The sequence below is a fragment of the Anolis carolinensis genome, unplaced genomic scaffold (assembly GCF_035594765.1).
Source record: "Anolis carolinensis isolate JA03-04 unplaced genomic scaffold, rAnoCar3.1.pri scaffold_10, whole genome shotgun sequence".
Lineage (NCBI taxonomy): Eukaryota > Metazoa > Chordata > Lepidosauria > Squamata > Dactyloidae > Anolis > Anolis carolinensis.
Genome location: NW_026943821.1, coordinates 16,438,166 through 16,582,344, shown reverse-complemented (window position 1 = coordinate 16,582,344; position 144,179 = coordinate 16,438,166). Strand labels below are relative to the sequence as shown.

At 41.2% G+C, this 144,179-nt stretch overlaps 2 protein-coding genes across 4 annotated transcripts; both read right to left on the bottom strand.

The window, feature by feature from the left end:
• Window positions 1–53,036: 53,036 nt before the first annotated feature.
• On the bottom strand, window positions 53,037–85,243 carry LOC103279890 (IgGFc-binding protein). 3 transcript variants are annotated; one of them, XM_008117069.2, is made up of 14 exons: window positions 85,168–85,243; window positions 82,029–82,094; window positions 77,093–78,361; window positions 75,655–75,983; window positions 73,989–74,598; window positions 72,114–72,712; window positions 70,808–71,372; window positions 68,024–68,619; window positions 66,534–67,104; window positions 64,278–64,477; window positions 62,271–62,651; window positions 60,745–61,031; window positions 54,806–55,179; window positions 53,037–53,811 (listed from the first exon to the last, which is right to left on the bottom strand). In XM_008117069.2, the coding sequence occupies exons 2-13, from the start codon at window positions 82,069–82,071 to the stop codon at window positions 54,993–54,995; spliced, it is 5,637 nt and encodes a 1,878-aa protein (XP_008115276.2). In that variant the 5' UTR covers window positions 82,072–82,094; window positions 85,168–85,243; the 3' UTR covers window positions 53,037–53,811; window positions 54,806–54,992. The 3 variants fall into 3 exon arrangements, with proteins under 3 accessions (XP_008115276.2, XP_016851517.2, XP_016851518.2); XM_016996028.2 differs by lacking the exon at window positions 85,168–85,243 and having other exon boundaries at window positions 82,029–82,350; XM_016996029.2 differs by lacking the exon at window positions 85,168–85,243 and having other exon boundaries at window positions 54,806–54,845; window positions 82,029–82,350.
• Window positions 85,244–89,314: 4,071 nt separating this feature from the next.
• On the bottom strand, window positions 89,315–131,660 carry LOC100555024 (Fc gamma binding protein). The gene is made up of 19 exons (XM_062962522.1): window positions 130,766–131,660; window positions 127,236–127,873; window positions 125,352–125,469; window positions 123,981–124,622; window positions 121,007–121,571; window positions 119,253–119,860; window positions 117,233–117,812; window positions 114,122–114,321; window positions 112,383–112,524; window positions 108,019–108,347; window positions 106,291–106,864; window positions 103,293–103,891; window positions 102,088–102,652; window positions 99,467–100,044; window positions 97,544–98,114; window positions 95,787–95,986; window positions 93,780–94,160; window positions 89,950–90,236; window positions 89,315–89,473 (listed from the first exon to the last, which is right to left on the bottom strand). The coding sequence occupies exons 1-19, from the start codon at window positions 131,081–131,083 to the stop codon at window positions 89,464–89,466; spliced, it is 7,905 nt and encodes a 2,634-aa protein (XP_062818592.1). The 5' UTR covers window positions 131,084–131,660; the 3' UTR covers window positions 89,315–89,463.
• Window positions 131,661–144,179: the final 12,519 nt, after the last annotated feature.

The window sequence follows — 144,179 nt, the reverse complement described above, 5'->3', positions numbered from 1 at the left end:
CCCTGCAGGTTTCTTTCGTGCTACTACAATCCATTTGTTCAGTCTATAAAGAATCACAGAGCTGGAAAAGTTCCCAAAATTATCTAGCTTAACTCCCAACGAGCACAGAAATCCATGAATAATCCTGGATTGAAGGGTGGCTTTTTGCAGTAGTCTGTTCTGTTGGGGATTGTAGATGATAGATGAAAGCTCTTACGTTTGCCTGTGAGCCCAGAGACACCCTGCAGAATGATTCACCACTCAGCATTGCAGAACAAAATAACACAGGAACTTTTTTTAAATCCAAGAACAATGGTATTTACAAGAGTCCCTCTGATTGCTTACAGAAATCAGCAGTTATAGGCAATCCTTTCTTAGTCCATGAAGAAGTCCATGATTCAGCGAAGAACAGCAGCAAACAAGGCATCAGAAATAGTCAGGCCTCTCTGAGTACAGAGCCATCTTCTTTTCAGCCAGTACTCAGTAGACTCTCTCTCTCTCTCTCTCTCTCTTGTCAGGGTATTGTGAATTGTGTGAAATGTTAAAATCAAACTAGGCTTGTTAGGAATGTTTTCTGTATGAGTTTCGGCAAGGCATTTCAGCAGCGGAGGAGTTATAAGGAGCCTGCTTTGATTGATGTAACACAGGACCAATGGGCCAATGGGGTCAAGTCTGATTGACCGGGACTTCCTTCATGATCTGTGGAATGCAGGGGAGTTTTCCGTGTTTTCGGCGTGAGCGTTCTCAGGAGATGGACGGGGAATGTTTTTGCTCCGTGGCCGAGGAGACACTGTGTCTAGGACTTATAGCTAATGAGTGCTACTGTATATAGCAATGTAAATAAAGATTAGGTACCGTTGGATTCAACTGAATATTCGACTGCTGCCGTTTTGTTGACCAGTGCTGATTCTCCGTATGAGAAGGCAGCCTGGAGAAGGAGGGATCGGTGAGACCAGGATGATGATTTTTGAACCCACCCTGCATGGCAAGCAGAGTCTCACCAAACGCCCCCCAACATCTCTCTCACACACGCACCTGTTCAAACTGGTTCTCCAGCAGCAGGATAGTAACAGTCACAAACCGATTCTCCAGGTTCTTGCAAACTCAGCCAATCGGCTTCACGCATTTGATTTTCCAGTTAACACACATATAGTATCTTTGCAAACCCTGACACGTTCTACTGTTGTGATGACCCATGGGCCTTGTAGTCCTGCTCAGGACATTGTAATTCCTGATGAAGATGAAAACTTGGGTTTTTTACCTTCCCAGTCTGAACTGGATTCCTCTCAGCCAGATCTTTCCCAGGCAGATCTGGGAACCTTGCACCTGCAAGAAAGTTGTCTCCCAGAAGTATGTCAAACAAGCCCAGAGCCTACTTCTCCCGTATTCTTGCGCCGGGAGTTTTGTAAACAACAGAGAAGTTTGGATTCAGCTTCGCGCAGGAGTGCGAGGATTGCAGCTAAGAATGTGGCCAATTAAGACTGCTTCTCGTGAGAATCTTTGGGGAGTCTCACATCTGGTCTCAGAGTTAGCTTTCGGTTCTGATTCCCAGAGAACTGCTTCGGCGGGAAAGCTAGACTCTATTTAGGTGTTTTACCCGCGTAGTAACTTCGCGGAGTCAATTCGTCAGCCTTCGGAGCGAGTTGTGTCTGGACAGCGCGCTCCGATTCAAGCCTCGCTCCTGCTCAAGCCTTGCCTTGCTATCCAGCCTTCGCCTTGCTTCCCAGCCTTGTTTATCTACGGACTTTGCCTTGTTTCCCAGGATCAATCCTTGCCTTGTTCCACGGATTTATCAAGTTATTCCACGGACCTTGTTCTTGTTCTTAGTTACCTTGTTCCACGTTCAAGCCTTGTTTCAAGTATCAAGTTATTTCCTAGCCTCGCTCAAGTTTCATGGACTAAAGGACCTTGTCATCTCCCCTCACTTTGCCTGGCAAAGTGAGTGTTTCGGTTATTGGATTACAACTTTGGACCTTAATATTTCTTATTGGACATTGCTTTTTTGGACTAATTCTGACCTTTCCTGAAAGGTCTAATTCTGAACTATTTTCTACACTTGTTTTTATTAACTTTATATATTCCTTCAATAAAGATATTAGATAGATTCTGGCCTCTGTGTATGGTTATTGGTGCTCTGCAGCCTGGGTCGTGACAGTTTGACTCCGCCACCCTAAGCACCAATTAACCTCGGCCAGAATGTCTACCGGAGTCGTACCTGGGCCGAGCGGCCAGCCGATTACCTACACCATCGACAAGGAAGAGGTGGACCGAATCCGTGATAAGCTCAATGCACAGGATGGAGAAATAAGGGGTTTGAAGGAACGCGGAGTTCGTCTTCCGGCCATGGCGTTGCCAACCAAGTTTACTGGAGAAGCTTCTAAGGTTCATGTCTTCCGTCGCCAATGTCAAGCTTATCTGGAGGCCCGTGCTGCCGAGTTTCCCCAAGAAGACATCAAAGTGGCATGGGTTTACAGTCTTCTAGACGGGCCAGCGGCCAGCTGGGCGACGGCACTGTTCGACCAAGCCTCTCCACACCTAAGATCAGCGCAACACTTCTTGGACCACCTCAAGGAGACTTGGGGAATCGAGGACAATTTGGAGGCAGCCGGTCACAAACTCCGTCGCCTTTTCCAAGGAGACAGACCTATGTCTCAGTATATAGCCGAGTTCCGAGTGCTGGCCCACAACACCGGCTGGAACGATGTAGCCCTCAGGGGACAATTCCGGGAGGGTCTCAACATTGAAATGCTGGAAGAAATCTCCAAGGTGGATCCTCCCCAGACCCTCGAGGCACTCATTGATCAATGTTTACGGGCTGAAGTCATGATTGCCAACAGGAAACAGTGGGTTCGAGGCCAGGGCAGTAGAGCCGGGGCAAAACCCCCCGCTCCCGCCAGCGTTCAGCCACGTCCGGTGTGGAGACCCCCACCGCCAACCCCATACCCCAGAGGAGGCGAGGAGGTGCCGATGCAGTTGGGCAATGTGCGTCCCAGACTAGATGCCGCCGAGAAGGCCCGTCGTCAACGCTTAAACCTCTGCTGGTACTGCGGGAACGGGGGCCACTTCGCCAGAGAGTGCCCAGCCAAAGGGAAGCCTGCCGCCCGTCTTGCGGCGGCGTCCTCCACGGAGACGAAGGCGTCTGAGCCGACTGGCACACAGCCGGCGGGGGAAGCCAACGACCGGGTGTAGAGAGGCTCGCCAACCCGGTCAAAAAATCCATCCAAGAGCCGCCAACCGGGGTCCTGTTCCTTCTCGTGGTCACATTATGGTCAGCAAAAAGGGGACCCGTCATGATCCACGCCATGATAGACTCTGGAGCTACCAACAATTTCATCGATAGAGAGTATGCCGACTCTCTGGGATTACAATATCATGATTTCAAGAATGCCCGTGTGGTGCAAGCCATAGACGGCCGTCCCCTCAAGACGGGCCCCGTAAGTCAGTGGTCGGAACCCACCAGGATGTGGATAAGGGAACATATGGAAGAGATTTCCTTCTTTGTTACCGAGGTCCCCCATTTCCCTGTGATTTTGGGAATTCCATGGCTGACTCTCCACGACCCTAACATCTCCTGGTCCAACAGAGAACTGCAGTTTGCTTCACCGTATTGCCAAAACCATTGCCTCGTAGCCAAGGTATGCCATGCCACAGACACCGAGCCCATCATCACCTTGCCAAAGAAGTACTCCGAGTATTGGGATGTATTCAATGAGAAAGAAGCCGAAAAATTACCCCCACATAGACCTTATGACTGTGCCATTGACTTGGTGGAGGGGGCCCCGATCCCGCGAGGGCATCTCTACTCCCTGACTGAACCAGAGCAAGAAGCTCTCAGGGAATTCCTAGAGACAAACCTTCGCAAGGGATTCATCAGACCCTCTCAATCCCCAGCCGCCTCCCCAGTGATGTTTGTGAAGAAGAAGTCAGGGGAACTACGCTTGGTGGTGGACTACAGAGCATTGAACAATATCACCAAGCGGAACAGCTATCCCCTGCCCTTAATCTCGGATCTACTGGATCGGCTTCGAGGAGCCAAGGTTTACACCAAGCTGGATCTTCGGGGGGCTTACAACTTAGTTCGCATCAGGGAAGGGGACGAGTGGAAGACCGCCTTCCAGACCAAATTCGGATTATTTGAGTCCCGAGTTATGAATTTCGGTTTATGCGGAGCCCCCGCAACGTTCCAGCATTTTGTCAATGACATTTTTCAGGACTATCTAGACAGGTTCTTGATAATCTACCTGGACGATTTTTTGGTGTTTTCCAGATCACAATCAGAACATGAGAACCACGTCAAAATGGTGTTACAACGATTGCGGGATCATGGACTTTATGCCAAGCTGGAAAAATGCGCTTTTGATCTACAAGAGGTAGATTTCCTTGGTTACCGCATCTCGCCTCTAGGGCTTTCCATGGATCCAGCCAAAGTTTCAGCAGTATTGGAATGGCGGGCGCCAACTAACAAGAAAGAGGTGCAGCGTTTCTTGGGGTTCGCGAACTACTACCGCAAGTTCATTCCAGATTTTGCCCGCTGGTCCGACCCCATCACTAGCTGCATCCGTGGAAAGCAGCCTTTCCGCTGGACTGATCAAGCAGAGAAAGGGTTCCAGCAACTAAAGAAACTATTCACCTCCCAGCCAATTCTACAGCACCCAAATCCTGGAACCCCTTTTGTGGTGCAAGCGGACGCCTCTGATGTGGCAATTGGGGCTGTACTCTTACAACCGGTGGGAGATCACCTCCACCCCTGTGCCTTTTATTCTTGTCAACTAACCACACCAGAGAGGAATTACACCATTTGGGAAAAAGAACTACTGGCCATAAAGGCAGCCTTTGAAACTTGGAGGCATTGGCTAGAAGGGGCCAAATTTCCCATTGAAGTCCACACTGATCATCGTAATCTAGAACATCTAAGAACTGCCCGCAAACTAAATCAGAGGCAGCAACGTTGGGCTTTATTCTTTGAACGTTTCAACTTCCAGATCCATTATGTGACCCCAGCCCAAACCAAGCAAGCAGACGCCCTGTCACGTAAACCGGAATACGCTGCAGGACGCAAGGAGACCTTTGAATCCCAACTGCTACAACCTGAGAACTTTGCCACGCTCACGGTGGGGAACACCAAATCCATTCCCATTGGTTCAACTTCCCCTACTCCAGGACCCATCTGTGCTCAAGAAATCAGGGCTAGTCAGCAAGCAGATGCCTGGGCGCAGGACCAACTTCGCCAAGGTCTGCATTTCCCCTTTTCGCTTAAAGATGGGCTGCTCTGCTATAGAAATCATGTTTATATCCCACCCGGACCGGGCAGGGAAAAAGCGCTTCGTCTGTGTCATGACTGCAAACCAGCAGGACACTTCGGACTATTTAAAACTATGCATTTGATCCTAAGGGATTTTTGGTGGCCCAAGATCCGCAAGGATGTGGAAAAATATGTCAACACCTGCCCAGTATGCCAGCGCTCCAAGATACGAAGGGAGAAGCCCTCAGGGCTTTTACACCCCCTTCCTACCCCATCTCGCCCATGGGAAATAATTTCCGCGGATTTCATCACTGACCTACCACCTTCCTGTGGATTCACCACGATCTTAGTGGTGGTGGACCTATTCACCAAGTTAGCCCATTTCATTCCCTGCGAAGGCCTCCCCACGGCCAAGGAAACTGCGGATCTATTTCTTCAACATGTTTTCAGACTACATGGATTGCCCAAGAGTTTAGTCACAGACCATGGATCTCAATTCACCTCTCGTTTTTGGAAGGCACTACAAAAACTATTGGGCATAGACTCTCGCTTATCTTCAGCTCATCATCCCCAAACAGATGGGCAAACGGAGCGCACCAATGCCACTTTGGAGCAGTATCTTCGCTGTTATGTAAACTATCAACAGGACAATTGGGCTTCTCTGTTACCACTGTCTGAGTTTGCCTACAACAATGGAGTTCAAGCTTCTACAAAAGAAACGCCGTTCTTTGCAAACTACGGCTTCCATCCACGTTTCTTCCCCCCTGTCATTGAAACTTCAGAGGTTCCCGCAGCAGAGGATTGGCTGCAGGAACTCACAGCGGTGCAACAACTTTTGCTCCAGCAACTGGATCAAGCCAAGGAGGACTATAAACGCCACGCTGACAAACATCGCCAGCCGGGCCCCGAAATCAAGGTAGGAGATCGGGTTTTCCTGTCCACTCGCTTTCTGCCCTCCCACCGCCCTTGCCGGAAGTTAGATGCCCGTTTCATTGGTCCCTATCCAGTGGTGGCGCAATTAAACCCCGTGACTTTCAAACTCCAACTTCCGCGTTCAATGCGCATTCACCCAGTGTTTCACCGTTCCCTGCTCCTTCCGGCGGATGGTGTGCGACCTGATACAGACCAACCGGCCCCCCCTCCTGTTTTGATGAATGGGGAGGAGGAGTTCGAGGTTGAGGACATTTTGGATTCTCGCTTTCACCGCCGCCGCCTACAATATCTCATTGACTGGGTGGGTTTTGGCCCTGAGGAACGCTCTTGGGAAGACGCCTCCACAGTCCATGCTCCTGATCTAACCCGTCGCTTTCATCAGACCTATCCCACCAAACCACGACCTCGCGCCTCGGGGAGAGGGCCCCAGTTTGGGAGGGGCCTTGAGGAGGGGGATAGTGTGATGACCCATGGGCCTTGTAGTCCTGCTCAGGACATTGTAATTCCTGATGAAGATGAAAACTTGGGTTTTTTACCTTCCCAGTCTGAACTGGATTCCTCTCAGCCAGATCTTTCCCAGGCAGATCTGGGAACCTTGCACCTGCAAGAAAGTTGTCTCCCAGAAGTATGTCAAACAAGCCCAGAGCCTACTTCTCCCGTATTCTTGCGCCGGGAGTTTTGTAAACAACAGAGAAGTTTGGATTCAGCTTCGCGCAGGAGTGCGAGGATTGCAGCTAAGAATGTGGCCAATTAAGACTGCTTCTCGTGAGAATCTTTGGGGAGTCTCACATCTGGTCTCAGAGTTAGCTTTCGGTTCTGATTCCCAGAGAACTGCTTCGGCGGGAAAGCTAGACTCTATTTAGGTGTTTTACCCGCGTAGTAACTTCGCGGAGTCAATTCGTCAGCCTTCGGAGCGAGTTGTGTCTGGACAGCGCGCTCCGATTCAAGCCTCGCTCCTGCTCAAGCCTTGCCTTGCTATCCAGCCTTCGCCTTGCTTCCCAGCCTTGTTTATCTACGGACTTTGCCTTGTTTCCCAGGATCAATCCTTGCCTTGTTCCACGGATTTATCAAGTTATTCCACGGACCTTGTTCTTGTTCTTAGTTACCTTGTTCCACGTTCAAGCCTTGTTTCAAGTATCAAGTTATTTCCTAGCCTCGCTCAAGTTTCATGGACTAAAGGACCTTGTCATCTCCCCTCACTTTGCCTGGCAAAGTGAGTGTTTCGGTTATTGGATTACAACTTTGGACCTTAATATTTCTTATTGGACATTGCTTTTTTGGACTAATTCTGACCTTTCCTGAAAGGTCTAATTCTGAACTATTTTCTACACTTGTTTTTATTAACTTTATATATTCCTTCAATAAAGATATTAGATAGATTCTGGCCTCTGTGTATGGTTATTGGTGCTCTGCAGCCTGGGTCGTGACAACTGTTGAGCAGCTTTTGCTGTCAAGAGGTTTACTTGAAATATAACTGCCAAGAGTGGAAAGCAAATCACAGAATCATGGAATTAGAAGATAACGGTCATTTAGTCCAAACCCCCTTTCATATGGCATCTAAAGATCTTAAAGACGCTCATCCAATGTCTTTTTAAAGACCTCCAAATGAGGAGAATCCATCACTATCTGAAACATGTATTTTCCACCATTGAACACATCTTACTGTTGTGTGGAAACTAAAAGTCAGAATCCAACTAGAAGATCACCCGGTACCACATCTGTCACAAAAGCACAAGAAGTCCCCATTTGGAGCCTTGTCTATCCTTTCCCCAAAACAACAATAACAGGTGTACATGCGGAGCACAGGAAATTCCAGATGAAACAGCTACCATGCAAAACAAATGGACTAATGACTTCAAATGGTAAAAAATTGTGAGACAGCTATGAGTTTTTTGCCCTTTTGCCACAGAGCCTGCGGGCTCCCATCACACTCAGTAAAAGGACTTCTGTGGTGGCTCCGTGGTGGAACTGATGCAAAAAATCTGCTGCTGCTGAAAAATTGCTAACTGGGCACAATGGGAGGCTCCATTAGGAAATATGAATCGAGCCGGCTTTAAGAGGTTTTCCCCATGTGATGAGGTGGGGGGGGGGGGGAAGCTGGGATAATAATAATAATAATAATAATAATAATAATAATAATAATAATAATAATAATAATAATATATGAAATCCAGCATATCTATCTTGTTTGCTGTGTCATAATAAAATAATAATAATAATAATAATAATAATAATAATAATAATAATAAATGAAATCCAGCATATCTATCTTGTTTGCTGTGTAATAATAATAATAATAATAATAATAATAATAATAATAATAATAATAATTTTATTTTTATACCCCGCCCCATCTCCCCGAAGGGACTCGGGGCGGCTTACATGGGGCCAAGCCCAGTCATCAACAATATAAAAACAAAGCAATAAAACTGATCAAACAACAATAAAAGCAAGTCATAAAAAAATCACATACATAATATAATGATAAAATCTTGGATTGGATCCAGAGGAACTGGGCCAAAAGTGCTAGTTGTCGATATTATCAGGGAGGGAGGGGTGGCTATCCAAGTTGTCATGATGCAGGGTTCGGGGAAACAGGTCCCCATGCCTCCGGGCAGGTGCTGCCAAAATCACCATGATCCGGTGATTGTCACGTGTGACAAGGTAGACAATAGCCAAACTTCAGATTGGCAACCAAGCATTTAGAAAATACAATAATCACCAATAATCACATTTAAAAGAGATCAGGAATCCTATCAACCAGGTTCAGCTCCCTATTGTCCCATTGAGACCAGTTCCACATAGGGAAGAATCAGCAGGTCAAATATATACAGAAACAGTAAAAGACAGAAGCTATTTTGGAAATTCAAGGAACGTTGGTGAGTAAGGTGTCTTTAGTTTTCTACCATTATACACTGGACAGGTGAAAGCAACTGAAATAAACTTTTCCGTCCTATATGAGTCTGCTTAAACTAGATTTCTGAAGTCCTAGGTAAGTTAAGTCAGTCCATGGTTAATGAGGAATTTGACCTTGCTTTTCCTCTGTGTTGTCTGCCTAAAAGAGGTCCATGTACAGAGAAGGTGGGGCTGGGAACAAACATATTTACACTGGGCATGCTGCTAGTTCTTCCCATGCACAGCTCGGTTTCCAACCCAAGAATGACAACTGCCATCCAAATATTTCATGATGTCAGAACCCATATTGCTTATTTTGAGTCAATATATCTATTGACATGTGTGATGGATTTCCTCCCAATGTAAATACCCACTTCAGAAGAGGGATTTTGTCTGATTCAATAGAGGCATAACATTCTAGGTAAAGGTAAAGGTTTTCCCCTGACGTTAAGTCCAGTTGTGACCGACTCTGGGGGTTCTTGCCATTTCTAAGCCGAAGAGCTGGCGTTGTCCGTAGAAACCTCCAAGGTCATGTGGCCAGCATGACTGCATGGAGCGCCGTTAGCTTCCCGCCTGAGCAGTACCTATTGATCTACTCACACTGGCATGTTTTCAAATTGCTAGGTTGGCAGGAGCTGGGGCTAACAGCGGGCGCTCATTCCGCTCCCGGGATTTGAACCTGGGACCTTTCGGTCTCCAAGTTCAGCAGCTCAGTGCTTTAACACACTGTACCACCACCAGGGGCCCGCATAACATTCTAGAAACAAATTATTGTAATCCTAAACTATCTATGACTGGAAAACCACATTATTTTATTTAATGATGGAAACATTCATATATTTTTTTCAGTGTTGGACATCAAATCTAATAAATGGATGATGTGCTATCATGAATTCCAGAAAGGGTTGGCATCAACTCTTAATCCCTTGCCCAACATGATTTGAATAAATACAAGACTAAGTAGCCATGACCATTAATGTTAAGATCTCATCATACATGAAACAAGGGAACAAATATTGACCTGGCAGTTTGGCAAATTTTTGAAGGAGAAATTTGTGGGAAAGGGTTGGGCTATGCAGTGTGGTATTTTTGGGTTGGCAAAGGAATAATCAGGATCCTTGGAGGATAAATGGTACAGGCAATGTGGAAGGACATAAAGCTGGATGGGGAGGGGATTGGACCTTGGTTTTGGGAGTTGTAGTTCACCTGCATCCAGAAAGCACTTAACCCAGCTGATGTCAAATCTGGACCAAACTAGCCAATTGTGCATACAGGCCTGGTTTGGGGGTGACTGATCTTGGATCTGAGAGTTGTAGTTCTTTATCCAGAGAGCCCTGAACCCCAACCGATCTGGACCAAACTTGGCACACACATCTAACATGGCCAACTGCGAGTACTGGCAGGGTTTGGGGGTGATTGCCCTGGGAAACTGGGAGTTGTAGTTCACCCTTATCCGGACAACACTAAACCCAGCCAACGATGGATCTGGACCAAACTTCAGTGATACTACCTAACGTCCTAAAACAAACAATGCCTTCTTCTATAAACCCAGGCACCACCAGGTCCCCAAGCTAGTATATAATGAAAAGCACAATACAGCAAGCTGAAGGGTGTGGCACAAAGCATACTCTTTTCTTGCTTACCTTGTGGATATAAATGACTTCAGGTAAATAAATAGGATTAACTGTAAGGCATCTTGTCAACTGATCTCTCATTAGATAAACTAAAGTCTTTCCAAACACTTCAATATTACGGGCAACTGAATATGCACTGACCCAGAGCCATGTTTAATAGGGTCCCTCCTCCAGGAAGCAGTGATTCAGCCCATTGCACTCAAATATCCTGATGTGCCACCTGAAGATGGGTGGTATTCCCTCCTATATAAACTTTGCAGCCTTGGCAGTGTGATTTTTGGGAACACCCCGGCAGGTGAGTGAACTTCTTACAGCTACCTACAAAAGGAACATGAGAATGTCAGGGAATGCAGGGTCGTTTTGATTTCTTTTGGTATTTATTCTGAATGGTGAAGAAGCTATTCAGGGTGCCGTCACTATTGTGGGGAGCCACTCCAGTGCTTTAAAAGTTCATATAGACGTATGACTTAAACGTAGAGCAGTTTCAGCATCCCACTCTCATTACAGCCACTATATGTCATGATTGTGGTTCTCAAAATTATGGATTGTAACTCTCATCATTCCTACACAGCAAAGCCAAGGTTGAAAGATCTTCATTCGGTAACACCTGGAGACACAAATAAGTTGCTCATCCCTAAATTAAATGCAGTCAGAGATTTAAAATGGCTTCTACCTTTACAAGCACTTGATTTGCTTGTAAGGATAGCTACCATGGTTATTATTGTTATTACTAAAATGATAACACTATGTTCTATGGCCTTGGGGCCTTTCCCCATGTTTTTAATTTATGTTCCCCTTTCCTTCTTGTTTTCCAGCCATGGGGGCAAAGATGCTGCTAGTGCCAATTGCTGTGGGACTAGCCATGCTAAGTGGTAAGTAGGATACTATCTATGGATACAACTTGTAGATGTACAGATACACAGGTATCTAGAACAAGTAGATCAATATCAGATGTGTGCCTAGAGAATAATGGGCAGAAGATACAACCTGCAAGAAAAAACTGAGCAGGGTACTTTTAAAGGTTGTGTAGAAGAGGGAATTTCAAAGGTGTTGCTTGTCACTCAGTTGCATACAAAGCAACGTCTCCAGAAATACAACCTTCTACAATAACTGTTAAAGCTACAGGAGACTGCTCTCATTTTTACTCTGACACCCGTATAATGTTAGCATAGTAAAGGTTTTCCCCTGACATTAAGTCCACTCATGACCGACTCTGGGAGTTGGTGCTCATCTCCATTTCTAAGCTGAAGAGCCGGCATTGTCCATAGACATCTCCAGGTCATGTGGCCAGCATGACTGCATGGAGTGCCATTACCTTCCCGCCGGAGCAGTACCTATTGATCTACTCACATTGGCATGTTTTCGAACTGTTAGGTTGGCAGGAGCTGGGGCTAACAGCGGGTGCTCATTCCGCTCCCGGGATTTGAACCTGGGACCTTTTGGTCCGCAAGTTCAGCAGCTTGATGCTTTAACACACTGTGCCACCATATTTATTGAGATTTGCCAGAAATTAGATGAAATGTGAAGCATACTGTATGTTGGATTTTTTGTAAACTGGACTTGGTTGCAGAGTGTTGGGCCAATGCCAGTGATGGTTTAGACACGGTGTTAAATAGGAATACAGTGGCAAGGACTGCTTTTCAAATAATGAGTTTCTTTGACAAATCCTGAAATCCTCACACTAAGATGCTATGATTAAGAAGAGTGGGCCAGCCAAAAAATGAGTTTACTTATTAAACATGAATTAATCCACGTTTTAGTCTATAGACTTAAATCTTATTATTCGTTTCAACTAGAGTAAAGCCATTGAATCAATGAAACTGGTTTCTCTGTTGACTCAACATTAAGTGACTAATTCCATATGTTTACTGTATTGTTTGTCCACATCTCAAGGATAGTTTGTCCACATCTCAAGATGTGTAAACATCTCATTTACACATATAGATAGACATACTCTTTCAAATCGCTCCTCACTATTTTGCTGTTTAATTTGGGATTATTGCAGTGGAGAAAATAGATATTTTTCACCTTTTAACCATTACCCATTTTATACATCAGTTAGCTTTTTAAAAACCTCCTCTATATTAGGGGCAGAAAGTTGATCCTTTGACTCATTGCTCTTGGTCTATCTATATATATAAAAGGGTAATGAAATTTCGGCCTAGGACAAAACAACAAAACTACACATCCCAGAAACACTAAACTTGGCAGCACAACCCCTCATCCATGCCTCTATGTTCATACAACAAAAACAAAAGAAAAATTAAGTCCTAATTAGAGGGAGAGGAATAATTGTTTTTATCCTATTGCTGCCAGTTAGAAGGCTAAGCTCCGCCCACTTGGTCTCCTAGCAACCCACTCAATCCAGGGGACAGGCAGAGTTAGGCCTCACTTAGGCCTCTTCCACACTGCCTATAAAATACAGATTATCTGATTTGAACTGGATTATATGGCAGTGTAGACTCAAGGCCCTTCCACACAGCTGTATAACCCATTTATAATGGACTTAATGTCAGGGGAAAACCTTTACCCTTTACCTTAACTACCACCAATTTCTCAATACTTTATTTCCCATACCACCATACTTCGCCACAGCAACGCGTGGCCGGGCACAGCTAGTCCCTCTATAAGAAGAAACTATATAGAAAATAATGTATACTTTTTTGCATATGCTAAACTGCACAAGGAAGCATTCAATATTTTTCATGCATGTAAAAAATCCAAATTATTGTAAAAATAGAGCAGAAGAAACTTGTGCTTGAAAAATAATTGTTGTAAACTATACAAAATCACCCATGTCTATTTAGAACCAGTGCTGTCTAATTAAGGATATGTATCAGAGTATCTTCTTAAAGGCAACACCTTTCATTTTCTCAAATAAAGCATCTTAAAGACCATGTTTCCCCGAAAATAAGACAGTGTCTTATATTAATTTTTGCTCCCAAAGATGGGCTAGGTCTTATTTTCACTGGATGTCTTATCTTTCCATGAAGAAGAATTCACATTTATTGAATTTATTTATTGAATTTATTTATTTATTGAATTACGTTTTATATTTTATATTGCTGCTGCAGTCCCCCCCCCCCCCCCCACCAATGAAGTCGATTGAATTGTACTTGGTGGTTGATTGATATTATTACTGCTGTATTAACTCTTGTTTTATTGTCTTACTGTGTTATATATATTTTTGTATATTGTTCAATGTATTTATGCTGTTGTTTTTGTAAATTGTGCTGGTTGGGCCTTGCCCCATGTGAGCCGCCCCGAGTCCCCGTGGGGAGATGGTGGTGAGGTATAAATAAAGTTTTATTATTTACTAGCTGTGCCCGGCCACGCGTTACTGTGGCTAGGACTTAATTTTTCTTTTCTTTTTGTTGTATGAACGTAGAGGTGTGGATGAGAGGTTGTGCTGTCAATTTTCAAGGTTGTGGGGCGTTTAGTTTCGTTGTTTTGTTTGGTGCCCTGATTCCATTACCCTTTTATATATATAGATTATTATTATTGTTGAACAAAAATGAACATTATATGTTGTACAGTAGTTGTCATCATAAACCAGCATAACCAGACAAACTGTGAATCCTATCAACAATTTCTTGTTATTACCATTATTTCCATATACAATACTCTATGGTATGTACATTTACCAATTCCGCATACTCTGGTGTTCTGTTTGGTGGGCATGCTTCCAAACAAAAACTTTGCTGGGTCTTACTTTCAGGGGAGGCCTTATATTTAGCAATTCAGCAAAACCTCTACTAGGTCTTATTTTCCGGGGATGTCTTATTTTCAGGGAAACAGGGTATGTGTATACACCAGGCTTGAGCAAACTTTGGTCCTCTGGGTGTTTTGGACTTCAACTCCCACAATTCCTAACAGCCTACCGGCTGTTAGGAATTGTGGGAGTTGAAGTCCAAAACACCCAGAGGACCAAAGTTTGCCCATGCCTGGTATAAACTACAGCCCATCTCTTGCTTCTTCCATTCTTTCCAGGCCTCCATGCTATTGCTTCTGTCGGTCAAGAGTTCATCACAGCCTTCATGCAAAATTACAAGCTGGACTATCCTCAGATTCAGTTCCAGCTCTTCATCTCCAGCTACTCATCACCCGCTGCTGTCACAGTCTCAGTCTACAAATCTCAGTTTGAGAGTCACTTCGTTGTTGGCCAGGCTCAAACAGTGGCAGTGAAGCTACCTGCAGAAGTAGAAATGGTTGGCACTGTCAAGTTCTGCTCTACTGTCTTGGTGAGAGCTGATCAAGACATCTCCGTATTGGCCTTGAACTCAAAGAAAAATTCAGCTGATGCCACCATTGTCTATCCTGTCCACAGTCTTGGGAATGAATACTATGTGCTTACACCTCCTGGAGAACTGCCCAACTCTTACAAGGAGTTCTCTGTGATTGCATGGCATGATGATACGACGGTGGAGATCTACCTCAAGGGTAGTGTGAGATTCCAGGAGCGCATCTACCCAGCAGGCAGCAAACTGAGTGTAGTCCTTCCACCTTATGAAGCTGTACAGTTCCAGAGCCAGGAAGATCTGTCTGGCACTCTCATCAGAGCGGACCATCCCGTAGCAGTGCTGAGTGGACATACCTGTGCCCACAAGAACACTAACTGCAACCATGTTGTGGAACAGCTGCAGCCAGTGTCTAACTGGGGACAGGAGTTCTTTATACTCCCTCTCACTTTCCAAATGAACTATGATCTTGCGTACATTGTTGCCTCCCAGTACACTGTAGTCACCTATGTCTCTGGCAGGATACATACAAATTACAATCTCGTTGCCGGGCAGGTGCTTCAGTTGAAAGTCACTCGTTCAAGCCCCATCTACATCACAGCCAACGTGGGCATCCAGGTCTTCTTTTTCTGCACTGGTGGTTCCTATTCTCAACTCACCTTTGATCCCTTCTTCTTGAGTATCCCTGATATGTCGAGTTATTGCACATCCTACTCTTTGGCCAGCCATGAGGGTTTCAATAATTTTGCACTCATCATCACCGAGACCACCACCACTGATGAGATCACCATCGATGGGCACTCGCTGGGGGTATCCTACTGGAGAGAGATCCCAGGAACAGAGTATTCTTGGAGCGAGTATAGCCTTGGGAATGAAGGAAGTATTCATTCCATAGCACATCCAAGCTCTCCTTTTGGCCTCCTAACTTTTGGTATTGCTGAGAGGAATGCCTACGGGGCAATGGGAGTCTGCCAGAGTGGTGAGTAATGGGATTGCTAAAGCAGGGGAGCAGGGACTGAATTCCCAATGATCTCAGACAGCCATTCAGATATTTATTTATTTATTTATTTATTTATTTATTTATTTATTCAGTATTTATATTCCGCCCTTCTCACCCCAAAGGGGACTCAGGGCGAATCACATTACACATAATAAGGCAAACATTCAATGCCTTAACATAGAACAAAGACAGAGACAAATGCAGGCTCCAAGCTGGCCTCGAACTCATGACCTCTTGGTCAGAGTGATTTGTTGCAGCTGGCTGCAGCTGGCTGCTCACCAGCCTGCGCCACAGCCCAGGCCAGTCTGGGTGATCTTAGGGCCAGTCAGTTTCTCAAACTAATTCACCACTTAAGGTTGCTGTGCAAATAAAATGGAATAACTACTTGTCTTGAAGCAAGACTAAAAACATAGTTACTAATTTTGGAGGAGTGGGAAATCTTCATCTGCAAGTCATGTTGATCATCCTGGTCTATTCCACTGCATATTTTGGAGCAAAATTGATCTCCACAACAAAATTGGGATTGGCCATTTGTCCAAATATTGTCTAGCACTTTGATAGCAAAGTGATGTTATTATTGTAATAATAAGATCCAGGTTGCAGATCAGAAAGGGATGAGGAAATTCCAATCCAAATCTCTGATTGATGTTTTGATTCTCTCTATGGCAGGGTGGCCAAACATAGGCTGGATTTACTTCTCAGGAGGCCTTGGGGAATCTTACTTCCTCACTTTAAAAAAATTATTTACCACAGAATTTCTCCAAATGTCCTCTGGGGATGAGGGCTCAGGGATCTCTGGACCATTTGAGGTCCAGTAAGTCTTTTTTTTTTTTTTTTTTGCAACAAGAAGTGACTATGGCTTGGGGTAGAAGAACATGATCAAAATTGTCTACTTGGTAGGCCCTGGGGCTGGTTTTTGCTCACCTCTAATGGTTATCCATTTTTCTCTCCTCCCCCATGTACATTTCCATTTCCATCCCATTCAATTTCTCTCCCCTCTTCTCGCTGCTTTACTTCTCTTTCCTTAACTTTGTGTTTTTGTGTGTGTGTGTCAGTGCCTGTCCCTCAACCTTCCTGCAGTTCTACCCAGTGCCGGAAGAAAGAGACCTGCCAGATGATGAATGGCCATCCCGTGTGTGTGGCCCAGTCCTCTGCCACATGCAGGGCACAGGGTGATCCCCATTACTGGACTTTCGACAAGTGGAAATACAACTTCATGGGCACTTGTTTATACACTCTGGTCAAGACATGTGGCTCAGACACAACTCTCCCAGCTTTTCACATTGCAGCCAAGAATGAAAACCGAGGCAGACAAAGTGTGTCCTATATTGGACTGGTGATGGTCCAAGTCTATGGCTATGAAATAAAGATGGCCAGAAAGGAGTATGGTTTAGTCAGGGTAAGAATTCCCTCTCCTAATCGAACAAGCTGGTCCCAAACATCTGTAGATCAAGTGGAACAAGTGACAGTTTGATCCTCATTAATGCCTCCATCTCCATGGGATACATGATCCTGAAAAATGGGGAGATGCTTCCAAGTGATCCATAGATATATAGAGGAAATTTTGAGACATTAATGCTGCCCAATATTTCACATATGAAAACGGAGAGGCATGGGAGCAAGCAACATCAGAGTATGGCAAAGTTATTAATGAGGAAGCTAGGACAAGCTAGGAGATGGTGCATTGGTTTGCTTTAGCCTGAGAGTACAGGGAAGTTGCTAAGTTAAATGAGTGAAACTACTTTTGTAATTCGAACTTAGTTTGTAGCATTTGAAATAAGTTCTGTCTCAAGGACTGCAGCCAGGAAAGGCTACAGTTTTTATAGATCAGTGATTCCCAAAGTGGGCACTACTGCCCCCTGGTGGGCGCTGCAGCAATCCAGGGGGGCGGTGATGGCACCTATTAGGACACGGGGGCGGGGCCAGGGGAGGGGCGGGGCCTCTTCCCAAGTGCCGGAGACAGGGCTGAGCACCTGAGGCGTCTGTTAGGACAAACGGGGTGGAGCTAGAGGAGTGGGAGTGGCTTCTTCCCAAGAGCCCGAGGCAGGACTGAGAATCTATACCTCTCTTGAGGCGCCTGTTAGGACACAACGGGTGGAGCTAGGGAAGGGGCGGGGCCCTTTTCCAAGAGCCCGAGACAGGGCTGAGCCTCTATACTTCTCCTGAGAGGCCTTTTAGGACTAAAGGGCGGGGCTAGGGGTGGGGGTGGGGCCTCTTCCCAAGAGCCCGAGACAGGGCTGAGCCTCTGTATACCTCCTCTGAGGCGCTTGTTAGAACACGGGGCTGGGGTATAGAGGTTCAGCCCTGTCAGGCACTTGGGAAGAGGCCCCGCCCCCTCCTCTAGCCCTGCCTCCTGTCTCCTGACAGGCGCCTCAGGACAGGGATAGAAGCTCAGCCCTGCCTCAGAGCTCGTAACTCCGCCCCTCCCAGCCCTGTATCTTGGACTAGGGGAGAGGCTCAGCCCTGCCCTATTGAGCAGGAGCCACACCCACCCCTCTAAGCCACACCCCCTTTCCAGGAGGTGATGAGTAATATTTTTTCTGGAAAGGGGCGGTAAGCCAAATAAGTTTGGGAACCACTGGTATAGATGCATAAGGACTGTCAAATGTCTGCTGATACATCTTCTTTTGGCTCCGTCTTGTGGCACACTGTAACATAGGTGGGATATATTTAAGACATCAGTTGTGCATTTCTAACAATCACATTTGTTTTACCAGGTAAATAACCAGTGGTCCCGGCTGCCCATCTCCTTACATGAGGGGAAACTGCAGTTGTATCAAAGTGGGACCTTTATTGTCCTTGAGACAGACTTCTCTCTGAGAGTCTCATATGACTGGAACAGCCAACTTGTGGTGAAGGTCTCTAGCAGCTTCTCTGAGAATGTTTGTGGCCTGTGTGGCAACTATAACGGGGACCCAGCTGATGATTTCCAGACCCCTGCTGGGTCCTTGGCCCCAAGTCCTGTGGAATTTGGAAAAAGTTGGAAGATGGAAGATGGAGACCAATTCTGCTGGAATGACTGCCATGGAAAATGCAAGGATATTACCGTGGAGGTGCTTGTCAAATACAAAACAGAACGTTTCTGCGGCTGGATCAGCAAAAAAGAGAGTGGTCCATTCCGTCAGTGCCACTCTGTCATTGATCCTGAGATCTTTGTTGAAAACTGTGCCTATGACTTATATATTTATGAAGGCCACAGAGAGGCTTTGTGTCAAGCGCTGAAGAGCTACGCAGATGCCTGCCAGAGAGAAGGAGTGGCCCTATCTGAGTGGAGGAAACTCACTGGCTGCTGTAAGTAGAAAAAATATGTATTTTTTTTAAAAAAAATATGAATGTTTTATGCCATTATAATGCAGTGAAATCATGCCATGACATGGGATGAAAAGCAAACAAAAATAAGGCAAACAACAATTTTGTTCAAGTGAGCAGCTTCGGTTCCATTCATGAAGTTTGCATAATTTGAGAAGCATAAGAACTGAACTTGAAAAAATGTGAGGTTTTCAAAGACTTTCTTAAAGCGGGGAGATACTGTGACTGTCTTTTAGAACCAAATTTGTGAAGAATTGCGTGCCGAAATGAAAAACTGTATGTTCTTTGCCATCTAATGAATTGCTAAGCCCACTTCAGCCTCAATTCTTTAGCATAAATGTTAACAATGACCTATTATCTTGCAATGCTTAAAAACACAAACAAAAGAAATATAGTAGTTTGAATGTGGAACTATGATTCTGGAGACCAGGGCATGAATTTCTGCTCAACCATAGAAACCTACAAGTCATATCCTTTCAGCCTCAGAAAGGTGTTAGACACACAAAACTATAGGATTCCGCTATTTTCATACCTCTTAGCTGGAACTAGGCCTGTTTGAGAAGGCATCTATATATATAAAAGAGTGATGGCATCACGGCGACTCACAAAACAACAAAACTACAGGCCCCCCAACTTCGAAATTTGACAACACAACCCATCATCCACGGCTCTAGGTTGATACAACAAAAAGAAAAGAAAAATAAAGTCCTAATTAGAGAGAGAGGAATAATTGCTTTTATCCAATTGCTGCCAGTTAGAAGGCTAAGCTCCTCCAACTTGGTCTCCTAGCAACCCAATAAAAAATAATAAAAAACACTAAAAAAATAATACAATAAAATACTATAATAACAGAAAATAACTAAAAATAATGCAAGAAAATAATAAAATATAATAAATAAAAAGATAACTTACAATAAAATTAATTAAAAAATACAAATAACGTCAAATAAAAATTACACAACAATTTTTAACCAATACCACCACCACTTTGCCACAGCAATGCGTGGCTGGGCACAGCTAGTATTTTTATATAGGAAAAAGAGTTAGAGAATGAAATGATGTGTTATGGATACAATACATAGTAGTGCAATTAATTAGGCTGTCAATTTGATGTACCTGGTAGGAAAGGCTCTCCTGTTATGTTGTCTTGGAAGCAATTCAATAAAAAAAAACCCAATGTCTTTTTATTGTATATTTCTGCAGCTCTATCCTGCCCTGAAAACAGTCAATACAAACTCTGTGGGTCTGGGTGCATTGCCACTTGCAATGACCAAGCTCTGCCCACCAACTGTTCTTCTCTAGGATGTGTGGAGACCTGCCAGTGTAATGAGGGCTTTGTGCTGGAATCTGGGCAATGTATTCCACAGGCTGCCTGTGGGTGCATTTTTGAGGGTCGGCTGTTGACTCCCAAAGAGGAGTTCTGGGGAGACAGCACCTGCACAAGACGCTGTGTCTGTGACCCTCAGAGCAAGCAAGTGAAGTGCCAAGCTGCCAGCTGCAAGAAAGGAGAACAGTGCAAGGTGGAAAAAGGCATCCAGAACTGCTATCCAACAAGCTTTAGCACTTGTTCCGCCATTGGTTATTCTCATTACCATACCTTTGATGGGCAGAGTTTCAACTTCCAGGGCACCTGTCTCTACATGTTTGCTGGACTCACCAAGAAGAGTAAAGATTTGGTGGATTTCAAGGTTTTGGTACGGAATGCAGGCCAGGGTGGTTCATCTGTATCTCTCAACAAGTTGGTCACGGTTCAAGTTTATGGCAAGGAGATATCGATCAGCTGGACTTCCCATGGGAGAGTCATGGTGGGTCTACTCTTATTTCTTCCATGAATTTTGAGCAATATGTTTTCCATTTTGCTGTTATGTCAATGCTATGGGAGTCCATCTTTGACTTCAAGTCATCTTTGACTTCACTGACTCTACCTGTAATGCCATCTTCCTATTTTTTTTTTCTAACTCTCTTCATTTGTGTCTCTGCCCCTAGATAAACGGCTTACTAACCCACTTGCCCTATTGGATGGGCCTGAACCAAATTCTTATCTACCGGAAGGGCTGGAATGCTGTCATCCAAACAAACTTTGGCCTCACTGTCACCTTTGACTGGAAAAGTCATCTCACAGTCACTGTGCCAAAAACCTATGAAGGGGCTCTTGGAGGCCTCTGTGGCAATTTTAATGGAGACAAAGAAGATGACCTGATGTCCACTGTTACTGGAGTGGCCTCAAATTCAGCATTGCTTGGACAACATTGGAAAGTGGCAGAGCCCTTGGGATGTGAAGAACTGAGTCCAAGAGAGTGCCCAGACTTGGAAAGCACTTCCCGCCATCAGCGAGTCCTCACGGCAGAATGTGGACTCCTTGTTGACAAGAGTGGCCCTTTTAGGGAGTGCCATGGCAAAATCGACCCAGAAGTGTTTTTCCTGGATTGTGTGTATGATTACTGTAAAACCAATGGTCAGAAGGCTGTTCTAAGATACATCATTGCTGCCTACGCCGAGGCCTGTCAAAGCATTGAGGTGACCATTTATAGCTGGAGAATCCACATATTCTGGAGTAAGTATAGTTCCAAGCTGTAGCACTTCCCATTGATCCAGCTGGGCACACAGCAGCAAATGTTTTGGAAGATGTTTTGAAAGATTAATCAGAAAACTATTGGTGAAAACATAATTACATGTTTTCTTTTGTCTGAAGTACAAGGAGCATTGTCCAAACCTTCCCTGCCCATCAGCTGCAAAGTCTCAGGGAGAATTCTCAGGCTGGTCAATGGCCATTCATGGAGTAGGGAGAGAGAGGAGAGCAAACAAGGTGAAATGCCTTGGTCTTCAATGTGGTTCTTTAAAACAGTGGTGGTCAACTGCAAAAGGTCTTGGTCTTTCACTCCATGCTCCTATTGAGCTGTAACATTCCTTCCCCTATGTAGCAGTTTTGCTACTTTAATAATAATAATAATAATAATAATAATAATAATAATAATAATAATAATAATAGTAACAACAACAACAACTCTATCACAGAAAAAACCTCACAGGAAAGGACCTCAAGATTGAACTTCAAAGACTCTGACAGAAACCAGTGCAGGTGGTCCCGGTGGTGATGGGCACACTGGGTGCCATGCCAAAAGATCTCAGCCGGCATTTGGAAACAATAGACATTGACAAAATTATGATCTGCCAACTGCAAAAGGCCACCCTGCTGGGATCTGCGCGCTTCATCCAAAAATACATCACACAGTCCTAGACACTTGGGAAGTGTTCAACTTGTGATTTTGTGAAACAAAATCCAGCACATCTATCTTGTTTGCTGTGTCATAATATAATAATAAATAAGTTTATTTATACCCCACCTCCACTTCCCCTGAAGGGGACTCGGGGCGGCTCACAGATAATACCAGATAAAAACAAAAACAATATACAATACATCAATGAGCAAAAACATACACAAATTATAAAACTTAAACATTAACCTCTAGAAATAAAAACACACTTAATAAAACATGGAATTAAAAACAGCGAGGTTATGATAATATACTAAGTAAAGTGCACATTATAAAAGTTGTAAACTCAAGATAACAGATAAAGTGCTGCAGTTTCATTAGAGATCCATTTGGGATGGGAGAGGCCCTGAGTTAATATCAAATTAGCCAGGAAAGGGATTAATACAGTAGAGTTTCACTTATCCAAGCCTCACTTATCCAAGCCTCTGGATTATCCAAGCCATTTTTGTAGTCAATGTTTTCAATATATCGTGATATTTTGGTGCTAAATTTGTAAATACAGTAATTACAAGATAACATTCCTGCGTATTGAACTACTTTTTCTGACAAATTTGTTGTATAACATGATGTTTTGGTGCTTAATTTGGAAAATCATAACCTAATTTTATGTTTAATAAGCTTTTCCTTAATCGGGGTTGTTGTATGTCTTTCGGGCCCTGTGATCCCGGCCATGAAAGCCTTCAACAACACATTTTCCTTAATCCCTCCTTATTATCCAAGATATTTGCTTATCCAAGCTTTGGCCAGCCCATTTAGCTTGGATACGTGAGACTCTACTGTCTTAAAAGACCTGTCTGAAATAATAAATAAATAAAAATAATAAAAATAATAATAATAATAATAATAATAATAATAACAACTTTATTTTTATACCCCGCCCCATCTTCCCAATGGGGACTCGGAGTGGCTTACATGGGGACCAAGCCCGAAACATACAACAATAAAATGATAAAACAATTGTTCCAACAGTAAAACATCAATATCAATAAAACCATCATAGTAATCAACATATAGCATAAAATATTAAAAGCAGAAAAGTAAAACAAGGATCTGGGCCAAAGTGCAAAATATATCAAAATGGGAGAGGTAGCTTCTCAGTAAAGTGCAAAATAGTAGTGGTAGAGAAACCTGTAGTTGGATGGGCCGATAGTTTATTAATTAATTAATTAATTAATTAAGAACACCACAAGCCAAAATTGGGTGAAATTGACAGAGGAAGTGAGCAATGTAACTTCTGATTTTGATTTTGACTTACTTTCAACTAATATTTTCCATGTTCTAACACTTTTTCAGGTGTGGTTGCATTTTGTAGTCGTTTTCGACCATCATGGGAATTCTGGGGAAGAAAATATATCAACCAAATAGTTTTTTAAATAGGGGAACTGAGTTTTGATCAACCCTGCTATAGACAGAGAGGGAATCAGAATAAGCAGTGTGTTGAGTGTGGCAAGACCCCACCCTTTCCCCTCAAGTAAAATTCTCCGAAGAAACGGTTTCTAATAAAACGTATTTCCAAAGTATTTTCCAAAGTTGTAGATGTGGGAGGATATGAACTACAGAAGTGAATGGTAATTGATTTGAAATGAATTGCTTTATTCTTCTTTCAGAACCAGTTTGTCCCCAGAACAGCCATTATGAACTCTGTGCCCGGAGCTGTCAGCCAACTTGCCAAAGCCTCTTCTCCCCTCTGCTTTGCTCATCCCACTGCGCAGAAGGCTGTGTCTGTGATGAGGGGTTTGTGCTCAGTGGGGAACGCTGTGTTCCCATATCTCAGTGTGGTTGTGTCTATCAGGACTTGTACTATTCAGTTGGACAAACCTTCTACCCAACCAGCAAGTGCAATGTGGAATGTGTTTGCCAAGCTGGAGGAGATGTTACCTGCAAGCAGATCTCTTGTGGCCCCAAGGAAGAGTGCCGCATAATAGATGGTGTTGTCAAATGCCACCCAGTTGCTTCAGCCACTTGCTCTGCCTCTGGTGATCCTCATTACATCTCCTTTGATGGACTCCACTTTAACTTCCAAGGCAACTGTACTTATGTCCTCGCCAAGACGGCCACCAAGGGTACAAAGAGCTTAGTTCCTTTTACAATAACAGAAGAAAATGAAGCCTGGGGAAGTGGAAGAGTCTCAGTCACTAAGATGGTGTCTCTGGAGATCTATGGCGTTACTCTTACCCTTCTGCAAAACAAAAAGGGACTGGTTATGGTAGGTTTTTTAATGGCCTCCATTCAATTTATTATGAAATTGTCCTCCCATCCTTCCTTATACAAAGCTTGCAATAACCTACGTTTAATTGTCGAACCCTGTGAGGCATGCTAAGAAGGAAAATGACTAGCAGAAGGCTGCCCTGCAATTTTCATAAAAGCTAAATTTCTCTGATTCTAGCTTAACAACCTGACCTACATTATTCTAGGTCTCATGATATTGCGGGTGAAGTTACGTCTTCGATAGAGGACTAATATATAGGGCTGTGCATGGATCAATTTTTCGAAACGGGCTCCGCTGTTTCAGCTCTTTGAGCCAGCCATAACGGCACAGGCTCCGCCACCATTTTTTTTTCTAGACACAACAGACCACGTGGCTGCAGAAAATAACTGCTTTTGGTTTCTTTTGACTACATGTTGCACACACATCGGGTTTTCCTGTGAACCCTACCTGTAGACCCAATCAGAACAAAAGAAAGCCAAGCTTGTATCTTTTAGCCAAGCTTGGCTTCCTTTTTTCTGTTGCGGCCAGGCTTCTGAGAAAGACAGATCAGTGATCTAAATTCTCAGTGTCGCTTGCCGCTCTGCATGGCTTGACTTTCTTTTTAACCCAAATAGCAATAAATAAGCAGTTTACTTTCTGCACACTTTAGGAAACTATCACTGATGGTGCCCTTCACAAGAGACAAGCTTCAGATGTGGGGTAGAGGTATCATTATTTCTAAATCTGCTATAAAATGAGGAGGTATTTTATATCTTTTAAAAAGAATGGCTAATGCTTTAACTCCGCTTCATTGAAAGGGTGTTGAGGACAAACGATCCCAGAAAGGGTGGTTTCTTAAGCCTGATGCCTTTAACCCAGGTCTTATTGAAGGGTTTAGCGAGAAAGGATCCCAGAAAGGGTGGTTTCTGAAGCCTGATGCCCTAAAATGACAGAAAGGGGAGCCTCATAAATTCCCCATTGCTGCCAATGGGCTGGATCTTCCTGGATCTTTCAGGTGCTGTATCAAAAATGGATTTGGGAACCATGGCTATGACTACTACAGCCAGGGATTAATTATTCTCAGGTTCAATTTTGTGACCATTAAATATCCATGCTTGTTCTGCCAATCTCTCCCCTCCCCTTTCTTCTTCCAGGTGAATGGAATATTCCAATCTCTTCCTATAGTCCTTTCAGGAGGAAAGCTCAGAGCCTATCAGCATGGCACTAAAGTTCTGATAGAAACTGGCTTTGGACTCACTATGAGCTATAACTTGGTTTACCACGTGACAGTCACAGTCCCAAGCACTTACCAGGGTCAAATGGAAGGCCTATGTGGGAACTACAATGGGCAGAAGGATGATGAGTTCCTGCTCCCTGGTGGCAAGAAAGCCTCTAATGCAGCTGCTTTTGGTGCTGCTTGGAAGGTTCCAGTCCCAGGGGCAACTGGAGCCTGCTCAGATGGATGCTCAGGAAGTGATTGCCCAACTTGCGAGGAGAGGAAGAAGGATGTTTTCAAGCAGCACAACTACTGTGGAATCCTCACAGCATCAGATGGCCCCTTCAGAGCCTGTCACAGCAAGGTGGACCCCAGTGTGTACTTCAATGATTGCATTTATGATCTTTGCTCGGGCAATGGAGACAGTCCAGTCTTGTGCCAAAGCATCCAGAGCTATGCATCCGCATGCCAAGAGGCCAAGGTGCCCATTCAACCCTGGAGGAGCCCAGAATTCTGCCGTGAGTACCATAATTCTGAATACTACCTTTATATACTTTGAATAAAGATAAGGTAAAGGTTTCCCCTGACGTTAAGTCCAGTCGTGTCCGACTCTGGAGGATGGTGCTCCATCTCCATTTCTAAGCCGAAGAGCCGCCGTTGTCCATAGACACCTCCAAGGTCATGTGGCTGGCATGACTGCATGGAGCGCCGTTACCTTCCCACCGGAGCAGTACCTATTGATCTACTCACATTTGCATGTTTTCAAACTGCTAGGTTGGCAGAAGCTGGAGCAACAGTGGGCGCTCATTCCACTCCCTGGATTTGAACCTGTGACCTTTTGGTCTGTAAATTCAGCAGCTCAGCGCTTTAACACACTGTGCCACCGGAGGCCCTCATATACTTTGAATATTCTGCTGCTTATAAGAAGTAGTCTTTCCTTGATGTTTCAGAGACTCAGGTCACTTCTACACTGCCATATAATTCAGATAGTCAGAGCAGATAATCCATATTGTCTGCTTTGAACTGGATTATATGAATATACTGCCATAATTTCCAATGGGCACTGTGCCTAAAAGCAGATTTGCCAAGACACCTAAGAATCACTTTCACTTGGGCAAAATTCGAACAAATGGAGTCCATGGAGAGATACGGCAGATTCAACCACATCCCATATAACAACAACTCTTTATTGATTAGTCAATTTTGACCATATCAAAACATGTGAAATATACAAAACGTATACACTTATCCATTCATACAGTAAAACCATGTAAAACCAAGTATAGATACAAAGCATCCCAGCCTACTAGCCTGGGATGAAGAAAGATTATGTATTTGTGGTGCCCCTGAAGTCGAAAATTTGAACCACATTTTGCATAATTGTAACCTATATAAAAAGAAAGGAAACAATACTTATGGCCTTTTATTTGTAATAAAACAGGCTGGGTTATTGAGGCCAAAACTTCATTTTTGTTGTCCAGTTATAACCCCACTCTGACAACAAAAGTGGCCCTGTATTTGTTTAAAGCTGCTAAAAGGATCATATTGGGGTGCAGTGTATGGGAGATGAGGATAGCTGATGCATAGATCTATAGTTAAGCTACATTGGCACCAAGCAGGCAAATACCTGTATATCTGTATTTTAAGTGAACTAGATGTATTTTGTATGTTATGTTTGTATTGTCTGTTCTTGATAAGGCCAACTGGCTAATCAATAAATTGTTGTTGTTGTTGTTGAGTATACTGCTATATAATCCAGTTTAAAGCAGATAAACTGGATTTTATACGACAATGTAGAAGCGGCCTCAGTGAAATGAATTAATAAGAATGAAGATGTGAAGTGAAAATGTGATCAGATTGGATTCTGAGAAATTTCGTGAAAGTGAAATAGGCAGATTTGCACAATGTTCATTGAAGGCATTTGGCTGAAAGACAGAAAAGGACACAGCAGATGTAGCACCCTAACATCTTTGCCTCTGTTGACCTGACCTTTTCAAATTTCTCTCTTGTAGCTCTAAGCTGCCCTCCGAAAAGCCACTATGAAATCTGTGCTGATCTGTGCTCTGCTGGTTGTGTGGGGCTTGGTGACTCCCAAGTGTGCCCTGAGACCTGTGTAGAGGGCTGCCAATGTGATGATGGCTTCTTCTTTGATGGACTTGGCTGCAGTACAGTGGAAAACTGTGGATGTTTTGGGAATGGAAGCTATTATAAGGTGCTGTCCCATAGATAACATTGCATACCTTGTTAAATATTAGAGTACCTGGAAGATAAGAGCTGCCTTACATTGTATCAAGCCATGTTTTATCTGATCAAATGTCACAACTATCCATGTTCTTGGGGACAGGTTCCTGCCCTGGTGCTTTTAAATGATAAAATAGGAAGTGAACCTTGGATTCCATCCATGTACATGGGCTACAAAACAGAACTTCTGGAAGATTTAGCTGGGGTAGTTTAGTTTTAACTGTCCCATAAAACACCATAAAATACCAGAAATTGGTAAGGAATTGCCAGTTATTTTCCAGAGGAACCCAACCAGTAAATGGTCTGAGCTGCTCTGAACTCAATAGTTAACTCTTCTGGCAGTTTACTATATGAAAGCAGAGATTAGATGCATACAATTTGTAGTATGAAAGGATTTCTGGTGATTAGAAGGGAAAATATCATCATCTTTCATTACCCTCTTTTCCTCCGCATGAGTTTAGGAGCAGACCCCACAGTAGTTGGAGATGTAAATGGATATTCCTCACAGCTGTGTGTTATTGTGAGCCATATTTATTGTAATGTATGTATTTATTTATTTTCAATTATTTATACCCCGCCCTTCTCACCCAAGGGGACTCAGGGTGGCTTACAAGTGGCAATTGATGCCGTTACACCGTTATACAATGAACTAAAACGTTAAAACAGTTAAAACGGTCATAAAATACAATATACAAAGTTTAAAACAATACAAAGTGCTTATGCCATTATATTTTGCTAATGCAAAATATATTTGGGTAAATTTAGCTTGAAAGTACAAAAGAGCAATTAGCTTGATAAAAATCCATCTTCTGCCAGAGATTAAAAGTATGATAAAGAGTTTGATGACGACAGGAATGAACAGAGCAATTTTGGACTGTCTTTGAGGGGTTAGCTATATGAAATGTTGTGATGAATAGCTGCACTACTATATGTGGCTGTATTTAATGGTTTGCTTTCCCTTGAAAAATGTCCTAATTATAGCCCAATGAAAAAGTCCTGATGAATGAATGCCAGAAAATCTGCAGTTGTGTTCCAGGTCGAGGACTCATATGCGAATCCCACAGCTGCTCTTCTGATGAAACCTGCAAAATCCAGAATGGCATAATGAAGTGTGTCAATAAAGGTAAAAATTGTGTTTTCAGAAAGACCTTTCAATGGTATAGCTAGGACAGGTTCTCTTATTTCAACTGTACAGAGAAACCCACATGTACCTTTCAGATGCAAGAGAAGAAAGCTGGCCTGATGAGGTTGCATTCTTTGAACCGTCTCTCTGTTGCAAAGGCTCTGTATCTCAGCATCCTGAAATGAACAGGGAACAAGTTCTATGAAATGGGAATAATTCTTCTTTGTTGCTTTAGGAGCCATAGACCGTGTGACAGAATGGGCTGAGTACTCTTGACTGCTCCAAAACACCCATAACTAAGATCGAGTCTCAGGGCACTTAGCATGACAATATGGGGTGTGAATATCAACATTTTAAGCAGCAATTTGCATTTTTAAACCATATATTTTAAATTTAAAAGTGTATTTAATCATCTCCAATTTGTCTCCCAACCCTAGCAAATTTATCATAATAGCTTTATGGGTGAAAACCATCTTCAACCTTATAGATACGAGCTGGAACTACACTGCCATATAATGCAATTCCAGATTGCATTATATGGCAGTGTAGATGGGGCCATGGTGGAGTAAGGCAAGATCCTGGGTGGGTCTTGAGCTTGCTGGAGGAGACTGGGAATTGTAGTCAAAAACATCAACTCTTGAGGGGAAAAAAACAGGGGAAAGGAGAAAAAATTGTCTTCTATTATTCTTTCCAATTAGCCTTCTGCGTTGCTTTTCAAACATCGGATAGGTTTATTGTTAATGTTGTTCCTCTATTTTGCATGAAATCTTGGAAACCAGTCCAGTCTGTTTTATGTTTATCATCTCTTAGTTTTGGTGACAAACAGTCCATTTGTATTAGATCTAACAGTTTTAGAATCCAATTGTCAGGAGTTGGAATTTTTTTGTGTTTCCAAACTTTAGCCAGAATTAATCTTGCAGCTGTGCACATAAGAAAAAAACATTTTATCTTGATTTGTATTTAGTTTTGCATTTGTTATGCCCAATAAATACATTTCTGGCACCAGAAGGAATTTGATATTTCGTTTTTTCTGTGTTACAGAAGAGTCTCATTTATCCAACACTCACTTATCCAACATTCTGGATTATCCAACGCATTTTTGTAGTCAATGTTTTCAATATATCGTGATATTTTAGTGCTAAATTTGTAAATACAGTAATTACTACATAGCATTACTGCGTATTGAACTACTTTTTTCTGTCAGATTTGTTGTTTAACATGATGTTTTGGTGCTTAATTTGTAAAATCATAATCTAATTTGATGTTTAATAGGCTTTTCCTTAATCTCTCCTTGTTATCCAACGTATTCACTTATCCAACGTTCTGCCGGCCTGTTTACGTTGGATAAGCGAGACTCTACTGTATTATTTTTTCCCTCAAGAGGACAATGGGAAGTCTACCCCTATAACCCCCTCTTTTTTTTCTTCCATTGCCATCTTTCTCTGTTTCTTTTCCTCCTTTCTCTTCTCTTTCTCCACAATGTTTTCCCCCACTTTCACTGTAAATATCACTTATAACATAATAAAAACTATTTTTAAAAAAACATCAACTCTTACAAGGCCTGATCATGGGTGCATCTGCACTATGAAATTAATACAGCTTGACACCACTTTAATTGGCATGGCCTAATGTGGAATCATGAGCGTTGTAGTTTTACAAATTCTTTAGCCTTTTCTGCCCAAGCGTCCTGGTGCCTCACCAAATTAGTATTCCCAAGTATTGAACTGTGGCAGTTAAAGTGCTGTGAAACTTCATTAATTCTGCAGTATAGATGCATCCCATGTTTTCTTTTAAAGCAAATGCCTTTCCTATAGGCTTTCTCTTTGTCTGCCCAACATACTGCAATTTCTTTTTTCAGATCCTTGCCAGGCATTGATGTGCCGGATCAAGGAAACATGCAAAGTGGAGAATGGCAGAGCAACCTGTGTCCCTGATTACAATGCCACTGCCTGGGCCTGGGGAGACCCACATTTCCACACCTTTGATGGCCTGGACTTTAGCTTCCAAGGCACCTGCACCTACACCCTTTGCAAGTATTGTGGCAATGACCCCACCCTGGTGCCATTTGTGGTGGATGAGAAGAACGATAACCGTGGCAGCCAGGCCATTTCCTACGTCAGAGTGGTCACCATCTCTCTCTTAGGGTACAACATCTCCATCCATAGGAAGGAAGTTGGTAAAATCCGGGTGAGTTCCTTACAGTGGTATTTGTATAGCACAGCATTAAGACAAGAAGTGAAGAGCCATTTCATAGAATCATAGAATAGTAGAGTTGGAAGAGACCTCATGGGCCATCCAGTCCAACCCCCTGCCAAGAAGCAGGAAATCGCATTCAAAGCACCACCGACAGATGGCCATCCAGCCTCTGTTTAAAAGCCTCCAAAGAAGGAGCCTCCACCAACTCATTTGGGGAATGAGTTGCTGGCGGGGTTTCCAGTCATCTCCCAATTTGAGATCCTTCAGGGAAGGCTTTCTCTCAGTTACGAAACCATCACAGGCATGGTGTTGTCGAAGGCTTTCATGGCCGGAATCACTGTGTTGTTATGCATTTTCTGGACTGTATGGCCATGCTCCAGAAGCATTTTCTCCTGATGTTTCACCCACATCCTATGGAAGGTTTTTCCAATATACCTCACAACCTCTGAAGACACCTGCCATAAGTAAAAGTAAAGGTTTCCCCTGATGTTAAGTCCAGTAGTGACCAACTCTGGTGGCTGGTGCTCATCTTCATTTCTAAGCCGAAGAGCCGGCGTTGTCCATAGACACCTCCAAGGTCATGTGGCCAGCATGACTGCATGGAGCGGCGTTACCTTCCCTCCAGAGCGGTACCTATTGATCTACTTACATTTGCATGTTTTTGAACTGCTAGGTTGGCAGGAGCTGGGGCTAACAGCGGGCGCTCATTCCGCTCCCGGGATTTGAACCTGGGACCTTTTGGTCCGCAAGTTCAGCAGCTCAGCGCTTTAACACACTGTGCCACCAGGGGCCCCTGCCATAGATATGGGCAAAATGTCAGGAGAGAATGCTTCTGAAACATGGCCATACAGCCTGGAAAATGCACAACAACCCATCACAGGCATTTTGGATAGGACATCTGAAAGTGCTTTCTCATGGCTGCTCCCAAGAACTCCCTCCCACAAGAGGCTCCTTCTTTACTCTCCTTCTTGCCAGTAAGCAGACCTTTTTATTCTGAAATCATGTTTCTATTATCTAGTTAGTGCAATAGGATTTTGGCTAATTTCTGGCTCCTGCCTTGGCAAGCTAATGACATCACACTAAATAAGATTGTATTGATAACGCTTGTTTATATGTATGCCACCCCTTTCTCAGCTGAATGGTGTTGTCACAAACTTGCCGGTAACTTTGGAGGATGGGAAGATACAACTGTTTCGGAGTGGTTTGACCGCTGTGTTGCAAACCGACTTTGGCCTAATTGTTTCTTACGACTGGTCCTGGATGGTGGAGATAACTTTGCCCAGCAGCTACTATGGAACCACTTGCGGCCTTTGTGGGAATTTCAACCAAAATCCAAATGATGACATGTTGATGCCTGCCAGGATCATGACTTCATCTGTGGTGGAGTGGGCTGCAGGCTGGAAGGTCCCAGATCGTGATCCTTTCTGCTGGCACGTCTGTGAGGGGAACTGCCCGACTTGTGAAGAAAGCAAGCGGCGGCTCTTTGAAAGCGAGGAATTCTGTGGGCTGATCAGCAAGTCAGAGGGAGGCCCCTTCCAAAAATGCCACCCGAAATTGAACCCCAACAGCTTCTTTGACAGCTGCATCTATGACGTCTGCCTCAATAGTGGTGCTAAAAGCATCCTGTGTCAGGCTTTGGAGGCTTATGCTGCCAATTGCCGTAAGGAAGGTGTGGTCATCCGAGATTGGAGAACCCAGAGTGGTTGTGGTAAGTCTAAGATAATGGAATGGGAGGGAAAATGGCATTTTGGGTTCTTAGTCCCAACTAAGTAATGTTTACTACTGTACTATGTAGCCATGGCACTTCATGTGCAATCAAAAAGTTATGATTTTTAGTGTTGGAGACTAGCCTGGAGGGGACATAAAGGAGACAATTCCAGGAGAGCAATAAAACAAGCCTTTTATTATCACAGCTGATGATAAGGCAAAACAGCCATAGGTACCCACATTTTGTGGGTCCATAACATGCAAATGCCGTCGCAACATATGCGTAGCAAACAAAGAACTTTATATCTCGGCTTATCTAGAATTGACCAATGGCTGAGGATCTTCCTCACCTTCCACACCTACTTGGCACAAGTGATACTAATGACCTAACTTGTTTACTCTGAGCTTTCTTATCTCTCTGGAACTTCCTGAAGAAAGGCACCAGTTCATAGGAAGGGAGGGGCACAGGCCCTGTGTTGCACATACTACTTTGGTTCATACAAAGTGCTTATACAGTAGAGTCTCACTAATCCAACATTCTGGATAATCCAACGCATTTTTGTAGTCAATGTTTTCAATATATCGTGATATTTTGGTGCTAAATTCATAAATACAGTAATTACTACATAGCATTACTGCGTATAGAACCACCTTTTCTGCCAAATTTGTTGTCTAACATGATGTTTTGGTGCTTCATTTGTAAAATCATAATCTCATTTGATGTTTAATAGGCTTTTCCTTAATGCCTCCTTATTATCCAACATATTTGCTTATCCAACATTCTGCCGGCCCGTTTATGTTGGATAAGTGAGATTCTACTGTATTGTCTATATAAAGGCTATATGATATATGCAGCGGCAAAGCTATGTTAGGCAAAAGTTTACTATTTTTTGGCTCTCATGAGAGAGACTGATTACTTCTTTTCCTATAAGGACTTTGCCATTCTGTCTCCTCCTAGCTTTACCTTGTCCTGAGAACAGCCATTATGAAGCCTGTGGAAATGCCTGCCCAGCCAGCTGTTCCGACCGATCTGCTCCTTCATCTTGCAATATACCCTGCGTGGAAACCTGCCAATGCAATGAAGGGTATGTGCTCAGCACTGACAAATGTGTCCCCGTGGAGAGCTGTGGCTGCACACATGATGGCCTTTATTATAAACCCAATGAGGAGTTCTGGGCTGATGAGAACTGCAGATCTTACTGCCACTGTGATCCCAAGCTGGGCATGGTGGTGTGTCAGCCAGACAATTGCAAGGCTAGCGAGAGATGCACCACGGTTGATGGCATTCGGGGCTGTCACCCCACCAGCTATGCCACCTGTACAGCCACTGGAGATCACCACTACACAACATTTGATGGGAAGAGATATGATTTTGATGGCACTTGCATCTACCAGCTGGTTGGCCTTTGCTCCAGTGACATAACCCTCATTCCATTCATGATAAAGATCCAGAACAACCAGGGTAGTAAGACAATGCCATTCTTTTCTGAGATTACCCTGGAAGTCTATGGCAGGACTATTACAATCAGCCAGAAGCACCCAAACATTTTACAGGTATGGGGAAGGGGATTCTACTTTTACAGAAGGCTAAGTGTGGAAGCTTTATTCTCATCTTGAAATCCCATCCCTATAAACTGGGGACAAAAAAAGCTATAAGTTGTAAAATTACTGAGACGATCCAATTAAATTATCTTCATTTCTTAGGTAAAATGTGACTATCTCTATCTATCTATCTATCTATCATCTATCTATCCATCCATCCATCCATCCATCCATCCATCATCTATCATATATCTATCATTTATCTATCATTTATCTATCATTTATCTATCTATCTATCTATCTATCTATCTATCTATCTATCTATCTATCTATCCATTTATCTAACTTTCTGTCCATCCAGAGTGGCTGCAAACTTAATTTTTGTATAATTAAAATAATAAATAGTCCTGCTTACTATTTTATGTGGGAATTGCTGTCATGTAAATCTATTGACGGCGCTCCATGCAGTCATGCTGGCCACATGACCTTGGAGGTGTCTATGGACAACGCCGGCTCTTCGGCTTAGAAATGGAGATGAGCACCTACCCCCAGAGTTGGACATGACTGGACTTAACGTCAGGGGAAACCTTTACCTACCTTAAATCTATTGAGGATTGTAGAATGTTTGTTGTTGGTGATGTCGGTCCTTATCTCTGTATTGTTTTGATGGCTGCCCTTCAACTGTCTCAATCAAAGTCACTCTGTCTCCTGTAGGTAGATGGAGTATTTGTAGATCTGCCTTTCTACCATGAAGATAAGATAAAGGCTTACATTAGTGGAGTTCATGTTCTTGTAAAGACCAAGTTTGATCTCACCTTGACCTTCAGTTGGAACAGACTTGTCCATGTCAAAGTTCCAAGAAGTTACCTCAATGCTGTTTGTGGCCTCTGTGGCAATGACAATGGAGAGCCTAGTGATGACTTGACCATGAAAGATGGGAGCCAGGCTACCAATGTCATCCAATTTGCAAACAGCTGGAAGATAGGAGAGATTCCTGGTTGTGTGAATGAATGCACAAACAACTGCCAAGTGTGTAGGGAAGAACAGAAACAATCCTACAAGGGAGACAAGTACTGTGGTATCCTCTTCAGAAAGGATGGACCATTCAAGCCATGCCATGATGCCATCGATCCAACTCCCTACTTTGATGACTGTGTCTCTGACACCTGCCGGTACAAGGGACATCATGATACACTCTGCAGTGCCATCAGTTCTTATGTGACAGCCTGCCAAGCTCAGGGCATCCGGATTGGACAGTGGCGATCGGCCTCCTTTTGTAGTAAGTATTGGACATAGTTTAACTTTTCCAAGAAAAACAAATCTATTCTCCTTGATGATAATTTTTCAGGTAGTCCAAAGCTTAAGATAATCTTAACATAAATACTTGTAATGATCTGCCTACTAGATTATGCTGTTGTCGCATTCTCAGAAGTCTGAGGGATACCCACCAAGAATTTTAAGGAATTTTAGTAAGATACAGATTGAAAAATAGAACCATATTTGTGAGTTGTGGAGAGGAGGGGAAACAGCTATAATAGGATGTTAAATACACCTTTGCCCATGACATGAAAAGTTTTGGAAAATGTAAATAATAGAGATGTGCGTGAATTTTTTTTCCTTTGTTTCCTTCATGCTATCATTTTGTTTCGACCGTTTGTCTACACAAACTAATGGCAACATTTTTGTAGGAAATGAGAGGCGACACGAAAATGAAAGCCACAGTCATTGTGCTTGCTTTTGTTTTCCTTTCATACTAACAGAGGGCTGCTAACCATCCCAAAGTTTTGCTAAAACATCTAGTTGCAGTGGTGGCGAAGTGTGTTAAAGTGCTGAGCTGCCGAAAGGTCCCAGGTTCAAATCTTGGGAGCGGAGTGAGCTCCCGCTGTTAGCTCCAGCTTCTGCCAACCTAGCAGTTCGAAAACATGCCAATGTGAGTAGATCAATAGGTACCGCTCCGGCAGGAAGGTAACGGCGCTCCATGCAGTCATGCCGGCCACATGACCTTGGAGGAGTCTACAGACAACGCCGGCTCTTTGGCTTAGAAATGGAGATGAGCACCAACCCCCAGAATCAGACATGCCTGGACTTAATGTCAGGGAAACCTTTACCTTACCTAGTTGCAGTACGTGTCAGGGTGGGTTTTAAAAACATCAGCTCCGCAGCACCCTGATTTATTGGTGATCCTTTGACTCTCACAAATTCATCCTCAGTCAAACTGCTTGCCCTCCCCCCCCAGAAGCAGTACCGACAAATGACACCAACAGTTGTTAATCAGCTGAATGCAGCTTTATTCCATATATATATATACAAAGGTATTTACAAGATACAAAGTCCATCGCTTGTTACAGACATGCTTTCTCCTTGCCGATCAGCAGAGCACACACATACTACTGATAAGAGCACATTCCACAGTAGAATGATGAACGTCCTCTCTTGCCGGAAGTCACAACCTATTGGCTGTTGCAGGCTATCACTCAAACTGGCCTGCCGTTAACACTCAAGATGCCAGAACACATGTCTGGTATACACAGTTGCAAACAGTAAAAACACTTGATTCATCATTTCATCCTTACACCCAAAATAAACCAACAGTACTCATGGTTTCCAATGTTTTCCCTCAGGCCTCCATTGCCCACAGAATTCACACTATGATCTTTGTGGAAATGGGTGCCCGGTCACCTGCCACAGCCTTTCAGCTCCTGATGGGTGTGAGATGTCCTGCAAGGAAGGCTGCTACTGCAATGCTGGGTTTGTCCTCAGCGGAGATCAGTGCGTCCCTATTGGGGACTGTGGCTGTGTATATCAAGAGCGATACTACAAGAAGGGAGACGAGTTCTTCCCCACTTCTACCTGCCAGGAAAAATGCCACTGCAGAGAGAATGGCATTGTGGAATGCCAGAAAGTCTCCTGCAGAGCACAAGAGGAATGCAAGGTGGAGAATGGCATCAGAGGATGCCACCCTACTGGCTGTGGAAAATGCAGTGTGGCTGGAGGAACCTACCTGACCTTCGATGGACAAGCCTTCAACTTCCCAGGTTCCTGTACCTACACCCTGGCCAAAGTTTGCAGCAGGGATCCAGATCTTGCAAAGTTTTCTGTGGTGGTGGAGAATGAGAGCTTGGGTGCAAGCAAAGTTGCACAAAAGATGGTGATCATCACAGTCCATGGATACGTCCTCACTCTTAAGAAGGGAACAACCTGGAAGGTTTCGGTAGGTCTCATTTTCTCTCTATTATCTTGTGAAAGTAACAGCTTTCCCTTTTTTCTGTCACATTCAGAGCTATTTCTGCTAATAGCCTCAGAGTTCACCCCATGATCTTATAGCACTTTAACCTCCTTCTTGTTTATAAGTCGCACTCAGTGCACTTTCACCCAGTTTATTTTATGATTTTATCGCAGCGTTTTAACTTGTGTTTTACAAATGATTGTGATTTTATTTTATGCCTTTTAATTTAATTTTAATTTTCATTTGTGTCTTTCTTGGTATTTGATATTATTATATGGTCATTTTATATCTGTAAGCCACCCCGAGTTCCCCTGGGGAGATGGAGGTGGGGTGTAAAAATATTATTATTATTATTATTATTATTATTATTATTATTATTATTATTATTATTATTGTATGACACAGCAAACAAGATAGATATGCTGGATTTCGTTTCACAAAATCACAAATTGAACACTTCCCAAGTGTCTAGGACTGTGTGATGTATTTTCGGATGATGTGCGCAGATCCCAGCAGGGTGGCCTTTTGCAGTTGGCAGATCGTAATTTTGTCAATGCCTATTGTTTCCAAATGCCGGCTGAGATCTTTTGGCACGGCACCCAATGTGCCGATCACCAGTGGGACCACCTGTACTGGTTTCTGCCAGAGTCTTTGAAGTTCAATCTTGAAGTCCTGATAGCGGCTGAGTTTTTCCTGTTGTTTTTCATCAGTGAGACTGTCACCTGGGATGGCAACATCAATGGCCCAAACCTTTTTCTTTTCCACAACTGTGATGTCTGGTGTGTTGTGTTCCAGAACTTTGTCAGTCTGGATTTGGATTATTATTATTATTTTATTGTATGACACAGCAAACAAGATAGATACGCTGGATTTCGTTTCACAAAATCACAAGTCGAACACTTCCCAAGTGTCTAGGACTGTGTGATGTATTATTATTATTATTATTATTATTATTATTATTATTATTATTATTATTATTATTATTATTGGCACAATGATGTGATAAGATGTTCAGTATGTCTGGATTTTCCCTCTCCCATGGATTGTGGAAGTTGCAATTTATCTGTATTAAAGTGCAATTTCATGATTGCAAAATTGTCTGTGTTAATTCTTTTGATACAAACACCACTTTCATTTTTCTCTTCTGCTGCCTAGGTGGATGGAGAGTTCTACACACTGCCTTTGGTAATAAATAGGAGAGAAATTTGGGTCAGTCAAGAAGGGCAGAATATTGTGGTCCACACAGATATTGGCCTCAGGGTTCTCTACGATTCCTCCCATTATCTTCTGATCTATATTCCCACCACATATCAAGGACACATATGTGGTCTCTGTGGCAACTTTAATGGTGACAGGACTGATGAATTCCAACTACCTAGTGAGATGAGCGCTCAGAATGTGACCGAATTTGGAGCATCTTGGAAAGTGTTGGTTGATGATGCCAGATGTGCTGATGGGTGCAGGCACAAGTGTCCCTTATGTGATGCCACAGAGACAAGGCCGTACCAGGCTGAGAGTGCCTGTGGCCTTATCCTGAACAAATCAGGCCCTTTCAGTGACTGCCATGCTTTTGTCAAGCCTACTGAATATTTCAACCGTTGTCTGTATGAAGTGTGTGCTGCTGGTGGGGCAAAAGAGGTCCTCTGCCAGAGTCTTCAAGCCTATGTGGCTACATGCCAAGCAGCAGGAAGAAATGTCAAGTCTTGGAGAACGTCCTTCTGCCGTGAGTTTAAAAAAGCATCTGCTTCTGGGGTACCATAGATATGTAGCTTTTTGTGATTTCTATCTCCCTGCAGCTCTTGGCTGTTTATACTTAATAATAATAATAATAACTTTATTTTTATACCCCGCCTCTATCTCCCCAAAGGGGACTCAGAGCGGCTTACATGGGGCCAAGCCCGAATAAAAACAGTAGCAGTATAAAACACAGCAATAGACAAAAACATGCACAATTAAAATATTTAAACATTAGTCAATAAAAAACAAGAACTAATAAAAACATGTATTAAAATGGAGAGATTGTAAAAGTAGACTGGGTAAGGTACACCATATAAATATTGTAAATACTTGGCCATGTTTGTTTTCATTCCTGGTTTTTCTTTCCCTGGGAGCTAGTTTTGTGCAGTGGTTGCAACAGCAAACTGCAGCTTGAATTCAAATTCCTACTAAGGTTAAGGTAAAGGTAAAGGTTTCCCCTGATGTTAAGGCCAGTCATGTCTGACTCTGGGGGGTTGGTGCTCATCTCCATTTCTAAGCCGAAGAGCTGGCGTTGTCCGTAGACACCTCCAAGGTCATGTGGCCATAGGCATGACTGCATGGAGCGCCATTACCTTCCCGCCGGAGCGGTACCTATTGATCTACTCACATTGGCATGTTTTCGAACTGCTAGTTTGGCAGGAGCTGGAGCGAACAGCGACCGCTCACACTGCTCCCGGGGTTTGAACCTGGGACCTTTCGGTCTCCAGCTCAGTGCTTTAATGCACTTCGCCACCGGGGCTCCTTAACTAAGTTTAATAATAATAAAATAATAATAATAAAACTTTATTTATAACCCGCTTCCATTTCACTGAGGGGACTCGGAGCAGTTCACATGGGGACCAAGCCCAGATAAAACAATACAATGACAACATATATAATTAAAACAATAACAGTAAAATAACATTTATAAGATACATCAGCGAGCATCAGGACTGCAGGTTTGCAGAATGGGCTTGGGCTGAGGATCAACAGGTGTTCCTTCAAGAGGTGAAAGATGTCTGTTTGTCAGAGGATGTGGTTCTCCTCAACTGTGTATCTTGCAATAAGGATGTTTTCTTTTGTGATTGGCCAATGGAAGGTAAATAGCATCCCCGCTCCCCCCACGTCAAATAGTAGGAGCACCATCACTAAGGAAACCTTGCTTTGAAAAGTAAAATCTGACAATTATCAAAAATATGCAGTCCCCATAATATATAATTGGACCCAGAGCTAGAACCCCAAATTACTGTGAAAATAAAATAAAGAGAAGATCTCCATGAAGAAAGAGCAGGTTTGTTCAATCAGCATATACTGCATATACTCGAGTATAAGCCTAGTTTTTCAGCCCTTTTTATAAGAAAGCCCCCCTCAGCTTATACTCAGGTGAGGGTCCTGGTTGGCTTATATTTGGGTCAGCTTATACTCAAGAATGTATGGTACATTTATTATTTTTCTCTATTATTATTGGTATTATTACATTTATTATTTTTCCTCTATTATTGTTGCTACTATTACATTTATTTTACTCTATTATTATTATTATTATTATTATTATTATTATTATTATTATTACATTTATTATTTCACTCTGATCTAATTATTACTATTGCATTTATTATTTTACTCTATTTATTATTACATGTATTATTTTCCTTATTTATTATTATTATTATTACATGTATTATTTTACTCTGTTATTATTAAAAGGATACATAAGCACATTTACATTGAAGAAGATGAGATTTGATCAGAGTTGGACAATCTTATCTTAAATTTGAGCTTTATGTAAATATTCAAAAACATTTAACCTACTGATGCCTCAATTAATATAATTTTATTGGTATCTGTTTTTATTTCTGAAATTTACCACCCTCGGCTTATACTGGAGTCAATGTTTTCCCAGTTTTTTTTGTGGTAAAATTAGGCGCCTCAGCTTATATTCGGGTTGGTTTATACTCGAGTATATACGGTATATAGTTTGACCCATAGCTAGAACCCCAAATTACTGTGAAAATAAAATAAAGAGAAGATCTCCATGACGAAAGAGCAGGTTTGTTCAGTCAGCATATAGTCATTGCACCCTGTTCATCAATATGCTTCCTCAGACCTTGGGAATGTCACACCAAGTAGCTTTCCCCCTATTTTATCTTCATAATGTACTTATGAAATAATTCTGTTTGTGTTTCCCTTAACTGCTCTCTTCTCAGACCCACTCGTTCTGCCTTCCCGAACCCTATCTTCCTCCTATTCCTTTTTTAGACTTTGCGTTTCGGATGTAATCAATTTTGTCAATGTCTGAAAGAAAAACCTCTTCCAACCCCTTGGCAACATCAGGAGAACTTCATCAATCACTGTCAAGTAGCATTACTTTAGTTCATTGTAGTGAAAATAATTCAGTTGCTATTACTCATGCCCTTGAACCATCTTTTGATATCTTTCCCAAAAGCAAGAGAATCAGAGAATCTGGTTAGAGATACTATTACTGAGGTTCTCAATTTTTTCCAGCTCTCACATGCCCAGCAAACAGCCACTATGAGTTATGTACCAGGTCCTGTGATCTTACCTGTGCTGGCCTCTCTGCACCCCTACAATGTACCACAAAATGCTTTGAAGGGTGCCAGTGCAATGCTGGCTATGTCTCTGATGGGGAAGCATGCGTGCCTATGGATCGGTGTGGCTGTATGCACAATGGCCACTACATCAAGGTAGGTGCCGTGACTGCTGCGGTTAATGATGCAGTTTCTCTTAACTGCTCTTTTTCTTTTATACGAGGGCTATCCAGAAAGTAGATTACGTTTTGGAATTAAAAATGAACAAAGTATAGGATAAAACATTTACCATATGCAGTTGAAAGCCACACCCAAATACCACTTTTCAACATAGTCCCCATTGAAGTCTAGGCAGTTATCATAGCGATAAAAGAGTTTGGAAAGTCCTTCCCCACCAAACTTTGCCGCTTAGCTTGCATCCTTAACCAGGCGGGTGTCCCTTCCCAGAGCTGCACATGTGCATGCGCTCAACTTTTCCCCATGCACGTGCTAGATCGCTCTTCTGTTTTGCAAATGCTTGCAAGGAAGGTTATGGTGACCGTTTTTTGGGACAGGAAAGGTGTGCTTCTTGCAAAACCTTAGAAGAGCGATCCAGGACGAGCGTGGGGGAAAGTTGAGCGCATGCACATGCATATGGTAAATGTTTTTCCTATACTTTGTTCATTTTAAATTCCAAAACGTAATCTACTTTCTGGATAGCCCTTGTATATTTCATTACATTTTTATTTTAAATATTTTACAACTTGCTTTTATCTTGTTTTTATATCACAGCATAAACATACTCACTCACTCTCTCACACACGCTCACAGGCACACACAATAGAGGTGTGCAATTTGGCTTTACCAGGAAGTTACTTGAATCAGGAGGGGTGTTGCCGTTTTCATTTGGCAAAGATCCAGCTCATTGGCTACAATGGGAAACTTTACAGGCTCAATTCTCAGTCATTTTAAGGCCCATCTGCATGAAACCTTACTCAGTGTTAGACCCCATCAGAGGTGGTCCAACGGCGAGGCCAAGTAGGCGGCCGCCATTGGCGCACACCAAGGGGGGGGCGCACTCGAGGTGCCCCCGTTAAAACTTGGTGCCGCTGTGGTCCTGCCATCACCCACTGCCACCTCTATTAGATTTTTCCATGGCAGAACCCACTGCGCATGTGCAGAAGAGTCCCATCGCCCCAAAAGGCCAATGGGAGCCTTCCGCGCATGCGCAGGGAGTCGCTCACTCGCTCGCGCAGTGATGTAAGACACGCTGCATGCTTTACGTCACTGCGCGAGCGGATTTGTGCGCATGCGCAGAAGAGTCTTATCGATCATTTTGGCCGACGGGACTCATGCGCATGCGCAGAGTTTTGCTCGCCTCAGTTGAGGCCTTCTGTGTTCGGTGGGGCGGGAGCCGATGGTTCCCACCGCTGCCGCCGGTAAGTGCGGGGCCTTTGGGGAGGGCGCAGCCACTATGTTCGCCTACACGGCAAAATTACCTAGGGCTGCTTCTGGACCCCATTTACAATTGCAGGCTTGCCAAGTTTCTAAACAATTCGCCAATCTACTGTTTTTTTAATAATTATTTTAAGTTTTAACCATAACATTTTTTAAAATAAGACAAACTGCAAGAGAGGATTCTGGGCATTGTAGTCACCAATTGTGTTCATTCTCAGCCAATCAGAGCATGGACATAACAAGGCTTTTTATTGGCTTGGAAACAGAAAGAGAAAAAAAAACTTCAACTCCCATCATGCTTTGAGAAGAACTCTGAGACTTTTCAATGCCTGCCCCAAGCAAGTGCTGCTGGGAAAGTGAGTCCCAGCAGACCTCTTTCTGGAGGAGGAGCCTAGGAAACTGCTGCTTCTGCCAAGGAGGGAGAAAAGACACTACATTTAATTCCATCTTCTGCAGGAGCCCCGTGCTTTTTAAAATATTTTTTAAAAAAGAAAAAAAACATGAAACTTGTCGCACCCCAGGTTAGCTTCACCTTGCTGAATACACCAGACTGTACACAGGTTGAAGTCTTTTGTAGTTTATTAGGAAATAGAAAATAAATAGTTCTTAAAAAGCAAAAGTAAAGATCCCAAAGATTGTTGCAAAACCAAGGCTATAAAGAATAATCCAAGAAAACATAAAGCATAAAACAAGGTTCCATGAATGCTTGACAAAGTCCCATAACTTGAATACACAAACCTGCAAAGTAATCTAGAAAAGCAAGAGCTAGCTTCTATATTCCAAAACGAGACGTTGCTTTTGACAAAGATTTCTCTCTCTGCTCACCCTTTAATACTCTCTGCACAGCATGAATGCATTTCTTTGGCCTGTGACCTCTTTCTCTTTCTTGTTTGCTATTCTAACACTCCTGCGCTGAAATTCCAAATGGCCAGCTCGATCCACAGATTCTGTTTCGTCAAAGCCAGAGAGCTCATTAGCAGCAGCCTCTGTCTGCATGTTATCTAACCGGGAGCTATCCTCCCTTTGCACCTGGCTAGCTTCGGTATCATCTTCAGTATCAACAACCCCATTCCCTGCCGTGGGAATGTCTCCCTACTCCTCATCTCCCACAGCAGGGACACTCTGAACCTGAATCCCATAATTCCCATCAGAGTCATCTTGAACCTGAATTCCGTCATCTTGAACATCAGGAACCTGAATCCCACAATCCCCATCAGAGTCACTCTGAGACTCCAGCTGAGTCACAACAAAACTAAATCTATTCTGGCAGGGCAAAACCCTCAATATACATTTTGAAAGCAAAGCTTCATTTTTAGAATAGAACTCTTAATGAATTATTTTTCCTGTGGGAATCCCACTTCCCTTCTGTAGGCTGAAGAAATTGTTATATCCAAGGACTGCTCTGAGAAGTGTACCTGCCATGCCTCAGGTCAGCTCACCTGTGAAGGATTCAGCTGTGGCAAAGGAAAGACATGTGCACACAAGAATGGCACCCGTGGCTGTGTGAAGCAGGAAGCCCAGTGTATCCTTGCCCCAGGAGGCCAGCTCACCACGTTCGACGGTGCCTCGGGGGAAATTCTGTACAGTGGCATGTACGAGATCGCTTCTCTCCGTGATGCTTCAGCCAGTGGCTGGTTTCGAGTGTTGGTGAACATGAGAGAGTTTGGAGATGGTGAAGTGATGGCAGGCACTGCAGTTTATGTCTTCTTCCAAGAGACCTTTATTGCCATTAACAGGAACAAGGAAGTTTGGGTATGTAGGAAGCTATCACTCTTACCTTGTTCCAGTTCCAGAACAAATTATATGTTTTTTTTCTTTCTATGGGGCCTCTGGTGGCACAGTGTGTTAAAGCGCTGAGCTGCTGAACTTGCGGACCAAAAGGTGCCAGGTCCAAATCCCGGGAGCGGAATGAGCACCCACTGTTAGCCCCAGCTCCTGCCAACCTAGCAGTTCGAAAACATGCAAATGTGAGTAGATCAATAGGTACCGCTCCGGCAGGAAGGTAAGGGTGCTCCATGCAGTCATGCCGGCCACATGACCTTGGAGGCGTCTATGGGCAACGCCGGCTCTTCAGCTTAGAAATGGAGATGAGCACCAACCCCCAGAGTTGCTCACGACTGGACTTAACGTCAGGGGAAACCTTTACCTTTACCTTATGGAGATTTAGTGTATATCATGAAATACAGTTTTCTACTACAATCATTTAACAAGCATATGTGCATAGTTTTTCCAGACACATGTACAACATGACCTCATATTCATAGGATCAGTATCCATGGTTTTATTTATCAATTTCTGACAAAATATGGTCATTTTCTAGATCCCTCAGTGTGACCCCATGGTAATTTGGGGCTGAAAGTCCTTCAGTTTCAGTAGCATTTGCTATTTTCTGTGATTCATGGGTCTCTGGGCTGAAATGTATTTTTTTTCACTGACAAATGAGAACCCAATTGATTTTTTCCATGCCAAGAAAGAAGACTTTCTCCCTTGGTGGTAGAGATTAACAAAGACTCGATTGAGTTATGCCACTAATAAGCTCCATAGGGCAGGGCTATGGCAATGATTTCATACTATGCAAATAATAGAAAGGTTAGCAAAATTCAGTAAAGGGAAGGGAGATGGGAAATGTTGGAAATGTGGGAAACACAAAGGAGACTTTATACACACGTGGTGGGGATGTAAGAAGATAAAAAAGTTCTGGCAGGGAATTCATAAAGAAATGGAGAAAATACTTCAAAAGAAATTTGATATAAAACCAGAGTATTCTCTATTAGGAATTACCGATTTTCAGATGGACCTAAATACGGAAAAACTCTCCATTTATATGGTAACGTTAGCTAGGATATACCTAGCAAAACTGTGGAATAACCAAGAAATTCCTTCACTGGAAAAATGGATTTTGAGATCATTAGACATTAGAAATATGGATTTATTAACACAAACAATATCACAGAATAATCTGCTAAAACAAAAGACAGATTGGAACAATCTGAGATTATATTTGACAAAAGAAAAATTGAAATTTTATGAAATATGTTTAAAAATAACCTTAGGCTCAAAGATGTAAGCGGGCATTTTCTGGTAAAATGTTCAGAAGAGAAGAAAACATGCCTCGCTATGCAGAAGATCTGGAAGGGCTACGCATTTATTTTGTTTGTGGGTTTATTTTATTTTATTTTATTTCTTACCATCTCACTGTCTCCTATATTCAATCTTTGCGTAATCTATTCTAATTGTTCTCCCACTTTTAATGTATATCTAAAATCATAAATAAAATAAATTAGGGGTTGGATGTATGACCTTCTCCCAAATTATGTTGGTGAGAGATGGTGGGAAGTTGCAGTCTGGCAACATCTAGAAAACCACATGTCTTCTGCCTGAATTTAAAGATCATTGGGTCGAGTCACTCTGATAATGACATGTTCTCTCTCTGCCTGTTGATTGCAGGTGAATGGTCGGCCAGTGCAGCTTCCAGCAATTGTCTCTGAAGTTATATCTGTGCATTTCTCTGACAACATTGTCACCCTCAGCCATGGGACATCCCTGCAGGTCCTCTTTGACCTCAAAGGAGAAGTGACAGTGAAGGTTAAAGAAACTCTAGCAGGGAAGCTGCTTGCGTCCTGTGGAAATTTCAATGGCAATTGTTCAGATGATCTGACCCTACCCAATGGGAAGGTTGTGGGGAACTTAGCTGAAGTTATTGATGCCTGGAAGGCACGAGATTTTATTGGCTGGTAAGTGGTTTGCAATTGCTCTGGTGTTTCACATATTTATTTATTTATTTACAGTATTTATATTCCGCCCTTCTCACCCCGGAGGGGACTCAGGGCGGATCACATTGTAAGGCAAACATTCAATGCCATATACACATAGAACAAAGATAGAGACAGACGCAGAGGCAATTTAACCTTCTCCCGAGGGGATGTTCGATTCTGGCCACAGGGGGAGCAGCTGCTTCATCGTCCACTGCGACAACACTTCCTCATTCCAATGGTGGCTGGATGATTTTTATGGAGCGGTAAATTAGTTAAAAAATTTTTTTTGTGTCAGGAGCACCCGGACTTGCTTCTGGAGTGAGAGAATTGGCTGTCTGCAAGGACGTTACCCAGGGGATGCCTGGATTTTTTTTGATGTTTTACCATCCTTGTGGGAGGCTTCTCTCATGTTCCCGCATGGAGCTGGAGCTGAGAGAGGGAGCTCATCCGCACTCTTCCCGGGTGGGATTCGAACCTGACAGCTTCAGGTCAGCAACCCAACCTTCAAGTCGCAAGGCTTTTATCCCCTAGGCCACGGGAGGCTCCTATTAGTCAAATTAACCTCCCCACTTTATAAGTGGTACCTTAATTTCCTACTTGATAGATGCAACTATCTTTTGGGTTGCTAGGTCAGTAATGAGCAGGGGCTATTTTTTAATTTTAATTGTCGGTGCTCTCCCTGCCAAGGGCTGGCCTCGAACTCATGACTTCTTGGTCAGAGTGATTTATTGCAGCTGGCTGCTCACCAGCCTGTGTCACAGCCCGGCCCCAGAACAAAGGAACCCTTTTTCATGACAAAATATGCATTTCTTAAGTGTATTCTGCTGAGAGCTGCATGCTGGTAGTGGGTAAAGCCTGTGGTGTGTAGGTAAAGCTCAAAGAAGGTGCACCTACCTCTTCTTTTCCTCTTTGTTCTCTCTTTCATGCCTATCATAGAATAATAGTTTTGGAAGAGACCACATGGGCCATGCAGGAAAAGCACAATAAAAGGATTCCTGACAGATGGCCATCCAGCCTCTGTTTAAACGTTTCCAAGGAGCTTCCACCACACTCTGAGGCAGAAAGTTCCAATGTTGAACAGCTCATACAGTCAGGAAGTTTTTCCTAATGTTCAAGTGGCATCTCTTTTCCTGTTATTTGAACCCATTACTCCTAGTCCTAGTTTCAAGGACAGCAGAAAACAAGTCTGTTAGGGGATGAGCAGTTTGCTCTTGCTAGAGCAGAAGTGGCCCTACATTAGGCAAAATGAGCTAGCTATGTCAGCACATATGAACATCATATATTTAATTATTTAAAAGGTGAATATTAATTTCATGCTGCTGTATAGAAATGGGAGAGAAGTGCTAGTCCAATTTAGGAAGAATTCTCAGCCAGAAAGCTCTAGTTCCTCAACAGATTCCAGGACCACTGTATGCTGCCATCCTGGCAGTTTATTTATTTACAGTATTTATATTCTGCCCTTCTCACCCCGAAGGGGACTCAGGGCGGATTACAATGAACACATATATGGCAAACATTCAATGCCAACAGACAAACAACATATATAGACAGACACAGAGACATTTAACATTTTTTTCCAGCTTCACGATTCCAGCCACAGGGGGAGCTGTTGCTTCACTGTCCAGTAGTGGCTGTACTTCCTCATTCCATTCCTCGTGTTTTGCTGGCAGTTTTATGATGTTGTAAATTAGTTAAATTAGCCTCCTGCATAAAGCGTACCTAAATTTCCCTACTTGACAGATGCAACTGTCTTTCAGGGCTGCATAGGTCAACAGCAAGCCGGGCTATTTAATGGTTGGGGGCTTAACCCGACCCGGGCTTCGAACTCATGACCTCTCGGTCAGTAGTGATTTATTGCAGCTGGTTACTAGCCAGCTGCGCCACAGCCCGGCCCAGTTAAAGTGGAATCATACTGTTACATCTGTGCAATGTGTCAGAACCCTAGCAGCTGGGCACCAATAACCTTACACAGAGGCCAGTCTCTATCTAATATCTTTATTAAAGAAATATATAAAATCAATAAAAAACAAGTGAAGAATATAGTTCAGAAGCAGACCTTTCAAATGAGGTCAAATATAGTCCAAAAATGTATTGTCCAAATAATGATATTAGAGTTCAAAGTTTTAATCCACTTGACCGAAACACACACTTTGCCAAGCAATAGTGTGGGGAAATAACAGAGTCTTAGAGTCCAATGAAGCTTGACAACAAGGCTAGAAATAAACTTGATTCTTGACTAGGTCCGTGACTGGAGACAAGGCAAAACATGAAGCATGAAGCAGAGTCCGTGGTAAAACCGCGAGGCAGGGCAAGGCTTGAAGCTTGATCCGGGAAGCAAGGAAGTGGGATTACGAAGTCCACACACGATCTCTCTCCTGAGCTGATCAATTGACTCCGCAAAGAATCCCTCGCGCCAAACACCTATATTGGGTCTCATTTTCCCGCCAACAGAACTCTTTCCCTAGAGAACGAGAAGCGAAACCCAACTCTGTCCAGATGTATGACTCCTTAGAATTTCCCAAGGGAAGCAGACCTAATCAGCCATTTGTTTGGCAGCGATTCTTAGACTTCTCCGATTAGCTTCTCTGACTCCCCTGTCTTTAGAATAAGATTCCTTCCTGGGAAACGGAGGGGAGTACTGCCCAAGGCCTGGTTTACTGAATTCTTGAGGGCAAACATCAACATCCGGCAGGTGAAGAGAGTTCTTGTTGAACCGGCGAAAACCCCATGTTTCCATCTTCATCTGCCACAATAGTACTAGGAACAGGACTACAAGGCCCATGAGGCATCACACAATGTGACAGGGAAAATGGCAACTGATTTCTGTGGAGCTACAAAGTCCCTTTAAAATAGCAGCGCATTGATTCCTTTTTATCTGCCATGGCCCCTTCTATGAAAATTTGAGATTTGTTGTTTAGGGAGGCTAGATAAAACCCTTCCCAGAGAGCACTCATAGTATAAATTACAGAACTTTGTAGCATACAACTATAGTAGTTATAGTAAAATTGAAGTGCTATATATCTGAGTTGTTTAAAGTCTGGGATGAACAACTTCAATTGGTTATATTTTTTAATACTAAATAATGGGGGGGGGGGGGATCCTATTAAAAGCTTTTCCTACAGACAGATAGCGTCAGTCTATCTCTTTTTATCCAAAGATCGGTGATGTTGGGGCTTAGGGTGCCAAACAGCTTGCTTGCAGCTCAGATGGAACATTTTGTCCACCTCTTCTTTAGCCAGAGAGGCTTGGGAATGAACCTGGGAAGTACCGATATGTGTTTTATGAGAGCTTTTTGGATAATAATTTTTTTGGATCATACAGCATAACTAATACCTATTTGTCTCTCTCCTAGTGATCAGTAATCCGAAGGAACCACTGAGATCAACAGGAAAAAGGTTGCTCAAAATAGAACATGGTAAATGTCAATAAAGTTGTATCTACAGATGCATCTCTAAAGAAATAAATCTGATGCTATTTTACTATCTTTCTCTGATTCTTACCCTGTGGTCTGGGCTGCTGCCAAGACAAGAGTTTACAGATATTTCCTTTTATAAAATTAGCCATGATGACCAATGGGTGGGGTGCACATTCTATGGTTTATCCGATCCTTAAGAAGGCCTCCTGTGGATACGATTGTTTTGGATTTCCTTCCAGCTGTGTTAGTTACATCACACCACACAGTAATGAATTGCAAGGTGGTTAGGTCATCTCTCATTTGAGACTGACCACTGAGAAATCTGACTTGGGAAAGAGGCTGTAAGGCTAAAGGAGCGAATGAGTCCAACGCCTCTGGTGCTAGTGTCAGTTGTGTTCCATATCAGTATATTGTCCAAGGTGAGTGGGTTATGGAATCCATTCTTGGGAAAGGGGAAATGGCATTGTGGAGAAACAGGGCATACTGGAGGTGTGCCAGGTGATTCATGTTCCTTTTGTGTCCATGTGGTTACACAACGAGTGGGCGGCCTGGCGTACGGATCCTGTCATCCCATGTGCAGTCATTCTTATGGGAACCAATAGAGGTGAATTGATTCCAGTGATGGTGGGTGTTTGAGTCTGTTGTTGATGTGATGACCAGGAAAAATCGGGATTGTTGCGTGTTTTCCAGGCTGTATGGCCATGTTCCAGAAGCATTCTCTCCTGATGTTTCACCCACATCTATGGCAGGCATCCTCAGAGGTTGTGAGGTACAGTGTTCCCTCACTACTTTGCGGCTCACATTTTGCAGATTCGCTGTTTTGCAGTTTTTCAATAAACTCTAAAAGACTATTATAAATTATACAAAATTACAGTTTACAGCCTAAGGAAGGGAGGAAGGAGAAGCTGAAGGGAGAGAAAAAGAGCCCAAGCGGCAACGGGAGGAGAAGGAGGCGATTTATCAACATACGATTGGTTGATAAAGACTTAAAATAACTACTAAAATAATGTATAAATATTAAAATAAATATAGTGTCCCTACTTCGTGGATTTTCACTTATTGTGGGTGATCCTGGAACCTAACCCCAGCGATAAGTGAGGGAACACTGTATATACCTTACAACCTCTGAGGATGCCTGCCATAGATGTGGGCAAAACATCAGGAGAGAATGCTTCTGGAACATGCCATACAGCCTGGAAAACACACAACTACCCTGTGATTCTGGCCTTGAAAGCCTTCAACAACACCAGGAAAAATACTGGAGAGAATTCCCGGGTGGAGGGGTACCGGTGAAAGGTTTCCAGAGTCTTGCTGGGTAGCTTCATATCTCCAAAGGTTTATAAGACATACAATATTATACATAATGCATACAAAAAGGGCTCAAAAAGGGCACCCAACTTCACCTATCATCAGTCCCAAGACTCACTGTGCTGTTGTGATAGCATATGCCAATACGGTTCAATGGCTGATGGAGAGCAGAAGGGATTAGAGATACATCCAGCTATCCGGAAGACCCCTGCTCCGGAGAGACTATGCCCTTGTGAGTCTGGCCATATTGAAACAATCAAGCACGTGCTCCTCCAGTGTATGTTTTAAAGAGATATTAGAATCAATTTCATCACTCCTTGGCTTTTAAAACATCCAGGCCGCACTGAAAGATACTACACCTCTCTGCTGCTCTCAGACTCCTGTTCTGCAATAACCTATAGTGTCGCCAGGTTCTGTGCAGCAGCAATTTCCATCAGACGGATGATGACTGACCTCACAGGGCCTGTAGCCAGAGCAATCATAACTGAAAGACTGCAAATGCTCCCTCTATCCCCCTCCAGAGCCTCTTAGTGGATCGATATTTACTATTAGCTGACCCTGCTAATAGTCTGCTTTTAATTTGTTTTTATTATAGCATGTTTTTAACTTGTTCTTTTATCTGACTTTTATGGGAACTGCGATTCCCCTTTTTGGGCACCTGTGCCCATTTCCATATATTCTGGTCATAGACCGTAATAAATTGCTGAACATCCAGCTAAGTTCCCATTGGCAGATGTGGATTCTTCCAATATCTGTCTGTTCCTCCAAAACTCTGATCATGGATCATCCAGTCCAACCCCCTGCCAAGAAGCGGGAAATCACATTCAAAGCACCCCTGACAGATGGCCATCCAGCCTCTGCTTAAAAGCCTCCAAAGAAGGAGCCTCCAAATGATGCAATTGGTCTTTATTTGCAATGGGAACATAGCCAGGCTTTTTTCTGATATTTTCCATTGTTTACCAGCAACAGGATTACGAATGGGGGATGGTGGTTATTGTGAGTTGCGAGGAAGGTCTTTGGTTGTTTTTGAGGAAGGAAGGGTTGCAACAACACAAAAACACACATGAAAACATAATATGAAATCACACTAGTAGATGCTGCTGCTGATAGGATGCTAGCCTCTGTATGTTTGGTGTCCTAAAAATACGAATGTGTACAAACTTCGCAGGGATTGTCTAAGCATTTATTTCTTCACAAATACACCTACTTAATGTACAAAACATGGTGAAAGTAGTAGCTTTGAGACATTCTGGTTTCCCCTGTGTGCTATAAGCCACAAATAGCAAAGGGATTCGATGCAAATTCGCATCAAAATTCAGTTTGACAACCTGAAGAGACAGTTGCATCAGACCAAAGGTGCATCTATTAAAACAAACTCCCACAGAGACTTTCCAGATGCTGGTAGGAAGTCCACAAGCAGGGCAAGAAGATGACAGCCATCCCTTCAATTGTTTATTTTCACTGTCTGAAAATTTGAATACATTGCTTCTACATACGGAAAATCCATTCTTGGCTGTCGTAATATATCTGTGATCTGATTCAGTGCAGTGAAGCATTGGATTCTGATGCTCTCAACTATAGAGTTACTAAGAGAGAGGAAAGTTGCAGCATTCTAAGGTGGTTGTGTGGTCCAGTGCATGATTCAAGGTTGGATTTTGAGATAAAGCTAGGAAGAAAAAAAATGAAATAAATGTGTGCCATAGTTAGAATTTTTCCTCAGCGTATTGCTTTTAGCCAGGAATGTTTTTCTCAATATTGGTTTGTGAAACTGGAGCTGCCATGCCCCTCATTTTCCATAGAAAGTATGGCTTATAGTTTACATAAAATGACTGATCTGAGGAATTTTTTTTTAGATTGCTTGACTAACCTAATATTGCATGTTCCTTGCTTCTGGTGTGAGAATTGGCCATCTACAAGGACATTGCTCAGGGGACGCCCAGATATTTTACCATCCTGTGGGAGGCTTTTCTCATGTCGCCACATGGGAAGCTGGAGCTGACAGACAGGAGCTCACCCCGCTCCCCGGATTCGGACTGCTGACCATTCCAGGAGTTGCCAAAAAAATAACTATCCCAGGGACTGTCCAAATGAATTTCTCAAATTGGTCCCAGCAGCAGATTTAGAATTGAGTTTCTATCAACTTTCTAAAAAGGAGCCCCTAGTGACACAATGGTTAAACTCTTGTGCCGGCAGGACTGCTGACCAGAGTAAAACTCAGAGTAGATTCCTCAATAGGGTTGCTATTAGCCACCATTGTCTACATTCCTGCCCCACTTCCATAATTCAAATACAGTAGAGTCTCACTTATCCAAGCCTCACTTATCCAAGCCATTTTTGTAGTCAATGTTTTCAATACATTGTGATATTTTGGTGCTAAATTCGTAAATACAGTAATTACAACATAACATTACTGCGTATTGAACTACTTTTTCTGTCAAATTTGTTGTATAACATGATGTTTTGGTGCTTAATTTGTAAAATCAAAACCTAATTTGATGTTTAATAGGCTTTTCCTTAATCCCTCCTTATTATCCAAGATATTCACTTATCCAAGCTTCTGCCGGCCCGTTTAGCTTGGATAAGTGAGACTCTACTGTACTCCCTAATGGAAAAGAGGAGATGGGACCTTAGAAACAGTAGTAATTTGGAAAGTTGCTTACCATGATATTGGGTAGCATCTTGTCTTCCAGGTATCAATAACTGTAGAAAGGAACAAAGGAGAAATAAAATGTAATACTGGCTCAAGGTGTGTGCTTCTTTCTGTCCCATTGAGGTATTAGTATATTTGAGACTTGTAGTGTTATCCAGTTGAGTATGAAGAAGAGGATCAAGATTTGTTGCAGCTGCTTAATATATGAAGGAAATGAGCACAAAATGATTCAGGCCAGCTATGAGTAGGAAAGGGAGGATAGCACAAAGGGCTGCACCACACAATGTTGCTGCCTTAGGCGAAGAAGAAAACAGTGCCCCCTCCCATTTCCTTCTGTTGGTGATTTCTTCAACATTGATGATAGGACAGTGCCTTCCACCGCACCTGAGGGCAACAAGAGAGGTTAGGAGGTACAGGGCAGGTGCATGGTACACAACCCTCTCCTCCAACGCTTTTCTGCTGCCATCAAGCTTTTGAGGATGACTACTTCATATTGCTTAAGGAAGGGCTGTCCCTAAAATTGAGAGCATAATAATAATAATAATAATAATAATAATAATAATAATAATAATAATAATAATAACAACAACAACAACAACTTTATTTTTATACCCCGCCCCATCTCCCCGAAGGGACTTGGGGCGGCTTACATGGGGCCTAGCCCGATAAGACAATCAATGTCAATAGCACGACTATAAAACAGTTTTACCAGTAAAACATCAATAGCAATAAAACAATTGTTAAAATCAGCAAAAAGCATACAAAAAACATACAATATTAAAACAGGAGACTAATTCATAAAATCCAGAACAGAATGTGCCGGTAGAAATGGACAATAAAGTGCAAAATAGCATTGGCAACATCTCAGAAAAGGGGGCTATTATAAAATGGGCACATGGTTGGATCTGAAGTAGACTGAGTTTGGAAGATCCGAAATCAGCTGCGTGGTTGACACTTTTGACTTGGGTGTGAAAAGAGCCGGGAAAGGTCTGAAGATAGTGATAATTATGTGTTTTAATGTCAAAAAGTCAAATTCATTCCCTAATCAATTATGAAAAAAACCCCCAAAGTATAGTACCTTGGAAAGACCTTAAATTATTACAGTAGAGTCTTGCTTATCCAACCTCCACATATCCAATATTCTGTATTATCCAACACAGTCGGCCTTTTAGTAATCAAGGTTTTTGTAGTCAATGTGTTCAATACATTGCGATATTTTGGTTGGAGATGAGCACCAACCCCCAGAGTTGGACACGACTTTAAGGTAAAGGTTTCCCCTGACATTAAGTCCAGTCATGTCTGACTCTGGGCATTGGTACTCATCTCCATTTCTAAGCCGAAGAGCCGGTGTTGTCCGTAGACACCTCCAAAGTCATGTGGCCGGCATGACTGCATGGAGCGTCGTTACCTTCCCACCGGAGAGGTACCTATTGATCTACTCACATTGGCATGTTTTCGAACTGCTAGGCTGGCAGAAGCTGGAGCTAACAGCGGGCACTCACTCCGCTCCTGAGATTTGAACCTAGGACCGTTCGGTCTGCAAGTTTGCAGCTCAGTGCTTTAACGCACTTTGCCACCGGGGCTCCAAAATTATTATTAATTATTATTAATTATTAAAAAAATTATTACAGTAGAGTCTTGCTTATCCAACTTCCACTTATCCAACATTCTGTATTATCCAACACAGTCGGCCTTTTAGTAGTCAAGGTTTTTGTAGTCAATGTATTCAATACATTGCAATATTTTGGTTGGAGATGAGCACCAACCCTCAGAGTTGGACACGACTGGACTTAACGTCAGGGGAAACCTTAACTTTTACCTTTACCTTTACCGTAATTACTATATTACGTTACCATGTATTGAATTGCTTTTTCTGTCAAATTGTTGTAAAGCATGATGTTTTGGTGCTTAATTTGTAAAATTATAATGTACTGTATATACTCGAGTATAAGCCTAGTTTTTCAGCCCTTTCTTTAAGACTGAAAAAGCCCCCCTTGGATTATACTCGGGTGAGGGTCCTGTTTGACTTATATTTGGGTCAGCTTATACTCGAGAATATATGGTACATTTATTATTTTTCTCTATTATTATTGGTATTATTACATTTATTATTTTTCTCTATTATTGTTGCTACTATTACATTTATTTTACTCTATTTTTTATTATTATTATTAATATATTTATTATTTCACTCTGATGTTATTATTATATTTATTATTTTACTCTATTACTACATGTATTATTTTCCTGTATTTATTATTATTATTATTATTATTATTATTATTATTATTATTATTATTACATGTATTGTTTTACTCTATTATTATTAAAAGGATACATAAGCAGCACATTTACATGGAAGAAGATGAGAATAATGATTTAACCACAGTTGGACAATCTTATCTTAAATTAGAGCTTTATGTAAATATTCAAAAACATTTCACCTACTGATGCTTCAATTAATATAATTTTATTGGTATCTGCTTTTATTTCTGAAGTTTACCACTCTCGGCTTATACTGGAGTCAATGTTTTCCCAGTTTTTTGTGTGATAAAATTAGGTGCCTCGGCTTATATTCGGTTCGGCTTATACTTATACATTATAATTTAATGTTTAATAGGCTTTTCCTGAATCCCTCCTTATTATCCAACATTTTCACTTATCCAACGTTCTGCCGGCCAGTTTATCTATATATATAAAAGAGTGATGGCATCACGGCGATGGACAAAACAACAAATCTACAGCCCCCCCAAACTCGAAAATTGGCAACGCAATCCATCATCCCCGCCTCCAGTAAGATACAACAAATTTACACATAAAACACTATCACAACACCAAAAAATGCCAAAACTAAGTACGCATGCGCAAAAACACCATGCTTCAACCCTTTATGGCGCTCGCGCGGCTCCAGTAAGATTTATAGGACAAACACAATCACAGGGCCACAAACGGCCAAAAACTGCAACAGGCGATGTGCGCCTGCGCGCACCCCCCCATCCCTTCCCGCGCGCGCACACACACACCTCGCCTCAGAGCTGAAGGAAGGAAGGCAGGGAGGCCGATTCCTTGCTGGGCGCGGGATGGAGGAGGCCGCGCTGGGAGGCGTGCGGGCCTCACGTCGCTCTCTGCCCTCTCCCCCTCAATGTCCTCCCCCCTCAGGGCCCATGGAGGGCCCCGGTTGCCGTTCAGGCCCCCTCCTCCCGCCCCTCTCCCCTCCCCCCAATGCGAGGAAGGCCCCGCGGAGCCCCCCCCCCCTGCCTCACCCTCTCTCCTCCTCCTCCCTTCTCGGTTCTTCTCGGAGGTCTTCAAGCTCTTCAAGGTGAGGGGGGAAGAGGAGGGCACGGCCCTCGAGCAGGCCTGGACCTCCCCTCGAGTGGTTTGGGGCGCCAACCCCCGCCCTTCCCGGCCTCAGGGCCCTTCCTTTTCCCCCTCACCCGGTTAAACGGCTGATGGGGAAAAGGAAAGAGCCTCAGGCCAGGAAGGGTGGAAGTTGGCGCCCAAAACAAGTCAAGGGAAGGCCCAAGTTGGCCCAGGCTGAGCCTCCCCCTTTTCTGTTGTTGTTATTGTTGTTGTTGTTCTCACCCACAAATGACAACCCCTCCAATGCCTCAGAAGCCCCCCTTTTTCCCCTCTCAAACCCTATCGCCCTCACCTTTCCCTTCCCTGTAATAATTATTAATATAATAACTGATCATCAGTTAAGAATGTAATAATCACCAATAATAATACTAATTTATTATTAGTATAATACTGATAATCATTCGAGAACATAATAATTCATAATAATAGTCAGTTCTTATTATTATAACACTGACAATCATTCAACAATGTATTAACAAATCGTAATAATAGAAAATTATTATTATTATTATAGTAATAATCATTCACAAATTAATAATTATTATTATAACATTGATAATCATTCAACAATATAATAACAACTAATAATAAGTAGTTATTATTTTTATCACAATGATAATCATTCAAGACTATAATAATTATTATTGTTATAACAGAAGGCGCCTCATATAATCCACTTCTAAACAAATAATATCACATTATAAATATACACTAGAATCTCACTTATCCAACATAAACAAGCCGGCAGAACGTTGCATAAATAAATATGTTGGATAATAAGAAGGGATTCAGGAAAACCAATTACACATCGAATTAGGTCATCATTATACAAATTAAACACCAAAACATCATGTTATACAACAAATTTGACACAAAAAGTAGTTCCATGCGCAGTAATGCTATGTAGTAATTACTGTATTTGCAAATTTACCACCAAAATATCACAATACATTAAAAACACTCACTCCAAAAACATTGACTATTAAAAGGCAGACTCCATTGCATAATCCAGAACATTGCATAAACGAATGTTGGGTGAGATTCTACTGTAATATGAAATAATTACTGTGGTACAATAATACACAACAATATCATCTCAGGACAGTAAATAAAGATCAACACTCTAAAAACACAGCTATTCCATCCAGGAAACAATCAGGGCCATCTAACACCTCCCACCAAAGGATTCCCCCCTTCACACAGGAAACCACCCACACTTTGAACCTACAAGGCCATTCCGTACTCATCACTCTCTCATCTCAGCACAGTAAATAAACAACAACAGTCTGAAAACACACAAATTCCATCCAGGAAACAATCAGGACCACCTAGCACCTCCCAACAAAGCATTCCCCCCCTCTAACACACGGAACCACCCAAGCTTTGAAACTACAAGGCCATTCCGTACTCTGGGGCCAATTTGCAATATATTAATATATATAATAATACAATACATATATAATACAATACATTGTATATACATATAATACTGCTAATAATATTATAATACACTACAATATAATACTAATAACAAAACAAAACAATATATATATATATATATATTACTACTAATATTGTGAAATAGTCGTATATGTTATAGCGTAATATCCTATCATATGTTTTTAATGTAATAAATGAATAAATAATACTGTATAATTTTTGTTGACGGTCACAACAAAAATAAAACCCAATGTAGATTGACCAACATCACTAAAAAAAAGCCACAGCAACGCGTGGCCGGGCACAGCTAGTGTTGGATAAGTGAGATTCTCCAGTACAATAAATCCAATCTGAGATTCTAAACCCAAGATCTTGTACAATCCCATGCCCCCAACACATCTCTAGCTGCTGTCAAACACCATGAAGCATTTTTAAAAAGCCTGGGGAGAGGTCATTCCTGATTGTATTTTTTCAAAAAAGGGGAAGCAAAGCTGTAATTTCTCCTCCCCATCTTCTCCTCCCCCAGATTCAGCCGGCAGACTTGAGTTTGACACATGTGCTGGACTGACTAGATCAGTGGCTTTTAACCCAGTAGTTCCCAGGGACCCCTTCATAGAATCATAGAATCATAGAATGGTAGAGTTGGAAGAGACCTCATGGGCCATCCAGTCCAACCCCCTGCCAAGAAGTTCGGCAGTGGAACTCTCTGCCCCAGACTGTGGTGGAGGCTCCTTCTTTGGAGGCTTTTAAGCAGAGGCTGGATGGCCATCTGTCTGGGGTGCTTTGAGTGCGATTTCCTGCTGCTTGGTGGGGGGTTGGGCTGGATGGCCCATGAGGTCTCTTCCAACTCTACTATTCTATGATTCTAAGAAGCAGGAAATCGCATTCAAAGCACCCCTGACAGATGGCCATCCAGCCTCTGCTTAAGAGCCTCCAAAGAAGCTGCTGGCAGAAGCATTCCTCTTTGTGGCGAGATGTAGGGAATCCGGTGACTCTCGCTTTTATTACTGAATAATAACTTTTATTTCTGGTTTGTCACCTCTCATCTGGAAATGATGGGAGATGACAATCCAGTAACATATAGGAACTTAAGATTAGGAACTCCAGTTTATTTAGAAATAGGAAACAGTTGCCTATGGAATTACTTACCATTCTGAGAAGTCCCTTGCTTTCCAGGCCTCAATAACCTCAGCAATTCCACCAGCAATCTGTCCACTGGGCAGCCTTAGATCATCTGAGATGTCACTGTTGAAGTTTCCACATGGGGCACACATCTTTCCTGCCAGACTGTTTGTGACTCTCACTGTCAGTTTGCTATAGAGGCTGAAAAGGACTTGCATCTTCGAGCTCTGATCAATAATAATGGCACCTTGAGACTCAGTAATAGACACCGCTTCAGATATATTCATTGGGAGCTGGACCAGGAGTCCATTGACCTGAAATGCAAAGAAGGTAGGCTTAAGCAGAGTGCCGCTGAGAGCTATTTGTTTCCTGTGTTGTTGAAGGCTTTCATGACCAGAATCACAGGGTTGTTGTATGTTTTCCGGGCTGTATGGCCATGTAACAGAAGTATTCTCTCCTGACATTTCACCCACATCTATGGCAGGCATCCTCAGAGGTTCTGAGGTATGACAACCTCTGAGGATGCCTGTCATAGATGTGGGCGAAACATCAGGAGAGAATACTTCTGGAACATGGCCATACAGCCTGGAAAACATAAGGTAAAGGTAAAGGTTTCCCCTGATGTTAAGTCCAGTTGTGACCGACTCTGGGGGTTGGTGCTCATTTCCATTTCTAAGCCAAAGAGCCGGTGTTGTCTGTAGACACCTCCAAGGTCATGTGGCCGGCATGACTGCACGGAGCGCCGTTACCTTCCCGCCGGAGCGGTATCTATCGATCTACTCACATTTGCATGTTTTCGAACTGCTAGGTTGGCAGGAGCTGGGGCTAACAGTGGGCGCTAATTCCACTCCTGGGATTTTAACCTGGGACCTTTTGGTCCGCAAGTTCAGCAGCTCAGCGCTTTAACACACTGTGCCACCAGAGGCCCCCATATACTTTGAATATTCTGCTGCTTATAAGAAGTAGTCTTTCCTTGATTTTTCAGAGACTCAGGCCACTTCTACATTGCCGTATAATTCAGACAGTCATAGCAGATAATCCATATTATCTGCTTTGAACTGGATTATATGAGTATAAGTAAAGGTAAAGGTTTCCCCTGACGTTAAGTCCAGTATGACCGACTCGGGGGTTGCTGCTCATCTCTTTTTCTAAGCCAAAGAGCCAGCGTTGTCCGTAGACACCTCCAAGGTCATGTGGCCGGCATAACTTCATGGAGCGCCATTACCTTCCCGCCGGAGCAGTACCTATTGATCTACTCACATTTGCATGTTTTCGAACTGCTAGGTTGGCAGGAGCTGGGGCTAACAGCGGGAGCTCATTCTGCTCCCGGGATTTGAACTTGGGACCTTTTGGTCCGCAAGTTCAGCAGCTCAGCAGTTTAACACACTGTGCAACCAGGGCCCCCCTGGAAAACATACAACAACCCTATTTGGTTCCTACTTCCATGATAAGGGAAAGATCTGAGTATCATATGACCGAGGTCCTACACTTGTAACTGTAACTGTTTTTAAGCAAACCACCTTTATTAGTTATACTGGCCAGCAGCCACTTACCCAAGTTTCCTTGTGGCTGGTCACTGTGATGAAGGCTTCCCGGAAGAAGACATAGACAGCTGTAACTGTTGACTCAGCATCACTATTGCAGTCATTGACATCAACCACAACCTTAAACCAAGATGGTGACATCTCATCACAGTAAGAGGCCAACTTGTAGATCCCACTAGAGAGGACTTTTCCTTTGGCGCCATCAAAAGATGTGAACCAGGCCCCTGGTGTGAGAGTGCAGTGGCCTGCCTGCTTTACACAGCCACGGATCTTAGACGTAAGTGCACAGGTCTCTCCTGCTGAGCAGCTGGCTTCTTCACAAGTGAGCTGGCCTGAGGGACGACATGTGCATTTCTCTGAGCAGTCACTAGAGACGATGACCTCTCCAGCCTAGAAAGGAATTCCAGACAAACAAAAAGACCCAGAACATTTAATTTTCAGAGGAAACGAGTGTGGTTTCTAATCAGAGAAACATTCTTCTCCTATAATAAAAAAGATTGATGAGAATTTACTAGATAGATTAGGCATGGAATAGGTTATGTGTGGCTGTTAAAAAAGTATGTACAGTAGAGTCTCACTTATCCAAGACTCGCTTATCCAAGGTTCTGGATTATCCAAGGCATTTTTGTAGTCAATGTTTTCAAAATATCATAATAATTTGGTGCTAAATTCGTAAATACAGTAATTACAACATAACATTGCTGCGTATTGAACTACTTTTTCTGTCAAATTTGTTGTATAACATGATGTTTTTGTGCTTAATTTGTAAAATCATAACCTAATTTGATGTTTAATAGGCTTTTCCTTAATCCCTCCTTATTATCCAAGATATTCGCTTATCCAAGGTTCTGCCGGCCCGTTTAGCTTGGATAAGTGAGACTCTACTGTATTTTAATAAGAGAAGTCATAGCTTCAATCTGAGCTGAAGGTCCCACACACACTCCTCACAGAGGATTCCTAGTTGGCTGGAATGAAATAGTAAGTCCTAACAAGACTTTAGCACATTAGCAGATGGAGGAAATGGTTGTACAGTAGAGTCTCACTTATCCAACACTCGCTTATCCAACGTTCTGGATTATCCAACACATTTTTGTAGTCAATGTTTTCAATATATCATGATATTTTGGTGCTAAATTCATAAATACAGCAATTACTACATAGCATTACTGCCTATTGAACTACTTTTTCGGCCAAATTTGTTGTCTAACATGATGTTTTGGTGCTTCATTTGTAAAATCATAACCTAATTTGATGTTTAATAGTCTTTTCCTTAATGCCTCCTTATTATCCAACATATTCGCTTATCCAATATTCTGCCGGCCCGTTTATGTTGGATAAGTGAGACTCTACTGTATAGTGGAAAAACATGAGCACTTTAAACAGTAGGGTTCAGAAAATGGTTGACATAGCAGGACCTCTTCACACGGTCAAACACATCTCAGCACATCTCAAACACAGCACTTTATGAAACCTGTCCCCGCTGGTTTGTTTTTAATTCTCTGATTTTATTGATTGGATTTTAATGCATTGTCTATTATTTTATTTTGTGTATCGTTGGAATGTTTCTAAGTTTTTGGTCTAATATGTTGTGTTGTTGTTTTCGGGCTTGTCCCTGTTGTGAGCCGCCCCGAGTCCCTTCAGGAAGATGGGGCGGGATATAAAAATAAAGTTTATTATTATTTATTATTATTATTATTATCTATAGAAAAGCAGCAAAAAATCTGCAAGACATGGGGTACATTTACACTGTAGAGTTAATATAGTTTGACACCATTTTATCTGCCATGGAAACATGGATGTTGTAGTTTGGTGAGAAACCAGAACTCTGGCAGAAAAGGTTCAAGGTCTTGAAAACATACAATTCCCATGATTTCATAGGACTGAGCCATGACAGCTAAAGTAATGTCATACTACCTTAATTCTGCAATTTAGATGCACCCCATGTTCCCCCAAGCTATGCCATAATTACTGTATGTCCATTGCCTACTGCAGTCTAGTTCTTCATCCAGTTCTCACCTTGATATAACGTCCCTCATAAGCACAGCCACAGTTGTCCATGGACACACATTCCTCTCCATCAAACACATAGCCAGTGTCACACTGGCAGCCTTCAAAGCATTTTCCACTACACTGAGATGGAGCAGACAAGGCAGCACATGTATAGTCACAGGATCTTGTGCACAACTCATAATGGCTGTTGCCTGGGCAGGAGAGGGCTGAAAAGAACAAGGAAAGATTGTAGAAAATGAGAATGGAATTAGATTGGATTCACTCAGGCATAAATATGGTTCTCTTTTGATGGTGCTAGGATCTTTTAGCATGCCCTTGGCCTGCCTAGGGCTCTGGATCTATTGGTCATAGGAGACTGCTGCATAAGACACACAGAACAACTAGACAGTTGTCTTATATTAATTTTTGCTCCCAAAGATGCGCTAGGTCTTATTTTCAGGGGATGTCTTATTTTTCCACAAAGACAAATTCACATTTATGGTTGAATTTTTTTAAAATGAACATTTATTATCTACTGTACAGCAGTTGTCATCACAAAACAGCATAACCAAACTGTGAATCCTTTCAAGAATTTCTATATTATATTTTATTGCTATACTGTTTTAAAATTAATGTTTTAAATTTCTGTTTGTATGTACATTTATGTTGTTGTTGTTTGGCTTGTCCCTGTGTAAGCTGCCCTGTACCCCTTCTGGGAGATGGAGGTGGGATACAAGAATAAAGTTATTATCGTATTATTATTATTATTATTATTCCTTGTTACTACCTTTATTTCCATGTACAATCTATGATATGTACATTTACCGATCCTGCATGCCACCAAACAAAAACTTTACTAGGTCTTACTTTCGAGGGAGGCCTTATATTTAGCAATTCAGCAAAACCTCTACTAGGTCTTATTTTCTGGGGATGTCTTATTTTCGGGGAAATAGGGTATAATTCATCACACAGTGAGATAGTGTGATGCAATAGACCAGTGGTTCTCAACCTGGGGTCTCCAGATGTTTTTGGTCTTCAACTCCCAGAAATCCTAACAACTGGGATTTCTAGGAGTTGTAGGCCAAAAACATCTGGAGACCCCAGGTTGAGAACCACTTCAGTAGACTGAAACAGTGGTAGGTCTCTGTTTTAGGTCTCAGACCCCATCATTAATCCCTCAAAATGTTGGCTTTTCCCATCAGAAGCTCTTGGGTTTCCATTCAGCCAGTTTGGACTATCTGTTGTCCCCATAGGCCAGTTTTAGGCCAGATGGAGAGTTTTTCTTCAAGCCTGAGTTACTGGAGGTGTGAAGATTGCCCTCTAAGTTCACGTTGTCCAATTGTCCATGTCCTGGAAATTGCCCACCAAAACTCAACTACAGTAGAGTCTCACTTATCCAACATAAACGGGCCGGCAGAACGTTGGATAAGCGAATATGTTGGATAATAAGGAGAGATTAAGGAGAAGCCTATTAAACATCAACTTAGGTTATGATTTTGCAAATTAAGCACCAAAACATCATGTGATACAACAAATCTGGCCAAAAAAGTAGTTAAATACGCAGTAATGCTATGTAGTAATTACTGTATTTACGAATTTAGCACCAAAATATCATCATATATTAAAAACATTGACTACAAAAATGCGTTGGATAATCCAGAACATTGGATAAGCGAGTGTTGGATAAGTGAGACTCTACTGTATGTTCATGTGGTCGAACCCAGTCGGCCATCTGCGTTCAACTTAGCTCGATATCATTCAGATCCAAAATCAAATCTCTGTCAGCCATCTATATATATAAAAGAGTGATGGCATCACGGCAGCGGACAAAACAACAAAAGTAAACACCCCACAACCTCAAAAATTGACAGCACAACCCCTCATCCATGCCTCTAGGTTGATACAACAAAAAGAAAAGAAAAATAAAGTCCTAATTAGAGGGAGAGGAATAATTGTTTTTATCCAATTGCTGCCAGTTAGAAGGCTAAGCTCCGCTCACTTGGTCTCCTAGCAACCCACTCAGCCCAGGGGTCCCTTTACCTTAACTACCACCAATTCCTTAATACTTTATTTCCCATACCATCATACTTCGCCACAGCAACGTGTGGCCGGGCACAGCTAGTGTAATATAATGGGTTATCTTGGGTCGGTTTTTTGATCTCACATTTTCCTCCACAGTGGTACTATATATGATTGGTCTATGACTCCTAAGTCTATCCGGATATATGACTGCTCTATGAGCTCCTAAGTCCCGATTGCTACAGATTTCATTTGCAAACTTACGACAGAAGGAGGTTGTTCTCCATTTTCCAATGTTGATTCCTGCTAGTTGGCATGCAGCTGCATATGCCTGAAGGCTACGACAAAGGGTTTCTCTTGCACCGCTGGCGTCGCACATGTCAAAAAGGCAATGTCTGAAGTAATCAGTAGGGCTCACCAACCCGTGGCAATCTCTGAATGGTCCTGACCTGGACAGGATCATTCCACATGTGTTTTCAGTCCTATATGGAGCCTTCTGTGCTTCACTGCAGGTGGGACAACTCTCCCCACAGCCATCAGAGCAAATAGCACCATCGACAGAAACTTTCCAGGAAGCTCCAAATTTCTCCATACTTTTAGTGAGGTCTCCATTGGGAAGCATGAAGTCATCACTCTTATTACCATTGAAGTTGCCACCTAGTCCGCACATGTGTCCCTGGTAGGTGGTGGGGATAGATACACGAACATATGAAGAAGTATCATAAAGGATAGTGAGGCCAAAGGATGTCTGAAGAATGATATTGTTTCCCTCTTGTGTGATCCAGAGTTTCCCATCCACTGTATTCATTGGCAAAGTGAAGAGTTCTCCATTTACCTATATAAATAACAAAGAATGTGATTTGGGGCAAGATTGCAAAGAGATCCAAACTAACACTACTAGGTCTTTGAATATCTGGAACAAGATTATATTAGTTATGTTCACAAACACATATAAACACAAATATGGGCCATGGCGCAGGCTGGTGAGCAGCCTGCTGCAATAAATCACTCTGACCATGAGGTCATGAGTTCGAGGCCAGCCCGTGGCGAGGTGAGCACCCGTCAATTAAAAAATAAAAAAATAGCCCCTGCTCCTTGCTGACCTAGCAACCCGAAAGATAGTTGCATCTATCAAGTAGGAATAAGGTACCACTTATAAAGTGGGGAGGCAAATTTAACTAATTTACGACGTTGGAATGAGGAAGTGCCGTCACAGTGGATGATGAAGCAGCTGTTCCCCCCTGTGGCCAGAATTGAACATCCCCTCAGGAGAAGGTTAAATTGCCTCTGCGTCTGTCTCTGTCTCAATTCTATGTGTATATGGGCATTGAATGTTTGTCCTATATGTATATAATGTGATCCTCCCTGAGTCCCCTTCAGGGTGAGAAGGGCGGAATATAAATACTGTAAATAAATAAAAATAAATTATGCTTGTTGCTATGTATTTTCAAGTTGCTTCTCACTTATGGAAACGCAAAGGTGAACTAATAATAATAATAATAATAATAATAATAATAATAATAATAATAATAATAATAATTTATTTATATACCGCCCTATCTCCCGGATGGGACTTACAGTCATAAAAGCAACACAAACATTACATAACAACATAATACACATTATTAAACAAAGTAAAGTAATACAATTATAACAATAAATCACATATATTTATCATACACATAAAAGTATATCTACTGGTGATCAATACCAATATCTATCTTTCATTCTTACTAAATGGAACAGAAACTTACCACAGCCTTCCATTTCATTTCCCTTTCGAAAACAATAGAATAGCCATGGACAGAAGTCATAACGGTTCTTGTTACAGGTGAGCGCCCATTAACCGGTTTCTCATTCTCCACCAACACAGAGAACTTCACTAATTTTGGATCTTCACCACAGACTTTGGCGAAGGTATAGGTGCAAGAGCCATGAAAATCAAAAGTTTGACCATCAAAGGAAATATAATGAGGGTCACCAGCTGCAATTGTGGTTCCATATCCGATGGGGTGGCAGCCTTGGATGCCGTTTTTAACCCTACACTCTTCATGAGCTCCACAGGAGAATTTCCGGCAGTCAACGGATCCATTGCCCATGCACTGACACTTCTCCTGGCAAGAGATGCTGGTGTAGAATTCTTCTCCTTTCTTGTAGTATCTGCCTTGGTGGACACAGCCACACTCTTCAAGAGGGACACAGTCATCCCCACTAAGGAAACATCCAGAATCACAGACACATCCTTCCACGCATGAAGCTTCACATGTTTCTGGAGCTGAGTGATCATCACAAGTGGCAGGGCAGCCATTTCCACAGAGCTCATAGTGGGAATTACGTGGGCAAGGGATGTCTGCAAGAGAAGAACAGGAGGGGAGAAAAATGAGCTGTGGAATTTAAAAACAGAGAATATATGCAGCTATGTGTAATTTTCCAAGCAACAGGAGCAGAGTATAAATGTTGCTGCCATTTTATGTAGGACTAGCTTTGCCCAGCCACGCATTGCTGTGGCTTATGGGAATCATTTGTTGGCCAGGTGGAATAGCAATGAATAGCCTTGCAGCCTCAAAGCCTGGCCGTTTTCTGGAGCCATTTAGAGCCAATCAAAGCCTGACTACTTCCTTTATATGGTAATAATTGTGGATTATCTGCATTGACATTCTGGGTAATATAGCTGTGTGGAAGGGCCTTGAGTCTACACTGCCATATAATCCAGTTCAAATAAGATAATCTGTATTTTATAGGTAGTGTGGATCAGGCCTAAGTGAGGCCTGTCCCCTGGGCTGATTAGGTTGCTAGGAGACCAAGTGGGCAGAGCTTAGCCTTCTAACTGGCAGCAATGGGATAAAAACAATTATTCCTCTCCCTGTAATTAGGACTTTATTTTTCTTTTCTTTTTGTTGTATCAACCTTGAGGCATGGATGAGGGGTTGTGCTGTTAATTTTCGAGGTTGTGGGGTGTTTAGTTTTGTTGTTTTGCTGGTCACCGGGATTCCATCACTCTTTTATATATATAGAAGATAGCAATGGGGAAAACATAACCCATTGGGCACATTACACCTCATGAAATGCTGTTTTAAATTCAGCAATGTATTGAGCTGTTTAATCTCTTTCTGCAGATCATTCCAACATTTAAGGGCAGTCAGGAAAATATCCTCTGGGTGATCATCACTAACTTAGTCCTGGCTGATTGGAGCAAATGTTGCTAAGAGGGCCTAAGTGTATGGGGTGAATTATGCAGGATGAAAAGATCCCATAGGTAACCTGGACTCAAACCATAATAAAGCTTTAAAGGTAATAGCCAACACTTTGTACTTTGTTTGGAAACTAATTGACAGCATTAATATAATCCACTGGGAAACATGGGAGCTATAATTGAGCCAACTTGATGAAGAGAAGGAACAACAATCAGATGATGTATTGATTAGTGTTAATGTGGAATTTGTGTATTGATAGTGTTTAAATGAAATTTGTGTCTTGCCTGTATTGCATACTGATTGCATCATCCAGAGTGTGCTATAGTCTGGAAAGAGTTAATTACTAAGAAGCTGTGATGACCTTGATGTGTGGCTGGAACTGGGGAGTGTCCAGACACAAGTGTGTATGCATTACTGATTGCATCAGTTTAGTTCAGTTCTGAGTAGAGTAGAGTCAAGTCCTGTGTTTGTCTGCAAATCTGTTTGTCTTGATTATTACTGCTTACAGTAAAACTTTGTATATAGTTTTACCAACGTCTCTGATGCCTCTTCGTTCTGCGTTCCACTGATTCCATCCAACTACTGCTGCGCTGCAATTACTCTGCAATTAGACTGACCTGATCCTAGACTGGACCAGAGTATGTTCTGGAGTTTGGAGTGGAAAGAAAGTTGGAGCTGCGAGTGCGATTACTCTGACAATTAGGATGCTTGCAAAAAGACTATGAGGTTGAATAACTGGAACAGGACTTATGGGACAAGAGCAATGAATTATATGATCATTGTCTACATTAATAGTACAATAATTGATATTCATGCCACAAATATAGCTGTGTTCCTAGGCTGGAAGAGCTTAGAATCCCTCATTGTACCTCTGTTATCTTTTGCTTCTTCTGCTGTCAGATCTTTGCCATCAGAGCAGTTCTGCCAGAAGACTAACCTATCAGCAGGTTTCTTAGACCAAGCTGTCTGAGGAGGGTTCTGCTGGCAGAAAATGTTGTGCCCAATCACATCTTTGAGTTAGGATTGCAGTGCCTATCAGTACATTCCAATTTTAAGTCTTTATTTTAAAAAATTATGACACGTCCCCTCTTTTTTTAAAAAATGAATATAATTTCACTGTAAAATAGGGAAAGTCCCAAAAGTTATGATGATGATATCTGCTCAAACTATACTTCTGGTGAAGAGCAATGAATGTTCTTTTCTGTTCCTCATATGGCTTGGTGACTTGTGCTGGCACACATAGTTTCAGTTTATAGAGTGGCCAGTGAGTTTATGCTGATGTATGTAGGCAGAAATGAATGTGTTGTCAGTGCTACAGACAAAGGGGAAGACGGCAGTACTTACTGCAAAAGGAGGCTGATCTCCACTGTCCAATCTGAATGCCTTGAGATTGACAGGCTGTCACATAGGCACTGATGGCATTGCAGAGCACATCATGGTGACCCTTATATGCACAAGTATCAAAGACACAATCTTCAAAAAAGGATGTTGAGTCAACAGCCTGATGGCACTCTCCAAATGGTCCATCTTTTCTAATTAGGATCCCACAGAACTGGTCTCCCTTATAGGTTTGTTTCTCCGTCTCCTTGCATACTGGACAGTCAGTAGTACATCCCATCGAGCATCCTGGGACATCCTTCAGCTTCCAGCTGTTTGCAAACTGAATTTCATCCCTTGCCTGAGTGCCATCTTTCATGGTAAAATCATCACTTGGATCCTGATTGGCATTGCCACAGAGCCCACAGATAGCATTGGTGTAAGCACTGGGAATAATGACTCTGGCATAACTGTACCAGTCAAAGCTGACTCTTAGATCAAAGTCTGTTTTGATGAAACCATGGACACCACTGATGTAGATCTTCAGTTTATTCTCATAGGAAAATGGTAGGTCTACAAAGACTCCATTGACCTGAAAAATAAGTAGAAGAATTTTTTGGCAAATGAAGGAAACAAGGAATTTATTCAGTTACTCACTGAATAGCATTATGAAATGGGAGAACCAGAATAATAGGAAAACCAGTGTTGTGCAGTGGTCAAAGTGATTTGACTAGAAATCTGGAAGTTTTAGTTTCCACTTAGCCACAGAAACTGATTGGGTATTCTTGGGTAAGTCACACTGTCTCAACTTAAGAGGAGTAGGAGCCCCCAATGGCATAGTGGGTTAAAGCCTTGTGACTCGAAGGTTGGGTTGCTGACCTGAAGGCTGCCAGGTTCGAATCCCAACCGGGGTGAGCGTGGATGAGCTCCCTCTATCAGCTCCAGCTCCATGTGGGGACATGAGAGAAGCCTCCCACAAGAATGGTAAAAACATCAAAACATCTAGGTGTCCCCTGGGCAACGTCCGTGCAGACGGCCAATTCTCTCACACCAGAAGTGACTTGCAGTTTCTCAAGTCGCTCCTGGCATGAAAAAAAACAAACCTTAAGAGGAAGTTCAAAGGCGACTCCCCTCTGAGGAAATCATGCCAAAACAACCTTATAATAGGGTTGAAATGACTTTTAAGTAAACACAGAGACATTAACAGACACAACTAGGATGCTGGGCAACCACCATTATATAGCTATGTCTGACAATGATGGGCTTTTATCTACAGTCCTCAATTTTCTTAATTTAAAGTCCCAAACATGCCCACCCCCCAGAATTTATGTACCTGAACTTTGCGTGGATATTCCTGGCTCAGACTGATGACCATACCATAGACTTCCAAAGTTACCACCTTGGTGAAAGAGACTAATTTGCTGCCTCGGTTGTTGTTTTCTACCGTGACCAAGAATGGGGTCAGGGTGGGGTCCTTGGAACAGACTCCTGCCATTTGATAAATGCAGGTGCCCTGGAAGTCATACTTCCTCCCATCAAAGGTGGTGTAGTGGGGGTCGCCGGTTCCTATGCAGGTGGAATAAGTCGTTCCCTTGCATCTACGAACACCATTCACCATGGCACACTTCTCATTGCCTTTGCAACTGGCCTTCCGGCATGTCACCCGGCCCAGATTGGCATCACACTTGCAGCGGGAGTTGCAGTTCTCATCCTCCCAAAATTCCTCCCCAGCTTTGTAATGGAGGTCGTTGTAGGTACAGCCGCAGTTCTCAATGGGAACACATGTCTTGCCATTGAGGACATAGCCTTCGTTGCATTGGCAGATGGCAACACAGGTATCATCACACATTGAGGGAGCCGTCTGGTCAGAGCAGGTAGCTGGGCAGGCATTTCCACAAGCCTCATAGTGGCTGTTCTCAGGACAAGTGTGGTCTGTTGGATGGAGATAAATAATGAGTTTGAGTGCATACATATTTACAATTACTCATAGATTAGACCAGACACAAGTAATTCCAGAGGCATGGACGTCTTTTCACTCTGTGCTCCCTATAGACTGCATGCTGTTCTCTGTACAACGGTAGCCCTGCATTATTATTGCTTCCAGTTGCTCCAGGAATAAGGGATATCCAGTTCCAAGAAATGGCTGGAATGTGGATCAAAGCTGTGATCCAGTTTTGAAAGAGGGTTGGGAAGTACTAGAGGCAGTGGAAGTCAAATTGCTTTATGTTTGTGTTAGTAAAAAGGTAAAGGTTTCCCCTGACGTTAAGTCCAGTCGTGTCCGACTCTGGGGGTTGTTGCTCATCTCCATTTCTAAGCCGAAGAGCCGGCGTTGTCCATAAACACCTCCAAGGTCATGTGGCCGGCATGAATGCATGGAATGCCGTTTACCTTCCCGCCGGAGTGGTACCTATTGATCTACTCACATTTGCATGTTTTCGAATTGCTAGGTTGGCAGTATAAGCCGGGGGCCGGGCTGTGGCACAGCTGGCTAGTAACCAGCTGCTATAAATCACTACTGACCGAAAGGTCATGAGTTCGAAGCCCGGGTAGGGTTAAGCCTCTGACCATTAATAGCCCCGGCTTGCTGTTGACCTATGCAGCCCTGAAAGACAGTTGCACCTGTCAATTAGGGAAATTTAGGGATGCTTTATGCGGGAGGCTAATTTACAACACCATAAAACTGCCAGCAAAACAAGAGGAAAGGAATGAGGAAGTACAGCCACTACTGGACGGTGAAGCAACAGCTCCCCCTGTGGCCCGAATCGTGAAGCTGGAAAAATGTTAAAGTGTGTCTAATGTATGTTGTTTGTCTGTTGGCACTGAATGTTTGCCATATATGTGTTCATTGTAATCTGCCCTGAGTCCCCTTCGGGGTGAGAAGGGTGGAATATAAATACTGTAAATAAATAAATAAATAAATAAATAAATAAATAAGCTGACCCAAATATAAGCCAATCAGGACCCTCACCCGAGTATAAGCCGAGGGGGGCTTTTTCAGTCTTAAAGAAAGGGTTATACTCGAGTATATACAGTATTACAACTGTACCCTCGGTTCGCTTCTGACATGATAAATACATTATACCCCATTGTCTTAGAATTTAAGCTTATTTTGGTCAACACTAGTATTAATACCCTTTCCTTTCAAGCATACATTGTTAGGGTGCTGTCTGTTCCCTAGCTCATTCTGAATATTCCTTAGTACTGATACCTTCAATGGATGACTCATTTCTCTGATGTTCTGGCCCACAGCCAGATGCAATTTTCCAGTCAGCAATAGCAACATGTTGTTCTTCACAAGCAGTGGCATATGTCTCCATCATGTGGCAAAGCGCATTCTTGTCTCCTGTCTCTGAACACATTCTGTCGACACAACCATTGAAGTAGCTGGCAGGGCTCACAGCTGCATGACACATTGCAAAAGGTCCTCCCGAAGCATTGCTGATAATCCCACAATATTTTTCACTGCCGTAGAGCTCCTTCTGCCTGTCATCACAACTCAAGCAGTTTCCTTGGCAGGAGTCTGAGCAGGCAGGGTCCTGATCCTTTACTTTCCAGTTGTTGGCCCATTCCGTGACGGAGAAGGTTGGGGCACCATTAGGGGAAGTCATGTCATCATCTGAATCCCCATTGAAGTTCCCACACAGCCCACACGTGGCCCCATAGTAACTGCTAGGCAGAGTCACCACTACGGTACCATCCCGATCATATGTCACTTGGAGGCCAAAATTGGTTTTTACATCAATCTGGTCATTGCTTTTGGCGACTTCAATATTTCCATCCTCTAGTGTTGCAGGAATAGTGGTCACAACACCATCCAACTGAGAAAAGAATTAAGAAATGCGTTATAGATTTTTCTGGTACACATATTTTCCATTGTAATCAATCTACTTAATTTTTTAAAATGAGACTCCAAAGCCCCAAGAAGTTTGGAATGTAGGTCCTATAATATAGAAATACTAGGTAAAGGTAAAGGTTTTCCCCTGACATTAAGTCTAGTCATGTCTGACTCTGGGGGTTGGTGCTCCTCTCCATTTCAACCAAAAAGCTGGCGTTGTCCATAGACACCTCCAAGATCATGTGGCTGGCATGACTGCATGGAACACTGTTACTTTCTCACCAAAGCAGTACCTATTGATCTACTCATATTTGCATGTTTTCGAACTGCTAGGTTGGCAGAAGCTGGGGCTAATAGTGGGAGCTCACTCCGCTCCCCGGATTCAAACCTGCGACCTTTCGGTTAGCAAGTTCAGCAGCTCAACGGTTTAACCCGCTGTGCAATTAGGGGCTCATTCAGGGAAAAGGAAATGGCCTTGTGTGGCTGAATGTCATTGAAACTCCATAGCATTCCCTGACTTTCCTTAGTAAGGAGTTAAATTGGTCAAAATGGTTTACCCTGCATTAAGGTCCATAAGTCTGTGGATGTAATTTAGACATTCAATAGTGATTTCTGAACCACTTTGGGGTTTTTTTCTTTACTGGAATAGACAAGGAATATCTGGGGGTTGGTGCTCATCTCCATTTCAGCCAAAGAGCCGGCGTTGTCCTTAGACACCTCCAAGGTCATGTGGCTGGTATGACTGCATGGAGCACCATTACTATCCCTCCGGAGCGGTACCTATTGATCTACTCACATTTGCATTTTTTTGAACTGATAGGTTGGCAGAAATATTACCCTCCTCCAAAAAATCTGAGGACTTTGGCTTAATGCTGGTGATTTTAAAGCATGCTGCATCTTCTTTGAAATGGATCATCACCACCATCTAAATAACTTAGCATTGAGAATACCTGTTGGGTTTAAAATTTCTCCATAGCCACCCCCACATCTATCTGATTATGAAGGAAATAATTGTGAATAAATCAGCTTAATTTCCTACCATAAGCTGGACATCGTCTCCCTTTGTAATGGTGATGCTATGACCATAAACTTTGATATGAATTAGTTGCAGTTTGGACGAGTCCTTGGAGTCCGTGTTGCCGTTCTTCTCTTCAACTGAGAAAGGTACAAGCTTGTCGTCACTGCCACAGTACTGTGCAATGGTATAGGTGCAGGAGTCTTGGAAGTCCGCAAAGAGACCATCAAAAGTCTGAATATACTGGGTTGTGGAACCTTGGCAAGTCCCCATATATTCATGGACACAATTTGCTTGGCCATTTTGCACTTCACATGTTTCCTTTATCCGACACTGGAGTTTTGTGCAGGGATCTGTGAGGGAGAAAAGAATAAATAAGCATTGACAAACTATGACTTCAATTCAGGATGCATCTGAGGAAGTACAAAGAAGGAATTATTTATTATTTATTTATTTACAGTATTTATATTCCGCCCTTCTCACCCCGAAGGGGACTCAGGGCGGATCACATTATACACACATAGGGCAAACATTCAATGCCCATAAACACATCAAACAGAAACAGAGACAGACAGACACAGAGGCAATTTAACCTTCTCCTGAGAGGATGTTCGATTCTGGCCACAGGGGGGAGCAGCTGCTTCATCATCTACTCTGACGGCACTTCCTCATTCCAAGTCGTAAATTAGTTAAACTTGCCTCCCCTCTTTTATAAGTGGTACCTTATTTCCTACTTGATAGATGCAACTATCTTTCGGGTTGCTAGGTCAGCAACGAGCAGGGGCTATTTTTTATTTTTAATTGATGGGTGCTCACCCGGCCACGGGCTGGCTTCGAACTCATGATCTCATGGTCAGAGTGATTTATTGCAGCAGGCTGCTCAACAGCCTGCGCCACAGCCCGGCACTTCCTGTTCTTTCATCTCCCTGCATCCCTAAAAAACTTACTCTAAACACTAAACAGTGAAGAGAAGTGGGAGAGTTTTTGTAATCGTGTCAGAAGCGACTTGAGAACATACAGCAAATCGCTTCTGGTGTGAGAGAATTGGCCCTCTACAGAGACGTTGCCCAAGGGACGCCTGGTTGTGTTAGCTGGGAGGCTTCTCTCATGTCCCTGCAAGCTAGAGCTGACAGATGGGAGCTCACCCTTGTCTCACGGAGAAAATAAAGATGACTTAGGGTAGCTATGAGCATGACTATAAAATTCCTCTGGGAAATCAATCAAAGGAAGGAATGAAGGAAATATTCACTCCAACAAATATTGTTCATTAATGCTATTGTGCCGCATTGCCTCTCATTGCTCTAATGGGAATACATGAGCTCAACTATGAATTCCTTTCACCCCGTGAGCTGTGGCTCCTCTCCCCATTCAGTTCATGAGTATTACAATTTATGAGACTTTTAAAGAATAAAAGGAGTGGTGTAAAAGGTGAGGAATGTGGGAACAGGAAATCTCGTTTTACCATTGGCGCAAACAGCAGGGGAGCCATAAGCTTTCTCATTTCCAATGCCAACGCTCAGCAACCCAAAGGGAGCTCTAGGATGTTCCATAGTGTGAACTGTATATCCTTGGCCTAAATTGTAGGAAGTCCAGGAATATTCAGTGCCAGTAACTGTATTCCACTGAAGACCTTGTAATGGTCTCTTGTTCAAGGTGATCCCAGAAGTCTCTGAAGATTTGGCAATGATCAATGCGTAGTTGTCAAACTGGTCATGCCCATAGATGTAGTAGGCCTGACAGTAGCTAGAAATGTCAGGGATTGCCATGAAGAAGGGGTCATATTTCAAGTTCTGGTGGGTGCCACCATCATTAAAGAACATTACTTGGATGCCAGAACTAGCTGAGAGGGACATGGCAGTTGTACCTTGAATACCGTAGAGCACTGATCGGGCAGCGGGCAAATTCCGGCTGCTTTTGCTATGCCCAGTCTGAGCATCAACTTGAGTATTTTGGGAAGTAGAAACATACACAATGTCGTGCTCTGTATTAAAGGGCAAAGAAGGAATTATGAAGTTGGTGCCCCAGCTGGAAACGGGTAGAAGCTGTTCAGAAACATGATCGCACTGGACTTGCCTGGAGACACAGGTGTGCCCACTATAAACAGCCACAGGTTTCTGGGAAACTATTTTAGTACCAGAGAGGTCCACCGAGCTTTGTAGCTGGGCAGCTTGATAAGGCTGAAGTGTAAGAGTCAACTTGTTTCCTCGATAGTAGGGTTTTCCTTGAAATGTAACAGCTCCTTTCAGATAGACATCAACAGATGTGGTTTCTTCCCAGGCTACAATGGCAACTTCTCTGGAGCGATCTGTGCCCACACTTGGTGTGACGACATAATACTCAGTACCTAAGCTTGTCACTGGATAGACAACGGTGGTGTCAGCTGTGTGGGGTTTGTAGTTAAGAGAGAGGATGGAGATATCTTTATCAGCCCGGATAGTGAGTGTGTTGTCAAAAATACCACTTCCAATCATCTCAGCCTCTGGTGGGATTTCCACAGACAATGTTTGGCCAGCATTCACGTTGACTGCAACCCTCACTGCAGGCCGTTTTATGGAAATAGTAATGGTGGTGCCAGCAGCATATCCTGTGATGAGGAGTTTAAAATCTCCCTTGGACATTCGTGGCGAGCCATTCTGCAAAAAAGCTGTGACGAATTCCCTTCCTAATGGGTTTGGGGAAGCAGAGATTGGGAACACATTTATCACAAACCAGGCAGGACCACCTGAGATTCCTAAACAAAGAAATAACAAAATCGCATGAGAGAGACACAGAGAGAAGCAATGAAAGTTTTCATTCAATATGAAGGTATTGTTTAAATAAATGTTTCTGTATTCTATGAAAGTTGATAACCCACATTTCTTATATATCTGGGCTTCTTAACAGTTTGTCACAGAAGTCAATAACTTTCATTTCTTCTCCGTATGAGGGCCCTTCCACACAGCCCTATATCTCAGAATATCAGGGCAGAATATCCCACATTATCTGCCTTGAACTGGGTTATCTTTTCCCCTTTTTACTACAGCACTTTTTATCTACTTTATCAGATTTTAACCCATGCATTTTTGCACCACTGTCCAGCTTTTCACTATTTTAACCTGCTGAATTGTTTCTTTTGGCCGTTTTATTTATGATCATATTGATGTAAAAATGCTGTTTTAATCTATCTAATGTTATATGCCTATTATGTGTGAATCACATACGGAGAGTTAAGAGGCATCCAACTGAGCTCCGGTTTCGTCATTGTTTTCCTTACTTTTATCTTTTACCTTTTAATATTTTTATATTATTTTACTCCCATTCTGCTCCGGTCTGTTTCAGTTATCTCCAGCTTGAGCAGTGAGCAACATTATTTTAGAAACTCTGGCTGTTTACTCACATTACTTGTACTGTGTATGCTGCTTCCTACTTCTTTGGTGCTCATACTTATCTCTGTTACTCTGCCTGATATCGAGCTATTTTTTGTTTGGAATTCCCTTCTAGAAGGGAATTCCTGCTCCTCTCCTGGCCGTGGGTCCGTGGATCCTGGAGCCGCTACAAATCAAGGTTTTAGCCAGAAATTCTTACCCTCAGACGTGAAGAAAGAATACCGAGTTGTTTTTATTCAGCTGAATAAGATGACAGTCTGCGATCGTTCGTCAAGAAGTCATGACATACATTTACAGATCAACCATTTTATAACAAAAATATGGGAGGCGCGGATTGAATTTTGCGCTACACCTTTCCCCGCCCTCATATGCGCCGATTGGTCCTTAAAATGGTGGTGGGAACCCTCGTCCAATCAGAGGGCTCCTTATGCCTCGGGGTCCCCCACCAATCAGGGATGAGGAGGCGGGCTTATCTAGGAACAATGGACTTACTGGGGTTTAACGAGGAATTATGATTGAGTCATTGAGTAAATGTCCAGGAGGGGTTTCTAGACTGCTTCTTGGGGTGTAAATATACATTTTGTCTGGCAGACTCTGCCAGACCGTGGTGAGTCAGATGGGTTGCATTTGTTTTTGAAAGGTGTCATGTCCATGTTGACAGCCGAAGTGATCGTGCCTTGATTGTCCCTGTTGTTAAATGGTCCCGGAATCCGGACGGCTGATTTCCCAAAAGATGGCCCTGCTCCGATGTCTTAATGGGAAAAAAACCTAATCTATTGTCCATGCAAGGGGAATCTGACAGTTTCTTGCTGTGAGGAATTTTCTCCCTCTGGGGTGTGTTGCAACTTGTCTTGGTCAATCTTTAATGTAAGACATTTTTCACAGGGATAAGGGAAAAAGGGAGCATGTAGGGTACATAATTCATACATAGGAAAAGACATTGCACAAGGAAATAATATTGGAAAATGTTTCTGGAAAAGCAGAAAGATACGCAGTGAGAAATAAGGGCAAGCATGTGGTTTTAAAATTGGCTAACTCTTTTGTCTGAATAAACAGGGAGTGCTTTTGTTTGTCAGGAAAGGATTGACAGGGTTGTTATCTCTTGCCTCAGGCTAAAAGGTCAAACAACTTTGGTGCAGGGATAAAGCCTTGATTTATGAACTATCTTTCACAAAGTCGGGGGGGGGGTCGATCACATGCCTATTATGTTCATTTTATTGTAATTTATTCTATTTTGTTTATTGTGGATATTTGGGCTTCACCCCATGTTAGCCACCCCACGTCCCTGCGGGGAGATGGAGGTAGGATATAAAAATAAAGTTGTTGTTGTTGCTGTTGTTGTTGTTGTTGTTGTTATCTGAGTCCACACTCAGATAATGTGGGATTTTCTGCCATGATATTCTGGGGATATAGGGCTGTGTGGAAGGGCTCTGAGAGGCCAGTGGCCATTTTTCTCCAGATGACCTCATGGGACCTCGCACCTTACAGTAAGCTCACACTTGCCAAAACAGATCGTTTTATAGATAAACTTTCAATTTTTATTTTACAGCAACAATAGTATTCCATAAGCAAGATTAAGAATGGTTCAGGAGCATAAAAACCCATCTCTTGTTAAGAATCAGTTCCCAAAGACTTGCTTGCATATAAAGGCCTTAACCTATAAATGCATAGACAGCAAAACAGTTCCATAAGGAGGGAGTTTGAAAGTGGAAGCAGTCATAGAGATGCTCCTTTCCTGTATTCCCAACAAATATGCCTCTGATTGTGGAGGAATGAAGAAAAATTCCTCCCCTGTGGATCTAAGAGCAAGGATAAGCTCATATGGGAATATACAGTACAGTAGAGTCTCACTTATCCAACACTTGCTTATCCAACGTTCTGGATTATCCAATGCATTTTTGTAGTCAATGTTTTCAATACATCATGATATTTTGGTGCTAAATTCGTAATTACAGCATAACATTACTGCATATTGAACTACTTTTTCTGTCAAATTTGTTGTTAACATGATGTTTTGGTGCTTAATTTGTAAAATCATAACCTAATTTGATGTTTAATAGGCTTTTCCTTAATCCCCCCTTATTATCCAACATATTTGCTCATCCAACATTCTGCTGGCCCGTTTATGTTGGATAAGTGAGACTCTACTGTATTTCCATGAGCCAAGACTTCAGTCATAACACATCCTACATGAGAAAAGACAAGCTTCATAATAAAGGAGGCATTTTAATGATGTTTGGTCTCATAGCAATAAAGAAAGTAGTGACAATTGAAATCATATTATTCCATTCAAAGATTGAAAAAGACAACATAAAACAAAAACCCATTGAATATGAACAAGCCTGATTTCTGCCTTAAATTCTAGAACAGGCTTCAGAATCTTACTGATCTATAACATTTTTATCTGGCAAAAAATCTGATAATTACGAGGGTTATCCAGAAAGTAGATTACGTTTTGGAATTAAAAAATGAACAAAGTATAGGAGAAAACATTTACCATATGCAGTTGAAAGCCACACCCAAATACCACTTCTCAACATAGTCGCCATTCAAATCTAGGCCCTTATCATAGCAATAAATGAGCTTGGCACAAAACTCTGCCACTTACGGCCTCAACCAGCCTGTCACCCCTTTCTGCACCTGTGCATCGTCGCCAAAACCCTGCGTTGAGGCCGCAAGTGGCAGAGTTTTGTGGGGGAGGAGTTGCCAAGCTCATTCATCGCTATGATAAGTGACTAGATTTGAATGGCGACTATGTTGAGAAGTGGTATTTGGGTGAGGCTTTCAACTGCATATGGTAAATGTTTTCTCCTATACTTTGTTCATTTTTAATTCCAAAACGTAATCTACTTTCTGGACAACCATCATACATAGCCAAGATATTATTTTTTTGCCAATTTGGTTAAAAGAAATGAGCCATGATTATATTCATGAATACTTAAACCACTAAGCTTTGCCTGTTATTCTGGTTTCATCTTTTTTATATTTGTGAAGAGACTGTGAACATCAGTGGTGCTGCATGCTACTACTCACCCCACAGAATATAGAACTTGGCCCAGAGGTTGTTCATTTCCATGACTGACAGTGTATTAGCAGGGGCTGCAAAATAAGTTTCGAGATTAGATTGGAACAATTGGTCCTTCCAACAGGGCAGACAGCCACCTAATGTTTGGCAACTGAGCACAGTTGGCCATTTCCGCAACATAAGTCATCAGCTCAAGCTGTGTGTTTGTGAACAAGGGAGTCAAGTTTCAGCTAGGTCTGAAATTGTGGAAGCTTTCACCGCTCCAAGGATCCTGTCCACCTTCTCAGGCTGAACAAATTGAAAGGTATCCATCAACATTGGACAAGCAGGAGCCAAAGTTACATTAATAGGAACTATATCAATAACAGCATCCAAGTTGGAACAGATGTGGGTGAAATTATTTGAAAAGTGCTGTGCAAATTCTTCACAGTGGGATGCTGAATGATCAGGAATTTCTCCTTGAAGACCAGTATGTAGTAGCCTTCTGACCACTCAAAATAGCTGGAAGGTTCTTTGTGGATGCAATGGTGGCAGCAGAGTAGTCTTTTAAATATGCTCTAGCCTGTGCTCGGTCAAATTCACTTCAAGTTCTCCACCAAGGTCATTCTAGTCTCCATCTCACTTGTTGCAGCTTCACCCTCATCTTGTATGACTGAGCTTGTGATGGCATTCAGGGGTGGTTCAACCATGAGGCAAACTAGGCAATTGCCTGTGGCGCCATCCTGTAGCACCTGCCTCCGCAAGAAAGGAGGTCACCGCTTTGTGGAGCAGAGAAACGCCGCTTCTCTGCTCCCCAAAGCGGCGAACGCCTTCCTTCTCACCCTTTCATCGAGGCCAGGTCTCCGGGCTGCCTGGCCATGTTCCAGAAGCATTATCTCCTGATGTTTCACCCACATCTATGGCAAGCATCCTCAGAGGTTCTGAGGTCTATTGGAAGCTAGGTAAGTGGGGTTTATATATCTGTGGAAAGTCCAGGGTGGGAGAAAGAGCTCTTGTCAATTTGAGGCTAGTGTGAATGTTGCAATTGGCCAGCTTGATTAGCATTTAATGGCCTTGCAGATTCAAAGCCTGGCTGCTTCCTCCCTGGGGACATCCTTGGTTGGGATGTGTTAGCTGGCCCTGATTGTTTCCTGTCTGGATTTCCCCTGTTTTCAGAGTGTTGTTCTTTATTTAGGCTTTTCCTTAATCCCTCCTTATTATCCAACATTTTCACTTATCCAACACTTTTATTTTTCAGTGATTGGTTTGGGGGGAGGGGGCACCAAAATTATGTTCGCCTATACCTGTAAATTACCTTGGGCTGGCCCTGATGGCATTGTGATTATTCTAGCATTCAATATCTACAGACAGGTGAGACAATCCTACTACATTCCCAGCCAAGCCCAGGATTTTGATTTGGGAGGGGCTGGGATTTTGATTTGGGGGGGGGGGGGGAGGGGTGAGTCTGAGTGAGAGAGGATCTATCCTAGCAAACCTTTCGTATCATTATCCCAATACCCCCGTGCATATAGGATATATTGAGCATGGTGATCAGATCATGATATGAACAAACATAACATTTTAAATAATAAATGTAAGGCAGTCTCACGGACCACCCTGAGAATTTTCATGGGGAGGGGGGCTGAAGTCCCTCAAGCCCCCCACCCCACCCCAGCTACATGCCTGTTCCCAGCTAACGTAGATCTATTGAATCAATGGGACTTACCTAACCATTGATTTGGTGGTTCTATCTATTCTCTATGAGATTACCAATGATAGTGATTGTGGCATTAGTGTTTTACCCCCCACCCCACATAGAATGAGCCTCAACTTATCCATGGGCACATCAAAATCAGCTGTAGGCCTCAGTTTGGAATGAGGCCTACAGGACCACTTTCCAGTTTTCTTCTAAGGCTTCCAACCACATGCATACCCTCCAATATTTCACAGATGAAAATTGAAACATCGTAGTGTGTGAAGGCTGTAAGAGTTACTAATGAGGAAGAAAAGACAAACTAGTTAATGAGGAAGAACAGACAAATTAATTTCCTTTAGTCTGAGCCTACTGGGAAGAGCAAGATTTCCCCATCCTCTCCTCTCCTTTGATTAAGTAAATTGAGTGCAAACTACTCTTGCATTTAAGTGTCAATTTGAAGCAACTGGAGAAGTATTTCGATCATACAGACAAACCATAGAACACCCCAGTAATTCCAGCTATGAAAGCCTTCAACAATACAAAAAAAAATTCTTCATCACTACAATGATAGCAAGGAAGAAGAAATCTGTCAAAGGAAGGAAAATCTGTACTTGTTGACTTTCCACTCCACAATGTACAGTAGAGTTTCACTTATCCAACATAAACGGGCCGGCAGAACGTTGGATAAGCGAATATGTTGGATAATAAGGAGAGATTAAGAAAAAGCCTATTAAACATCAAAATAGGTTATGATTTTACAAATTAAGCACCAAAACATCATATTATACAACAAATTTGACAGAAAAAGTAGTTCATTACACATTAATGCTATGTAGTAATTACTGTATTTACGAATTTAGCACCAAAATATCACAATGCATTGAAAACATTGACTACAAAAATGTGTTGGATAATCCAGAAAGTTGGATAAGTGAGACTCTACTGTACTTCCTAAACCCATGGAGGTTTAGCCTCCGGAGGCCTAGTGGATAAAAGCCTCGTGACTTGAAGGTTGGGTTGCTGACCTGAAGGCTGCCAGGTTCGAATTCCACCCGGGGAGAGCACGGATGAGCTCCCTCTATCAGCTCCAGCTCCATGTGGGGACATGAGAGAAGCCTCCCACAAGGATGGTAAAACGTTAAAACATCCTGGGCAACGTCCTTGCAGACGGCCAATTCTCTCACTCCAGAAGCAACTCAGGTTGCTCCTGACATGAAAAAAAAAATACCATGGAGGAAAGACAAATAAATGCCTCTAAACTGCCAACCTCTGCTTACAGGCAGGCCTTGGAAGTTTTCTTTCTTCTCTTAATTAAATGCCACAAAGCTTTCTCATTATTTTAACTGATGTATCTACAATTTCCTGGTCCATTTGCTGGGAATTGAGTTCCTTGCCCCTTTAGCCATAAGAAAAACAATTCTTGCTGAAATACCAGAATGTAAATCAATCAGGGGCATCACAAAGTTTCTTACCTTTGGCCGGCCTGAGTTTCTAATGGATTGGAGTCAGGGAGTGAGGAAGATGCTTTTGCACTGCCCTCTTCCTCTGAATCTTTTCACTTTTATGGCTTCCCTTTATATAGGAATCAAGTATCAGTTCCAGGAAGTCTCCTAAGGGGACTAGAAGGGATTTTGATGTTTTTGTTTCCCTTTTCACCGGAATAGAGTTAAATTAAAATGGGGTGTGGAGATAAAAACCAACTGGGGATTTGAGACTCTTGGACTAGGCTTCTCTAATGAGGTTGTGGACATGCCTTTAGTTGTGAAATGTTTGGCCATTGAAAGATTGGTGGTGATTAATAGAAATAAATGGTTGCATAGTCACAACATTTTTCCAAAACCAGGCATCACCTGCTCATAGCTGACACCCACTTGTCTGGCTCTTGCAGCTGAGATGGATTATTTATTGGGTGTAAGAGCAGTTAGTAAATCTGGTGCAATGATCCTGTTCTCTTCTTCTTTCATCTAATGGTTACTAGAAACTGCACAATATAGTTGTGCAGACTGAGATGAATCAAGATCTCTCTTTCCAAAGGGACGGAGCAAGGATTCTTGTGAAGTTCTTGCCAATATAAGTGAGTGTATGGAGATCAAATTTCATGCTGTCATGTAAAGGAAAGGTTAGAATTCCCTTGGACAGCACCCAGATTAGAAGTCCAAAGTCTGTGTTGGTTATGACAGACCTAAATGCCAAAACATCTTCATCATTGTTTGTAAGAAGAAGAGTGGAACCAGATGGTGCCCCGAGGGAACGGAGTAACTAAGAAATAATCCTCTTCCCTCAAAATAACAAAACAATTGGGAAGAGTCATGGAAATGAAAGGAAAATGTGAGGAAAGGGAATAAATGAAAGTAGTGTGAACGAAGATATTTCATAGAATGAATGTTTTCTCTACTGATGTGCTCCAGATTTAGCTAAATCCAGAACCAGCTTGGCCTGATTTGGAATGCATCTACACTGTTGTGATGTCTCATGGGCCTTGTAGTCCCGTTCCTAGTGCTATTGTGGCAGAAGAGGAGGAAAACATGGGATTTCCACCGGTTCAGCTTGAATCGGAGCCTCTCCACCTGGAGGATGTTTGTCCTCAGGAAGTTAACCAAACAAGCCTTGGGCAGAATTCTCCCACGTTTTCCCGAAAGGACAATTATAATAGAGATAGAGGAGTCAGGGAGGCAAATCACCGGAGTCTCAGAATCGCTGCCAAACAATTAGCTGATTAGGTCTGCTTCCCTTGGGAAATTCTAAGGAGTCATGCATCTGGACAGAGTTGGGTTTCGCTTCTTGTTCTCCAGGGAAAGTGTTCTGTTGGCGGGAAAAAAGACCCTATATAGGGGTTTTGCCGCAAGGGGAACCTTGCAGAGTCAATTGTTCAGCTTGAGGAGAGAGATCGTGTGTGGACTTCGTACCCCAGTTCCTTGTTTCCCGGATCAAGTTTCCAACCTAGCCTTGTTTCACGGACTTCTCTGGACTCAGTTCAGGTTTCATGTTTGCCTCGTTTCAAGTTTTGATCTAGCCAAGAATCAAGTCTATTTTCAAGCCTTGTTGTCAAGCTACTTTGGACTTTAAAGACCCTGTCATTTCCCCACACTTTGCTTGGCAAAGTGTGTGTTTCGGTCAAGTGGATTTAAACTTTGAACTCTAATATCTTATATTGGACAATACATTTCTGGACTATATTTGACCTCAACTGAAAGGTCTGCTTCTGAACTATATTCTTCACTTGTTTTTATTGACTTTATATATTTCTTTAATAAAGATATTAGATAGATTCTGGCCTCTGTGTAAGGTTATTGGTGCTCTGCAGCCTGGGTCCTGACAACTGTAGCATTACAACAGATTGACACTATTGTAGGCTGATGGTTTAACTCAGTGGTTCTCAACCTGTGGGTCCCCAGGTGTTTTGGCCTACAACTCTCAGAAATCCCAGCCAGTTTACCAACTGCTAGGATTTCTGGGAGTTGAAGGTCAAAATATTACCTGTCCAATGACAACCAGAGTTCATGTTCCACATGGAGGACTGTATCAATCACTAGTTAGTGAATCCTTTTTGTTAAATCCAGTATTTTAAACAAATCCAAGGTTCGTCACTATCCACAACTGGTTTCGACCTCAAGTGGTGGTTATGAAGGTATGGAAAACCTAGTCAATTTTCCAATGTGACACGTTCTTCGAGTAAATAAATTCAATGTGTTAGTATCAATGATGGAGTGGACATAAACTCTCCTACAAAGGTGCTCTGCTACTGGTTTGATTCCTTAGGATGTTTAGATTTGGACTCACAATTAGTGATTGATACAGTCCTCCATGTGGAACGTGAACTCTGGTTGTTATTGGACTCACAAACTCTTAATATAGAGTTCTGCTTTCTATGAATGTATGTGTGTTGGTAACACATTGATTATATTTTGGTTTAGAGACGTGTTTTTTGAAGCATTTAGTATATTTTGAATCTCTATCATCCTTGGCTGTACATTGAATGTTCTATGACAATAGCATATATAGAAATCAGGGCCGTAGCCAGAAAAAAATTTCGGGAGGGGTTTTGAAAATTTCGGGGGGGGGGGGGTTGAACCCCTAGCATGCACCCCTCCCTGCTACAAACCTGTCAATATCTGCTTGAGATAGTGCCTGGAGGGACTCTTAATGTTTTGCATCTCATAGACTTAGCATGGGGATTTGGCTAACCAGTTAAAATTCATGAGTAAACCAGATTTTGTTTATAACCTGAAAGATTTCAGGGGGGGGGGGGTTGAACCCCTAAAACCACCCCCTCGCTACAGGCCTGATAGAAATTACTGTCTTATCTAGCTGTGCCCGGCCACGCATTGCTGTGGCGAAGCATGGTGGTATGGGAAATAAAGTATTGAGGAATTGGTGGTTGTTAAGGTAAAGGGTAAAGGTTTTCCCCTGACATTAAGTCCAGTCGTGTCTGACTCTGGGGGTTGGTGGTCATCTCCATTTCTAAGCCGAAGAGCTGGCGTTGTCCATAGACTCCTCCCAGGTCATGTGGCATGACTGCATGGAGCGCCGTTACCTTACAGTAGAATCTCACTTATCCAACATTCGCTAATCCAATGTTCTGGATTATCCAACGCAGACGGACTTTTAGTAGTCAATGTTTTTGTAGTCAGTGTTTTAAATTCATTGTGATATTTTGGTGGTAAATTTGTAAATACAGTAATTACTACATAGCATTACTGCGCATGGAACTGCTTTTTCTGTCAAATTTGTTGTATAACATGTTTTGGTGTTTAATTTGTATAATGATTACCTAATTTGATGTTTAATCGGCTTTTCCTGAATTCCTTCTTATTATCCAACATATTGACTTATCTTGCCGGTCTGTTTATGTTGGATAAGTGAGACTCTACTGTATATTGATAATCTTATATTATCTGCTTAGAACTGGATTATATGAGGCCCCTTCTACACAGCTGTATAAAATGCACACTGAAGTGGATTATATGGCAGTGTGGAGTCAAGATAATCCAGTTTAAAGCAGATAATATAAGATTGTAAATGGGTTATATAGCTGTGTGGAAGGGCCTTGAGTCTACACTGCCATATAAATCCAGTTAAAATCAGATAATCTGTATTTTATAGGCAGTATGGAAGAGGCCTAAGTGAGGCCTAACTCTGCCTGTCTCCTGGGCTGAGTGGGTTGCTAGGAGACCAAGTGGGCAGAACATAGCCTTCTAACCAACAGCAATTGGATAAAAACAATTATTCCTCTCCCTCTAATGAGGACTTTATTTTTCTTTTCTTTTTGTTGTATGAACGTAGAGGCATGGATGAGGGATTCTGCTGCCAAGTTTAGTGTTTCTGGGATGTGTAGTTTTGTTGTTTTGTCCTAGGCCGAAATTTCATTACCCTTTTATATATATAGATATTATTGGATTATAGCTTCATATTTAGCCATCCACTGGTGGGCAGCCACATGTCCCTCGACCACCAGCCCCAGTGTCTGACAGCTGCTTGAAAGGGCACAGAAGTGTTCAGGCAGAATCTTAGTCTTCTCCTACTTGATATAGAATCTTGCCCATTTTCTCGGTACAGTCTTATATTAATTATTACCTGCCAGAACAGAAATAATTCAGGCTAAATGATGTTACTCTCGAACAGGTTTCCAAAAATATTTTATTGATACATGAAATGCAAGACCTGGAAACTCTTACATTCTGAAAAATCTCATTCCAGAGTTTAAATAGTTTTTGTTATTGCCAGTTATAAGGGCCACAGGGAAACCTTCACAGTGATTCAGACGGCTTTTAGACTTTACTGGAAGAAAACACATGAAAAATATTATGAGCATAATCCAAATATTTCATAAGATTATTGTGCAATTTTTAAGAAAACAGACTTCATGTTTATAAGTTTTTTTTCCCTCTGTGCAGTGTGTATATTCATTATTCTTTCTGCTTTTAAATGGCTACAACCTGTTCTCAAATGCTACTCTTTTCTATCTCTTTGTAATAAAAGGGAGCAATTGAAGAATAGTTGTTGGAAAATTGAACTGTGATTTGGGACATGAGAGATGGAATCACTGCTCAACCATAGAAACTGGTTGGGTAACCTGGGGCAAGTCACACTCTCTCAACTGCAGGAGAAGGCAAGGGCAACTCGTCTTGAATAAATACTGCAAAGTAAATTCTATGAAATGTTCACCTTAGGGTTGCCATTCAAACAGTGGAGCAATCCCTTTTTCTCATGTACTTTTTGAGAAATGACAAAGACCTCCCTCCAGAACCACTCACCAGCCAGAGAAGTCCAAGGCCTTCCAGGCATCAATAACTTCAGCAAGATCTCCTGCTGTCTTCCCATTGGGCAGCGTCAAGTCATCAGCACCATTTCCATTAAAGTTCCCACACGAGGCACAGAGTTTTCCTCCCAGACTTTCACTAACTTCCACCTTTACTTCTCCACAGGGTCTGAGGAGAACTTTGACTTCAGAAGCTAGATCAATCACAACCCCATCACGAGAGGTGCTTATAGACATATTTTCAGATGTTGTACCTGGGAGTGATGCTCGATGTCCATTTACCTGAAATGTAGAAAAACAGATATCAAGGTGTTGGATTAGAGTTGTAGTAAATAAAAAATATGCTGAAAAGATTTGGGTATCTCCAAAATTATAGACACACTAGCTGTGCCCTGCCACGCGTTGCTGTGGCCAATTGGAATTGCAGTGAATAGCCTCGCTGTTTGAAAGCCTGGCCGTTTTCTACATAGGGTATCCTTGCTAGGCCAGGTTGAATGAGATGGAGTAGCCCCGTGGTTTACAAAGCCTGGATTTGAAGCTGTAAGTTTGTTCAGTGTTAATCAAGGTGGGCCACAAAGGGGTTGATATATGTGTGGAATAACGTGCAGTGTGGTAGAAAGAACTGTTGTGTGGTTGAGGCGGGTGTTGCCATGGATCTCCTTGATTAGCATTGAATAGGCATGCAGCTTCAAGGTCTGCCTGGTTAGTACCTAGAAGAATCCTTTACTGGGACGTGTTAGTTGGGTGTGATTATTTAAGTTGTTTAGCATTGAATGGTCTTGTAGCTTCGAAGCCTGGCTGCTTCCTGCCTGAGGGAATCCTTTGTTGGGAGGTGTTAGCTGGGCCTGGTTGTTTCCTGTGTGGAATTCCCCTGTGTTCTGAGTGTTGTTGTTTATTTAGTGCAGGGGTCCCCAAACTTTTTTAACAGGGGGCCAGTTCACGGTCCCTCAGACCATTGGAGGGCCAAATTATAGTTTTTTTAAAAAACTATGAACAAATTCCTATGCACACTGCACATATCTTATTTTGAAGTAAAAAACAAAACAAAAAGGGAACAAATACAGATTCAATGTTAATCATCATCATCATCATCATCATAAAAATAATAGAGGGTTGGAAGAGACCCCTTGGGATATCTACTCCAACCCCCTTCTGCTTTTGTGCACCACACCATAATCAAAGCACCGCTGACAGATAGCCACCCAATGACAACAACAACAACAACAACAACAACAACACCATAATAAACATGGTTGGAAGAGACCCCTTGGGCCATATAGTCCAACCCCTTTCTCCCTTTGTGAACCAAAACATAAAGCACCCCTGACCAACAATGGCAATAATAATAATAATAATAATAATAATAATAATAATAATAATAATACTGTAATGTTCGGGGTTGGAAGAGTGCTAGCCTTCAAGAAAAATGAATCCATGACAGGGTTGCAAAGGAGGGAGTCTACGTGGCAAGATAAAACGGGAGGTCTCTACCTTTTGCCACAGGCATGCCTCCATTGTTGTTTTGACTCCTCCATCCCAGGTGGGGGAGGAGGCGGAAAAGGAGCATGCAAGGCGAGCAAGGAGGCAGGAAAAGCGTGCACCTTTCCCTCCTCCCTCGCCCCGTGCAGGCCTTCGTCAGAGGCGGCGGCGGGAAAGATGCCTGCAGGGCGAGGGAGGAAAGGCGCATGCCTTTTTCTCGCCCCGTGCATCCCTTCCTCGGCGGCAGCGGGAAAGGTGTGTGTGGGACGAGGAAAAGGCATGAGCCTTTCTCTCTTCTCTCACCCCACGCGCACCTTTCACGCTGCTTTCCTCGGCGGCGGCGGCGGCAGCGGGAAAGCTGCCCGCGAGGTGAGGGAGGAAGGGCACATGCCTTTCCCTCGCCCAGTGCGGCTCTTTCTCAGTGGAGGCAGCGGGAAAGGTGCATGCAGGGCGAAGAAAAGGCGTGCACCTTTCTTTCCTCCCTCACCCCGCGCGCACCTTTCCCGTTGCCTCCCTCGGCGGCAGCAGCAGGAAAGCTGCCCGCGGGGCGAGGGCTGAAAGGTGCATGCTTTTTCCTCGCCTCGTGCGGCCCTTCCTTAGTGGTGGCAGCAGGAAAGCTGCCCATGGTGTGAGGGAGGAAAGCCGCACACCTTTTCCTCGCCTCATGAGGCCCTTCCTCGGCGGCAGCGGCCGGAAAAGTGCCCATGAGGAGAGGTTGACAAGAAACTTCTCCTCCTTCTCCACACCACACTTTCTTGGTAGAGGAGGGAGCCACCACCCCGGGGGCCGGATAAATGGCTCCGATGGGCCGCATGTGGCCCGCGGGCCTTAGTTTGGGGACCCCTGATTTAGTGTCCTGATTTTAGAGATTATATTGTTGTGTATTGTTATTAGAGCACAGTAATTATTACACATTATATTGATAATGTTATATGATTTGCCTGGCACAGGATTATATGAAGCCCCTTCTACACAATGGTTTAAAATCCACACTGAAGTGGTGTTTTTTTTTTGTTCTGTTTTGTTTTGCTGTGGCCTAGGAGGCTGGCTGGCTTTGAAGCTGCAAGGCTGTTTAGTGTTAATCAAGGTGGGTCACAAAGGGGTTGATCTATGTGCTGTCTGTGCTCGGACTGGCCTTTGGCGCAGGCGCAGATGGAGCATTCCAGTTTTTGGGGTTTTTTGGCCCCATGGAGGTTAGGGATGTGTAGTTTGTTTGTAAGAACATAGAGACGTGGATGAGGGGTTGTGTTATCAATTTTCTAGGTTGGGGGGCCTTTAGTTTTGTTGTTTTGCCCGGTGAAGCGATGTCATTCTCCTTTTATATATATAGATATATGTTCTCTCTCTTCAAGAAGTCTAAGAGGCACTTTTGTTTGCAGGAAAGTACTTTGTACTTGAATTTGTAAAACCAGTAGTTCATTACAAATCCATTTTTCAAGCAACCAAAGGCAACTGTATGCATGGGCATCACCTGAATGACTAAATATAGCTATCAACTAGACTACATGATTGGAAATAGAAGATGGAGAAGCATTATTTTCTTTGCAAAAACAAACTAGGAGCAGATTATGGCACAGACCACGAATGGCAAATATCAAAAATAAGAGAGTATTAAATCAGTCATTCTGTTAAAAAACAACCTGAAGAACATCCCTGTAAAATGTCAAGATTTAGTGTAAAAATAGATTTGCCCTATTAAACCTAATTGATTAGGAACCAGAAGGGAGGAATGCAAAAATACATTATCTGCAAACAAAAATGAAAGAAAAGTCTCAGTGAATGGCAGAGGAAATTCTTCAAGGACAAATGAGAAGCACAAGTAAAAGATGTCAAAAAGAGAATCAAAATCCCGAATGTTTCATTGGTTTAGAATTCTTCGCAAAACTCAAAACATGTGTTTTCCAACCATTCCCACTTATATTTAATTTTCCTTCTATCCATGTCACTTTCTTTCAGTTTGTCAAATGTCCTCCCATTTACAAATATTGCAAAATTTCTCATACCCATTTGCAAATTTTGTTTTAAAGAATGAAAGTGAATACTCTCCTCTCCGAATGCTATATTTTTGTATGTATTTTCCAAATGTATCAACTTTCCTAGATAATGAATTTATTCTCTCATCTCGCACCCCAAACATAGGCATATTTTGTGCTGCAACATTGTTAATATATGTATTCCTGTGGACATTTTTTCCTTCTCACTTGCTTTACTGGGTTGCAGACTATAGAAGTCTAGCCATTTTGGAATGTAAATGTGCTTTAATCTTTTTATAAGTGCAAGAAGCATTATATGTTCCATCATCCCCCCAGCTTCTCTAATTGATCTCATCCTGCTTCAGATACTTACCCAAGTTTCATTGGTGCTTTTCACTGTGATGAACATTCCTTTGAAAAAGACATGTATGGTCGACACAGCTTCCAGATCCCAATTGTCACATAATTGGACCACTGCTATAATCCTGAACCAAAAAGGGTCGTTTTGATTACAAAGAGAAGCTATTTCATAAATTCCTTCATAGAGGATATGTCCAGAGGTACCATCAAATGAGGTTAGCATTGCTCCAGGTTGGAGTACACACTCTCCCATGGGCCCCAGGCAACCACGCACACCGTTATGGAGGGAACATATGGCGTCTTCTGGGCAGTTGGTTTTCTCACAAACGAATTGGCCAGAAGCGTGGCAGGTGCAGTTCTTCAAACAGTCTTCTAAGATTATACCATCTCCAGCCTGCAAAATGCACAGCATCAAAAAGGAGACCATGTTAAAAATAAAATGCAAATATTTATGAACAGTACACATAGTGAAATCAAGATAACTCTACAAATATATCTTGCAAAACAAAAAAAAACATTATGCATGTAGGTGCAAATCAACATGTTATATAGGTCTAAGTTCACAGGTACTCAGAATAAAAAAAATATTGTAAGACTACGATTTTGAAAATAATTCTATGAAGAAATGGTTTGCCATCCATGCCGCTAATTCAATTTGGGATCATAACTGCAATGAATAAAATTGACCATTTTCTTGTTTAGAGTGTGTTAAAGCGCTGAGCTGCTGAACTTGCAGACCCGAAAGTCCCAGGTTCAAACCCGGCCCGCTGTTAGCTCCAGCTTCTGCCAACCTAGCAGTTCGAAAACATGCCAATGTGAGTAGATCAATAGGTATCGCTCCGGCGGGAAGGTAATGGCGCTCCATGCAGTCATGCCAGCCACATGACCTTGGAGGTGTATACGGACAACGCCGGCTTTTTGGCTTAGAAATGGAGATGAGCACCAACCCCCAGAGTCGAACACAACTGGACCTTTACCTTATTTACCTTTACCTTATTTACAGTTCAGCCTTATTCTGAACAAAACTCTTTTGTTTGGAAAACAGTATTTTCTGCATAGAAGCCTCCACGAAAAGTTTTTTCCTCTTAAAAATCCATGCACAAATGGCATGCATAATAAGTCACCATGTATGGCATTATGCTTTGCAGAAAAATAATATTCTTGGGCATAAAGATTTTCTCTGCAGAAATGCTGTTTCCTGTAGAAAAGAACTACGTCCACATTTTGTTTACAGTAAGTCTTAGACTGTGAAGATTCTTGTCAGTCGATGGTTCTTTTCCAGAGTTTTGTGACACTCAGGAAACATTTTTTAGCACTTTTGAATATTCTCACCAGTCAAATTGCAAACAATTATCTAATTGCTTGCAAAGCAGCAATAAAAATGTGTTTAATACCTAAAATACCATGCTTAAAGACACTGTAATTATATTTACATGAGATTTTGTTTTATGAGCAGTCATAAGTCACCGACTATTAACTATTAATTGCAGTTTGTATATGAATAAGCTTAATAATTCTGCTTAATGTTTCTCTGATAACTTAGAGAAGCATGTTGACTACTTAGAAACATAAGATAAACTATCTTTGGAAGACTTCCATTACGCCAGTGGTTCTCAATCTGTGGGTCCCCAGATGTTTTGGCCTTCAACTGCCAGAAATCCTAACAGCTGGTAAACTGGCTGAGATTTCTGGGAGTTGTAGACCAAAACACCTGGGGACCCACAGGTTGAGAACCACTGCATTATGCCAAGACAAGCAGCACATTCTCCTCCATTATGTCATAAGTTTACTCGGAGCTCAGAGAAACTTGCTCCTAAAACAAAGATTAACAATATGTAACTTTCCAGATGTTATTGGGCTACAAATCCTATCACCCCTTGCCTTATGTTGGATGGTGCTGACAGAAGTTGTAATCCCACAATACTTAGGGGTCCTATGCTCTTTGTTCCTTTTTCATATCAGAGTAAAAAAAGCTATATGCACACATGAATGGATAATAACTTATAACAGTTTCACTTACCTTGATGTAGCGGCCCTCATGTACACAGCCACAGTTCTCCATTGGCACACATCTGTCTCCATCAAATAGGTAGCCACTGTCACATTGGCACCCTTCAAAGCATTTTTTGGTGCATTGTCCTGGAGAGGACAATCCGTTGCAGGTGAAATCACATGTCCTTGTACATAACTCATAATGGCTGTTGGATGGGCAGGTGAGAGCTGAAAAAACAGACAGGGAAACTCATAGTAGAGGTGACAGAAAAAGGATAACTCATATTGGGTACAAGGTATACGTTGCTAGAAAAATATTTTGTTGACAGGTGGGATAGATTTTGTTCTGATAGCAAGAAAGTGTGATGCCTTGGAAAATTTAATATGGGAAGCTTTTGTTTCTTCTTAAACTTTCTATACAATTTATATTATATCACGTAACATAATATATTGTTTGTACTATACTTTGCTATGCACAGTATAGTACAAACAATACTATACAGTAGAGTCTCACTTATCCAACATAAACTGGCCGGCAGAACATTGGATATGATGAAGGTGTATTGGGAAAATATAATACTTGTATTGGAAACTATATATTGAATGTAATCATGTTAAGAAATAGAAATAGGAGAATATGTAATCACCAGCAGATTGTGTGCGTAGCCTTAAAATACATTCTGCCTAGCAATAGATGTCTCCCCATAGCAAAGACCAAAGTTCACCCTAAGTGCCAGGGACATATGTTAAGTGTCAACAAGAATAGATAAGCTAATGGACAAAAGACAAATTAAGGCTTTTTGGGATGTCAAGATAAGACCTGGCGCCATGAGGGGAGTGCTAATGGCTCTCTGACAGCTAAGATAAGGGGGAACTCCTTAATTAATGAGAACCCCTAAAAGCTGAGATAAGAATTCCAGAGATAAGGCTAATGGAGGGTCAGAGGTCTTGAAGTAGTCTATATTTTAGGAAAATGCAAAGATAGCTTTTTAGTTAAGTGCCGAGTAGGACTTTTTTGACACTAATTGGTGATGGATAATACCTATGTGACGTAGATGGAGGCAGACTGAAATAGTATATAAGGATTTGTGTTCCTTTTTCTTGTACCCTTTTTTCCTGGAGACAGAAGGGTCTATATTCTCACTGGCCACTGAGAATAAACGTCATTTTTTTCTACAGCCACCGGAACTCTCTTTGTCTCATTTCCTCAAGCCTTTGTCTGCCATTTCAGATAAGCGAATATGTTGGATAATAAGGAGAGATTAAGGAAAAGCCTATTAAACATCAAATTAGATTATGATTTTACAAATTAAGCACCAAAACATCATGTTATACAACAAATTTGACAGAAAAAATACTTCAATACTACTACGTAATGCTACGTAATAACTACTGTATTTACGAATTTAGCACCAAAATATCATGATGTATTGAAAATATTGATTACAAAAATGCGTTGGATAATCCAGAACGTTGCATAAGCGAATGTTGGATAAGTGAGACTCTACTGTACTTTGTTGTGGTTTATGGCTATAATCAGTAAAATTCTGGCCATTCGGTTTTGTCAATAGATGTAGAATATGGACCCAATTTTAAAAAATCATCTGATCATACACATACTTGTTGCTGATTCAAATAAAAAAATAAAACAGATAATCATTTTTAAAATCCTAAAACTTGAGTCTAGTAATCCCAAAGGGCAATGAACTGAGGAAATCTGAAGAAAAATATCCAAAGCCTTGATGTGCAGTGTGTTTATAGAATATTATAAAAGTGCAAACTCACGACAGAAAGTGTTTGTTCTCCAGGCACCAATTGTAACTCCAGCAGCCTGGCACGCAGCAACATAAGCTTGAACACTCCGACAGAGGGTCTCTCCTGCACCACTGGATGCACACATTTCATACAAACAACTGTTGAAGTATTCAGCAGGATTCACCAAGGAGTGGCAATCTTTGAAAGGGCCTGTTGTGGCTTTTATTATTCCACAGGAACTCTCTGGCTGATACGGTGCTGTCTTACTTGCATCACAGATGGGGCATTTGTCCCCACAGCTATCTACACAACTGACACCACCAATTGGAAGTTTCCAAGAAATACCAAATTCATCAACACTCTGGGTACTTTTCCCATCTGGTAGAGTGAAATCATCTGACATATCATTATTGAAGTTACCACATAGGCCACTGAGATGTCCTTGATATGTACTAGGTACCGAGACAAAGACATAAGAGGAGGAGTCATAAAGGATTTTGAGGCCAGAATTAAACTGGAGGATTATATTGTTCCCTTCTTGGTTAGCCCAGAGTTTCCCATCAGTTGTACTTAGTGGCAAAGTGTAGAGTTCTCCATTCACCTGTATTAATAGCAAAGAAAATTAAACTATAAACACTGCCATTGGTACATATTTGCAGCGCATATGATTATAATTGGAGCCTCCGGTGACACAGTGTGTTAAAGCACTGAGCTGCTGAACTTGCAGACCGAAAGGTCCCAGGTTCAAATCCGGGGAGCGGAGTGAGCACCTGCTATTAGCTCCAGCTTCGGCCAACCTAGCAGTTCGAAAATAGTAGATCAATAGGTACTGCTCTGGCGGGAAGGTAATGGTGCTCCAATGTAGTCATGCCGACCACATGACCTTGGAGGTGTCTATGAACAACGCCGGCCCTTCAGCTTAGATATGGAGATGAGCACCAACCCCCAGAGTAGGACACAACTGGACTTAACAGAATGGTAGTAGAGTTAGTAACATTTTCACGCTACATCAGACTGTCGTAGAAATGTATTCCCCCAAGAATATTTGATGTCATTTCAAACTGACAGAAAGTTGGCCAAGGCCTCAAGGTAAAGGCTTGGCACAAGCCTCAAGGTAAAGGCTTTACCACAAGTTGGCCACCTATGATTATAATTAGTTTAAGCCATATATTTTCCAGGAAAGATAGGACCTAAAGCATGGAGGGAAATTTTCTCTCCCACCTTGCAATCCATCCTCTGTCATATTTCCTAAAGATAAGGTTGTAAGATCAGTAGGTGAGTCCAAAAACCTGAGACATAGGATGTTTTTAGGATATGGTCCTAGATGAGAGGGGTTTTTTTGTGTGTGTGTCAGGAGCGACTTGAGAAAATGCAAGTTGCTCCTGGTTTGAGAGAGTTGGCCATCTGCAAGGATGTTGCCCAGGGGACACCCGGATGTTTGATGTTTTACCATCCTGTGGGAAGCTTCTCTCATGTCCCCGCATGGGGAGCTAGAGCTGACAAACGGAGTTCACCCCATTCCCAGAATTCAAACCACCAACCTTTCGGTCAGCAGTCCTGCCGGCACAAGGGTTTAACCCATTGTGCCACTGGGGCTGTTAATATTAATCGGGTGATTTTAATATGGACACACTCTGATGAAATCTTAAGCATCAATACAAATTGCATGTAGTCTTCCATTCAAATCAATGGCACCAAAAATAAGGGAAATATATATTAATACACTTTTCAAGACAGATGTATCTCCCAGATATTTCTCTTCCTTGCCCTAAGGACTAGAGAAAGGGACCATAACCTAATTTTCAGAGTCAGCCATTGATATTTGGCAATCCTGGTTCATGAGGTTTGAAGAAATAAAGGAGATGCATGTCTCTCTAAAATCATTCTAAGAACGTTGGGTTAATGTTGTCAATATTTATTTTCCAAAGAGACAAAACTCACGGTAAGACTTACCTTGATGTTCCACTTCATTGCTTTCTCAAGAATAGTAATGTATTCGTCAAAAAAGACCACAACTTTCTTGGTCAAGGACCTTTCATTCTCCACCAGAATAGAAAAGTTTGCCAACTTAGAAACTCTCAAATGAACTTCAGCTAAAACATAGGTGCAGGTCCCCTGGAAATCATAGGCCCGTCCATCAAAAGTCAAATAGTGAGATCCAGCAGTCACAGTGCATTTGCCACAACCCACAGGATGGCAACCTTGGATGCCATTCTCCACTTTGCATTCCTCATGAGCGCCACATGAAATATCTTGACATTCAACAACTCCATTGCCAGCGCAGCGGCAGTGCTTCTGGCAGTTTGCAGTGGGATAGAACTCCTCTCCCTTCTTGTAGTATTTGCCCTGATATGAACAGCCACAGTCGCCAAGAGGAACACATTGATCTCCACTCAAGACAAACCCAGAATCACAATAGCAACCTTCTTTGCATGATGGTTCACAGCCATAGGGAGAAGAGAGACCATAGCAGGTTGCTGGACAGCCATTTCCACAGAGCTCATAATGAAAGTTAGGTGAGCAAGAAAGACCTAAAAGAAAAGACAAAGTAGAACATGGAGAATTTCAAGTTCACATGTAAGTTCTTTTAGAGTATTTATTTATTATTTTATTTACAGTATTTATATTCCATCCTTCTCACCCCAAAGGGGACTCAGGGTGGATCACATTGTACACATATAAGGCAAACATTCAATGCCATATAACATAGAACAGAGACAGAGACAGACGCAGAGGCAATTTAAACCTTCTCCAGCTTCCAGCTTCCTGAGGGTATGCTTGATTCTGGCTACAGGGGAAGCAGCTGCTTCATCATCCACTGCGACAGCACTTCCTCATTCCAACGGTGGCTGGATGACTTTTATGGACTATGGAATTCACTGCCCATTGAGATTAGGCAAGCCCCCACTTTATTAGCTTTTAAGAAAGACTTAAAAACATGGCTCTTCCGTTGTGCTTTTGGAGAGTAACTGTCATATACTTCTTTTGTTACTCCCCTCCAACATCTATCCTCTAGACTGTTCCATTATCTTATGTCCCTGGTCCCCGTGGTTTTTATTCTTATTTCTTTCTCACCCCGAGTTTTAACTTAGTGTTCATGCGGCCTGCCCTTGTTTTTATTGCTTTTTTGACTTTGTGCTGTAATGTATATTATTATCTATTGGATTGTTTAATTGTGTTTGATATGTTGTTTTTATATTTTGTTATATTGTATTGTTCTGGGCATGGCCCCATGTAAGCCGCCCCGAGTCCCCGTTGGGGAGATGGTGGTGGGGTATAAATAAATTATTATTATTATTATTATGGTGTCATAAATTAGCCTCCCCACATATAAGTGGTACCTAAATTTCCTACTTGATAGATGCAACTATCTTTCGGGTTGCTTAGGTCAGCAATGAGCAGGGGCTATTTTTTATTTTTAATTGTTGGGTATTCACCCCGATACGGGCTGGCCTCGAACTCATTACCTCTTGGTCAGAGTGATTTATTGCAGCTGGCTGGTAACCAGCCTGCGCCACAGGCTGGTTCTCAACCTGTGGGTCTCCAGGTGTTTTGGCCTACAACTCCCAGAAATCCCAGTCAGTTCACCAGCTGTTAGCATTTCAGGGTTGTTGTATGTTTTCAGGGCTGTGTGGCCATGTTCTAGAAGTATTCTCTCCTGACATTTCACCCACATCTATGGCAGGCATCCTCAGAGGTTGTGAGGAATGGAAAAAACTAAGCAAGGAATGTTTATATATATCTGTGGGAAGTCCAGGTAAGCATTTCTGCGAGTTGAAGGCCAAAAGATCTGGGGATCCACAAGTTGAGAACCACTGTTCTTTGAATACTGCATAATGATTATATGTGAGGGACAGATTTGAAGTTATTACCTCTGCTAAATTAAAATCAATGGGGTTCTGGATTTTTTGGTCTAATGATCTTATTGACATATTATAATTAACTGAGAATGAATCAACTCGTGCATTTGTGTTTTCACCATAGCTCCAAGTCCATGAACCTTGGGCATCTGAAACTTTGGTAGCTCCGAAGGTGAGTTTTAAAATGGATTAATAAAGTTTTGTTACTACAAAGTATTTATTGATTAGCCTAGAAAACTATTTTCATGCCCTTCTCTGAGAAGGAGCCACAGTCAAGATTTGACATAATCAGCCCTCTAGAAGGACCTTCAGAAGCAGCTCCATTTGAGCTAGAATTTCAGCAGACTCGTATAATCCATTTCAAAACAGATAACATGGTTTATCTGCTTTGATAATCTGGATTATTTGACAGTGTAGAATGGGCCTAAGATGCAGTGGCTGAGTAAAGTGAGAGGAAAGGGCACCCAGGTGTTTGGAAGAAAAGAGTCTCTGGATGGTGATGGTAGTGGGGTTGACCTCAGGCAGATATTTATCTCCTTTGTCAAATAAATTTTGGAAGGAAAAATATCAATCAAAACATTATAATTCAACAAAACAGGAGCATAAACCCTTTTGCAACATTATTTTTTAACACAAATAAATGTTTTTGTGTGTGCACTTGCTCAGCAATTGCTTACAGACAACTACACAATGAGTTCAAGAGATGATACTTACTGCAGAAAGAGTCCGATCGCCATTGTTCAACCTGGATGTCCAGGGCCTGACAGGCTGCCAAATAAACACTGATGGCATTACACAACGTGTCGTGCTGACCATGGTACTGGCAGGTATCAAAGACACAATCATTAAAGTAGGGAGTTGGGTCAATGATGCCATGACAATGTCTGAATGGGCCATCCTTTTTGATGAGGATCCCACAGTATTGGTTACCCTGATAGATGAGTTTCTGTTCCTCTCCACAGACTGGGCAATCAGTGGTGCAACCCACAGAGCAACCCGGGGCCTCTGCCACCTTCCAGCTCTCTCCAAACTGGGATACGCTAGAAGCTTGGTTCCCATTCTTCATGATCAAATCATCCTTGGGGTTCATATTGTAGTTGCCACAGAGGCCACAAAGGGCATTGGAATAAGTGCTGGGCACAGACACTTTGACATAACTCTTCCAGTCAAAGGTTACTGTCAGGTCAAAATTGGTCTTGATGAAGGCCTCATTCCCACGGATGTAAGCCTGTATCATGTCTTCATAGTAGAAAGGCAAGTTCACAAAAACATCATTCACCTAAAACAGAGGCATTTAATGCATCACTGGATGAACTCTTTGAGATACTCCGCTATCATGAACATATCTGACATGACATCATAGACTATACAATCTGTAAATCTCTGGTTTCAAAGACAGTTGAAATGTGAATCTTTAGGGACACTAACTTCCCATTGGTCAGAATGTCTTTTATGGCCCCAATAAACTGGACCATGAGGTTGGAACCATTTTGGTTCAGTCTCTTCTCCCTTTGTTCTTCAAGCTAACAACACGTCCTGCCATCTCTCCTGGCAAGATGTAACTATTTAGATGTTCGTTATTTTTCCTTTCTTATTTTTCCTTAGAAACCAGTCTAGAGTAGACTAGACAGTTCCCAAGACTTTCTATCTACAATGAAGTTCTTTTTACCTGAATAAATACCTTTTTGAACTTTTATTGAGACTCTGCAGTCCATTGCAATCCTAAATGGCCAAAGGCTTCTCTTGCTCGCCCCGTAAGTAACTGCTGCATTTGAAAGCTTTGCTTTTGCTACTCTGCTGATTTTTGGTAGAATGGGTTAAATTGAGTCTAACTGCTCAGAGATTACCACAACACCCCCCCCCCCCCAAAAAAGACAAAAACTTCCATATAGATCCACTCATTTTCCTAATGTCAATACCTGAATCTTGCGTGGATGCTCCTGGCTCAGGACAATGGTTACATTATAAGTCTTCAAAGTTACCACTTTAGTGTAGGATACCCTTTTGTTGCCTCGGTTGTTGTTTTCCACATCCACAGTGAAAGGTGTAAGGGTTTGGTCATCGGCGCAATAGCCTGCCAGCTGGTAGACACAGGTCCCCATGAAATCATATCTTTTCCCATCAAAGGTAGTATAGTGCGGATCTCCAGATGCTAAACAAGTAGCAAACCCAACAGGAAGACAGCCTCGGACCCCATTGTCCACTGCACACCTCTCATTAGCTTTGCAGCTGGCTGGTTTGCAAACTACAATCCCCAGGCTGGAATCACATGTGCAGTGAGATTCACAATTCTCATCGGCCCAGAATTCCTCCCCAGGTTTATAGTAGAAGCCATTGTAGGTGCAGCCACAGCTCCCAATGGGCACACACTTGTCGACACTGAGGACATAGCCGTCGTCGCACTGGCAGGTTTCCACACATGGTTCATGGCATGAAGAGGAAGCAGTGCGGTCAGAACAGGTAGCCGTGCAGGCATTGCCACAGAACTCATAATGGCTATTTTCTGAGCATGGCAAGACTGTGAGACAGAAAGAGGGGAGGGTAAGACTACCATATGTGAAAGGCAGAAGGAAATCAAGAGATATAGCACTGTAATTACACTGTATTAAACTGTATTACACTGTAGTGTAATAGCACTATAAACACCTGGACTGTGAACAGAGTTTTGGTCGTGCAGAGATGGAAGGAACGTCTTATTCTAATGCAAAAAGAGTGGCTTGTGAACATCTGCAATTGGTCAAAGTGAACAACCTGTCAACAATATGGGCAAATGTCAGTTGTAAGATTAATTAATTGGAAAAGTGTTATCAGAAGTGTTAAATTATATCATACTAGCTGTGCCCGGCCACACGTTGCTGTGGCGTTGTCTGGTGGTGTTGGTGAGAAATTGTTGAGGTAGTGGTGGTATTGAATGTCTGTTGTATGGTTGTCTTTATGTTTAGTATGCACATTGAAGTGGATTATATGGCAGTGTGGAGTCAAGATAATCCAGTTCAAAGCAGATAATATAAGATTCTAAATGGGTTATTTAGCTGTGTGGAAGGGCCTTGAGTTTGCACTGCCATATAATCCAGTTAAAATCTGATAATCTGTGAAAGAGGCCTAAGTGAGGCCTAACTGTGCCTGTCCCCTGGGCTGAGGAGGTTGCTAGGAGACCAAGTGGGCAGAACTTAGCCTTCAAACTGGCAGCAATTGGATAAAAACTATTATTCCTCTCCCTGTAATTAGGACTTTATTTTTCTTTTCTTTTTGCTGTATCAACCTAGAGCCGTGAATGATGGGTTGTGTTGTCAAATTTTGAGGTTGGGGGGTGTTTAGTTTTGTTGTTTTGCTTGGTGCCAGGATTCCATCACTCTTTTATATTTATAGATTTTCTATAGGGGGTAGAATACTAAGGGATAAACACTAACAGATAGAATGAGGTTTGTAGAAGTGTACCTGTGTCTCTTGTTCGTTTGTTAGTTTGGTTTGTGTATCTATGTAGGTATCTGTTTAATCAGTGTGTTTGTTTCTGATTTAATTTTGTATTTTATGTAGTCGTTTGCTGTGTAGCTTAAGCATTATATAAAAATTCTGCCTTTTTGTTTTGTTGCTTTTTATCTCTTATTTTTTATTTTTTTGCAAAAAAAGAGGGTCAAAACTATTGAAACTGGAGGGGCGGATAGACCTGGTTTTAGCCCAAAATTGGGTTTAACACCTTATGTATAGTCTCTTTGAATGTAATTTCCGTCCTCTGTGCTGGTGGCATGGGTTTGGACTCAGTTATCTAGCTCCAGAATTATTCCGATTCTGTTTTGTACAACATATATGCTAATTATATATATATGTATATATGTGTGTGCACACATGCATATATATATATACACACACACACAATATAATTTACAATAATATATAATATTATAATGTATTGTATATGCATATAATATTAATAATATTATTTTGTAATACAATATAATAATAATAGAATAAAATAATATTCATTATATATTATATATTACATGTAATATTATTAATAATATTAAAATATATAGATATACTGTATACACTCGAGTATAAGCCTAGTTTTTCAGCCCTTTTTTAGGACTGAAAAACCCTCCTCGGCTTATACTCGGGTGAGGGTCCTGGTGGGCTTATATTCAGGGCGGCTTATACTCAAGTATATATGGTATATTTATTATTTTTCCCTATTATTATTGGTATTGTTACATTTATTATTTTACTCTATTAATTATTATTATTACATTTATTATTTTACTCTATTATTGTTGTTACTTTTACATTTATTATACTCTATTTTTATTATTATTAATACAGTTATTATTTTACTCTATTATTACATTTATTATTTTACTGCATTTATTATTATTATTATGATTACACTTACTATTTCACTCTATTATTAAAAGGATACATAAGCACATTTACATCGAAGATGAAAATAATGATTTAATCGGAGTTGAACAGTCATATCTTAAATTCCAGTTTGATGTAAAGATTCAAAAACATTTAAACTACTGATTAATGTAATTTTATTGGTATCTTGGCTTATACTGGAGTCAATGTTTTCCCAGTTTTTTGTGGTAAAATTAGGTGCCTCGGCTTATATTCGGGTCGGTTTATACTCGAGTATATACGGTAGTACAATATGGTATTTTATTGTATAACATAATATTGTATGTAAATTTAATTTGTAAGCTGCTCTGAGTCCCCTTCGGGGTGAGAAGGGCAGGGTATAAATGTAGTAAATAAATAAATAATAAATAAATAATTGGAAGGGCATAGGACAAAGTTGAATGTTCTTACTGACATTACGTATATACAGAAACATTTGCAACTGATAAAAGAACTGTCAGCTATGATCTCGTCGCCCAAATTACAATAAATCTGTTGTCTATATGGAGAAAGAACACTCACCACATCCAGAGGGTGTCCTCCAATCATATATGGTGGCACCCGCTTTTCTGCAGGTCTTCGCATAGGCCTCCAAGGCCTGGCAGAGGATGTTCTGGGCTCCTCCATTTAGGCAGACATCATAAATGCAACTATCAAAGAAGTCATCTGGATTCACTATGGAGTGACATTCTCTGAAGGGCCCTTCTGAAGTTTTGCTGATCAGACCACAATAGCGTTCTTCTCCATACAACTCTCTCTTGCTGTCATCACATGTTGGGCAATCCCTTGGACAGTAATCCCAGCAGAAGGGATCCCGGTCCTTGACTTTCCAGCTGCTGGCCCAGCTTACAATGGAGGGAGCCTTGGTCCCATTGAGGAAGGTCATATCATCTCCTGGGTTTTGATTGAAGTTTCCACAGAGCCCACACATGGCTCCGTAATAACTGCTGGGAAGAGTAATTACCAGGTGCCAGTTCCAGTCATATGTAACGTGGAGTCCAAAATCTGTCTCAAGAACTGCATTGGAACCACTCTGGTAAAGCCTGATCTTCCCATCCAGAAGATTCAGTGGAAGGCTCACAATTGTATCATTTAACTAGGGAAAAGAGCAATGAAAACAAAACAGATAAAGAATTATTCTCAGTAAGTGGCTGTTGGCTGGACAGCTCAGAGCTATTTTTCTATATACTGAAATTAAGTAACTATAACAATAATAACAAAAATTTTAATTATTTTTTTCCAGAATATACACAATTTAGTGTAGGTAATACACATAGCAAAATAGATACTCTAACTTGCAGTCTTAAATCTGTTCTATTTATGTCCCTTTTTTCATATCTATATATTAATCTTTCTTTTTCTCTTTTCCTTTTTTCTTTTCTTTTTTCTTCTTTATTACTATTATATTATTATTGTATTATAAAAGAAATCTTAATAAAAAGTATTTAAAAATTATTCTGAAGAAGCTACCGTGTTTCCCTGAAAATAAGACAGTGTCATATATTAATTTTTGCTCCCAAAGATGCGCTAGGTTGTATTTTCAGGGGATGTCTTATTTTTCCATGAAGAAGAATTCACATTTATTGTTGAACAAAAAAAAAAGAACATTATATACTGTACAGTAGTTGTCATCACAAACCAGCATAACCAGACAAACTGTGCATCCTTGTTATTACTATTATTTCCATGTACAACACTCTATGATATGTACATTTACCAATCCCACATGCTCTGGTGTTCTGTTTGGCGGGCATGCTTCCAAACAAAAACTTTGCTAGGTCTTATTTTCAGGGGAGGTCTTATATTTAGCAATTCAGCAAAACTTCTACTAGGTCTTATTTTTTGGGGATGTCTTATTTTCAGGGAAACAGGGTAGCTAGGAGAAATCGCACAAGCATAATGCAAGATGAAGCTGTTTAGAAGATGGTTTTTTGGGTGGAAGGGGGTAGATATCCAAAAGGGGAGACAATTTAGACAATTTCTTGACATCTGCATCCTCATTGCTTAATATTTAATATTGATTTTAGCCAGTATCACAATTGTATAATGAGCATTTATCTAGATAACTCTAGTCTGCTCACCTACAGTGTTAAACTCTTAAGCAGAGAATTCTAATTTTCTCACCAAACTACAGATTATATGATTTTGTAGTATGGAGCCATGATAATTGTGTTGTGGGGATGTGAAGTGGCAACAATGAATTTATTTATACACTGGAGGGGTGTTTTATTCTATAACCAGTTGACATACCCTGACTTTTCCAATTTCCTGCTTGTAGATTGAGATCTTATATCCGTACAGATAGATGTTGGCCAGGCGCACATAGGATACTGCCTGGTTGCCCCTGTTGTCATTCTTTTCATCAATAGAGAAAGGAACTAATGTAGAGTCATTTCCGCAGTATTTGGCAATAGTGTAAGAACAAGTGCCCTGGAAATCAAACTTCAGCCCATCAAATGTATGATAATGTGGGTCTCCCCAACCCCAGCAGGTTCCTGTGAAATCCGGGACACACTGGGCTTCGCCATTCTTAACTTTGCATGTTTCTTTTTCTCGGCATGGCAAATCTTTACACGGATCTGGAATGGAAGGAAAACACAAGAGAGAATGTTAGATGATATTTAGAGTAAAGACAGGGTGTGTTTAAACCATAGATTTGAACCAATGGGTACATCCGTGTCTAGATGCCACTAGCAAGTGTGATGAGGAAGGATGAGAAACCATGTACTGCCAAGTGGTACTCAGGTATTCTCAAAATGGGGCAGCAAATGACATGCTGTGATTATTGAGAAGCCTATAATGGCCTGTGTTGGTATGAAGCAGTTAAGTAATACAGTAGAGTCTCACTTATCCAAGATAAACAGGCCGGCAGAACCTTGGATAAGTGAAAATCTTGGATAATAATGAGAGATTAAGAAAAAAGCCTATTAAACATAAAATTACATTATGATTTTACAAATTAAGCACCAAAACGTCATGTTTTACAAGAAATTGACAGAAAAAGCAGTTCAATACACAGTAATGTTATGTAGTAATTATTGTATTTACAAATTTAGCACCAAAACATTGCAACATTTACTACAAAAACAATGACTACTAAAAGGCAGGCTGCCTTGGATAATACAGAACCTTGGATAAGTGAAGCTTGGATAAGTGAGACTCTACTGTACCACCATTCTTGTGGGAGGCTTCTCTCGTGTCCCAGCATGGAGCTGGAGCTGATAGAGGGAGCTCATCCGCACACTCCCTGGGTTGGATTCAAACCGGCAACCTTCAGGTCAGCAACCTAACCTTCAAGTCATCAGTCCTGTCACCACAAGGGTTTAATCCACTGCCCCACTGGGGACATTGCCCAGGCATCCCCTGGGCAATGTCCTTGCAGACGGCCAATTATCTCACACCAGAAGCGACTTGCAGTTTCTCAAGTCACTTCTGATATGAAAAAAAATATGTAATATTTTTTTCAATAATTATGTATTGGAACTAAGCTCAGAGTGGCTTTTGAAGCTTGAGGAGGGTTCATATCATGCCACAATTCCTGTCCTACAAGTTCTGACTTCACCAATTCAGAACTTGGTGTCCTAAGTCAATTCATGACTTAGGACACCTTGAAGAGATCCCATCACATCAGCTTCTAGCAAGATTTGTTTGTCATTGTCTTCTTCTGTGTCTGGGAGAATGTCACTTGCCCAAGGTCACCTAGTGAGTTTCATAGTTGAGTGGAGGAGCCCCCAATAGCATAGTGGACTAAAGCCTCGTGACTTGAAGGTTGGGTTGCTGACCTGAAAGCTTCCAGGTTCAAATCTCACCTGGGGAGAGCGCGGATGAGCTCCCTCAATCAGCTCCAGCTCCATGTGGGGACATGAGAGAAGCCTCCCACAAAGATAGTGAAAATATCAAAACTTCTGGGCGTCCCCTGGGCAACATCCTTGCAGACGGCCAATTCTCTCACTCCAGAAGTGACTCAAGTTGCTCTTGACACAGAAAAAAAAGTTGAGTGGAGATTACAATCTTGGTCTGCAGTGGTGTAGTCCAGTGCTCAAACCACTAAACTATGCTGGAAGTATAAGATTCTGCAGAAGAAAGTTAGTGACAATGATAAAGAGGACTATAGCCATTCATTGTGTTCTCAGTGATAGAGCATGAGTGGAACAGGGTTGGAACACCCAATGGCGCAATGGGTTAAACCAGTGGTTCTCAATCTGTTGATCCCCAGATGTTTTGGCCTTCAACTCCCAGAAATCATAACAGCTGGTAAACTGGCTGGGGTTTCTGGGAGTTGTAGGCCAAAACACCTGGAAACCCACAGGTTGAGAACCACTAGTTTAAACTCTTGTGCCTGCGGAACACCTGATCTGAAGATCATTGGTTTGAATCCAGGGAGTGGGGTGAGCTCCCATCTGTCAGCTCTGGCCCCCCATGCAGGGACATGAGAAAAGCCTCCCACAGGGAGGGAAATGGATTGAGACCATTAAAGAATATGGGGAAGTGGCTGGCTTCAAAATGAACATAAACAAAACTAAAGCTTTAGCGAAAAATATACAAAAGAAAAAACAAGACACCATAATAGAGCAATTAGGTATACAGATAACTTCTAAAATCAAATACCTGGGGATAGACATCACACCAAAAAATATCCAACTACTGAAAAATAATTATGAGAAAATATGGAAGGGGATAAAAAAAGAATTAGAAACTTGGAGAAACCTAAAAATTTCACTATTGGGAAGAATTTCAACTGTCAAAATGAATATACTTCCAAAGATGATATTCTTGTTTCAGTGTCTCCCAATCTTAAGGAATCAGAAAAATTTTATCAATTGGAACAGAGACATAAGTAAATTTATATGGAATGGGAAGAAGCCCCGCATTAAAATAAAAAATTTGACAGATGAGAAGAGTAGAGGAGGCCTGGCACTACCCAACCTGAAACTCTATTATGAAGCAACCAATTTGTTATGGATTAGAGATTGGATACAAATAAAAAATAGAAAAATATTGAATCTAGAAGGTTTTGACCTGAGGATTGGGTGGCATGCATACCTATGGTATGACAGAACCAAATTAGAGAAAAACTTTTGTAATCATATAATTAGATCAGCATTAATAAAAACCTGGCAAAAATACAAAACCAGAATGTATAATAAAACCCCAGGATGGTTATCACCCTTAGAAGCATCACAAAGGAGGCTATTGGGATGGTCAAGGTGGCCAAAATATGAGGAACTAATAAAGAAACAGGATTCAGAGCATATATTAAAAACACAACAAGAGATAAAAATAAAGTATCCAAACATATCATGGCTACAGTATGGCCAACTTAAGGATCTCTTTAAAAAAGACAAAACTATGGGTTTTATGGAAAACAATAATAGATGGGATAGAATCTTTAATACAGAAAGAAAAACAATATCGAAAATATATAAAATACTACTGGAATGGGATACGGAAACTGAAATAATTAAAGATTGCATGATTAAATGGGCGAGAAATATTGGGAGATCGATACAATTGGAAGAATGGGAGGCATGCTGGGGTAGGAAATTAAAACTTACATATTCATATGACTTAAAGGAAAACTGGACGAAGATGTTCTACAGATGGCATATAACACCCAAAAGATTAGGACTAATAAACAAAAGTATGAGCTCAAAATGCTGGAAATGTAGAGAGGAAGAGGGTTCATACTTCCACATTTGGTGGACATGTAAAAGAGCAAAAGAATTCTGGACAAAAATCCATGAGAGTACACAAATCATTTTGGATAAAAAGTTTAACAAAACACCTGAAATATACCTATTAGGCATTTCAAACTTCCCCCCAGGTTCAAATGAAGAAAAGATAATAACATACTTAACAACGGCAGCTAGAATTATATATGGGAGATTTTGGAGACAAAAAGAAATTCCTAATAAAACAGATTGGCTAACTAAAATTTTAGAAATAAAAAATATGGACAGATTAACCTTTTTAATGTCTAAACAACAGGGAAAGCCAAGAAAAGAAACAAATTGGCAACAAGTGGAGAACTACATAAATAAGAAAGAGAAAGGATAAACGAATAAAAAAGAGGTCACACATTCAGATATACACACACACAAAAGGAAAAAGATTGGATGAAGAAGGAGAAAGAAGTACGAGCAGAAGACCAATCCCACCGGATGACCTGGAAGTCCTATTTTAATTAATTTTTTTTCTTTTTTTATCTTTTTTTTCCTTCTTTTTCTTTTCCTCCATCCCTGTCTTCCCTCTATCTGCCCCCTCACTTTTACCCCTATTTTTCTCTTTTTATTCTTTATTTTCCCCAATGCTATTTTATCATATATATGGAAACTTCTAATAAAGATTTATATTTTAAAGAAAAGCCTCCCACAGGATGGTAAAACATCAAACATCCGGATGTCCCCTGGGCAACGTCCTTGCAGACGGGCAATTCTCTCACACCAGAAGCGACTTGCAGTTTCTCAAGTCGCTCTTGACACACAAAAAAAGTGGAACAGGGTGGTCTATTAGCAACACATAAATTCTAGAATGTGCACCTTAAACATATAGCTATCTGGTTAAGACTTTCACTTAATTTCTACTAATCAATGTGCTTGAAATAATCTGCTTACCCTTATTGATGCAACTCAGGACTCCATTGTGGATCTTACAGGTCTCATCGGTGCCACATGTGTGGGATTCACAGGTTACCCCCAGCCCTGGAATACAAGTGCAGCTGTCCTGGCATACATTCAGCAGAACCTTCTCATTTGGCTAGGAGGAAATTTAACATAATGGAAAGTTGTGTCAATTAACACTGCAATAGATCATGTGTACATATCAGTAAACAAAGGCATTTTGGTACAATATTTAAAATGAACCATGTCTCTATTGATGCATCTTTTGTAGCAATACGAATTTGCTGTGTAGGGATTCTCGCTCTTCTACATTTCAAAGGAAAGTTCTAAGGCATTTTAAGATACAGAGAAAATCCCCGAAGGAATGTTGTGGATAATTTCAGCTCTCCCATGATCTTGTAGTACTTTATCAACTACCTCATGTTTATGAAACTTACTTGGAGCACTTTTGCCCAGTTCGTTTTTATGATTTTATTGCTGTGTTTTAATTCATGTTTTACTAATGTTTGCTATTTTATTCTTTTATGTTAATGTTTAATTTTTATTTTTGTGCATGGTTCTGTTATTTGATATGTTTTATGTTTGTTATTGTATTTGCCTGGGTGTTGGCCCCATATAAGCCGCCCCGAGTCCCTTTAGGGAGATAGAGGCGGGGTATAAAAATAAAGTTATTACAGTAGAGTCTCACTAATCCAAGCCTCGCTTATCCAAGCCTTTGGATAATCCAAGCCATTTTTGTAGTCAATGTTTCCAATATATCGTGATATTTTGGTGCTAAATTCGTAAATACAGTAATTACAACATAACATTACTGCGTATTGAACTACTTTTTCTGTCAAATTTGTTGTATAACATGAAGTTTTGGTGCTTAATTTGTAAAATCATAACCTAATTTGATGTTTAATAGGCTTTTCCTTGATCAGTCCTTATAATCCAAGATATTCGCTTATCCAAGCTTCTGCCGGCCCGTTTAGCTTGGATTAGTGAGACTCTACTGTATTATTATTATTATTATTATTATTATTATTATTGACACAACAACAGTCTGACACAGCAAACAAGATAGATATGCTGGATTTTGTATCACAAAATCACAAGTCGAACACTTCCCAAGTGCCTAGGACTGTGTGATGTATTTTCAGATGATGTGTGCAGATCCCAGTAGGGTGGCCTTTTGCAGTTAGCAGATAGTAATTTTGTCAATGTCTATTGTTTCCAAATGCCGGCTGAGATCTTTTGGCACGGCACCCGTTGTTGTTGTTGTTGTTGTTGTTGTTGTTATTGCTGTTGTTGTTGTTGTTATTATTATTATTATTTTATTATGACACAGCAAACAAGATAGATATGCTGGATTTCATATCACAAAATCACAAGTCGAACACTTCCCAAGTGTCTAAGACTGTGTGATGTATTTTCGGATGATTCGCGCAGATCCCAGCAGGGTGGCCTTTTGCAGATCGTAATTTTGTCAATGTCTATTGTTTCCAAATGCCGGCTGAGATCTTTTGGCATGGCCAAATAATATTATTATTAAATTATTGTTAATAATTTATTATTATTATTACTATTATTATTATTATTATTATTATTATTATTATTATTATTATTATTTGTATTTTGGCATTGGAAAGAATATAAAGCCAATAAATAAAGCCGAATCCACAGATAAAGTAATAGAACACTTTTTCAAAAGGAGTGTGTGAGTAAAATTCAGGTGCAAAGTTTCAGCCTACCTTGTAGTAGCGGCCATTGTGGAAACACCCACAGCTTTCTGCAGGGACACAGCCCAAGCCATCGAAGAAGAAGCCTTTATCACACTGGCAGCCCTCTGCACAGGTCTCGGGACATGGTCGGCGGTCTGTGATCTTGGCACAGCTGGTGGAGCAGACATCGGCACACAACTCATAGTGGCTGTTGGCTGGACAGCTCAGAGCTAGGTTAAGAAACCCAAATGAGAGTTTTTTCAATCAATGTTTTTGCTATTTCAGATGGAACAAAATAGTGTAGCTATATACTAGGGCTACTTTAGATGGTGATAACAATGCATATATCATATTGACTTTAGCAAGTATATTGCCTCGAACCCTAATTCCAATAGTGCAAATTGGAAAGCTGTAATAATCTTTTGGAGCCCCCTGGTGGCACAGTGTGTGAAGGTGCTGAGCTGCTGAACTTGCAGACCGAAAGGTCACAGTTTCGGATCTGGGGAGCGGAGTGAGCGCCCGCTGTTAGCTCAAGCTTCTGTCAACCTAGCAGTTCGGAAACATGCAAATGTGAGTAGATCAATAGGTACCGCTCTGGCAGGAAGGTAACGGCACTCCATGCAGTCATGCCTATGACCACATGACCTTGGAGGTGTCTATGGACAATGCCGTCTCTTCGGCTTAGAAATGGAGATGAACACCAACCCCCAGAGTTGGACACGACTGGACTTAACGTCGGGGAAACCTTTACCTTTACCTAATAATCTTTTTTCAGTGGCACAAGCTAAGTAAATGATGGTTTATAGCCATAGTAGTCTCTATGACCTAAGCTATATTGTGGGTGGGGAAAAGTTTCCATGTAATAACAAAGCATATGGTCTAAATTCCTAACCCTTTAGTTTATATTACACCCACTGTGCACATGCAAGAAGTTGTACAAAGTTGAAAAAAAGACAATTGTCCTTTGATTGTCACGAAGTAAGTAAAAAGGCCCCTATTTAAGTTTAGCTGAAGAACGCAAAATGTTATGTAAGTTGGTATTTTCTAAGTCACTGTTGATGGATCCACTCCAGATTGGCATTCACTACCATTTGGAAAATCATAACCTTTTTGTAAAGTATGATCTTCCTGAGAAGAGCTAAAAACTCAATTGAGTGAATCTTCTCTTTAGTGGCATATATCCACTTGTATTTATGCAAAGCAATTAGGTTTCTTAGTTGTTAGACTGATATACCTGGTTATCTCTTTGAATTGTTAGGAACAAAGATTATGCCAATGCACAAAATATATAGCAGATGTTCAGAAGTGTCATTTCAGTTACCCAAAAACATCTACTCTGGCATAAAATATATTTGGTTTTAAATCATGCTTTTAGGAGACAAAAATAAGTAATCTTTCTTTAAAAATCACATACAGTAAAGTCTCACTTATCCAACATTCTGGATTATCCAATGCATTTCTGTAGTCAATGTTTTCAATGCATTGTGATATTTTGGTGCTAAATTCGTAAATACAGTAATTACTACATAGCATTAATGTGTAATGAACTATTTTTTCTGTCAAATTTGTTATATAACATGATGTTTTGGTTCTTAATTTGTAAAATCATAACCTATTTTGATGTTTAATAGGCTTTTTCTTAATCTCTCCTTCTTATCCAACATATTTGGCTGATTTCTGGGCCTGAATATATTGCACAAGATTTCCCTAGCCTAAAATGATACATTTTAATATATTGGTTTTATGGTTCCCGTCCCCTTGATCTGGTCATGTAAGTGTGATTTATTGTTATAACTGTACTATTTTACTTTGTTTAATAATGTGTATTATGTTGTTATGTAATGTTTGTGTTTGCTTTTATGACTGTAAACCGCCCTGAGTCCCATCCAGGAGATAGGGCGGTATATAAATAAATAATTATTATTATTATTATTATTATTATTATTATTATTATTATTATTTGCTTGTTCAACATTCTGCCGGCCCGTTTATGTTGGATAAGTGAGACTCTACTGTAGTTGGTTATAAAATAAACATATCTCATGAAAACTTTTCATTTATATACATTTTAAAATATTATCTACTAGCTGTGCCCGGCCACGCGTTGCTGTGGCGTTGTCTAGTGGTGTTGGTGAGAAATTGTTGAGGTAGTGGTGGTATTGAATGTCAGTTGTATGGTTGTCTTTATGTTTAGTATGCACAGTGAAGTGGATTATATGGCAGTATGGAGTCAAGATAATCCAGTTCAAAGCAGATAATATAAGATTATAAATGGGTTATATAGCTGTGTGGAAGGGCCTTGAGTCTACACTGCCATATAATCCAGTTAAAATCTGATAATCTGTGGAAGAGGCCTAAGTGAGGCCTAACTTTGCCTGTCCCCTGGGCTGAGTAGGTTGCTACGAGACCAAGTGGGTGGAGCTTAGCCTTCAAACTGGCAGCAATTGGATAAAAACTATTATTCCTCTCCCTGTAATTAGGACTTTATTTTTCTTTTCTTTTTGTTGTATCAATATAGAGCCGTGAATGATGGGTTGTGTTGTCAAATTTCAAGGTTGGGGGGCCTGTAGTTTTGTTGTTTTGTCCGCTGCCCTGATGCCATCACTCTTTTATATACAGTAGAGTCTCACTTATCCAACACTTGCTTATTCAACGTTCTGGATTATCCAACGCATTTTTGTAGTCAATGTTTTCAATATATCATGATATTTTGGTGCTAAATTCATAAATACAGTAATTACTACATAGCATTACTACATATTGAACTACTTTTTCTGCCAAATTTGTTGTCTAACATGATGTTTTGGTGCTTCATTTGTAAAATCACAACCTAATTTGATGTTTAATAGGCTTTTCCTTAATCTCTCCTTATTATCCAACATTTTCACTTATCCAACATTCTGCTAGCCCGTTTATGTTGGATAAGTGAGACTCTACTGTATATAGATTGTTTATTTCACAGACTCAGAGGTTTCTCTTTACGTTCGTATGATATATCTACACATGACAGCTGACACATTGATGTGTCATGATGCATAGTATGGAAAGCTCTGGTCTAAATATTAGAATGTTAGGTCAGGTAATGCTCCCATTTCATTTCTCAACCTATGCACACCCGAGTGTCCAGTCTCCAATACTCACAACAAAAGGATGAATTCCTCCAGGACTCAACAGAGACACCTGCTTCTTGGCAGGCAGACACATAGCTCTGGATACTTTGGCACAAGACTGGCCTGTCTCCATTGCCCAAGCAAAGATCATAAATGCAGTCATTGAAGAACACGCTAGGGTCCACCTTGCTGTGACAGGCTCTGAAGGGGCCATCTGATGCTGTGAGGATCCCACAGTAGTTGTGCTGCTTGAAAATGTCCTTCTTCCTTTCCTCGCAGGTTGGGCAGTCACTTCCCGAGCATCCATCTGAGCAGGCTTCAGTTGCCCCTGGGACTGGAACCTTCCAAGCAGCACCAAAAGCAGCTACATTTGAGGCTTTGCTGCCATCAGGGAGCAGGAACTCATCATCTTTCTGTCCATTGTAGTTCCCACATAGGCCTTGCATCTGACTCTGGTAAGTGCTTGGGACAGTAACGGTCACATGGTAAACCAAGTCATAGCTCACAGTGAGGCCAAAGTCAGTTTCTAACAGGACTTTAGTGCCATGCTGATAGACTCTGACCTTCTCAGAAGCAATGGTGATAGGAAGTGGCTGGAATATACCATTCACCTAAGGGAAAGAAGGTGACAATTTTCTTGTTGCACTGAATATTGGCTTTGTTGGGGGTTAGAGGGGTTGAAGCAAAGTATTGAGGAGATGGTAAAAGTGGGCAATGGCCAAGAAAGGCAGAAAAAGACCACTTTTGGGATGTTATCCCATGAGTGGTGCGGAAGTGGGGAAAAGCTGGGGGAAAGCCAGGGGAATCATCTTTACTCCATTCCCTTCCATCAAGGACTGTCATCTGGAATGGCCAGCATCCCACATCACTTCCCCGTCAAGGTCCACTTTCACCCATTTGGAGTAGGGTAACACCTGACTTCTCAAAAGGCACTCTTGGCTCAGTTTATTTGTGCTTCCGGAGCCCCCGGTGGTGTAGTGGATTAAAGCCTTGTGACTTGAAGGTTGGGTTGCTAATCTGAAAGCTGCCAGGTTCAAATCCCACCCAGGGAGAGCGCAGATGAGCTCCCTCTATCAGCTCCAGCTCCATGCGGGGACATGAGAGAAACCTCCCACAAGGATGGTAAAAACATCAAAACATCCGGGCGTCCTCTGGGCAACGTCCTTGCAGACGGCCAATTCTCTCACACCAGAAGCGACTTGCAGTTTCTCAAGTTGCTCCTGACATGAAAAAAAAATTGTACTTCTGAAACTGAGTCCTATGGAGTCCCATCAGAAATGGCCTTGCATTATGTGATGGCCTCCATGAGACTCTGTTTCGACAGCACAGAGAAACAAAAAGAACAGAGAACATCACATCTGATGAGATCCATGGAGTTGGTCCTTTCAGTCCTACGTTATCCAATAATATCAACTCCCTTGCAGTTAATCCCAATATATCCAGAATGAATTAAATATGTAAAATTTCTGGGATTTTTAAAAAATATATGCATTGCTGCCCCCATATTATTTAATAAACTGCAGGGGGGAGTGATTTTGGGGCAGCTGTTCCCATCAGAGATGAGACAATCTGAGAATGGACTTGTCTGCCTGGTGGAGAAAAGAGTCCTTCGCAATATTTAATTAAAGGTAAAGGTAAAGGTTTCCCCTGACATTAAGTCCAGTCGTGACCGACTCTGGGGGTTGGTGCTCATCTCCATTTCTAAGCCGAAGAGCCAGCGTTGTCCATAGACATCTTCAGGTCATGTGGCCGGCATGACTGCATGGAGCACCGTTACCTTCCTGCCGGAGAGGTACCTATTAATCTACTCACATTTGCATGTTTTCGAACTGCTAGGTTGGCAGGAGCTGGGGCTAGCAGCGGGTGCTCATTCCGCTCCCGGGATTTGAACCTGGCACCTTTTGGTCCGCAAGTTCAGCAGCTCAGCGCTTGAACACACTTCGCCACCGGGGCTCCCATTATTTAATTACAAAGTCTAATTTAATGGGTGAACCAAGACAATGCCAGGGAAAGAAGTAAGGTCCTAAAGGTCTAAGGACTGACATTTGCACACTGCATAAGAGACTCACCTTTATTTGCCCCTTTGTGTTCTGCATTAATGTGAGTGTAACCCCATAGACTGCGACAGAGACCATCTTGGTAACCGAGACTTTCCCGTTCCCCCAAGGTTCGTTCTCCACATTAACAGTGAAGGGGATCAAGGCACTGCTGTCTGCTTTGGTCTTAGCCAAGGTATATGTGCAAGTGCCCTGGAAATCAAAGGCCAGGCCATCAAATGAAAGGTAGTGTGGGTCACCAGAGGCAGAACAGGTGGCACTGCCAACAGGGTAGCATTTACGGATGCCACCGGACAGTCTACATTCCTCATTGGGACCGCAGGAGACTGCCGAACATATAACAGTCCCTCCAGCTTGGCAAATGCAGCGCTCTTGGCATGTTGGGTAGAAAGTCTCTCTTGCTGAATAATAGCGACCTTGATGGAAACAGCCACACTGAGACAGAGGGACGCAACTATCACCACTCAGTGCAAAGTTGTCGTCACACACACAGGCTTCCCGGCACTCCGCTGAACAAGGGACTTGGACATAGAAGCTGCCACAAGTCTGTCCACAGTCCCGAGCACAGAGTTCATAGTGGGCATTTGGAGCACAAGAAGAATCTGCCGGATTAAAAGGAAAGGGAAATGAAAAAAGTGATAAGAACTTGGCTAGATAAAAGCTCTAGAATGACATCCTAATAGGACTTGAGAGCTCCTACATAGGCAGTTTAAAGATTTATTAGCTGGCAGCTGCTTTTTCATCAACCACTTCCTAATGCATCCATGTTCAGGCAAATAAAGACATGAAAACGGAGGAGTTCCAGACATGAATCAATCAGGGGCAGCTAATGGCTCTAAACAAAAGATGTCCCCAGGCAGGAAGAAGCCAGGAGATGAAGCTATTCAATGCTAATTAAAATGATTACTTACACCAGTGATTCCCAAAGTGGGTGCTACCACCCCCTGGTGGGTGCTGCAGTGATCCAGGGGGGCAGTGATGGCCACAGGTGCATTTGCAGGCGACAAATAACTAAGTTATTTGCACATTTGTATAACCTTTCTATTCTGAGTTCAAAAAATAGTTTCATAATTTCAAACGTCCATGTTTCTAATTTACACCTTTCTTTACTATATTTTACGAAAAAGGTAGAAACATTAATATATATCTTTCTGTTTAATAGCTATTAAAATTAAAAAGTAATTTCAGGGGGCACTGAGTTTCTGGAAAGGGGGCGGTAGGTCAAATACGTCTGGGAACCACTGAATTACACCATTCACACTGGCCTCCAACTGACAAGAGTTCTTCTCTCATCCTGGACTTTCCACAGACATAAACCTTCCTTGCTTAGTTTCTTCATACCTCCCAACCTCTGGGGATGCCTGCCATAGATGTGGGCGAAACGTCAGGAGAGAAAGCTTCCGGAACATGGACATACATCCCGGAAAACATACTACAACCCTGTGATCCTGGCCATGAAAGTCTTCGACAACACATTAAACACATGTTTCCTTCCTTTTCTGTGGTGGTATCATCCCACACAATTTATGAAATCCTATGCTCTTTTGAATTTGATGAATCTAATACTGAATGTTTAGCATGGAGATAAAATGAGTTGTTTCACCAGGTATCTTCAAGCCAGATGACGGTTGTTTACAGATCTCATTTAACTTAGAATATGAAGACACTATTGCTTTCTTTTCCATTTTAGTATCCCTTTGCTTGTGATTATGTCACCAAGAAAGATTGCTCTGGATAGATGTACTTACTGCAGAAAGTGTCAGATCTCCAGGCATAAATAGTCACCCCTGCAGCTTGGCAGGCTGCTGCGTAGCTTGCAATAAGCTGGCAGATGACACTTTGCTGGCCGTCAAAGAAGCAATAATCATACACGCAGTCTTGGAAGTATCCTTCTGGATCAATCTTCTTATGGCACTCTCTGAATGGCCCATTTTGGGCCAGGATAAGCCCACAGCCTGTATTGAGTTTCCGTTGGTGTTCCTCGATGGCTGACAGCTCAGAGCATTCTCCTTTGTCCACTTCGGTGCAGCCCGGTATCTCCTTCACTTTCCAACTCTGACCAAAGGCCGGTGCATTTGAAGCAACATTTCCATCCTTCATGGTCATATCATCGTTTTTGTTGCCATTGAAATTGCCACAGAGGCCACAAAGGGCACCGGCATAAGTGCTGGGCACCTTCACAGTGACACGGCTTTGCCAGTCAAAGGTGACTGTCAGATGGAAAGCAGTCTGAACCACTGCTTCTTGTCCTTTTCTAAACACTAAGATTTGGTTTTCAATGCTGTATGGTAGGTTGGTCAGCAAACCATTGACCTAAGACCATTGGGGGAAAAAAGAAATGTTCAAATGATAGACAGTATGATGAGGTCCCTAGAGTTACAGATTGCTATGGCTTTTTCCAAATGCAAATAAAGGAATATTTGTCCTTTACCTGCTTTGGTTCTTGCATCTCTGAAACTAACAAAACAATAGTCCCTTATAATCTATATATATAAAAGAGTGATGGCATCACGGCGACCCACAAAACAACAAAACTACAGGCCCCCCCAACCTCGAAATTTGACAACACAACCCATCATCCACGCCTCTAGGTTGATACAACAAAAAGAAAAGAAAAATAAAGTCCTAATTTGAGAGAGAGGAATAATTGCTTTTATCCAATTGCTGCCAGTTAGAAGGCTAAGCTCCTCCAACTTGGTCTCCTAGCAACCCAATAAAAAATAATAAAAAACACTAAAAACTAATACAATAAAATACTACAATAACAGAAAATAACTAAAAATAATACAAGAAAATAATAAAATATAATAAATAAAAATATAACTTACAATAAAATTAATAAAAAAATGCAAATAACGTCAAATAAAAATTACACAACAATTTTTAACCAATACCATCACCACCAGCAACGCGTGGCCGGGCACAGCTAGTAAATCAATAAAGCAAAGTAGTTTCAATATTTCTTTTAAAAGCCCTGGTCAAATATAGATATGATATATATCAAATATATATTCTGAGCACCTTGAACTCAAACACTTGATATGGACTCTTTTCCACCATACCTTGCAAAATGAATATGAACTTATGAAAGACATGCACTTAGACCAGGTAATAACTTTGATAGTCATGGGCTGATCTCTGTTGTATTAAATTTAGATTTGTTTTTCATTTCTAACTAGAATCTCCATGGTCCATCAATACGTTGTTGTATTACAGAATGGGTCTCTGAACTAGTTAAACCATAACTGAGTTATCTTAAATATCACAAATATTCACTCTTTCTTAAGAATATCAGAATTGTCTTGCTGGATTTTATTGGGATTTCTAAAGTACTTCATTCTTTGCTTCCCTCTTGAAAATGTCCCAGCAATTAACAGAAACTACACAGATGGCCTAGAATAATCGTGCAAATGGATTATGGAATGGCTTTAGACCGTGTCTTATATTGGAATGTGTTTTAATTATGTTTTTATGTCCTTTTTAATTTTAATAATTGTATTTCATGTTTGTGTTTGATGCCCAAGGCACTGCATAAGTGCCGTTTGTAAGCTGCCTTGAGTCCCCCTCCGGGTAGAGAAAGGCAGGATATAAATATGGTAAATAAATATGTATGATGATATTGATGGAAGTATTTGTTTTCAAAAGCCTTAGGAATAAAACAACCCATATCAATGCTCTCCATGTCCTCCAGTAAATAAAATATTTAAATTTATGAAGGTTATTTGGGCATGTAAAGATGTGGAGATGTGGGGCAGAGGAGGAATCTTTTTATTAATTATATTATTATATTTTTAACTATATCCGCTGCCACCAATATAAATATGTTTTATCTAACCGCTGCCACCAATTGTGGAGACATCAGGCAGAGGGGAATTTATCTTCTTTATTCTTCTTATTTACTTTAGATGGTATCGTAACTTTGTTTTTAATATATATATGACAGAGACTTGGATATGGAAGAACAAAACAAGTTTATTTCAGGCACAGAGCTTAGTGGTTACAGTAATTTCTTTAAAGGCACTTAGATAATGGTTGCACAACTATTAACTGATCACTTTGGATCCAACTGGGACTTCTTCCCCTTGCTACTCAGACTCTACAAATAAACCTAAACAAATCTCCTAACATGCTTAATTCAACACCACGAGAGATCTGAGTTTCCCTGGTTTCCCTAACTTGGAACCAGTGTCTTCCCTGTGACTAAAAATCACAGACTAAGATTTGAACTTCCCTGGTTTCCCTAAACCTGGAACCAGTCTTTTTCCTGTGACTCTCAGATCACAGACTAAGATTTGAACTTCCCTGGTTTCCCTAAACCTGGAACCAGTCTATTTCCTGTGACTCTCAGATCACAGACTAAACTGTTTTTAAAACATTCCCTCCTTTTCTTCCAAATGGCGGTTGGCTCCGCCCTCGTTGCTATGGCAACCTGCCTCAGAATGCTGAGCTGGTTACCATCCCCCACGAAATAGTAACTAATACTTGCCCATATAAACATAGTTAAACATGACTTTTAAAACGAAATTAAACATGACATCCATAAATCAAAAAATAAAAACACACTTCTTTACAGGGCCAGACTAGAAATTTCAGTGCTTTAGGTCAGTATAGAGCAATATATAATAATATGATGTAAAAATATAAAAATAAAACAAAACACCATGCTGAAATGTTTCAAAAGCTAACCAGCCACTGCAAAGCGATCATGCCCAAAGGACTCACCTTAATTTTTCCAGGGTTTTCTCTGCTAATCGTAATGGCAGTCCCGTTAATATGGATCTCCACAAGCCGAGTATAAGACACAGACTGGCTGCCTCGGTGGTCATTTTGGACAAGAACTTGAAAATCCACAAGGTCTTTCCTTTTTTCACACAGTCCAGCCAACTGGTACATGCAGGTGCCCTGGAAATCAAATCTCTTCCCATCAAAACTAAGGTAGTGAGGGTCTCCTGAAGCAGAGCAAGTTCCAAAACCGGAAGGGTAGCAATTCTGAATGCCACCTTCTACCCTGCATTGCTCCCCAGTCTTGCAACCTCCTTGTTGGCATTTCACTTGCTTAGTCTGTGGATCACAGATGCAGTGTTTTGTACATGTGCTGTCTGCCCAGAATTGCTCACCAGGAGAGAGGAGCTTGCCCTCGAATACACACCCACAAGCAGCCTTGTGGATGCATTTTCCAGATTCCAACACAAAGCCTGCATTGCACTCACAGGTCTCTACACAAGGGAGCGAAGAGCAGTTCTTGGGACCAGCCGGATCATTGCAAGTAGCTGGACATGGCGGTCCACAGGCCTTGTACTGACTGTTCTCAGGGCAAGGTAGAGCTGTCAGAGATAAGAGACAACAGATAAGGACATGACACTTCTATGGTACAGTATGTTTTGTTAGTAACCTATATTATAGAGCATTGTGTATGTAGGCTATAGCGAATAAACTCATACATAGGTATTCCAAACTTCTTGGAATGTGGGGACAAAACAGGTACAGTAGAGTCTCATTTATCCAACACTCGCTTATCCAACGTTCTGGATTATCCAACACATTTTTGTAGTCAATGTTTTCAATACATTGTGATATTTTGGTGCTAAATTTGTAAATACAGTAATTACTACATAGCATTACTGCGTATTGAACTACTTTTTCTGTCAAATTTGTTGTATAACATGATGTTTTGGTGCTTAATTTGTAAAATCATAACCTAATTTGATGTTTAATACGCTTTTCCTTAATCCCTCCTTATTATCCAACATATTCGCTTATCCAACATTCTGCTGGCCCGTTTATGTTGGATAAGTGAGACTCTACTGTACATACAATTATAAGTCCCTTTGACTTTTTTTCGTGTCAGGAGTGACTTGAGAAACTGCAAGTCACTTCTGGAGTGAGAGAATTGGCCGTCTGCAAGGACGTTGCCCAGGGAACGCCCGGCTGTTTTGATGTTTTACTATCCTTGTGGGAGGCTTCTCTCATGTCCCCGCATGGAGCTGGAGCTGATAGAGGGAGCTCATCCGTGCTCTCCCTGGGTGGGATTTGACCTTGGCAGCTTTCAGGTCAGCAACCCAACCTTCAAGTCACGAGGCTTTAATCCACTACGGCACCATGTATACCATATACTACAATCTTCTGTTGATACATGGAAATAGACATATTGACTGATAAAGGCAGTTTTCTCTTTGCTTTTAGTAGCATCATTTGTATCAGGACTGGATAACTTTTGGTGGAACAGATGTGTTCGCACTCAGTTTCTATAATCCTAGGCCATCTTTACTACTAGGATGGGCCTGTGGTGCAGCTGGTTAGTAGCCAGCTGCAATAAATCATTACTGACCGAGAAGTCATGAATTCGAAGTGAGCCCGGGTCGGAGTAAGCTCCCAGCCATTAATAGTCTAGCTTGCTGTTGACCTGCAAGGACGTTGCGTCCCCTGGGCAATGTCCTTGCAGACGGCCAATTCTCTCACACCAGAAGCAACTCAAGTTACTCATGACACGAAAAAAAAACCTATGCAGCTTGAAATACAGTTGCATCTGTCAAGTAGGAAATTTAGGTACCGCTAATTTAACTAATTTACGACACCATAAAAACTTCCAGCAGCATGTGGAAAAGGAATGAGGAAGTACTCCATCAAGGACTTGGTATTACAAGTGGACGATGAAGCGGCAGCTCCCTCTGTGGCCAGAATCGAGTATACCCTCATGAAGCCGGAAGCTGGAATGTTAAATTGCCTTTGTGTCTGTCTATATATGGCATATATCTAATGGCATTTAATGTTTGCCATCTATGTGTACATTGCCCTGAGTCCTCTTCGGGTGAGAAGGACGGAATATAAACATTGCAAGTAAATAAATAAATAGGTGAGAGTAACAGGTTTTGCTTGCCAACATATTTAGGGTTGGGAGTGCGCAATCATACTATTAAGATTGCAATGTGCCTTACATGGATTGTAAATATGTGAGTCTACATTGCCATATAATCCAGTTCAAAGCATACAATCTGGATTTTATATGGCAATGCAGAAGGGACCTAGATCCCATGATGTTTGGTGATATAATATAATACAGCTTTGCCCGGCCACGCGTTGCTGTGGCTTATGCTTTCAGAGTGTTGTTCTTTATTTACTGTCCTGATTTTTTGTTCTGTATTATTATATCACAGTAATTATTACATATTATATTTATAATATTATATTATCTGCTTAGAACTGGATTATATGAGGCCCCTTCTACACAGCTGTATAAAATGCACACTGAAGGGGATTATATGGCAGTGTGGAGTCAAGATAATCCAGTTCAAAGCAGATAATATAAGATTATAAATGGGTTATATAGCTGTGTGGAAGGGCCTTGAGTCTACACTGCCATATACAGTAGAGTCTCACTTATCCAAGACTCGCTTACCCAACGCATTTTTGTACTCAATGTTTTCAATACATCATGATATTTTGGTGCTAAATTCGTAAATACAGTAATTACTACATAGCATTACTGTGTATTGAACTACTTTTTCTGTCAAATTTGTTGTATAACATGATGTTTTGGTGCTTAATTTGTAAAATCATAATCTAATTTGATGTTTAATAGGCTTTTCCTTAATCCCTCCTTATTATCCAACATATTCGCTTATCCAACATTCTGCCGGCCCGTTTATGTTGGATAAGTGAGACTCTACTGTACTGTAATCCAGTTAAAATCTGATAATCTGTATTTTATAGGCAGTGTGGAAGAGGCCTAAGTGAGGCCTAACTCTGCCTGTCCCCTGGGCTGAGTGGGTTGCTAGGAAACCAAGTGGGCGGAGCTTAGCTTTCTAATTGGCAGCAATTGGATAAAAACAATTATTCTTCTCCCTCTAATTAGGACTTTATTTTTCTTTTCTTTTTGTTGTATGAACGTAGAGGCATGGATGAGGGGTTGTGCTGCCAAGTTTAGTGTTTCTGGGATGTGTAGTTTTGTTGTTTTGTCCTAGGCGAAAATTTCATTACCCTTTTATATATATAGATTTTAGATAAAATATGTGCTCTGTACTCATCCTCCAAGAATACTCACAGCAACCAGTGAGTACTCTCCAGTCAGAAACAGCAATTCCTTCTCTCTGGCAGGTTTCTGCATAGTTTTTCAGAGCCTCACACAGGACTTCCTTGCGGCCGTCATTCAAGCAGACATCATAAACACAGTTTTCCAAAAAGATCTCAGGGTTAATCACACAATGGCACTGGCTGAATGGGCCATTCCCTTCTTTGGTGATCCAGCCACAGAAAGGTTCGGCTTTATACTTGTTGGCCATTTCCGAGGAACATGTTTTGCATCCGCCTCGGCAGTCATCCCAGCAGAACCGGTCCCCGTCCTCCACCTTCCAGCTCTGCCCAAACTCCACAGGACTGGAAGCCAAGGCTCCATTCGGAGTAGTGAAGTCATCGGCAGGGTTTTCGTTGTAGTTGCCGCAAAGGCCGCACACACTTTCTGAAAAACTACTGGAAATCTTTACCACCAGATAGCTATTCCAGTCATAAGAAACTTTCAGTGAGAAATCAGTCTCAATGAAGACAGAGCCCCCACTCTGGTAGAGATGGAGTTTTCCTTCCTTCAAGGAGATCGGGAGCCGGGAACGCTGGCTATTCACCTGCAAGACAAAAGTCAAGTGAAACAAATGGCTCAAGGCAGTTTATGCTCCACTGAGGCAGACAGATTAAGAATAGAGCCATTTCAAATTGCTGTACCAATTAGTTAAAACTGTTTGAGTTCAGACTATTTGACAAACTGCAAGATGGGGTGAGCTCCCGTGTGTCAGCTCTAGCTTGCAGGTACAAGCTTCCCAGCAGGATGGTAACACATCCGGACATCCCCTGGGCAACATCTCTGTAGACTGCCAATTCTCTCAAACTTAAGTGACTTGCAGTATGTTATCAAGTCGCTTCTGATACAATTTTTAAAAAAATGCTTATGGAGAGGAAAAAGACTTGAACATTATTTATTATACCTTCAGCTAGAAACAGTTTGACCTACCCTGGCTTGTTGAGCTGCAGTCCTTATTTAATAATTGTAAAGTATTTTTGCTTTATTAGATCCTTATTATGTGGCTGTATGATTGATTGATTTGGATTGATTATATTCTATTTAACTACAGTAGAGTCTCACTTATCCAAGCTAAACGGGCCAGCAGAAGCTTGGATAAGCGAATATCTTGGATAATAAGGAGGGATTAAGGAAAAGCCTATTAAACATTAAATTAGGTTATGATTTTACAAATTAAGCACCAAAACATCATGTTATACAACAAATTTGACAGAAAAAGTAGTTCAATACGCAGTAATGTTATGTTGTAATTACTGTATTTACGAATTTAGCACCAAAATATCACGATATATTGAAAACATTGACTACAAAAATGGCTTGGATAATCCAGAGGCTTGGATAAGCGAGGCTTGGATAAGTGAGACTCTACTGTATTTGAAAATCTTGTTTTGTTGTTATGCGTTCTTATGTTTTGTTTATTGGTTTTAGTTTGATTGTTTATTGGTTATTGTTCATCCTTGGCATTGAATGTTTGCCATTTTTCTGTCGGAAATGCCTTAAGTCCCCTCGGGAAGATAGGGTGGGTTACAAATAAATTTGCATTATTATTATTATTATTATTATTATTATTATTATTATTAAAAACAAAATTCTAAGATAGAGTAATTTGACATAGATGTGCTGATTGTCATCAAAAAGATTCAGAAGCTGAATCAAAGCTCTTTTGTCTTAGGAAACACTCCAGATAAATTGCCCAAATATTGCTGTCCAAATTTACTTCTGACTATGTGTTGTCAAAGGCTTTCATGGCCAGTATCACTGGATTGCTGTGGGTTTTCTGGGCTGTATGGGCATGTTTCAAAAGCATTCTCTCCTGACATTTCGTCCACATCTATGGCAGGCATCCTCAGAGGTTGTGATGTCTGTTGGAAACTAGGCAAGTGGGGTTTATATATCTGTCCAGGGTGGGAGAAAGTACTCTTGTCTGTTTGAGGAAAGTGTGAATATTGCAATTGGCCACCTTGATTAGCACATGAATAGCCTGGCAGCTTCAAAGCCTGGCTGCTTCCTGCTTGGGGGAATCATTTGTTAGGAGGTGTTAGCTGGCCCTGATTGTTTCATGTCTGGAATTCCCCAGTTTTCTGAGTGTTGCTCTTTATTTACTGTCTTGATTTTAGAGTTTTTAAATACTGGTAGTCAGATTTTGTTCATTTTCATTGCTAATCAAGCTTACAATTCAAAATCAGATTTCAGCACGATACTATGATCTTTCGATTGAGCGATTTGTTTCATCAAATATCTTTCTATATAGCTAAGTGTCTGCATCTTTTCCACAGTATTAACTTTTCTCTCAAAGCACAGCCAAAAAGAATATTGCCTTATGGTAGAAAACCTAATCTAGTGTTTAAATTTGCTTAGGGGGTATTCTGTTTCTATTTGAATCTTGACTCCCTTTTCTAAAGAAAGTCTGGCTCTAATTGTTCTCCCCAGTTTGAAATGTGAAAAATTTTGATAACTCCATTTGAATCAGTATGTCTATTTCGATTCAAATAACACATGGATCCAGTCCTTAGTGTTGACTCACACATCAAACGAAAGTACAGTAGAGTCTCACTTATCCAACATTCGCTTATCCAATGTTCTGGATTATCCAATGCATTTTTGTAGTCAATGTTTTCAATACATTGTGATATTTTGGTGCTAAATTCGTAAATATAGTAATTACAGTAGAGTCTCATGTATCCAACATAAACGGGCCGGCAGAACGTTGGATAAGCAAATATGTTGGATAATAAGGAGAGATTAAGGAGAAGCCTATTAAACACCAAATTAGGTTATGATTTTACAAATTAAGCACCAAAACATCATGTTATACAACAAATTTGACAGAAAAAGTAGTTCAATATGCAGTAATGCTATGTAGTAATTACTGTATTAACGAATTTAGCACCAAAATATCACGATGTATTGAAAATATTGAACACAAAAATGCGTTGGATAATCCAGAACGTTGGATAAGCGAATGTTGGATAAGTGAGACTCTACTGTACTACATAACATTACTGCGTATTGAACTACTTTTTCTGTCAAATTTGTTGTTTAACATGATGTTTTGGTGCTTAATTTGTAAAATCATAACCTATTTTGATGTTTAATAGGCTTTTCCTTAATCCCCCCTTATTATCCAACATATTCGCTTATCCAACGTTCTGCCGGCCCGTTTATGTTGGATAAGTGAGACTCTACTGTATGTGTATTTTGAGTCAAACAACACAGCCCTTACCGTTGACTCACACATCAAGTGAAAGTACTTGCTAACATATCAGAATAGTACTTTCCACATTAGGAGCTTGCAGTATCATGTGGTTTCCATTATGAATAGTGAGATGAAAAGTTATTTACAGTATGTAAACAAATCAATCATGAAGCAAATGGAGCATATATCGTATGTTTGGGCAAGCAAGAGTAAAAAAGAACTATGCCTGTCTTGAAACCTTACCCGAACAAGTCCAACTTCATTTCTTGCAATAGAGATGGTGATGTTATAGGCAGTTACTGTTACTGAACCAACATAGGAAACACGGGGATTTCCCCTGTTTTCATTCTTGGCCTCAACGCTGAAGGTAGGAAGAGTTGCATCGCGGCTACAAGTCTTAGCGATGGTGTAGGTACAGGTGCCCATGAAGTCAAATTTCTTTCCATCAAAGGTGTGATAATGGGGGTCTCCTTGAGCTCTGCAGACGGCTTCAGACTCTGCCACACACACGGCGTTTCCATCTATGACTTCACACTTCTCCTTCTTCCTGCACTCGACCATGCTGCAAGGCGACACTGGTTTGTCTGGAACAAAATAATTCCAATATTTCAGGAAAAACAAGAACAATAAGTGCCTGTCAAAGGTAATGACTCCAACCACAATGAAATCTATCGAAAAAAAAGGAGGAGGTATATTTCAGGATGCTAAAACAATGGCCTTTAACATTAGACATCAGGTCTTTTTTCTTCATAGAGTTCATTACATGGTCTCCAGTATTTATTTTCCTTTTAGCCATAATGAGGCCTTTGAGATCCATATATACTAGAAAAGTCAAAGTCAGCTTTAGAATATTTTAGATATTTTGATGATCACAGGCAGAGAAAGTACTAAAGAAAACTTTTGAAAAACCAAACAAACTTTCTTATCTGATTGACAGTGGAAAATAAGATTGACAGATTGTTGTTGTTTATGCTGTGTGTCTTTAAGTTGGGTTGTTGTGCATTTTCTGGACTGTATGGACATGTTCCAGAAGTATTCTCTCCTGACACCTTGCCCACATCTATGACAGGCATCCTCAGAGGTTGTGAGGTATATTGGAAAACTAAGCAAAGGAGGTTTATATATCTGTGGAAGGTTCAGGGTGGGAGAAAGAACTCTTGTCTGTTAAACAATGTTGTGATTAATGTTGTTAATTAATTAATGCTTCCAACAGACAAGAGTTCTTTCTCACACCCTGGACTTTCCAGTTATATAAACCTCCCTTGCTTAGTTTTATACTTCACAACCTCTAAGGATGCCTGCCATAGATGTGGGCTAAATTTCAGGAGAGAATGCTTCTGGAACATGGCCATACAGCCCGGAAAATGCACAACGATCCAGTGATTCCATCCATGAAAGTCTTCGACAATACATTGTCTTTAAGTTGTTTCTAACTTCCAGTGCCAGTAAGATGGAGTTTTATGGGGCTGAGAATATATGATTCATATACTCATATGCTATTAATATTTTTATATACAGTATATATATATGTATTTGTGTGTGCATTATATATAGTATCATAATATTGATAATATTGCAATGTAATACAATATAATACTAATAATACAATATAATAATATTTATTATATATTATATATTACATGTAATATTACTAATAATATTACAGTATAGTACAATATAGTATTATATAATGCTAATATTGTGCTATGCTAATAATATAATTCATTGTATGTACATATAATTTGTAAGCCGCCCAGAGTCTCCTTTGGGGTGAGAAGGGTGGGATATAAATGTAGTAAATAAATAAACAAATAAATAATATTCACAGAGTGGGTTTCCATAGCTGAACAGGGAATCAAATTATGGTCTGCAGAGTCATATTCCAACACTTAGACCACTACATTATACTTACTGTATATACTCGAGTATAATCCTAGTTTTTCAGCCCTCTTTTTAAGAATGAAAAAGCCCGCCTCAGCTTATACTCAGGTGAGGGTCCTGGTTGGCTTATATTTCGGTCAGCTTATACTCAAGAATATATGGTTCATTTATTATTTTTCTCTATTATTATTGGTATTATTACATTTATTATTTTTCTCTATTATTGTTGCTACTATTACATTTGTTTTACTCTATTTTTATTATTATTAATACATTTATTATTTCACTCTATTATTACTATTATTATTGCATTTATTATTTTACTCTATTTATTATTACATGTATTATTTTTACTCTATTATTATTAAAAGGATACATAAGCACATTTACATTGAAGAAGATGAGAATAATGATTTGATCAGAGTTGGACAGTCTTATCTTAAATTTGAGCTTTATGTAAATACCGGTATTCAAAAACATTTAACCTACTGATGCCTCAATTAATGTAATTTTATTGGTATCTATTTTTATTTCTGAAATTTACCACCTTTGGTTTATACTGGAATCAATGTTTTCCCAGTTTTTTTTTTTTTTTGTGGTAAAATTAGGTGCCTTGGCTTATATTCGGGTCGGTTTATACTTGAGTATATACAGTACTTCTCTCTTTGGCATAGCCAAAAGTGAGGCACACATTAGATTCAATTGCCTGTTAGAATCATTGTACATAAAAACTCCTATGCCCCTCTGTCAGGGTGAGGCTAGTGAAATCGCCTGCCTCAGCCTTATAGAGGGATATGCTTTCCCAATTGGTCTCATTCACAAGGCCTTCAAAACCTTCCCTTCGGTTAAAATGTGTCAGGCAGAGCTAAGCTTAAAGCAAATCTAGATTTCCTTTGGATTCTGCAATCTCTCATTTGTGGTCTTCTGAAATTGTGTGGACCTCTGTCACACTTCATACAAATTTCATTCACTTTAGCAAAGCCTAGATTTAATACACAATTTAGGATACTTACTGCAGGTGCACAGGGCCACAGAGCCATAGCCATCATATTGTGAGACACCTAGGATGAGGAGTCCGAAAGTTGCGCTGAGATGCGTCACGGAAAGAGCTTTTGCTTCTTGGCCTAAATAATATTCACCCCATGAATACTGGGTACCCGGGACTGATTTCCATTGGATATTTTCAACGGCCTTATTCTGTATTCGGATCCCGCTGCTTTCGGAGGTGTTGGTGATGAGGAAAGCATAATTAGAAAAATGTGCCATTCCGTCAATGTGATAGGATGTGCAATAGCTTGTGACAGTGGGAACGTTGATAATGAATGGATCATAGGATGCACTTCCTTCTGTAGCCCCAGCAAAGAAGAATATGACTTGGATGGTAGCATTGGCAGTGAAGTATTGTGGCTGAGAAGGAGGCACGTCATATGTGATAACTTGCCCAGCCACCACATTGTGAGAGGTATGTATATTTCCAGACTGATATTTGATGCAAGTGTACTGGGAAACAACTACATAGACAATGTCCAGCCTGCTTTGCAAAGGCAGAGGGGGCACAATGAAGGTGGTTCCCCAGCTGGAAACAGGCAGGAGTTGTTCAACAACGTGATCACAACTTGTAACTCTCCAGGCACAGCTGTGCCCACTCAAGAGAGCTACAGGCATAGTTGATGCAATCCTACTGCCAGATAAATCATGTGAGCTTTGTAGCTGGATTGTTTGGAAGGCGCTTAGGTCGACGACAAGTCTACTTCCTGTAGGATATACTTGCCCTTTAAATACTACAGTTCCTTTTAGAAGAATATCAACTTTGGTGGGCGCCTGGTAGGCTACAACTGCGAATTCTTTGTATGTGTTGGCCATATTACCCATTGGAGTTATTGCATAGTACAACGAGCCAAGCTGCTGAACTGGGTACACAACAGTTGTGGCACTGGTTTGGAATTTGTAGTTGCGAGACAAGACAGAGATATCTTTGTCAGATCTGATAATTACAGTGTTCTCAAAGATATCACTTCCTATCATCTCTACGGAAGTTGGAACCTCTACACTCACTGTCTCTCCTTTATTGACAGAAGCAGTTCTCTGGAATGCTGACTTGTTGACCGTCACTGTAACACTGGTTCCAGGATGATGCCCAGTGATAAGAAACTCAAATTTAGGACTGGGTTGGGTTTTCCAGCTGTTCTGCATGAAGGCGGTGATAAATTCCCTCCCACGGGAACTTGCTCCACAAGGACCTGAAGCAAAGCAAAGAAATAAAACAAAGAGAAGTGGCTAATGGTTAGAAAGCATTTACCATATATACTCAAAGATAAGCTGAGTTTTTCAGCCCTTTTTTTTTTTTTGAGCTGAAAAAGCCTCCCTTGGCTTATAATGTGGTCAAGGCCAGACAATAGAACCTGGAGGCCATTGCTTGCAATCTATATATATATAAAAGGGTAATGAAATTTTGGCCTAGGGCAAAACAACAAAACTACATATCCCAGAAACACTAAACTTGCCAGCACAATCCCTCATCCATGCCTCTACGTTCATACAACAAAAAGAAAAGAAAAATAAAGTCCTAATTAGAGGGAGAGGAAGAATTGTTTTTATCCAATTGCTGCCAGTTAGAAGGCTAAGCTCCACCCACTTGGTCTGCTGTCAGTTAGAAGGCTAAGCTCCACCCACTTGGTCTCCTAGCAATCCACTCAGCTCAGAGCCACTTCAATCAGGCCTCTTCCACACTGCCTATAAATTAAGATTATCTGATTTCAACTGGATTATATGGCAGTATAGACGCAAGATGAGCACCAACCCCCAGAGTCAGACACGACTGGACTTAATGTCAGGGGAAAACCTTTACCCTTTACCTTAACTACTACCAATTCCTCAATACTTTATTTCCCATACCACCATACTTCGCCACAGCAACCCATGGCCAGGCACAGCTAGTATATGATATATTTCTTTCTTACTCTCCCTTATCAGTGTGTTTTCCAAAGCCTCCCTCGTTCTTAACCAAGGGAATGTTTTGAAAAGGGAAATACGCCCTTGCAAGTTAGGAAGAAGAAAAATATATATCCATTAATCTTATAAAAGCATTTTCCCCTGAAATATTTATTAATCTCTCCTACAGATATATTATTTATTTATTTATTTATTTACTACATTTATATCCCGCTCTTCTCACCTCGAAGGGGACTCAGAGCGGCTTACAAATCAAATGAACATACAATATATTATTATCATAGCACAATATAAGCATTAAATTACTATATTGTACTATATCATTATATGGTAATATTGTATAGTATATAATAATATATAGGCATTAACCCCCTGCATGAATTTGCAATCGCTATGTACTGATATATCTGTATCTATACATTAATTTTATATATGTATTTTCCCCTCATATGTTTGCAGGTCCTTGCAAATCCTATATACATATAGATCCATGTACCTGTATATCTATATCCATATATATATATATATATATATATATATATATATATATATATATACACACATTATTTAACCTATTGATGCCTCGATTAATGTAATTTTATTGGTATCTATTTTTATTTTGAAATTTACCAGTAGCTGCTTCATTTCCCACGCTCGGCTTATACTCGGGTCAATAAATTATCCCAGTTTTTTGTGGTAAAATTAGGTTCCTCAGGTCGGCTTATACTCGAATATATATGGTATATTTATTTATTTATTTACAGTATTTATATTCCACCCTTCTCACCCCGAGGGGAATTCAGGGGAGATTACAATGCATGCATATACATGGCAAACATTCAATGCCATTGGACATACAACATATAGACAGACACAGAGGCAATTTAAATTTTCCAGCTTCCGGCTTCATGAGGGTATGCTCGATTCTGGCTACAAGGGGAGCTGTTGCTCCATCATCCACTGTGACACCAAGTCCTTGATGGAAATACTTCCTCATTCCGTTCCGCATGTTTTATGGTGTTGTAAATTAGTTAAATTAGCCTCCCTACATAAAGCGGTACCTAAATTTTCTACTTGACAGATGCAACTGTCTTTCGAGCGGCCTAGGTCAGCAGCGAGCTAGGCTATTAATGGTTGGGAGCTCAATCCCCCCGGGCTTCGATCTCATGACCTCTCAGTCAGTAGTGATTTATTGCAGCTGGCTACTAACCAGCTGCGGCACAGCACGGCCTTTATAGAAACCTATGATCATATTTAGAATCAATACAGAAATAAAGTGTCTATGTTTGGGTGGACAAGTCTTCTAGTGAGTTATTAAATCTGTATTTTGAGATCAGAACATTTCAGGGGTTCTGGAAGTTTTATACATTTGACTAATGAGAATATATACAAAATATTGTGACTGCTATCATGTTCAAGTTTGTATGCTGCCTTTGAATTTCCCTGATTTTTAGCATCATTTGTAAATTGCTCCACTCTGTCCTCATATCCACTATATTACCTGCTCACTCAATCCTGAGGCTTAGCATTGCCATTCAGTGAAGATTCTGTTATCAGGATTCTCTGTAAACAGAACCTTTATGGCAATTGTCTCCTTTGAGCATTAAACATAAAAGTTTAATCCAAGCATCCTTGCAACTGTGTTCCTATCTGGATCTTACAGTGATTAAGGTAGAAAATGTCATCACTGTCCTCTGTTTTTAGATCAAACATTATTCATCCTCCTTAACCTTCTTCCTAGGCCTAGCAATCCAAAACAGGCATCCTTAACAGTAAACATTATTTTCTTATACCATAAGTCCCAGAGACAACAGAAGCCTTTGACCAGCTTAATCTTCACAAAGAAAGAAGATTGAGACTGCCTTTGGGCTCCAGCTTGTGAGCCATTGCTTTGCACCAGAGACAGAGGACTTTTAAAGACTCCAGAGAGATGACTGCAACCAGCAAAATCTCCTTTTGTAATGTATTGTTTTAAGCTATTTTAACCCTTTGTTCATCTTGCTTTCAGTAAACTCAATTGGTTATCTTATCACCTTGCCTAAAGTGTTTCTGCATGTTAATGGTTTTGATCTTAATAGAAGTTATACAGATAGTCACTGAGTAAAGCCAGACACTATAGTTCTCCCAAAGGCTCGGGCATGCCATCACATGTATGCCAATCAAACTCATGCATAGGAAATTCAGTTTATTGGGGAAAGTACAAGAATTCCCACATTTGATGGGTATTCAATACAGGAATGTTTTAAAATTATAACATAAATTAATTTAACCAAAAAAAATACTCCATAGCCTTTAATATTGAACTCACCACACAGCAGTGCCAGCCAGGTCCAGAGCAGCAGCCATTTCGTTTCCATGACTATACAATAGCAGAAGAAAATACATGTGATTTCAATGTACAGAACGTTTCCCGTTATTATTGAAATTTTATGTTACTGACATATTTTAACTTTAAACATTTCAAGAGGAATTCCATTGCTACTACTTTTTCTTGGGCTGTTAACAAGTCAAGAATATACCTGCATTAGAATTTAACTCACCTCCATTGAAATTCATAGTGCAAGCACTATTGGTATTTAAACAGTTCGAAACCCTTTTCATTAAAATGACTAATACTTGTTTCAGAATCTAGACATTAATTGTATCTTGCCTTCATAGAATCCACACCATTTCCAATGAGACCAAAACTTCCATTTGCAATTATTTGCTTTTGATTATTTTTTACTCCTTTTTATTTATTTATTTACAGTATTTATATTCTGCCCTTCTCACCCCGAAGGGGACTCAGGGCAGATCACATTATATACATATAGGGCAAACATTCAATGCCCATATACACATAGAACCGAGACAGAGACAGACGCAGAGGCAATTTAACCTTCTCCTGAGGGGATGTTCAATTCTGGCCACAGGAGGGAACAGCTGCTTCATCATCCACTGTGATGGCACTTCCTCATTCCAACATCGTAAATTAGTTAAATATGCCTCCCCACTTTATAGGTGGTACCTTATTTCCTACTTGATAGATGCAACTATCTTTCGGGTTGCTAGATCAGCAACGAGCAGGGGCTATTTTTTACTTTTTAATTGATGGGTGCTCACCCCGCTACGGGCTGGCCTCGAACTCATGACCTCATGATCAGAGTGATTTATTGCAGCAGGCTGCTCACCAAAAGAGCCCTATGAGTTCTTTTTCATGTTGTGATTAACAATCTATTTTTTTAAGCTTAAATGCTCATAATTATTTGTTCATTCCAATAACTCCAATGAAGAAGACTGAACATTTGTTTCAGCATGTTCTGACATTCCTTTAATGAGTAAGTGTTGGGATGGAAGAGCCAATATGGAATTTCATGGATGGAACATTACAGTGCACAGAACTGCATAGGCAATACAATCCATCCTATTAAAGTAACCCTAAACCTAACCTCCTCCTGCCAACCTAGCAGTTCAAAAACATGCCAATGTGAGTAGATCAATAGGTACCGCTCCGGCGGGAAGGTAACGGCGCTCCATGCAGTCGTGCCGGCCACATGACCTTGGAGGTGTCTATGGACAACGCCGGCTCTTCGGCTTAGAAATGGAGATGAGCACCAACCCTCACAGTCAAACATGACTGGACTTAACGTCAGGGGAAACCTTTACCTTTATCTAAACCTAACCTATGCCTTAATCTCCCTGACTACTGAATGTTATTTTTCTTATATTGAAAATTTTCCCAAATTTAATATTAGATATATGCATCAACTTGCTTTCATTCCAGACTTTTTAAAAATATACCATTTGAACATTCCCATATTATGACCCAGAACATCCATAACTTTAGACAAAGCCATCAAGCAGGGTTGAGGAGCATGTTGTTCTCCAAACGTTGGGATTGATCAAGGGGAACAAGTCTACTGAGGACATCCAAAATGGTATGATACTTATTTGACAGCTTTTTCTGCCTCATGCTCTAGATCAGGGGTCCTCAAACTTTTTAAGCCGAAGACCAGTCCACAATCCTTCAGACTGTTGATGGGCCGGATTATCATTTGAAAAAAAAAATACAAACAAATTCCGATGCACACTGCACATGTCTTATTTGTAGTGCAAAAACAACAAAAAGAAGAACAACGAAAGAACAATGCAATATTTAAAAATAAAAACAATTTTAACCAACATACATTTATCAGGATTTCAATGGGAAGTGTGCTCCTGCTTCTGGCTAATGAGATAGTCAAGTTAATTAGGATTGTTGTTGTTGTTGTTGTTGTTGTTGTTGTTGTTGTTGTTGTGTGCCTTCAAGTCATTTCAGACTTTGGGCGAGCCTAAGTCTAAAATGTATTTAGTTATTATTTATTTATTTACTGCATTAATTTGTTACATTTGTATCACACCCTTCTCACCCCAAAGGGGACTCAGAGTGGCTTACAAATTATATGTACATACAATATATTATATTATTAGCATAGCACAATATTAGAATAATATATTACTACAGTAGAGTCTCACTTATCCAGCACTCGCTTATCCAACGTTCTGGATTATCCAAAGCATTTTTGTAGTCAATGTTTTCAATATATCGTGATATTTTGGTGCTAAATTCATAAATACAGTAATTACTACATAGCATTACTGTGTATTGAACTACTTTTTCTGCCAAATTTGTTGTCTAACATGATGTTTTGGTGATTAATTTGTAAAATCATAACCTAATTTGATATTTAATAGGCTTTTCCTTAATGCCTCCTTATTATCCAACATATTCGCTTATCCAACATTCTGCCGGCCCGTTTATGTTGGATAAGTGAGACTCTACTGTATATTGAACTATACCACTATACTGTAATATTATTAGTAATATTATATGTAATATAGAATATATAATTAATATTATTATATGGTAATACTATTAGTGTTATATTGTAGTACATTATAATATAATTATCAATATTATATGTATATACAATATATTATATTATAAAACCGAGGGCGGGGGCCAGGTAAATGACCTCGGAGGGCCGCATCCGGCCCCCGGGCCTTAGTTTGGGGACCCCTGCTCTAGATCAGTGGTTCTCAACCTGTGGGTCCCCAGGTGTTTTGACCTACAACTCCCAGAAATCCCAGCCAGTTTACTAGCTTTTAGGATTTCTGGGAGTTGAAGGCCAAAACATCTGGGGAACCACAGGTTGAGAATCACTGGTCTAGATGCTCTGGCAAGAGTAAGAATAAATAATATTTTGTGTTCCATAGAACTTGGACGAAATATTTGGGTTGGGGCTTCAACCCTAGAATTTCCCAGTCAACATGGCTATTGATGTTTGGGGGATTTGGAAGTAGAACTGCAAAAAAAAAAAAGTCTTGAAAGCTGAAGTGATAAGAAATAAATAAATTAACTAAAAATGATCCACCTATGTAGGAATCTAAAAATCTCAACAGTTTCTAGACTTCAAATTTCATATTATTTATCCAGTTTGTGTCAACTGTATTAAGATGAGAAATGGCATTCATAATAATCAAACTACAGTAGAGTCTCACTTATCCAACATAAACGGGCCGGCAGATTGTTGGATATGCGAATATGTTGGATAATAAGGAGGCATTAAGGAAAAGCCTATTAAACATCAAATTAGGTTATGATTTTACAAACGAAGCACCAAAACATCATGTTAGACAACAAATTTGGCAGAAAAAGTAGTTCAATACGCAGTAATGCTATGTAGTAATTACTGTATTTATGAATTTAGCACCAAAATATCACGATATATTGAAAACATTGACTACCAAAATGCATTGGATAATCCAGAACGTTGGATAAGCGAGTGTTGGATAAGTGAGACTCTACTGTATGTAGAAGTAAGCCCCATCTATATAGCCATTCTTGCAAACATGCAGTGAGATGGATTGCATGCTAGATGCCCATAAAGCAAGAAATATATGCCAGGACAGCTCCTTATCAATCTTAGTATCGCTAAATCAATAAAGAAATGAAGCTACTTCACTTACCTGCAGAAAGCATCTGGCTGGTTCATTCCTTAGAATAGCTGGATTATATAGTGCTTTGCTTTCAAATGCCTCAGCCAATGCCTTGTTGGGTCAAGGAAAGCACAGAATTTGCATACGATTCTGAACAGGAATCACTGATAACAATATTTAATCAACTGACAACCCAACCCATACAATATACACATCTAAGTACATTATCCCAAACTTGAATTATCATGTTGATGTAAAATGAGATAAGAGACTCAGGAGGTTTCAGGAACTAGACGGAAATTTGGTTTGTTTTTTTTCATATTTAAGGTTAACCCCTTTCTAAAAGAGGAAGAGAGAGTACGATACAATTCATGATGACTGTTCAGAGATACTTAGCTCAGTGTAAAGTTATATAGACATCCATTCTGGTTTCTTTAGACATCTCCCATTTTTTCCTCATTTAGAAGAGTTACTAATTGTGTCTTCAAAAACTTCACTTTTAAAAGGCTCCCATCTATCATGAATTCTGTTCTCTTTTAAGTATTCCTGGCCACATGGAAGACACCAATATAATAAATACATGGAAATATGATTGCAGCTTAACTTATTTATTTACTATTTATTTACTACATTTATATCCCGCCCTTTTCACCCCAAAGGGGACTCAGAGCAGTTTACAAATTATATGTACACACAATATATTATATTATATTATTAACATAGCACAATATTAGCATTATATATTACTATATTGTACTATACCACTATACTGTAATATTATTAGTAATATTACATATAATATCTATATATATAAAAGGGTAATGAAATTTCGGCCTAGGACCAAACAACAAAGCTACACATCCCAGAAACACTAAACTTGGCAGCAAAACCCGTCATCCATGCCTCTACGTTCATACAACAAAAAGAAAAGAAAAATAAAGTCCTAATTAGAGGGAGAGGAATAATTGTTTTTATCCAATTGCTGCCAGTTAGAAGGCTAAGCTCCGCCCACTTGGTCTCCTAGCAACCCACTCAGCCCAGGGGACAGGCAGAGTTAGGCCTCACTTAGGCCTCTTGCACACTGCCTATAAAATACAGATTATCTGATTTTAACTGGATTATATGGCAGTGTAAACTCAAGGCCCTTCCACACAGCTATGGGTTATCATTTATAATCTTATATTATCTGCTTTGAACTGGATTATCTGGACTCCACACTGCCATATAATCCACTTCAGTTTGCATTTTATACAGCTGTGAAGAAGGGGCCTCATATAATCCAGTTCTAAGCAGATAATATAAGATTATAAATATAACATGTAATAATTACTGTGATATAATAATACAGAACAATATAATCTCTAAAATCAGGATAGTAAATAAAGAGCAACACTCTGAAAGCATAAGCCACAGCAATGTGTGGCTGGGCAAAGCTAGTATATATATATAAATGTAATGTGCATAATTAGGACTGAGTTAACAACAAAACCACTGGGTCAAATCACACCAAATTTGGTCACAAAACTAATCATTTTCCAAGAAGTGACCATAAAAAAATGAAAAAAATAGAGACAAGGCCAGAAAAATTCCCCAAAATAAAAAAAACACTATGTGCATGCGCAAGAAGAAAACATCCAAGCTTTGAGGCTGCAAGGCTATTCACTGCTATCCCATCTGGCCAACAAAGGATTCCCATATGCGACAGCAATGTGTGGCCGGGCACAGCTAGTTGGATCTAAGCCTATGAATTATGATCTCCCAGATTAAATCATGACAGGTTTGTTCCCCTGGCAGAGAAAGGAATGTGGGATTAATAGTTATCAGTCTGTTTTGGCTGGCAAGGTTTAAGAATTGTTTTAATCCAAGGAAACAGACCAGGTTTTCTCCCTGGCAGTGTGTTTAAAAACATATGCCTATATCATTCTATTCCCTTATCTTCAGCACTTTGATTCTGTGTTCCTGCATGACAAGAGGTTGGACTAGATGGCCCTTGTGGTATCTTCCAATTCTATGATTCAATGATACATTGATACTGGTTTCCTTTTACTGAACTAACAGACAGTCTTTTCATTTCCAATCATTTCAAGCTAATGGGACATGTCTCAAAGCCTGAACATCTGGGTTGTTGTATGTTTTTCAGGCTCTGTGACCATGTTCCAGAAGTATTCTCTCCTGACGTTTTGCCCACATCTATGGCAAACATCCTCAGAGAGAATACTTCTGGAAAATGGCCATACAGCCCGAAAAACATACAACAACCCTGTGATCCCGGCCATGAAAGCCTTTGACAACACCTGAACATCTGGTTAATTGCTGGGCCCAGGGAAAGAACTATCCCATTTCACAAACTTTGCCCCACCCAGAATCACAAATATACTTTCTCCATATCAAATTAAGTGATTGTCATTAAGTTATATCATACTGGGAGATATGAATTGCCCATTAGCCTGGGCCTCGGACATATAAAGCTTTCATAATAGTTTACATTGGAAACTGGTCTACAGTTGTCAAATTTATATTCCTTCTTGCCTTTGGATGGATTTCCCAAATCATTAAATGCCAATTTTCTATTTATGCTATTATAACATCCTGACCACCAAAAAATAAATTCCATTGGATGATTGAAGGGAAGTTTTTGACATTGTGACAGATCATCAGAGGCATCTCACTCCCAAAGTGGGGCAAGACGGTCAATGTGATGAAGTCCTTAGAGTCACAAGCAAGAGTTGGTAATTCTTATTATTAATACTTATTTTAACTTGAATTTATTCTAAGCTACCCTGAGATCTTTAGAAAAGGGGTGAGCTGTATATATTTTGCATAAATAAATAAATCAACTTGATTTCAGTGGACCTGCTCCAGATGT

Coding starts and splice junctions, on each gene's coding strand:
- LOC103279890 (XM_016996028.2), bottom strand. CDS start 82,200: ATGTTGCGGAAATGGCCAACTGTGCTCAGTTGCCAAACATTAGGTGGC. Junction 68,620..70,807: donor GAGATCAGCCTCCTTTTGCA/GTAAGTACTGCC, acceptor CTTCTCTTGCAG/ACATCCCTTGCCCACGTAAT. Junction 67,105..68,023: donor AAATGAAATGGAAGGCTGTG/GTAAGTTTCTGT, acceptor TTATTTATATAG/GTAAATGGAGAACTCTTCAC.
- LOC100555024 (XM_062962522.1), bottom strand. CDS start 131,083: ATGGTCGAGTGCAGGAAGAAGGAGAAGTGTGAAGTCATAGATGGAAAC. Junction 127,874..130,765: donor ATGAAGTTGGACTTGTTCGG/GTAAGGTTTCAA, acceptor TTTGTCTTGCAG/GTGAATAGCCAGCGTTCCCG. Junction 106,865..108,018: donor AGGAAATTGGAAAAGTCAGG/GTATGTCAACTG, acceptor TCTTTTCCCTAG/TTAAATGATACAATTGTGAG.